Here is a 144179-nt window from a genome sequence, read left to right as displayed (position 1 = left end):
AGTGCCGCATAACAGAGTGAGCGCCTGTTACTTGTCCCAGCTTCTGCCAACCTAGCAGTTCAAAAGCACGTAAAAATGCAAGTAGAAAAATAGGGACCACTACGGTGGGAAGGTAACAGCGTTCCGTGCGCCTTTGGCGTTTAGTCATGCCGGCCACATGACCACGGAGACGTCCTCGGACAAGCGCTGGCTCTTCGGCTATGAAACGGAGATGAGCACCGCCCCCTAGAGTTGGAAACGACTAGCACGCATGTGCAGGGGAACCTTTACCTTTACCTTATAGCCATCTGATCCCCTTATTGGATGGATTTCAACTTGCTTTATAAAAAAAATACATCAAAATGATGCCCAATTAAAAATGTGTTTTGACCTACTAAATGTATACAACAATGTTTAAATGTTTAAACTTTGTGTACGTCAACCAACCGTGGCTACAAGGAGTTTAGAATGCAGACTTCTGAGATGATGGCTCAAAGTTGGATAGAAAGGAACCAAATAAAATTTCATAAAACCATGTCATCAGATATCCATAAAATATTTGGCAGATGTGGATGCCATCAAATATGTGCTAAGGTCTACATTACCTATTGTAAGGTTTATTTTCAGTCTGCTGATTTTTTTTTCCTTTTCTTTTTCTTTGACATCACTGTCTGCTTGTATCAAGCATGCATACATAATTGACAATAGAGGTTAGCCCTTTAGAAATTGGATTATTCAGTTTAAATAACTAATTTTGTTAAGAAAATAGATCCTATTCAATTCTGGAATTACCACCAAATTATCAAATTGCATTGACCTGACCATTTCTTAAATGATTTGGAAAATTCTATTTGTGAGCAAAAATCCACATTGTTTAAATCAGTTCTGAGGCCTCCAAGCCAATGTAGCAATGCAAACTGTTTTTTTGACTCAGAAAGCCATTTTCATTTGGAAAATGAAATGACCCATTTTCGTGTTAAAATTCAGCATGAACCACTGCAGACTGGTTAAAGGTAATGCTTTATCCAGTTTCCTTGAGGCAAGAAAATGGAGCAAAGCAGTAGCTACTGTTGGTTAATATATGGATTTTGCTTAAGGGATCTTCAAAAAGAGAGTGATCTAGCTGATACCATTATGAATTGTTCTCCTCCATCTGAAACAAGTCCATTGTTTGAGAATCAAGCCATAAGTGATGGAGCCTTAAACAAAGAAAGGTTTTTTCTTTCTGTCTTTATGCTTTTTGCAGTTCTATTGTGGCTATGAATTGCCTAAAGTTCTGTTCTAAGATGGGCAGCCCTGCAAATCTTTTAAACACATAAATCATGAGCAGCAAGCAAATATTGAAATATCCATGCTTGAGAAAATGAAAGGAGACTTGATTTATGTTTAGAAGACTCCTAGTAAAACCAAATGACGAATTAATTATGATCGACTCCTATTAGTGCATTCTTCCATCAGATTACGACTTACATCTAATGTTGTGGCCTGCACTGTTTATTACTTCTGGATATTCAAGACATTTGGGAATTTAAAACATTTTAGGTGGCCATTCTTAGGGATTTGGTTTGCCGAATACAACTCTCATCACTGATACCTAATGACATGCTACATGGCCAAGAGCAGAATCATTTCTTTTATATTATTCTGTCATTCACTGCCTGAGATTGTACCAAATTGGAAGTGCAAAGAAGAGAGGACAGAAATGGATTCTTTGAACTATATTCTCCAGCCGCATGCTGTTATGGACCATGTCTAATCAGAGCTTTATTTTAAGCTCAATTTAATCTGTTTCCCAAAACTTTAAAGGGAACAGTCTTATTTTATTCAGTATGATAGATTCCCTGTCAGAATGGAGATTATGTTCAAGGGAATGTATTCAGGCAATTTAGAGACATGAGACCTATTTCCTCATTTCCATTCTTTTATTAAAAAAAATGAAACTACTCATAATAAGCTTGAGAGATGCAAGTCCATAAGAAAGAAAAATTAATGAAGAACAGCTTCCACAGATGACCCTTATTCATGTTTTTCCCCTCACTTACTCATTCTTATGGGAAAACATTCTCTGTAAGAGCAGGTAAAATAATTTTGTCTTTAATCTTTTTTAAAAAAAATCTTTCTTATCTTGTTTGTTTCCATCAAAAGGACAATTATCCAGTTGTTTTTTTCTCTTCCAGTTACGGGGCTTATATTATTTTGGAACTGAAGTTTTACATTTTGATTAAACAAGAACACTGTGATGACCCAGGGTATGGCATAGAGGCAATGCAGTCAGCTGGCAATTCAAACTGCCCTTTAATTGGTCCAAATTTTCCCCAAATGCTCCCACATTTCTGGCAAGCCCCAGAACAAAGCAAGACACACACACTTTCAGCAGCCTCTGGCTGCAAGTAGTTTCACATACAGTTAGATTAGAAGAGTAATTTACTCAAGGCCACGTAGATAACAAGGAATGAAACATACATCCAAAATCTAACAAGTCTGTGGAAACACAAGCTTGCCTGAGCAGTTTCAGAAGAGAAGCCAAAATACAATCTGAAGTCTTTGAACACAAATCAAGTTTTTCAGCCAATCCAATGGTCAGAGTTTCAGGGTTTCCAAGCAGAAATCACAACACCGAACAAGAGATCAGAGAGTTGTTTCCAAGATCAGCAACAGCACACAAAACTTCAAGAAATCAGCATTTTTTCCCAACAAATGCCCCTCCACACAGTGTCTCCTTAAGTCTCAGTCTCCAGGTGTGCCTTGTGGAGAGGGGTGGGATGCTCTCCTCCCAAGTAGTTGAGCCTGTCTTCATTGTTCCCTCCTTCTCTACACACTCTAAGGAGGGGGGGCTTGCTCATCACCTGAGCTCTGTCTCTCATGTTCATCCTGGCCCAATCCTGAAAGGCCCTGGCCTGCCTTGGCCTGCTCTTCCCCACATTTCTCTGAAGCTACAGACATCTCTCCCTTGACCTCCATAGGGTCCCGTTCCAGCTCATTATATATATATATATATATATATATATATATATATATATATATATATATATATATATATATATATATAAAGATTTGTCCCGTGTCTGGGACAAAGAAAGTGTATTCTGAATGCTTAACAAACATTTAACACATATCTCCTTGCTTCTCAGCTAACAAAGAGAGAGAGAGAGACTGTGGCCTAGGGGTTAAAACAACTGCTTAAGATGCAGTCGGCCCAGGTTTGAATCTCAGAAGGGTATGGTTGACTGATGAGAACAAATAAGTTTGAAATGATCATATCTGTCTCCTTTTATTCTTTGTTAGCAAGCCAAACAAATTTACACAAATATGAGCTGCCACTGCTGTGGCTACTGCCTGTAGATGGCCTTGGGCTAGGCTGAAACAGGAAATAAGAGGGAGACTGATATGCATTTCAAACTCATTAGTTTTCATCAGTCAGCCATACCCTTCTGAGATTCGAACCTGGGCTGATTGCACATTAGGCAGTTGTTTTCACCTCTAGGCCACAGGATGTCTCTCGCTTTGTTAGCAGAGAAGCAAGGGGAGATATGTGTCAAATGCTTGTTAACTATTTAGATTACCTTGCTAGGCCCCAAACATGGGACAAATCTTTATTTCCTGTTTCAGCCTAACTGAAGGCCATCGACAGGCAGTAGTCACAACAGTGACAGCTCATATTTGTGTAAATTTGTGTAAATATATATTTGATAATACATTTATCAATTAACATTAGAGGAACCCAGTAAGATCCAACATTCACATTACATTAGTACATCTACATAACATTTATTACATACAATAAAACAAAGCAGAATATTTGTGTCTCAAGAAATAATTTGATATGGAAATGGCCAAAAATTCTATAACTGTTGCATTGATAAAGTGTTTACCCAATATATATTAGCTACTAATATTAGCTATATACTATACTATACTATAGGGACGTGGTGGCTCAGTGGGTTAGGACTCTGAGCTTGTCAATCAGAAGGTCGGCAGTTTGGCGGGTTGAATCCCGAGTGCCGCGTAACAGACTGAGCACCTGTTACTCATCCCAGCTTCTGCCAACCTAGCAGTTCGAAAGCACGTAAAAATGCAAGTAGAAAAATAGGGACCACTACGGTGGGAAGATAACAGCGTTCCGTGCGCCTTTGGCATCTAGTCATGCCGGCCACATGACCACGGAGACGTCCTCGGACAAGCGCTGACTCTTCGGCTTTGAAACGGAGATGAGCACCGGCCCCTAGAGTTGGAAACGACTAGCACGCATGTGCGGGGGAACCTCTACCTTATACTATACTATATATTAGCTACTAATATTCTTTGTAGTATTTTATATATTTTTATTATAATTATTGTAATATTATCTAGTGATATTATCATTTTCAGGAAGGAGATTCTGAAATATGTCTATGATAATTTTTTCTCCCTTTTAGTTTCCTTAAAGCAAATTAATGCTTACTTAACTTTTCATGTAGAAGTTATTCTATTATATTATTAATCATGCAAATAAAAATTATACACTGGCCTTAATCAAACTATATAAATGTTTTGAATATTAAATAATTATTCATTAGTCATAACCTCTCAAGGTAGTGAAAATGAAATCAGTTTTCAATTTAAAAAATGTGGGGAAGGCAGAAATCTTCCAGATATTCTGTTTGCTCTTTGCTGTGAAGATTGACAAGGTTTGAAGGTTTAAACACCCATTTCTATAGGAATTTTAATCATATCAAAGTATTTTTTTAAAAAAAATTGCTTGTTTTAGTGAGTTAGTCATTATAAGGAGAGAGAATTATATTCCAGTCAGCAATGTGAAGCAAGTTACCAAGCTATTCTATGACTTTTTTTTTACAAAGAAAGACCATTTCATCATTTTAATCTCATTTGCTTGAAACAATGTACTATTTTTATTTATTTATTTCATGACCTTATGTCAGCGTTGACTCCTGGCAACTTGCTAAAACTAGTCCTTGCAATTTTCTTGACAAGTTCAGCAGTTTTTCCATTGCTCCCCTCCTAGGGCTGAGAGGGCCTAAAATCACCTAGCTGGCTTTGGGCCTGTGTCAGAACTAGAACTTCCAGTCTCCTTGTTTATAGCCCAGGGCCTTAACCACCAAACATAATGATTACCCCCACATTATATTTAAAGTTAAGACATTTTATTTTGAATTTGGCTGATAATTTTTTTAGATGAAAGAACTATCGGGCAAATTTTTCAAGATGCTTTGGAGGATAACAAATTCATATATTTTAATTCAGACAGGCCAAAGATTTGTAGTAGTAGTAGTAGTAGTAGTAGTAGTAGTAGTAGTACTTTCACAATCTTTAGTGCTGCATTTTGAAATTCTGATATCCATTTGATTTTATTTTTTTCTCTAATCGTGACTATTTTGGACTAGTCTCTAGCTTAAATTGCCTTTTTCTTTGCAGCAAGCTTAAGACATTAACTCTTAAGTCCAGCAGGTCCATGACTTTGAGCATCCAAACCTTTTTAGATGGTGTGTTTAGGGAAAATGCCTAATTTGGCTTTTTGCCCAAAGTGAAGCAGCAGCAATGATGCACCCTACATTTTGCAATTGTAAAAATGTAGGGTTCGTTTTGCAATTGCAAAATGCTCGAACTGGACACTTAGCTGCAAGGTAAGTGGATTATTTAGGTGTACAGGAGAGTCTTCAAATGTTGAAGAAACAATTGAAATGAAGCATTGTGTTTCCCTGTCCGATTCAGTAAGCAAAAATGCCACATTGCTTCGGCGATCTACCTCAAGGGGGACGATTAAATTGAATCACCTTCAGAGCAATTTAGCTGATTAAAGCATTGAACAAAGCCACCCATAGAGCAAAATAGCGATATACAGCAAAATAGGAAGACCTGGGCAGTGATTTCTTAAAGCATTGATCTTTTTCTATCCTAAAAAAACACAACACAGATGGTTTGGAGACTGAATGTTCACTTGAACTATTTCTACTATTTCTCATTTGCACTCAAGGTAAAAAGCAGACCGATTCCCTGGATTTAATGAAGAAAAGAAAGCATAAGATATCTGCTGGTTGAGAAATACACAAAAGGATTTTTTTTCAATCAAATCTTTATTATGCTTGTAATTCAGCATAAAGGAATTTGTTTTTGTTCTTCTTCATTGTAGCATATTCAAACCAGCCTTTAACTTGTTAGCTAAGCGTACTTTGTATTGTAATAGATTTAGTTTGTCATATGGTAACTTTTATGGGTGGTGGGTTGCATTTACTTAGTAATTTTATCACTTAGTAATTTTATCACATTTAGATTTAGATTTAGATTTAGATTTTTGATAGATAGATAGATAGATAGATAGATAGATAGATAGATAGATAGATGATAGATAGATAGATAGATTTTTTACTTCTATTTTAAACTTTTTCTATTTTGTATTTTTAGCTTTAAAATTATTGTTTCTATTCTACCTTTCTTATATTGGTCTATAACCACAATAATGATTTGATTGATTTTTTTTAAAAAAAGTAATATGGATACTGTTAACCTACTATTGGATTATAAAAACTTTTTAAGAAAAAAGCCAAAGATTTGATATTTTGATTTGCTAAAAAGATTAAAACGGACAGCCCATTTAAAAGCAATATAGGAAGAGAAAGAATAATATTGTATAAAGCATTTCTGTGAGTAACATAATGGCTAATCCAATGGTCATGACTGCAGATGATACTGGGATAAAAATCTATATAAAATTAAATAAAGACTTGCAAAGTATGATTTTGCTGCTGGCAGTCTTAAAAGGATTTTCTTGTTCCTTACCCAGGAGAGTTAGAGTTCTATCAAGAAAGCTATCCTACATGTTGTACATCATTTCAAAGAGACATATATAGCCTGGGAACTGCTCAAAGGCTGCTGCAAGCAAGTGTCACTTTGAGTTAAATACATTATTAAATTGTTGGGGAACTTCACATAAGAGGTCATTTATCTATGCTAAATTGGGTCAAAAGCCTTAGACGTGGTCCAATCAATAAGAGAGGAGAATAAAATTCTCCCTTGGAACCTATTCCACAGATAACCTCATTGTGTTCATGCTATTGTTTTTCCATGGTAAAAGAGGTAAGTAGATAAGAAGGAAGGGAATATTATACCTCTATGAATGCTCTCCGAAGAAGAGTAGAGTCTTCATTCAGTGTCTATTCTTTCATAAAGGCCAGTTTATGGAAATGAAACTTTGTCTTGGTGATGACTGAGGAGGAGGAGGAGGAGGAGGAGGAGGAGAAGCAGAGGAAGAGGATAATGATATCCAAAATTGTAGACTTTAAGAAAATTAAATAATTGTAGCTACTTAGAAATATGTATCAATCTAATAAAGGTTTTGTTCTTTTGATAATTATATCTGGAGTTTTGTTAAGTTTTGCATGAGTCCTAACATGTTGAATGTTCAATAACTTGCAAAATATTCAAATCAATTCTTCAACAAAAATGTTCTACCAAGGAAAAAATGGGCTTTACCTAGGAGTCAGACATCCCTTGGTATGAATATCTAATATTGTTTTGATTAAATTCAAATTGGTAAATCCTTAGATGGAATATTCACTTGAACCCTCTGTTAATCCTCCAAAACAAATAATTACAGATGTGAGTAGTATCTATTTTAAAGTTGGATTTTGTATTTACCAAAATGAGAACATTCCTACAGTTTGTGCTGAAGAAGCTAACTTTCCTAATTCTGGCAGAGATACACACTTGTAATTTAATTCACTACATTTTATTAGATGCATCTAAATTACATTCCAATTTCCTTAGGCACTCTTATTCTGCTCGAGAATGTGGCGTATCAACCACCCTTCTGCACCTTTTCTTTTACATATTAAAACAAAAACTGAAATGAAGCCATTGCATAAAATCCATAATAAAGCATGCAAAAGATGACAGTGGCAAACAGGAAACTTGACAATATCATCTGAAAATAATGCTTTAGAAGACTGTCTTCCAGAATGACAGTGAATTGGATTTTTTTAAAAAAAATATTCTTGATTAAAAAGGTTTTTGGACACTGGATTAGATCACAAATGTATGTGAAAGAAAATTAGAAGAGACAATTCTTTCACAAATCTGTCATTGTTTTTTCCATTTCTAATACTGAGCTCAGTGTGTGTGTGTGTGTGTGTGTGTGTGTGTGTGCCAAAATCCATACTTTTAACATCTGATTCTGTCATATGAAATAGAACACAATTAATTAATATAGACTGTAGCAATTAACTAGTATACTTTGTTGAAGACTGATTTCATTAATAAATGAGAAGAGACACAATGCTCGTACAACTTGACAAAGATACATTAACAAAAACATCTCAAGTCTCTTCTTACAATTTCTTCAGCATCTAGACAAAATAGAAGGCAATGGAATCCAGTGAAGGGGTATCATAATCCTGAGAACTAGCATGGTAGCAAAACTTTCAGAAACCAACCCACAAGCTTGGAGAACGAACCTTCACCTTCACACATATAACAGTTGCTGAAATAACTGTTCTAGATTATGCTGTGTACATTAAAAATTTCCAGTTAAATAAGCTAGCTTTACTTCCTATGTGTGTTAATAGTATTATTAAATTATTTTATCCTAAACACCTATGTCTTCCTGCATCCAAAATAAGATGAAAGCAGTAATTAGAGTAGGTTAAAATATATCCTCAAAGGATATTAAATATGCAAGAGCTCATCCATGAAAATTAAACTGCAAGAGGTTACACCATGTATTGGCTTATTTTGTAACATATCAAATTAGCTTTCATGAATAAATATATCTAATAATGTTTAGCTCCATAATTTAACAGCACCCTATTAAAAATACTTTCTGAATCAGCCAAGCTGTATATTTGATCTCTCGTGATTATCAACCTCCGAATACACAATAATTAAATGTGCAGGTTGTCCTGATTTTTGGCAAATAATATATGGGGGGCCCTGAACTTTAATCCCCTTAAACGGATATTTTCAATAAATACTTAAAAATGAATTTTCATACTGACTCTGGAGACATAATGAAACACGACTGCAAGTTGTGCAAAATATATGTCAACTCTTGCTTGTTAATACACAGGACTCCCCATTTTGTAAAAAAAAATAATAAATCCTGAAACAGGGGATATGGCAAACGACTGCCAAGGAAACTGCATGGATGTCTTCAGGAAATTCAGCCTGAAGATGATTTATGTTTTTTAATTCCTGTGTGTGAGAAATGGCTTATGCTGGTAGTGGAGGGTGGATTTGTGCAACTGTCTTTGGTCAATCACTTTATCTATGTTGACTTTTGGAAATGCTTTGTGGAAATATTATTCTTTGCTGGAGACCCTACACATCTTGCCTAGGAACTGACAGCATTTTTTTTCTTGTCTGACTCAAACTCAGACTTCTTTAGCCTATGACCCATCCATTATGGAAGCAAACAAAAGCTCCTAACTCCAACAGCCTCCCTGCTTGCTGTCGGCTAAAAGTGAATGATCACACTGCCTACCTGCAGCCCCAGTGATGAAACCCCCTTCAAAATTTCCTGTTCTTCTTCGATTCCCGTCCCAATAAGTCATTTTAGTTGCTCACCACTGCAGATTTTATTTTTGTTCTTTGATTCACGGACTTCTATTCATCATACTCTTCACTAAGCACTAATGAAGGTGTTTACGACAGTCCAAAACAGGATGTCAATTGTCTAGGCATTTACAGAATAAAAGCTGCATCAGGACCAGACTATTGCTGTGTGGTTTGCTATTTTTCCCTTTTAAAAATACCTTTGGTTTTTGGGACACTGATCGGTTTTATTGTTGTGATGTTATTTTGAACAGAGAACTGTTTAAGCTGTTCTCTTCTAAACTCCTTTGGAATGTCTGTCTATCTGTCTGCCACAAAATTAAATAAATAAACTCGCTTGTCAGGGTTTTTGAAGGAGGGGCCTTTCATGGATTTTATTTTGCTTTCCTATTTTAGTTGTGCAATCCCTTATGTCCAAATAAATAAAATGTGCCTGTATACCTTACAAAAATATGGACAAAACCTGACAATATAAGCTATAATTTATTGTGTAGTGAGCTCCTGTACTATGACAAATCCAGGGTAATTATGGTCAGATAGAAAGAGGAAGGAAAATTTATCTTATTTTTCTCTCTCTCTCCGTTTGAGAAACTAAATGAGCAAACTCCTTCATCCTTGTGTTTCTTTGAAGTTTTATTAGAATGTGAATTTTCAGCAGGCCTGGTTGTCATCTTCTCTGGCCCTTGTATAGCCTCTCAGGATCAGGAGCACAGATATTAGCACTTAACTACTTGCACTTTCAACCAACTAATTACAACATTGCAATTAACTGTAGACAGAAGCAATTGCCTTCTGGATGCAACAGTGTCTTCTAAGGCAGACATGTCAAACACAAGGCCCGGGGGCTGGATCCGGCCCGTGAAGTGGTTTCATGCGGCCCGCGAAGCCATCCTGGAAACAGTGAGGGAACGGCCCCCACTGCCTTGGCCCTGGCCCAGAGACCCTCCTCCTGCCAGAGACCCTCAGATCTGTCCCACTCCTGCCCAGGCCCCCATAGGCACCCTTGATGCGAACGATGTAGAGCTGGCCACGCCCACCCAGTAGGCCATACACACTCTAGCCACGCCCACCCAATATAGGCCACGCCCACCCTGGCTATACCCACCCGGCCCCCTGAGAGCAACCGCAATGCTGATGCGGCCCTCAATGAAATTGAGTTTGACACCCCTGGCCTAAGGTAACAAATGATCTCAAGCTGAGCCCTTGGATTTTTAACACTGCTTTTGAAGAGATAACAGACTGAGTTGGAAGGGACCTTGGAGGTCTTCTAAGCCACCACCACCCATGCCATTCTGGACATATTGCTGTCCAGTCTCTTTTTTAAAACCTCTAGTGATTGAACACCCACAACTTCTGGAGGTAGGTTAACATTAACTGTTCCCGCTATTAAGAAATATTTTTCCTTAGTTTGAGTTTGGATCTCCCTTTCATCAAAGTTTCCATCTGTTACTTCCTGTCTTGCCTTCAGATATGGACACCTGTGTCTGTTAAAGATGTGACCTAAGAACATGATGACTTGCATTTTTACAAAATCTACAAAGAGGAAGGTGAATGTGCCAGGGTGTGCATGCATATACACATCACATCACACGTGCACTTCCATTCCTCCCAATATACCACAGCACGGAGAAGCACTGTTCTTTCACATTGATGGGGGTAGAAGCCTCTAAACTAGGAAACCAGCACCTGCAAAGTTCATTGGGCAATCAAACGATATACCAATATAGAATTAAGATCACGTGAAGTACTAATACCACTTTACAATGCCTTGGTAAGGCCACACCTGGAATACTGCATCCAGTTTTGGTCACCACGATGTAAAAAAGATGTCAAGACTCTAGAAAGTTTTGATAAAGAATCAAGCAGTGGCTGCTTCCAAGCCACGAGTCCCCAACTTTTGCAGCTTGGTGGCCCGGCTGGGGGGGGGAGAGGAACAGAGCGCAAGGAGTGGCAGGCAGGCAGGCGTGCATTCATTTCATTTCATTTATTAAATTTGTATACCGCCCTTCTCCCGAAGGACTCAGGGCGGTGAACAGGGCACATATAAATAGAAAATACAAAAATTAAAAGAGAATTAAATAACCGCCCAGATAAAACAGTAACAATATAAAAACCCGTTAAAAACCCTAACATCCCCCATCAGGCCAAGCCAGCTTGTTCAAATAAATGGGTCTTCAGACCGCGCCAGAAGGAGCGAAGATCGGGCGCCGTCCGGAGCTCAACCGGCAGCTGGTTCCATAAAGCCGGAGCGCCCACAGAGAAGGCCCTCCCCCTGGGGGCCACCAGCCGACATTCTCTGACCGGGGGCACCCTGAGGAGGCCCTCTCTGTGGGAACGCACAGGGCGGAGGGAAGTTGACGCCGGCAGCAGGTGATCCCTGAGGTACTCCGGACCCATGCCATGTAGGGACTTAAAGACCATTACCAGAACCTTGAATCCCACCCGGAAGACAACTGGTAACCAATGCAGCTCGCGGAGCAAAGGTGTAACATGGGAGTACCGGGAAACTCCCAAAACAACTCTCGCGGCCGCATTCTGTACCAGTTGGAGCCTTCGAGTGGTCTTCAAGGGAAGCCCCATGTAAAGAGCATTGCAGTAGTCCAGCCGAGAGGTCACGAGCACATGAGTGACCGTACACAGGGCATCCCGGTCCAGATAGGGCCGCAACTGGCACACCAGGTGAACCTGGGCGAAAGCCCCCCTAGTCACGGCTACTATGCATGCACAGCTCCACTCACACAACAGAGAAGCTTTGAGGCACCACTCACACAAGTGCCAGTCTAACATGGGCCAGTCTACCATTATGTGGCATGGTTGCAAATAGGCCACGCCCTGATAGTGGGCCACAGCCCACAGGTTGGGGACCCCTGTTCTAAGCAATTCAGTGAATAAGGCCTTGAGGTCTCATATATCATTTGTACCTCAATAACAGTCTGGTTTGGCACAGCAACCAAACAGGACAGGTACAGAGTTCAACGGATAGTTAGGACTGTAGAAAAAACAATTGCAAACAGCCTGCCTTCCATTGAGAACCTGTGTACTCTGTGACCAGAAAGAGGACAGAGAAAATATCTCCCCTCACATTCTGGACATAAATTAGTTCAAACTCTCCCCTCAGGACGACGCTGTAGCATATTGTATACCAAAACAACTAGACTCAAAGACAGTTCCCCCCCCCACACGGCTGAACACTTAATTACCACAGTACTGTCTTATGTCTAAGGATATTTACCAACAAAGTGTAGTTGTATTACTACTGTCCTTCTCATCTGTTCCACTACCTTCTCCTATTGGTATCTTATGATTTACCACTTATTGTTTGGATCTTATGATTTATGATTGTATCTTATCATTTATGATCTATGACTTATCACTTTGTTGTTTGCATGTACACTGAGAGCTTAGGCATCAGAGACATATTCCTTGTCTGTCCAATCAGAATATTCCAATTTTCCTCTGAGGCAAACTTGCCAGAGAGCTAAGTAGAGTAAGATGTAGAAAATCTTATATTCAGACATGTGATTTGTAAATGAGATTTTAGAACTGTAGCTGATTCATGGTCAATTCCATTAAATTTGCCACTTAGTTACATCAAAATGTGTCTTTTCTACACATCCTGAAACAGAGTTAACACTTTTTAAAAAAATTTATTGAAGACCTTTTGGATTTCATGAAAACCAATGATAGACTTATGTAACATATGTGGTAAACAATAAGGTTCCTGACTTTATTGAAGATAAGTTGATGATTTGGTCTGGTCACTTGGACCTGATAACTTGTGACATTGAGATAATGATTCTTCTGAAGTAGGAACCAGCAATCCTTCTCTCCCTCCCTCCCTCCCTCCTCCCTCCCTTCCTTCCTCCCTCTTTTTCTTTCTTTATTTCTTTCTTTCTCTCTCTTCCTTCCTTCCCTCCCCCTCTCTCCTTCCTTCCTTCCCCCTTTCCATCACTCCCTCTTTTCTTTCTTTCTTTCTCTTTCTTTCTCCTTCTTTCTTTCTCTCTCTCTCTCTTCCCTCCCTCCCTCCTTCCTTCCTTCCTCCTTTCCCTCCCTCCCTCTTTTCTTTCTTTCTTTCTTTCTTTCTTTCTTTCTTTCTTTCTTTCTTTCTTTCTTTCTCTCTCTCTCTCTCTCTCTTCCTTCCCTCCCTCCCTCTTTCTCTCTCTCTCTCTCTTTCTTTCTTTCCCCTTCTTTCTTTCTTTCTCTCTTTCTGTCTTCCTTCCCTCCCTCCCTCCCTTCTTCCCTGACCTGTATGTCTATTTCCTTTCCTCTTTCCTCCCCTTTCTTTTCCTTCCTTTCTTCTCATCCAGGTGATTGCAGAGAAAAGCCAGACCTGAACTGTTAGCTTCTAAAATTAAGTCACTGGCCTTGTGTGGGCTGAGTGGAAGCATTGCCTGATTACTCTTTCCTTACATCAATTCAAGGGGGTTGAAGCTTAACACAAAAAGAGTGAAGCAGGATTCCCTTACATGTATTACCCTGTTGTTACTTAGTAAGTGGAAGATGATGCTCAGCTGAGTATGAGATTGGACCCGGTATTAGTTGAAATAAATGAGCAAGGGAGGGATGCCGTAAGAATGAAGCAACCCAGTGTGTGGCATTTTTGAAGCATAATTATAGTGCCGCTGAAGCAAAAATAGATCCTAACATATTTAGAAATGCTGTAATCAGTGTAATCACTGTGCTATTTCATTTACTTTTCACATACTCTTAAGACATTATGGCCGCTGCGGAGACTGCTGGAATGATATGGTTAATACTGTCCATTTATTCAGCTCATGCTGTTCAATTGTGTTGTTATTCTTCCATTTCCATACCCACATAAAAGAATTGCTCTCTGCCTTGAAAATGAAGGTCTGGCCAATTGAGTTTTCTCCCCCTTTCAAATCAGAATAAGCACCGCTCCCAGGGAGAGTGACAATGACTTCCTAGAAGCCTTTTGGTTTTTTAAATGTTACTACCACTAACTGTTATAACCTATCATTCCACTTTCTAATTAAAAGCCCTAGTGACAACTGGAACCAGCCCCTTCTAGTAAACAAATAGCTTACAATATTAGCTATTAGAAAAATAATCAAATATTTCCAACCAGGATGCCAATCATGTTCAAAAGGCCAGCTTACTACATTGCTTTGTTGAGTGCCATGCACTCAAAAATAGCAGAATTTGTTATTATTTTAAAAAATGCACATTGACAATATGTGGTGACATAAGGACATCTCCAGATTCTAAGCAATGCCAATTCTTCCTATGAAACATAGTAGCTAAAAGTATCCTAATGACTCCTGATTTGTGATAGGATTAACTTAACTAAGTGTGCTTGTGTATTTATCTGGAAGCTACTTTGCACTATAAAGAAATAGAACATTATGTGAATAAATTCAAAGCATAACATAAAGTGAAACTATTAACATTCATCTCGGTAGCTTCACTCTGACTGCCTGAAAGCTACAGATAGAGCAAAGTCCTACCAAAATTCTAGGGCTGTGAGTTTGGCTCAAAGAAAAAAAAAGTCGTAAATTTACTTTGCAGAAAGAAGAGGCAGGTACAGAAGAGCAGTTGACATGGAAAGCTAGGGCAAAAGTCTGGTTCAACATATGAATTAAGAATAAGGAGACCCAGCTGTGAATCTAACTTCAGCATGTACATTCATTAGGTAAATTCTAATGTCAGCCTTACCAGGTAGACCAGATAGGAAACATGACCAGATACTTTTTTTTTTAAAAAAAAATCTCATTTATATCCCGCCCTTCTCCGAAGACTTACAATTTAAAGCACAAATCAATGTGCTTAGCAATAGCCTTCATTCTATGTATATGCCTGCTTATTAGGGCATATTACATTAACAGAATTTTGCAAATCTGAAACTACAAATCTCCACTGTCTGTTTTTATTGCCTGAGAATTAAAACAGGGTGGAGGCTGCTAGAGCCTCTAGTTCTGCCTACCAACCACCTATGGGATATGCCTTTTCTTACGTGACGTTCCTCTAGGCAGCAGCATTTTCTCTGCCTTTCAAGGCCTTTTGCAGCACCATTACATCTAGCAACTACAGAATTCTTATGGACTTTTTGTTGAAAAGAAAGAAAGAAAGAAAAGAAAGAAAGAAAGAAAAAGAAAGAAAGAAAGAAAGAAAAAGAAAGAAAGAAAGAAAGAATAAAGAAAGAAAGAAAGAAAGAAAGAAAGAAAGAAAGAAAGAAAGAAAGAAAGAAAAAGAAAAAAAGAAAGTTGTGATTTATGAGTTACCCTTAGAAAGGGTAGCATATTGAAAGAAGGAAACAATAATGTAACCATATTGCTTTTCTTTTCCCTACTTACTTTCTTCTCTTGTACTCTTTTATTTTTCCTTGTGGCTTTTATTTTGTTAAACATATCTAATATAAACTATGTTTAAAAGTAAACAAAGAAAGAATATTCATTAGGTGACTTCTGGGCAGTCACTCTCTCTCTCTCAGTCTAAACTTTGCCAAAAAAAAAAAAAAAAAGAAGAATGGAGTACTGTGTATACAGTCTGGAATGAATGAAATCCCCAGAAAAGATGCAGCTACATTAAAGAGCTATAGACATTGTGGGCTATTCTGGTCATCTCAACCCTGTTCCATTAAACATTTCTGGAACCGAATCTGAAGCATTACACTGTTCAATTATGCAGTGTATGAAAGAGCAGCTCCTATCCAGATGTTATTCTACTGAGAAACCCAATGGCCATCGCTTATACAATTTAGAAAAAACAAGAAGTCCAGCCAATGTTTCACCTCATCCAATGCTGACACAAGCCAACTATAAACTTTCAGAATTGGAAGCAGGGATTTTTATGGTCCCACTTACAGAGGGCAGAGATGAAAGCTGGGATTTTCTACATACAGTACCTGATTCTACCACTGAGCTACAGATGTCAACAAGTCTTCTTTACTTCATTCCACACAAATACTTCATTCCCATCCTGATCCAAGTACAGGTAGAGGAAGAAGATGGATTAATGTATTTTTACTCTTTATATCAGAGATCCCCAACCTTTTGGGCACCAGGGACTGGTTCTGTGGAGAGAGGTTCTTCTGTGGACAGGAGGGGGGGTGAGGTTTTGTGTGCTCCCTGCATCCTGCGGATGGGGCTTTGCTCATTTGTGCAGCCCAGTACTGATCTATGGACCGGTCGTTGGGGACCCCTGCTTTATATGACTTTTATTAGTAACAATACAAACTTTAAAATTAAGAAAAAACAAACTGGACTGCTGAATCCATAAGAAAAGTAGATTTTAACTAATTAAATCAGACGACTTAATTACAACAGTCTTATTTTTCTTCATATAAATCATCAGCAAAGTATTCAAATTGCATTTTGCTTACGTTTCTCACCCTTATTCATATGAACCAAGACTCATAACTTTACAGACATATGGAAAATCAGAAGCTGGAATTTTAAATTGAAATACACATGTTTGATGACTTTGTGCAAAGTTTAACAATTATATATAAACAGCTGAAAAGACTGCAATTACCATCACAGTAAAAGCAGATACTTTAAATCATGTTAGTGTTTAATTCAGGAATATTGATCAAGAAATAATACTTTCCCTGTTGTAAATTTATAATTCACAATGTAGCTTCTTTTTAAAAAAATAGCTTTGAAATAGTTGCACATTAACACAGGTGCCTAAATTAATAAATGTTTGAAAAATCAGCAAGAGGGTTAATAGCACTAGTTATTGTTTTCTGATTAAAGCAATTAGTGTGAACATCTTTGTACACCTGTTCCCATATCAAGAGTTTCAATTACTCTCAATGACTTTTCATCTCTCAATACTGAATTAGTAATGTGTTGGGCAGCAAGAACATTATCTGAACAATTTAATTTCCAGTAATTCAGCAATTATGGAACAAAGTTGGTTTAGCTAACCGATGAGCTTTGTAAATATCTGCCTTCTGTGGAATAATTAATTATTTTAATCTGGGGTAATCTTGCCCCTGTGTCAGACTGTTGGGTACATATACTTATCAGCTCCTTAAAGGGAGAAGATAAACATGCCAGCCTTAAGATTGGATTCTTTTGTGTTCAGGTTGATATTTAGTAATGGTTGCAAACCATAGGAATGATAGCAGCATATCTACTTGCAAAATATGAAATAAAAGGGATCTGGCTGCATTGGTACAGAAACCATCCCCAAAAGGAGAGGATATGGGACAGATAACTACATTTTTTCAGCCTGACCTTTTTATAGTGCTTAGTGATGTGATACTTATGGTGATTTAAAAGACCTCATAAAAATGTGGAATTCAGTGACTGCATGACATGGGAAAGACACAATAAGTTTCAGCGGATGTTACTGCAGTGAAAGTGAATTTAGAACTATGACATCCTCAGCAAATGTCTTACTATAATATGTTCCAGAATATGTGTCTTTCACCCTCCAAAGACATCGGAATAGAATTTGCCTTGCTCTGCCACTCAGTGCCTGTCAGCAGAGGTGACAATTATAGTGGCCAGCTAGAGCTAAAAAGCATTTATCAAAGTTCCTATTAGCTGTAAATTGATGGGCTGCTTGAAAGTTTCAAGCAGAATCTTAAGGCCATGTTAATGACGTGGCCTTTAACATCAAAGGGTTTGGGGACCACAAACCTTCTTCCCACCAGATTTAATGAGATATTTACCATTTGAACTGCTGTAAGAGATGGAAGTGCAAATGTCATTCCTGTTAAGAGGCTTGACCTCGGTCCCTGAAATAAGATAGCAATGGTGTGTGGTGTGATTTGCAAGAGGAGAGAACAGGTAAAGAAGGGATCCTTTGTGTGTGCATGCATCAGCACATGTTTTGGAAAAGGATGTAAACTGTTTTATGTGCTTAAATAAAGCATATGAATGATTATGGGGAGAGAAAGGGGAATCTGTCTATCTATCTATCTATCTATCTATCTATCTATCTATCTATCTATCTATCATCTGTCTATCATTTACCTACCTATCTATATACCTACCTATATACCTATCTGGACAGTGTGGTGTTTGAGTGCATTTGAGTGCATTGAGTGCATTTGTGTATATTATGCACACATACACACCCTACATTCCCAGTACAAGGACCAGCTCTAACCTTCAGAAATAGTGATTTAAACAAGTCTTTGTGTAGTCCATTCTGATTTGTATTCTCTGTTCCACCCGCTGATTTGGGAAATGAATTCTATTCTTGCCAGAAGGACTAAAAATCTAGCACAGGCTCTATGTTTCTTTCATTACAGTGGGGACCCAGTCATTGTAATATATTTATTAGTTTGCTACATTCATATCCTAACTTCCCTCTCAAGGCACCATGACATTCTTCCCCTCTGATTTTTCTCACAGACACAATCTTCTGGGCTCCAAGTTGCTGGCTGTCCCAAAGTTATGCAATAAAACCTCCATTGCTCAGTCTGGACTGCAACCAAACTCTCCTAGGTCCCAGAGTCACTTTGAATTGGGGACAGACCTGTCACTTTACTCAATACTCTTCCCTGCTGTGTTTCCTTGTATAATGCTTCTCATATCTAAGCAACACCAAAAGAATTTAGTTTAAACCTTTGAAGGTAGGGTGCATGACTGACACAGGATCATTATGTGTCCTTTCTTGTGATAAATCAAGTGTGTGATAAATCAAGAGTAATGCAGTCTGCATTTGAGGAGTAACAATCCCAAATTGTTTTGAGCTGAACTAGGTTCAGGCTTCACTGTGGATCAACACATATTCCCAATTCATCAACATCTCCCTTGACTCATCAAGCTAGCATAGACCTTTTCAGGTTGTGCAGGGAAATTTAGAAAGCCTTGGAAAAACCTCAACTCAACTTTCCGAAACCTCTTTCATGATGAATCACATGAATTCTCTTCCCACAGTGTCCTTTAACAGGTGCTCTGCTTTTATAGGAATTCAAGGAATCGCCATATTTAATTACTCACAATGTCCCCAACATGTCACATGGGTTAATAATTTAGCTGTGCATAAATAGTGAGACATCTAAAAATAGCCAAGTGAAAAGAACACTCACCTCATTTTTATGATTCATCCATACTGGTGAGCAACCATCTTAGAAGAAACGATTCCCTTACGAGGAAAAAAAAGGAAGGATTATTTATTTATTTTCACTAATGTTATTTCTTCTAAAGGATGGAAATTCTAAGGTGGTGTGTGCTATCTGTAACTTTCATGAATACTTTTCTTATATACCTTTAATTAGGGCCTCGGTTAATAATTACAGAAAAAGAATAAATGTGTTAACCTGCTCAGTCAATTAAATTCTGCAGCCATAGTTTTGAGATTTACTTTGCATTCTGGTTTGTCGCCTCATCCCAGTGAAACACCAGATTAAAACAGTGAATCTAATATTCAAGAAATTAAATCAGCCACTAGCAAATAATTAGAGCATTATATTTTCACATGTCTGTTGGGGTAGGAAAATTTTACACTTCAAGACAACTGAATCCTGCAGAGGGCCAGCCAAATGTCCCTAATTAAGTAGGCAACTAGCAAATTCTCAGCTAAGCCTCAAACATCTATTGCAATTTTTAAAAAAAAGATAATAGTACATCTTGATTTCTCTCCCCCCACACACATACACAAATTAATGCAGTAAAGGCAATTTGAAACCATATCAGTGCAAAGAGGAAATGAAATCACAACTTTTTAGACTTTTCCTAAAAGGTGAAAATTAATAGAGAATTACTATTCTTTAAAAAAAATAGAAAGAAAAAGAAATTTTGATAACCTGACAGTTCCTCACCCAGCATACATTCAGATGAAAAGAATTTCAGAAGCCCTGTTCCTTTGAAAAATCATGTACCGGAAAGAACAGGATGCTTTGTCACCAAGGATTACTGAATATTCCGTTGAAATTTTCAGGCCCACATTCCTTCCCACGTGTCATTAATTGCTTCTGCAAAACCCAAGTACTATTTCCATGATTCCCGCACTTCTGAAACTTCAGCTTTATCCCCACAGCACTGGCTTCCCCCCCCCTTAGCTATGGTGTTCTCTCCCCATCCCTCCTCCTCTACCTTTTTTAAAAGTTGTCACATCTAAATTAACACAGCTGCTACCAGCTGCCCTCTCCTCACCTGACAGCAGGATAAAATAAAAAGATTTTGGAGATGACAGATCAGTTTGGTATCATGCCACCACAGCAACTACTTGCCGACCAAAGGGATGTTTTCAAGCATTCACTCTCCTTTGCCCCTCGCTCTTCTTGCTCTAGTTCTCTAAGGTTTTGCACGCTGCCCAAATTAGGGTGGGTTTCCCCCCCAAAAAATAAAACACTGTTTTTCTGTGGACAAAACCTTCACCTCCAGTCCTCCTGTCAGAATAATACACTACTGCTTTGGCTGAAGAGTTGTACCATAGACCACGTTGAAACCCAAGTTATCCTCTGTGGGGATTCAGTCCCTTTTCTTGAGTTGAGAAGTCTCCAGCGCTGACAGTTTTATTCACATGAAATCTCTGTCAAATGAAGTTGGTTTATTCCCAAGAAGCTGACATGTGGAAAACAGCTATAGATGCAGAAACTTTGGGTGAGGTAGGTCAGGGAAATCAAGTGTGAAATACTGACAAAAGACCAGACTTTCCAAACCAGAGCAGTCTAGAGTACCACAATCAAAGTTTCTCTGTCTCCTCTTCTCTTGCTTTCTGTTGGCATTAAATTCAATGGAAAATCAGTGTGTTTTAAGGAAATTTGGTTGAACATAAATAGAAGGTGGTTGAAGAATGTACGATGTAGAGAAATCTCTGTATCAGTCTCCTGTCTCCTTGGCTTCATTTTCCTGGACAAGAAAACTTTTAAAATAAGGTTGATTCCTTTGGGGCTTTCAGATTAGTTGATCACAGTTCCTTATATTTTTATGCCATAAATTTGAAGTTTTATAATTCTCATTTTTGGTGGTAAACAAGGGATTGTTTTCAATGAAACTGTCAATTAAATTTTCATAGGAGGAGATAGGTATTCATCCACTTTGTAATAAGGAGCCCTTGTGTGAATATCCTGTCTTTCAGTATCGCCAGTCTGCAACGGCCCAGGTTTTCCAACATTCGGTTTAAATTGAAGGAAATACTTCAGGAGGAAAGTTTGTTCATGGATCACAAAATGGAGTTCCTTTTTCTGGTTTCATCTATCGGAACCATGACACTATACAAAGAATCCAGTCAACTACAATTCAATACTCAATTGCTGCCAGATAAGCATCAGGATCAGTTGGACTTGGACCGCTTGTGGGAACACAATGATTTGAAGCTGATGACATGTTTAGCTCTGCCTCCCCCCGCCAGCTCTTCCACAATGTCACAGAGAAGGTACAGCTACAGGCTCCGACCAGATGACATTGATCGATGGAAGGGGCCCAGAGTATGTTTTCTATATTAGATCTGGTGGGCTGAAGACAGACAGTAAGAGAGAGGCAGTCCTGCAGGTAGCCTGGCCTCATACCTTGTAGGACTCTTATGCCACCAACCAATTAAAGAAGGTAAGAATCAACAAAGAGATCTATTTTGTCAATATAGATCAAGTATGTTGACTAGGAAATATGAGATCAAAGGGGGAAAAAACCCCAAGAGTTTAAATCTTCAGCATAGACATAAAAAATACCTATATAGTACAGTGGGAAATGATCTACGCATATCTGGCTTTGTTCTTGTTGGCAATCATAATAATTTACAGTGAGATGGGCAGCATAGAAATTGAAATAAATATATACAATTTTTTTGCCATGTGTAAGATGCGCCCTTGTATAAGACACTCTGGCATGCGAGTTCCAAGTTTACAGCAAACAAAGTCAGTGCTGGAAGAAACCGCCTCCCAGTGCTCTAAATAGATGCCTCCCGGCTGGCCACCACCCACCTAACCAGTATCTGGCACAATGAGCATGCATAGTCAGTTCACAGCAGCAGCCTTCCGACCCTGGTAAACAAACCGGCGTGTGCACCAGCATGACAGCAAGGCAAGGGAAGTGAAGGCAGGTTTTAAACTCCCCACCATTTCTCCGTGCCGATCAGCTGTTCAGCAGAGAACTGAGCAACTGAGGCAGCAAATCTGGAAGTTCGGCCGGCCGCTATTATCAAGCAGGATGGCCTCGCAGTTGCATTCCACAGGGTCCCCAGCATACAGATACCAAAAGGGAAGGGCTGTCGCTGCCATCCATGCTGCTGGTCCCATCCGCTGCATACGGACACCGCCATCTGACGATTTTGCCCCTTCCCCCCTCCCGTCAGTGGCAAGCCCACAGGGACTTGACACCTGCACCAGGTGGCATGGCAGCAGCATGTAAAGAACCCACACTGGCATGCCCTGGGCTGTGGAGATTACCATTATTTTTCTGTGTATAAGATGCTGCACTTGTATAAGACGCACCTGATTTTTAAACAGGGTGTTTGCAGGGAAAAAATAGTGTCTTATACATGGAAAAATATGCCAAATAAAAATTAAGAGTCCTGTCTAACTGATATCCAAAATCTACTACTGAGTAAGCCAAATCCTGAGTAAGGAGTTCAGTTTACAATTTGATTTTCACTAGTATGAATCGTGACATATAAATTATAACATTGAATTTAGCATCCTCCATAGAAGTCAGTTTAGTGCTGCTAATTACCATGCCTCTGTAACTGATATTTGCATTTACCCCGAGAAAAGCTTAATAGGCAATTGACCTTGAATCATGAATATTCATCAAATAATTATAATTATTCTGTGAAAAGTGAAAGACAAATTCCAAGTTAATAGCAAGTTTTAAAATGGGTGGTCTTGGGTAGGTGTAATAAGAAACCAAGCAGTATGTCCAGAACATTGGAGGCATCTGCACTTCCTATTTGCATCTCATCTTCCATCCATATAACCTGGTACACAAGTGGGGGAGAAGCAATGGGATAGCATAAAAATAAAAGTTTAATAAAACAAAAAATAACAAGTAAAACACAATAATTTAAGTTTTCTGTGTAGGTTTCCAATGATGCATTACCATCACAAAAACCCTAATTAAGAGCACTCAGTACTGTTCTAACAAGATTTATTTAAGGATCTTCTTAATCTTCATTCTTCATTTCTTTCCCATCTATACTCTTATTAAGAACATAGAATAATAGGATTGAGAGGGACCTTGGAGGTCTTCTAGTCCAACCCCCTACCCTTAGCAGGAACTCCTATATCATTCCAGACCAATGGTTGTCCAGTCTCTCTTCTTAAAAACCTCCAATAATGGAGCACCCACAACTTCTGGAGGCAAGCCATTCCATTGATTAATTATTCTCATTATTTTCATATTCCCAAAATCATATTTACTTGATTTTCAACAGATTTCAATTCAAATTTTAATGTAATCATAACTCTATGTAGAAGCAGAATGAGGCTATTCAGGCTATTCTCCAACTTCCAGATAAATGTGATTCACACTATTACAAATTCACAGTATAGAGTGAATAAGATTGAAAGCGGCCAGAGTTTAGTTCATTTGGGAATGCCATTTTGCTGAGCCTGACATTTGTAGAAGTTCTTTTTAACATGTTACAAACACCACATGGTGATATGGTAACCAGCATGGTTTTATACTTGGAGAAGAAGGTGTTAGGGCATGAAAGTTAATTAAAATTCCTACTTTAATTAATGGCCTGGATTGGAGATTAGAAAATTGGACAAAGTCTAATCCCTTTCATTTCAGCAACTATGAGTCTTCTTTTTTTGTATCTCTTACTCCACATCACTACCACCATGTCAAAAAGCAAAGAATCCCATACCACAGAAAGGAGTCCTGGACTTAATAACAATTTAGAATTAGTTGAAAGGATTCCAAGTCTGGATGAAACCTTAAAACTTAAACTTTGTCTCTTTTCAATGACAATGTTTGAAATAACCAACTGTGGTTCCACACTCAAAAGTCTCACCTTTGTACCACTCGAATTTTATATAATTTTATATATATTTTTTAAAAAAGATTTTTCATAAAGTTGAATAACTATGGAAACATAACAAGTAGAGTTAATAGAGAAATATTGAAGAATAAAGGAGAAAGTGAACATGCAAAAGAGAAGGTGAAAGAAAAAGATATCTAAAGCAACTTCTGATCATCTTTGCAATACTTAGAAATGTGAACAACTATTTCTACCTCCCCAATGACAAGTTATGGTTTCCTTCTTCTCATAAAGAATTATTTTGTCATTCAGATTTCTCAACACTCACCAATTTTAAACCTGGAGCTGAATTATTCTTTTGCTTAAAAGGTAAAGGTAAAGGTTCCCCTGCACATACATGCTAGTCGTTTCCGACTCTAGGGGCCGGTGCTCATCTCCGTTTCAAAGCCGAAGAAACAGCACTTGTCCGAGGACATCTCCGTGGTCATGTGGCCAGCATGACTAGATGCCAAAGGCGCACGGAACGCTGTTACCTTCCCACCATAGTGGTCCCTATTTTTCTACTTGCATTTTTACGTGCTTTCGAACTGCTAGGTTGGCAGAAGCTGGGACGAGTAACAGGCGCTCACTCTGTTACGTGGCACTCAGGATTTGACCCGCCAAACTGCCGATCTTCTGATCAACAAGCTCAGCATCCTAACCCACTGAGCCACCGTGTCTTTTGCTTAACCATTCTGTAAAGCCTTATTGTGAGTCTCAGCCCAATTTTTCTCCCTCTTCTGCTCCCTTTCAGTTTGTGAGACACAACATGTGCTCTCCAAGCATTCCTGGGACACTTAAGATATTGATTTGGCACATCAAGAATTCAATTAGACTTTTGCTCGGTAGAAATGGGATTGTGAACCAGCTAATTCAGAAATATCACAACAGGTAAAATTAATAAATAAATAGCAAGATCTTACCTTGGTAAGAGCTTAAAATTAGAGTGAAAAAAGGATTTGTTTTTTCTAATATAGTTTTACTAAAGTGATATGGGGGATTTATGCCTGATTTGACACTATTGAATTAATCTCTAGATGTCTTCTTGATTAATTTTAGCAGAATATAAGAATGCAACCTGATTGATGTGTTAGCATGGGGCCAAAACGAGATAGGAACGTATGGGGAAGAGACATGTACTTAACACTGAATATGAGGTGATCAGTAAAAAAGAGATATTTAGGAAAAAATATAAAATTGATGTTCTTTTTGTGATGAAATATTTGCAATAGAAACCCCCAGCACCATCTTGCTTCTCTGGTTAAGAAAACAGCCTTAAATCAGCAGTCTTGTTCCTTTCAAGATGCAAATCACTTAGCTATGTAATACATGCTAGAACAAATCGTATGTTGGTATAAGCAGTGAACATGACTCTGAAGCAGTACACAAAATCTCACTGATTTGTCCCTGAAGGCAGGTGTAAAAATGAAGAAGCAGAGAAGTGATCAAGCATAAAGCATCAAGATCTGCAACACAGTGGTGCTTTTAATCCATCTATTCACCTGTGACCCACAACCTTCACTTTTCGACCCCAAACCACCCCAGTGATGCCCTCGCTGTGATGTCCCGTTGCCTGGAGGCGGTTCGGGTCTGGATGGGGAGGAACAGACTTCAACTCAACCCTGACAAGACTGAGTGGCTGTACATTCCGGCATCCCGGGACATTCAAAATGTTCCATCTCTTTCAATGGGGGGTGAGCTCTTATCCCACGTGGATAGGGCTCGCAACTTGGGAGTCCTCCTAGATTCACGGCTTACCCTGGAAGATCATATAGTGGCCGTGACTAGGGGGGCTTTCGCCCAGGTTCGCCTGGTGCGCCAGTTGCGGCCCTATCTGGACCGGGATGCCTTGTGTACAGTCACTCATGCGCTCGTGACCTCTCGCCTTGACTACTGTAATGCTCTCTACATGGGGCTTCCCTTGAAGACCACTCGGAGGCTCCAACTGGTGCAGAATGCGGCCGCGAGAGTTGTCTTGGGAGTTTCCCGGTACTCCCATGTTACACCTTTGCTCCGCGAGCTGCATTGGCTACCAGTTGTCTTCCGGGTGAGGTTCAAGGTCTTGGTTATGATCTTCAAGTCCTTACATGGCATGGGTCCGGGTTACCTCAGGGACCCCCTGCTGCCGGCGTCAACTTCCCTCCGCCCAGTACGTGCCCACAGAGAGGGCCTCCTCAGGGTGCCTCCGGTCAGGAAATGCCGACTGGTGGCCCCCAGGGGGAGGGCCTTCTCTGTGGGGGCTCCGGCATTATGGAACCAACTGCTGGTGGAGCTCCGGATGGCATCAGACCTCCGAACCTTCCGTCGCAGGTTGAAGACCCACTTATTCGAATTAGCTGGTCTGGCCTGATGGGGGATTATGGGTTTTAAATTTGGTGTTTTTAGTATTGTATTATTGTTTTTAACTGGGCATTGATTTAATTTCTTTTTAACTTTTGTACCATTATTTATATATGCCCTGTGAACCGCCCTGAGTCCCTAGGGAGAAGGGCGGTATAGAAATCAAATAAAACAAAACAAAACAAAACAAACTTGCTGTCAGCGCTGAAAAACAGATAAGTGCTGTTACAGTGGATCGTTGACAAAACCCAAACTTTTGCTTTGTTTTGAGAAATCCCCTGGTTGAAGTTATGTTTTAAGCTTTTGGTGAAATTAGGCTATGTGCAATACAGTGGCATGGATCATTTAAAAAAAATCAAGCAGACAGACATCTGTCAGAGTGTTCGTGACTTTTATTTTCAGAAAATAACTCTGGGGATTATTTGAAACCCATTCTAATAGTTGAAAATAAGGGTGATACTGGAAACTGGCACGATCTGGGTTATCAGGTTGTGGACTGAAAATTTCATTCATAAGAGTGAACTTAGATAATTTGCAATTGCTTGGCCTGCCATTTTGTATTTGTTGATAAAAATGAAATGCAGGTAGAGAAAAATTCCAGACCACGAGTGGGTGATGGTGAAAGTGGGGAAACTATTTAACAACATCCTGATCTTAATATATTATGGTGAAAATTCGTTATCAGGTGGTTATTTTTCTCTCTCCCTTTCACTCTCATTTCAGTTGAATCTGCATGATTCTCACTCTACTTCTGGCAACATGTGAGCGTGTGAAAGGAACAAATGTTTTGCCTTAAATACACATATTTTGAGTAGGTGGGCTGAAATGTTTTGGAGCCTGTTTCAATCCATCAAGAATTGCCAACTCTCGTGTTACAATTTGTACTTCTGAGCTGTGCTGGAATTTGGCACAAATAGGCCTTGAGGCCTTTGTTCACCAAATGTGATTTTTCCCCCACAGTTGTTAGAAAGAAAGGGCTTCTCAGAGGTGAGCACAATTTGCCTCCTACAACAAATGATGGAGTCTGTTTAACAGGACTTTAGCGCACCATGCCTCCTACTTAGGTCTGTGTTTACTTGTACTATTTAACAAGTAAGTAGATAAGTTCCTCCCACCAAACAACTGATGTAAAATAAATGCAGCTTTCGGGTTTCTTGCCTGACTTAACACGTAGCATAATATGAAGTTGTACCTTTAGATTTTTTCTTAACAGGGTGAGCCAATCATGAGTTGTTGCAATTATAGGGACTAAGTGTATAACAGACAATTTTAAGCTATAAGAAAATTGTGCTGTACTATTAACATTGTTGTCGGATGTTTTGTTGAAAAATTAAAGAGAATTGTAGTGAATCCTATTTAAACCTAATCATTTGTGGGAATGTTGATGAAAGGGATTGAGTGTCATGAACAGAAGGTACAGACATGAGCAGACAGAAGGTTTGTTAAAAAAATATTTGGATGCAGTCAGAGGACAAGAAACTAACTGGATTTGCACATTGTGCTAAGACATAATGTAGTTTGTTTTGTTTTGTATAAATCCAGACAATTTAGTATAGATTGTGAATTCACATCCTGTTTGAACCCAGTGAATTGTGGCTCACAATTAGTCACCTGAAGCAGTGGCAAATGAAGATGGGTGATTGCTAGTTTCCTTCATTCTTTCTGGCAGTTTCCCCCAACACTGGATAAAGGTTTTAAAGAAGCAATAGAGCAAGCAGTAAGTGTCACCAGAGTGAGGTTATCAAGGATTGTTGCCTACTATCCACCCACCCTGTATATCTCTGTTATCAAGGTCTATGATTTAACCTGAAGTCCAAAGCTGGAAGAGCTGTCATTCCAGATGAAAACACTACTGCAAGCCATCAAACATGGTTAACATTTATCCACCATTTGGTGTAGTGCAGTGGACTCGCACACACATAGTTACTCATTGAACATTTTAGTTAGACGTTTCACACAAACCTCAACTGGTTTTCCATGCAGGATTTTTGAAAACTGGGATTTTTTTTTAACTGTAAGAAATGTTGGTATAAATCAACGAGAGAGGTGATAGTACTGTATTTATTTAGTTGTCCGCCTGTCTCACAGGACATGACATGACTATAGGCAGCCAGTATAATTCAGCATTGTTTTGGGAATACTAAATCCATCGCACATTAGCTCTGATCATCCCCACTTTCCCTTAAGAAGTAGTTAACTCTCTGCATTAACCACAATTAGCAATGTAACAAAAATTCATTCCATCTGGTATTCTTAAGACATTTTCCTTTCGTTTTCTTTTTTTTAATGAAGAAGCCACAGAAGGTGACACATCTAGCATATTGTTCTTTTCCTCCTCCAGATTACAAAATAGCATAGCTGCCTCACCAGCTATGAAGGGGCAATGAAAGTTGCATTAGTGTGTCTTACTGAATACAAAATATCTTTCTATAACATTTCTTGGGGAGGGGAGGGAGCTAATATCTGTTTTACAAAGCACTTCATATTTAAATTTAATGACAAATACACCTCCATGCATCCTTTCATGTTCCCTTTGCCTGCAAAATTCGGAACATTGCTGTAAGTGATAAGAACCTTACAAGCATTAGGAAATAAATGGGATGGAATTCATTTTGCATTTCTTCCCGATCACTGTTCTCCATCTCTAATAGAGAAATGCTCATTTCCCAGAAGAGATACTTTCCAAATTCCCAGAGAGAAGTGTTTTTGTGCGTATATGTAGGTAACATACATAGAAGTTAGTCCCCAAAGATTTTGTGACTTGTATTACTGTATATTTCTTACAGAAAAAGAAAAACTACTTCAATTGAGAAAAAAGCTATATACATTTGTTCTCAGAAATTCTGCCTCCCAGTCTAAAAAAAAAAGCAATGATTTGCTAATAAACTAGTGACATGTTTTAAATTTGAAAATGGAGGAGGAACTCTGAAATATGACTAGATCACTTCCAGATTCATTTGTACATGGAGGAGAAATGGGGCACGTGTTTCATTCAATCCTGCCTCCTACTTCATTTGTGCTTTGGATACTTTGATGAAGTCTACTACTAGTATCAGAAAGAATGGTTTCCTTTTAGCTAATTCCTTTCAGTGTTTGTTTCTTTTTGTTGTTTTTTTTTAAAAAGGGAAAAATAAATGATAAAAAATAGAGAGGCATTTTTGTGCACGTGGATGACAATCTTGTGCTAATTTGAATTGCAATGGAACTGAGGGATGTGTCCAATCTTTTATTTTGCAATGAATTCATCTAAATCCTTTCTAGTTTACTGGTCTTCAGTTAACAACTTTCATCCTAATGATGACACAAGAGAGTCAGTTTTTTTTTAAAAAAATCCCATTTATATCCTGCCCTTCTCCGAAGACTCAGGGCGGCTTACAATCTAAAGCACAAATCAATGTGCTTAGCAATAGCCTTCATTCTATGTATATGCCTGCTTATTAGGGTTTTCAGGGGCCCCCAAGCGGCATTATTACAAAGTCAGTTTATTGCCCCCCAAAATCTGGGTCCTCATTTTACCTACCTCGGAAGGATGGAAGGCTGAGTCAACCTTGAGCCTGGTGGGACTCGAATTGCAGGCAGCTGGTGTTTGGTCTAGTGCTGAAGGCACCAAGCTATACATCAGGATCGTGGGAGTTCTAGTCCTGCTTTTAGGTATGAAAGCTGGATGGATTATTTGGGGGCAGCCAATCTTGCTCAGCCCATGACAAGCTTGGCAACATGCCAGTTGGTTAGTTCCTGTCACAACCAAATGGGTCAACACTCAGTTGATTAAAAGAAAAAAAAATAGTGGGTCCCGCACTAGTGGGAAAATGCTAGGAAAGAAAAAAAAATCCTCATGATGACCCAAAAAAGTTCTCCATTGTGTTTTTTCTAGATCAAAAGAGGAGGGGAATGGAATGGAAGGGGAACTTCTTCACCTTTCAGTGATGAAATAAACACAATTCTACCGAAATACATTCTAGATAAATTCTAAAGCAATGTGGGGGAAAAAGTGGAAAGATCCAGGAAATTGGGAGAAGATTTCAGCACAGTATTGATCCATTTTCTGTAAGATTAAGATTATGGGGAGAACATGTCTTTGTTTGTATGATATGTCCCCCCCTTTTTTAAAAAAAAGAAAAAAAATCTAAACTTTATTTATTGCATTAATATCTTTTCCTCAAGAAGCTGAAGGTGTATCCATAGTGAACCCTACTACAGCATGGTCCTTTGAGATAGATTAGGCTGCAATATAATTGAAGTTTCATATAGCAATCTAGTTTCATTGCCTCAATTAATAGTTATGGACAATCCCATGAAGCCAAAGTAGAGGGCTGGATTTTTATTGAACTACAGAAATGTATTACATCCACAGGAATTAATTGTAAGGTGTTAAGTTGCATTAAAGGTAATTTCTCGTATCCTCATTTTTTTTTTTGCAATTGGAAATTATGTTCCTTTTAAATTGCAATTAAACTGTCCGTGTTTTATGCATGAAAATCTCTTGCCCATTTAGACTGAGGTCTCCTTGCCTTTCACACTTGATATTCCAGCAAGGAATTGATACTAGCATGTAGAAAATAAAAAATGTATCATGCCAATAGGCCAAATCTCTGTGTCCTGTTGAAATAATCTAAATGCTTTAGCAATGGCCAGGGATAGTCACCTTGTGTCCAATCAATGTCACACTCCACTGCCCATTTTGTCAGTTGGAGCATGAGTGTGATCATGTCAAATACTCTATTTCAACTTAGATGTGATTTCAGGTTTTCTAATATCACTGGTTTGGTGTTGACTTTTGCTCATTTGTGCTGCTGGCTAGAACTCAAAGCTCAGTCACCACCTGCAGAGATCTTTAGAGTGACTACACACATTTATTCCCATTTATAGCCAACTTCTGGAAGAATGATCTTCAGAAGCAGTATTAAGAGGGCAGCATTCAGGGCAACACTTCAGCTGTATGACTCGTTGATTGAAAGGGTGTCTCCAACAGTTTTGACTGAATATAACATTTTAAGGCAAGCTCTTTCTTAGCCTGGTTTATTCTGATCCCAGTTAATATAATTCCTGCTTGTGGTTCAGACAGGATCAGATGCTAAATCATTATGTAACTCTCAGTCAAAGCAGTTATTATTTTGCCTTCAGTTTGAATAGATGACAACATATCTAGTGCTATAGCTCACTGAAAAGAATAAGTTACAATCCCAGTGATATTTCTGACTGAAGAAAAAAAAACTTTACAAAATGTAATGGAATATCTTGTTTTACTTCCATGCTTCCTTGAGAGCTGTTTATATTGAGCTAAGTGAAAATTATTAGCAAATCAATCAATCAATCAACCAACCAACCAATATTATTTTAGTCATAGACCAATATAGAGCTTATACCATAACAAGTATGTTATTTATATAAATTTCTTGTGTCAGGGGTGCAAAAGAGAATGGCTGTTTGTAATACGCAAAAAAATAGTAATTTTAGATATTTAAACATAATACAAAAATATTAAAACATGAGTCCTATGAAATTACAATTGATTTTACAATGAATAGGTCATAAATAATAGAATTTGTAAAACACTAACAATATAAAGCTACCAAAAGCCAACATGGGTTTGTCAAAAATGGATCATGCCAGACAAATCTTATTGCACTCCAAAATTAGTGGACTAGAGGAATACTGTGGATATAATTTGTATTTGTAGTTTTTTTTTTAAAGGTTTTAGGTTAGAGTTATGTGTAGTTTGTGTTCTGTTCTTTTTTTGATTCATGTCATCTGATGTAGCACCTTGGTCCTGGGGAAACGTTGTTTCATTTCACTGTGTACTGTACTGTATATTGTTGAAATGACAATAAAGTCTACTACTACTACTACTACTATTACTACTACTACTACTACTACTACTACTACTACTAATTTACTTGGACTTCAGTAAGGCATTTCATAAAGTAGACCACAACTTACTACTTGATAAGATAAAAAACTGTGGGTTCGATGGCATCAACATCAGATGAATACATAGCTGGCTGACTGGCCATACTCAGCATGTGGTCCTCAATGAAACTGCATCTACACAGAAGGAAGTGTGTAGTGGGGTGCCCCAGAGCTCTGTTTTGAGTCCAGTGGTCTTCAACATCTTCATCAATGATTTGGATGAGGAGATAGATGGGAACTCATCAAATTTGCAGATGACACCAAGCTGGCAGGAATAGCCAACACTCCAGAAGACAGGCTTCAGATACAGAAGGATCTTGACAGAGTTGAACACTGGGCGCTATCTAACAAAATGAAATTCAATGGTGAAAAATGTAAGGTTCTACATTTAGGCAAGAAAAACCACATGCACAGGTACAGTATAGGTGGTACCCTGCTCAATAGTAGTAGCTGTGAGAGGGATCTTGGAGTCCTAATGGGCAATCACTTAAATATGAACCAGCAGTGCGCTGCAGCTGCCAAAAAAGCCAACACAGTGCTAGGCTGCATTAACAGAGGGATAGAATAAAGATCAAGTGAAGTGTTAATATTACTTTATAATGCCTTGGTAAAGCCACACTTGGAATACTGCATCCAGTTTTGGTCACCACGATGTAGAAAAGATGTTGAGACTCTAGAAAGAGTGCAGAGAAGAGCAACAAAGGTGATCAGGGGACTGGAGGCTAAACATATGAAGAACGGTTGCTGGTATTGGGTACGTCTAGTTTAAAGAAGAGAAGGACGAGGGGTGACATGATAGCAGTGTTCAAGTATCTCAGGGGTTGCCACAAAGAAGAGGGAGTCAAGCTATTCTCCAAAGCATCTGAGGGCAGGACAAGACACAACGGATGGAAACTAACCAAAGAGAGAAGCAACCTAGAACTAAGGAGAAACTTCCTGACAGTTAGAACAACTAACCAGTGGAACAACCTGCCTCCAGAAGTTGTGAATGCTCCAACACTAGAAATTTTTAAGAAGAGACTCGACAACCAATTGTCTAAAATGGTATAGGGTTTCCTGCCTGAGCAGGGGGTTGGACTAGAAGACCTCAAAGGTCACTTCCAACTCTATTATTGTTATAGTTATACTGTGTGTGTATGTATACTGTATGTGTATCCCACATTTCTACTTGCTTTGAGACCACAAGAGCTGTAATTCTTCAGCAGATTGAAAATATAACATGCTTTGAGCTGTTATCTTTGTGAGAATTCCCAAAGATCCCTGGATGTACATTTAGCCCTGTAATAGAAGCTTTTTGTGACATTGTTATGCACTGAGCACATCAGACTGGAGACAAACCCCTTCTGATATGATGAAGCAGTTCTTTGAAATAGACTCTCTCCTTTAGTATTAAAAATAGGAGAAACAAAAACCTACCCTTTGGAGGAAGAAGGCCCCTCAAAGGGTTAAATAAGTAACAGCTGAATTATAATAATTATACTGCTGGAGATAAACAAAGATTTTATATTTTTGGACTCATTATTGGCTTGACACAGAGGTATCTGCTTCAGCTTTTTGAATCAGTGGTTTAGCTTGTGCTTCCTCCAGATGTTGCTCAATCATAACTCCTGTTCCACAAAAAAATACTCACTGACTTGCATGGAAGTATTTTTGAGAGAGTTCCTGCTATTCAAAGATTCACAGTAATGTGAATTAAATTGTTACTGCCATGGACTCCTTGTTGCTGCTCTCTGAGTCTTGTAGACATTTTATCACCCAATTAAGTAACTTATTCAATGCACTTCAATTGCTCAATCTTCAAACAAAGAATGCAAACAATGAAGCTCAGAGAACACCCAGGACTCCAAAATTCACGTCTGAGCTACACATATTCTCTTCTATTAGGCAGATACCCTTTCTCTGATTTTTCTAGGGGAAAAAAAGTCTCTTCTATTTCCTTATTTGTTTGGTTTACAAATGTTGAAATTCTTATTCTTAGCCAGTGACAAAGCAATCATTTGCAACAGAATGCAGAAAACACTAACCAAGGAATTAAAGGGTCAGCTAAAAGAGATAATTTGTCTCTTATCAAGGCCTTTTTACATTACTTATCAGTCTCAGAGAAACGTATGAATTTCTAAGCTTTCTCAGCTTAAGCTATGAGAAAAATGTATTGAAGAATGCTCAGTTTGGTGTGCTTACTTACCACACAAAAGTAGCTTTTTGCCCTGTACACTTGCCCTACACTCCCTCCATATCTGTCCCATTAAAATTGAGCTCTTTCAAAGTTATCAGAAAATTCGCATGCTTAACGTAAAATAAAAGGGGGGGAGAGGAGAAGTACAGTATTATATATCTGTACCTTAAATACAGTACAGAGTATTACATACATATAATTGTACTATGTTTTAGATAAATGATGAAAGTTTAATTAAGGGAAATGAAATGAAATGAAATACAGTTTTGGCCTAGCATCGCTTGAGGCTTAGGGAATGCAGCCCCTAGAATACCATGTAAAAACAAATACATTTAAACCTTAATCACAGGAAAATGAAAGTCCTGTATGTAGTTTTGATTCTACTGTTTAAAAGACTTGAAGCCAAATTGTTCTGTTAAGCTAATTTAATAAAAAAAATGTACTTGTTTTGCTCAACTTTAAACGCACCACAATTTTTCTTAATTATATCTTTCCAATTGTTTGAAGCCATTTCTCAATCTTCATCACGCTGGAAAAGTAACAATGAATCTACTGGTGCTTTTTTAATCCCTCTCTCGTACACACATGAACTATTGTCCTTTAAAGATTTTGATATTAAAGAACAGTAAAATGTACACAAGCTGCTTTTTTTTAAAAAAATAATAATAATAAACACACTAAGAAAACAAAACCTGCTGTATTCAACAGGGCTTTGTGGCTTATCTACCTGAACAATCAAAGTGAGGCTCCAAACTTTATGAAAATCTAAAGGCTTCACCTTTTGTTGCTAAAGAATCTCTCCCTTTCATGCTATTTCACCACTGCCTTTTTTAAAACCTCCAAGTTATTACAAGGGTGCCTCTAAATGGCAGTGTCATCACAGAGTAATCATTGGTGTAATCCTTTTAAAACTTTCTCAGTCGTTTCATTTTGTAGATGCTCAGCATCTCTTCAAAGAACTTGAGATAGTTTTAGAATCCACTTTCATTTTCTAATCCAGGCAGGGCTTGGGGGAAAAAAAAGAAAAAGAATTCAATGTGTTACTGGGACTTCCTCCAGCTCGTCTTACAAAGTTAACAAGCATCCCTGTTGTTTTTTTTTCCTTTCCTTTTACCATTCTGAATCTTAACTTTGGTTATTGTCAGCAAGCAAAACTGACCGAAACAAGATTAAACTGTAGAATTTAATTTCCATAAAAGATGTCTCCAGTTGCAGCGATGGCTGCTGATTTGGGACACTTGAAAAAGGGTTAGAAAATTCTTTGCACCACAGGCTGTGTTAATTGTATTTGCACGCAAAACAAAAATAAGTCCTTGAATTAACCCTTTTCCCCACAATACACCAAAGAAATAGATTTCGTTCACATAAAGCACTGAACCTCAGCATTTAGGCAACCCATAAACTCAAAATGTAAGCAAGATTAGGTTTATTGTATGGATACTGCATAGAATCATTACTGTCCCCTGACTTAATAGGGGGACAAAAATGCCAAATCCAATATGAATATCTGACTGAATGTGAACTATAATAGGGCTTTCAATTAATGATAATGATGATAATGATAATGATAATGATGATGATAATGATAATAATAATAATAATAATAATAATAATAATAATAATAATAATAATAATAATAATAATAATAATAATAATAATTGTTGCTTGCAGCAACCCATGTCAACCGTTGGTGCCAGTCAGTTTGAGTGTTCAGTTGGCTGAGTTTCATGTTTTATGAATAAAAGTACGATAATAACAACAACAATAACAGAGCCAGTGTGGTGTAGTGTTTAAGACATTAGCCTAGAAATTGCATGAGAGACTATTATGGACAAAAGCCCAGCTGGTGGGCTGGGGCCAGATAATATCTTTCAGTCCTAGGAAAGAGGCAAACCACTTCTGAAAAGACTAATCACACAAAGTATAATGGAATAATATCTCCACTGCCTCTTTCCTAGGGCTGAAAGAGATGATGTGGCTCAGGATCACCACTCTGGCTTGTGTCCCTAATGGTCTTTCATGCAATTTTTTGGCTAGCGTCGTAAACACATCAAACTGGCTCTTTTATTATTGTTATTGTTATTGCTATGCCCTATTATGCTTTATTGCACATTCAGCCAGATATTCAGACTGGATTTGGCATTTTTGTCCACCTATTGAGTCCTTCCCAAGGACCTGGAATAGGCCGATGTGGATGTTTGATGGTATTAAAAGTATTGTCGCAGGATGTAAGCTATTCTGAGTAAAGCTGCCTTTGGCAATTAACTGATGGTGATTTTATCAATGATGATAGTGTTCAAATTGTGCTCCAGTTATTTCAGGATTGCACCCAAGTCACCCATTACTATTAGTACTACCTTTACTTTCTGTTATTTCTGATTCTGGGGGTTGTTCTTTCCAGAATTGGTGCATCATCATCATCATCATCATCATCATCATCATCATATTATTATTATTATTATTATTATTATTATTATTATTATTATTATTATTATTGTTGTTGTTGTTGTTGTTGTTGTTGTTGTTGTTGTTGTTGTTATTATTATTATTATTATTATTATTATTATTAGACTCCTGATTTGTATTAAGATCTACATTTCTACATTTGTCAATTCAGATTTTATAAAACTATAATAAATAACTGAATTCATGATATTACATATTCATGAGAATGACCCATGGTGGCATAGGAGTTAGAATGCAGTATTGCAGGCAAACTTTGCCCATAGTCAGGGGTTCGATCCTGACCAGCTCAAGGTTGACTCAGCCTTTGATCCTTCTGAGGTTGGTCAAATGAGGACCCAGATGCTGGCACTGTAAACCACTCAGAGTGTCCTGTAAAGCACGATGGAGCAGTATATAAGTCCAAGTGCTATTACCATTGCATAGGAATGTAAGAAAAGCTCAGCTGGATTAGTCCAACCGCCTTGAGCTTCCCCTGAGGCCAAAGCCAGATGCCTTGGGGAAACGACATACAAGATATAATGGAAAACAGCTTTCTCCTGTTCATGATCCTAAGAGTTTGCCTGTGTCTGCTTAAAACAAAGAGCAAAGACAACCTATACCTGGATCTTAGTTTGCAAAGGGATTTCAAGGGGAAATACACTCATGTTATTCACAATAATTATAGTGATATTCATATCCTGCCTTTCCCTGGAGAGTTCCAGCTAGTGTTCATGGATGGGCCCTCTCATTTTGTCCTCCCAGTGATAGCGCGGTACAGTAGGTTAGGCTCAGAGGTAAGGTTTATACAATGAGCTACATAGAAGTGGAGACCTAAACCAGCATATTTGGTTCCTTGTACCATTTTTAACCACAATATATTTACTGGCTTCTTCCAGCAGATAACAAGCAATGGGGAACAGAGCCCAGAGCTTTTTTTAAAACAAACAAACAAACACAAGTACTTAAGAGTAAATTCTCAGTTTACCCCTCCGAACTCCCCATGACATTTTAGGCTAGTACAAGAGATAACACCAGCTGCCTGCAATTAGTGCAGGTTCGCGTCCCACCAGGCTCAAGGTTGACTCAGCCTTCCATCCTTCCCAGGTAGGTAAAATGAGGACCCAGATTGTTGGGGGCAATAAGCTGACTTTGTAATAATGCCGCTTGGGGTGTGTGTGAAAGCCCTAATAAGCAGGCATATACATAGAATGAAGGCTATTGCTAAGCACATTTGATTTGTGCTTAGATTGTAAGCCGCCCTGAGTCTTCGGAGAAGGGCGGGATGTAAATAGGATTAAAATATTTTTTTTAAAAAAATAGATACCAAAATTGGCCACACCTGGAAACAAATAGAAAGATGGACAGAGCTGAAAAAGCACACTCTCTCCTTGGTGAGCCTTAGGTGAATAAACTAGCACTAACACCAGAGTGAGGAAAGCTGAATATATTTAATAGTGTCACAGGGGAGATACAGGTCATGAAGAACAGACCTGCAAATTGAACAGAATGGCTTTCCAGAGTACTGAAAGGTGATTGGCAGTGTATTGCTTAAGAAAGCTCTAGTATTTATGAGTGAACATGGCTATAACTTAGTTCTTAGCCTCTTTGGCCTTTTAAGCTCCTTTATCTTTGTGGTCAGAAAGCCACTGCAAGATTGCTTTAAGTCCTTGATAAAGGAATTCTCATCCAACTAGGAACTACTGAGAATCATATATCAATTTGGGATGTAGCAGGACTGACAGACTCCTGCCTTTCTTTCTTTCTTTCTTTCTTTCTTTCTTTCTTTCTTTCTTTCTTTCTTTCTTTCTTTCTTTCTTTCTTTCTTTCTTTCTTTCTTTCTTTCTTTCTTTCTTTCTTGAAGATAATCTTATGTAAATAAGGCTTCCTTTGACCCAGTGGTTTTTGGCTGTATACATTTGTTCCGAGTATGAAGGCTGGATTCTTTAAAAATATATCTAATGCTCAGGTGCATAAAATCCACCTCCCTTTGTGGTGGGTCTTTGCCTTAATGTTGCTGCTAGCAAAGAAACATGTTCCTCCTTCATCCAAAGTTCTGCAAATCTTTGAGAAAAATAATGGAACTTGAAAAATCCCCTTGAATATTTCATTAGAAAGGGGAGGGGGAGATTTCATAAAGCCTCTTGTAGAAATTTAGTGGTTTGTGTTACTTCTGATATTTATCAAGGCATGACATTTGAAGTAAATTAGAAAAGGCTCCTTGTGAGTTGAAATTAGCAGAAAAAAAACCTCCTTGTTCAGATGTGATAATGGCACAGTTTTAAGTGGCTTCAAAGGGAAGTAGAGGAATTGATAAAGAATTGTTAATTTGTAGTTTGTAGTTGTAGTTTGTTGCGCTCTCTCTCTCTCTCTCTCTCTCTCTCTCTCTCTCTCTCTCTCTCTCACACACACACACACACACACACACACAGAAACAGAATGACAGAAGAGATGGGTTTGCAGTTTAAGGTTGTAGAAGGCCTATGTCCTTGAAGACCCAATCATGGGAGACAACTTTTGGAAAAGCTGTACAACTGGATAACAAGATATGTAATTAATAACAGAAATTGTCGCAAATTGAAAGGACTTAACTAATCAACTTTAGACTGCTCTGCAGCCAATCATGTGATGTGAAATGAAACTGTGGCTTGTCATATCTACCTAGCTGGTAAAGCACTCGGAATCTGAGCTTACCCAGTTTTATAATTAATCACTATTATGTTAACATCCTGGTCTTTCTGTATTTCTGTGACCTTCAGTTGGTTTGGTCCCATGTTTGAAATGTTCAAAACTCTTTGTTCTGTTTTACCTTCCAATCCTAAATTATGTATTGTGCTTCAGGTTCTGGACACTACTTCATAGACATTCATCTTTTCACTGACAAATGCATGTGCACAGTTATAGACAAATTTGATTGATCTAAGGAAATGTAAAGCTAATATATTTGCCCTCTCTTTGACTCAGCGTAAATTATTTAGCAGGGCTGATGTTGAACAATTACAGCATTTTGGGACTGAATGCACATATAAGATAGTCAGATACAGCAGGAATATCACAATGTTTCTGAGCTAGATCTGATAAAACCTGAATGGGGACATTATTCAAGATCCATCAGAATAATGAGATACCACATTTCAAAACATACATTCCATGTGAGAGTCCTGTGAAAAACTGAAAGAAGTTGTTTTTGTTTTGCTTTGTTTTCATTAGCAAAAATTAGGAAACAGATTGAAGTCCTTTATTTACTGCTTCTACAGCTAGTGGAATATGAAGTTTATAAATGCTAATGAGTAGGTATCACCAGCACAGTAACTCAGCAGGCAGAAGCATGATAAATTAAGGTGTATATTGTATGCTATAGCAATTAGAGTAGTTTAGCAATAAAACTGCTGAAATATACTTTCCTCCTACACATCCTCCCAGTGGGATGGATTTCTGAAAGAAAACTGAGCAGATTCTTTCAACCTATAATAAGCATCTCTGAATGGGCAGATGGACAAAAATAGAACTGTTGCTGTTTAATGATGATTAATATCAAAATCAAAAGGCCCCTTGATTCCCAGACAGAAAAATGTGATTAAACAGTAGGGCTAAGCAAGGATTCCACATCTGCTTTAAGTCATATAACCCATTTTGCTCTTAGTTACTCCAAGGACAGTCTGCTTCTACTTTGGTAGCTGTACGATCACATTATTTACCGGAGAAAATGTTAGATTAATATATAAAAGACTCAATATCTTAATTCAATCAGCTGTGAAAACTCAGGGCCTTTGAACCTGTCATTATTTCTCAGTCCTCCTCACCAGCAGCAGTGACATTAGGAAAATATCCATATTTCATAAGAATGTCATGGATTTAGTACAGAAATTAAAAAAAAAATAATAGGGGAATAAATATGACAACTGCCACAATAATCAGGGTAAGGGTTAAATTGTTTTTGTTTGTTTGTTTATTACATTTGTGTGCTGCCCATCTCATCTAGAGGTATAGTAGAGGTCTAAATTATGCTCCTTTACACCCCGATTTTATTTTTAAAAGTGCCCATAACTTTTAAAATGGAAAAGTTCAATGAAATCAGATTCTATACCCAAAATAGGCAGCAAAAAATTATTCTGTATTGAGGAATATCTGTGAAATTTTAGGCAGGAAGGCTGAGGAAATTGTGGAAATAGAAAAGGTCATGGAAAAGAATGATTAATTAACGTGGTGCTGACCCTAACTCTTTTTTCCAGTATCTTATTACTGCTGTTTATGAATCATCACCATCTCAGTTTCCAGAGCAAATATTCCAAATTTGCACCTCTTCATCACCACATAAAAGGCACAGTGGTTCTTTAAACAAACACTGATTTAATGTTGTTGAGATCTATGCATTTAAGCCTATTTAATTCTCCAATTGAGCTTGCCATAACCTCATAGGAATTCTCTGTTTTTGTGCATTGGATAAGATCACCATCATCTGAAAACTCATTTAATTGCAGCCAGTGTAATATCCTGGATTCTCTCGACTGTCATGCAATTTTGCATATATTTGAATGTATTTTCTCTTTTTCACTTCTTAGAACAAAAGCTCTATCAAGTTAACCAGGATGCACCCGTTCCCGTCAGCGAAAGGAATAAGCTATTTGTTTCTCTCTACTTTGGCAATTGTGCAAGATCAATTTGTCACAGTCTGTCACATGCGGCTTGGGCTTGTGTGACTCCATCCATCATCTCTTTTTGTCCCACTGACCTTAGTTTAATGTGGATACCTTGGGGCACAGCTACTCTAACAATACACCGAAGAGCTATGTCTTCATAGCTGCTCCTTTATTTCATGGGTTCTGAAAGCATGAAGAAAAATGTGGCAGGAAAGAAACCAAACAGACATAGAAAAGAACAAGAGGGAACTTTTCTCAGCTTCTAAACAGAGAGGGAATATTTGTAACGCTGAGAACATGCTGGGTATCTTTCATAAGACAGCTCATAAAAAGGGTTCTTGCTTGGCTCAGCCAATAATAAAATATCTTTTTTTATAAGGCAAACGGTTTCCCATTTCTCCCTGAGCTCTTTTCAATGTTCTTTACCTCTCCATCATACACCTATTGAAGGAAGCAATGGGTTGTGACCATTCTTTCTTTCTTTAAATTTTTCAAATGATTATGGATCCTTCTCAGTTCCATAGACATCACACTCCCATGAAAATGAATTCAACATTCTGCACCAAATAGGAAGACAAGCATATCAAAGTTAGATGGGAATGATGTGGCGTCAAGATACTCGCCAGTAAATAAATTGGCCTCTGTAGGCCAATTCTACAGTCATGGAGCAATGGTCCTTGAAAAAAAATAATGTTGTTGCTGGATCTGATGAAGTGGTTGGCTTTATAATGGCAATAAAACCATAACCTCTGAGTGATGGGGAAGTGTAAAGACATAATTATAATATAGACATAGGCAGGCAAGTACAGTATGAACATAGAATAATAGAGTTGGAAGGGACTTTGAAGGTGTTCTAGTCCAACCCCCTGGTCAAACAGGAGACACTTTTCTATTTCAGATGAAGGGTTGTCCAGTCTCTTTTGGAAAGACTCCAGTGTTGGAGTACCCAAAACTTTGAAGGCAAGCTACTCCATTGGTTGATTTCTCTCGTGGTTAGGAAATTTCTCCTTAGTTCTAGATTGCTTCTCTCCTGAAAATGCTAGGAAGTTAGTGAGAAAGCAGAAAAAATAGAATCCAGTAACGCAGTCACCAGTCGCCAGATAGAATTAATCAAGTAGATTTACATTATCAGCAACTTTCCCTCCTGTACATTTATTTTAAACACAACTCATTTTGACCTGCTTTTCTTATTTTGCGGTCAGCTTCTCTCAAATGCTGGCGGATTTGGCATGGAATCTTCCCAAGTAACTGGCTATTATTTACAAATAATTATTATTAGTTCTTTTCCAGCAAAGAACTCCTGATACCAGTAGATTATATTTGATACTATTACCCAAACAAGGAAGCTTGCTTAAGCCAGTCATGGAATTTTGTTTAAAAAGAAGTTTACTATGAGAATGAAGTTGAACGAGTACTATTTGCACCTGCTCCTGGAAAAGAGCTAAATTATTAGACTTCCAGTAGTGACTTGTGATAGCCAGTTATGTGTAGTGATTAAGACATCAAGCTAGAAACCAGGAGACTGTGAGTTCTAGCCCTGCACAAAACCAACTTGGTGATCTTGGGCCAGTCATCTCAGCTCAAAAAAGGTAGCAGTAGCAACCACATCTGAACAACCTTGCCAAGATAACTGCAGGGGCTTATCTAGTCAGTCTCTAAGAATAAGACATGTCTGAAAGAAAATTGAGTGAGTTTACAATTTCTAATGCATGATAATTCTCTGAATCGGTCTTTCCATAGTAGAAAACTTAAGAGAAACCAGCATTTGCTGTGAGGATAATATCCCTTAGTGGCATAGCAATCTACCCTAATCCTCTTCTCTCTGTCCGGATAATGTCCAATAGGTGGGCAGGTGAATATTTTAAGAGAGATAAGCTGCTAATCAATAGCCAATGGAAAGTCTACACCACATCTTTTCCTAAGGAAGAATTACATCCATCATATTGTTATCGCCTGGTCACAGGAATTAACCAATTAAAATTAAAGACTGAGCTAAGATGACCACATCTGCCCCCAAAATATGTCTGTCCAAGATGGAAATATCAGATGATTGACGGTACAAAAACAGATGAATGTGCCATCGATGACAGCCCTTGTGGGGGAGTTTCAAGGGACAAATTAGTGTTGCCTGGTCATTCCAGTGACACTGTAAATAGAGACAATTCACATTCCAAAGTAATATCATATTTAGTTTGATTTATTCTGAGGTGAAAGAGAAGTGATTTCCCCAGAATTACAGCCCCTGAGTCACTTCCTGTCGTTGTAAAAAAATAAAAAGGTATAAGTTAAAATGAACCCATAAGGCATTATTTCAAAATAAATGCCAATATAAATGGGCCAAAAAAAACCAATATCAAAGTTTGGTATAGGTGTACAGTGTGGAAATGTGAAGGGGGATAATATTGTTCCCATCTAATGCCTCTATTCCCCCACCCCCATCCCCCTGCCCCCATTAAATTTCAATTTACCAAGGAGCATGTCAGAATGACAGAACCTCGTTTAAAAGCCGCAAAGACAACTGACAAAAAGTACATTAAAAATTAGATTTAGAATTCAAAGAAGGAAAGCTTTAAATCACTATAGGCATGTCTGAGGGACAAGATTGATAACAGATGCCATTTAGTACATATTACTAACAAACCATTCAAGCTTTGAAGGGACCTTGTCACTACATCACTTCTGTCTATGTAAATAATCTAGATGGAAGATTTTTATGTATCAAAGATAGGGAGGAAAGGAAAGCTTGCAGTTGGGAAAGCAGGGAGGGAAAAAGAGAATTTATGACTTTCCTTTGACTTTGCTACTATAAATAAACCAGACAATAACAACACAGGAAATCATCATCATCTTCATCAACATCACCACAACCTAGGAAAACATTCCCATCAGGAGAACAAACATTCATCAGACAAGACTGTCACATTATTACAACATTTAAATGTCTGAAAGTCAACACATCAAAGTGACTAATGGAAAGTGTTTATCTTTTAAATCCTTCCAGGCATCACATTCTTTCTGCAATCTTTTTGTTTACACTTACCTTTATACTATTTGGGCAAAACAATGGTGATTAAAACAAAAAATCGCATTTAAAGCTATAGGCAACTGATGTTTAGTTTTCCCTTCCCAGTGGCATTGATGACCAGATAATAGGCAGGTATGGATTTCTGAAATCTGATGTTAATTCCCCGCCGTGACTTTCTCGTTATTCTGTCCGGCACATCAAATTCCAGATTATTTTTTGCTTTAAATCCACATGAGGCGGTAGTGATGCTGGAGGCTTTTAATATAATTTTAAGGCAATATGTACTCCAAATAAAAGAGAAATAAATGTTTTTGCCAGGCTGATACCTGTTGTAGTATTGTACTACGCATTGCTTGGAAACAAAATTTCTCTAAGATTTTTCACTCTTTGAGGATCTACTAGATTTCCAATTCAGCTAAGGGATAGTAGTATAGCATTAGTATTTAGGCTTGTATACCGCCCCATAGTGTTTTACAGCACTCTTTGGGCAGTTTACAGTGTAGAAGCATTATTTGCATATTTCCCCCAACAATCTGGCTCCTCATTTTACCAGCTTTGGAAGGATGGAAGGCTGAGTCAGCCTTGAGCCTCAGAAGGATGAAACTCCAGGCTGTGGGCAGAGTTAGCCTGCAATACTGCATTTTAACCGCTCCCCCACCTGTGCTCTGGAGTAGGACCAATCTAGCAGTAAGAAATGGAAGGGATACAGATAGTCCTCAGCTGAACCCAAAATTTCCATTGCTAAGCAAGACAGTTATTAAGTGAGTTGTGCTCCACTTTATGACCTCTTTGCCATGGTCATTAAGTGAAACACTGGAAGTGAATCCCATTGTCATTAAGCAAATGGCTTCCTCCATTGACTTTGCTTGTCAGAAGCCTGCTGGGGAGGCTACAAATGGCGATGGCGTGAATACGTGCCAGCTGCCGAGCAACTGAATTTTGATCACCTGATCATGCTACAATGGTCATAAGCATGAAAAACAGTCATAAATCACTTTTTTTCGGTGCCATTGTAATTTCGAACGGTCACTAAATGAATGGCGGTACTGGTATTTCCACCAGTTGGTCTAGCAAATCAAATAAGAAAGACAAGAGAAAAAAAATGGAAAGTGATACCAAAAAGGAGAAAGGATGGTGGGTGAGTATGCAACAGCTCTATCTAACCTTCAGTTGGGACCACTATAGGTTGTGGTAGGGTACAGTAGTCAAGTTGTGGGACTGGAACATGGGAGATCCAGGTTCAAGTACCCCCTCAGAGAAGCTCACTTGGATTGGATAGAATGGAATGGAATATTTATTTATTTATTTATTTATTTATTTATTTATTTATTTATTTATTTATTTATTTTAATTCCATTTATATCCCGCCCTTCTCCGAAGACTCAGGGCGGCTTACAAGCTTAGCAGTAGCCTTCATTCTATGTATATGCCTGCTTATTAGGGCTTTCCCCCCCCCCAAGCGGCATTATTACAAAGTCAGCTTAATTGCCCCCAACAATCTGGGTCCTCATTTTACCTACCTCGGAAGGATGGAAGGCTGAGTCAACCTTGAGCCTGGTGGGATGCGAACCTGCACTAATTGCAGGCAGCTGGTGTTACTTAAGGAGGCATTAGCCCACTGCTCCACCAAGGAATAGAATAGAATAGAATAGAATAGAATAGAATAGAATAGAATAGAATAGAATAGAATAGAATAGAATAGAATAGAATAGAATAGAATAGAATAGAATAGAATAGAATCTGGAAGGGACTTTGGAGGTCTTCTAGTCCAGCCCCCTGCTCAAGCAGGATAACCTATACCATATCAGACAAGTGACTGTCTAACACAGGGGTCGGCAACCTTAAACACTCAAAGAGCCACTTGTCCCAGAGGGGAAAAAAAAAACTGGGAGCCGCAGGGGGGGAGCTTGATTGAAGAGTTTAATTAAACAGAAATAGAGGCTGCTGTGCATGAGTTCTTTCTCTCCCTTTCTCTCTATCTCTCCCCCTCCCTCCCCCCTCTCTCTCCCTCTCTCCAATCTTCTGCTCACCTGGCAAGCTGGTTTCACACTGTTCTGTGACAAGCTGACATACATTCTTATTGGGCTGGTTCTCCTGCCCTTGAGAGCTGCTGCTTCCTGCTGCTTCCTGCTTCCTGTGGAGATGCAGCAAAGGAAGGAGCCCCACCCAATAAGCTTGCCAGCTTCTCTGAGAACAGCGTGAGGCCACTCTTTTTTATACAGAGAGAGAGAGAGAGAGAGAGAGAGAGAGAGAGAGAGAGAGAGAGAGAGAGAAGGGAAGCACAAGTGCCTCTCTCTGTCTCTCTGTATGGAAATGGCAGAGGACGACTGGGAGCTGCAGTTCCAGAGCCATGGGTTGCCGACCCATGGTCTAGCCTCTTAAAAATCTCCAGTGATGGAGTGCCCACAATTTCTGGAGGAAAGCTGTTCTACTGGTTAATTGTCCTCACTGTCAGGAAGTTTCTCCTTAATTCCAGGTTGCTTCTCTCTTTGGTCAGTTTCCAACCATTGTTTCTTTTCCTGCCCTCTGGTGCTTTGAAGAATAACGTGACCCCCTTTTCTTTGTGGCAGCCCCACAAATACTGGAATATTGCTATCATGTCTCTCTTATTTCTTCTTTTCTTTAGACTAGCCAAACCCAAGTCCTGCAGTCGTTCTTCGTATGTTTTAGTCTCCAGCCTTTGATCATCTTAGTTGCTCTTCTCTGAATTTTCCCCAAACTCTCAACATCTTTTTTGTGATATGGTGACCAAAACTGGCTGCAGTATTCCAAGGGTGTTCTCTCTTACCCCAACATTTTTCACAGGGATATAATAGGAAAAGTTATAATGGCCTGACCATTAGTGATCCCTCTCTCAAACCATCTGGTTTTAACCTGTCTTGATCTGTCTGAGCAGAATTAGATGTAACACTGGAAGAAGTGCCTCTGCCCTGTATCAATAAGACTGCGAAAATTCCACCTTGTTGCGAGCGTGGTGCTCATATGCAAACTATTAAGCACATTGTACAAGACCGCTCACAACATGCATTCTCTGGTTCCTTAGAAGATCTGCATGAAGCAATGCCAGAGGCGATCACTTAGATAGCTAAACTGGACATCCAGTTATGAGGCCACTGTTGTATCCCTGTAATTTTATATATAATTGCGTGGATTGTGCATACGTTTACTTCTCATTGCCATATTCTCATCATGCACTAAATAATAATAATATTAATAACAACAACAACAACAACAACAAAACAACAACAACAGCAACAGGTCCTTGGTAAGGACTAAATAGGTAGACAAAAATGCCAAATCCAGTCTGAACATCTGGCTGACTATGCGATGATCAATAATAATAATAATAATAATAATAATAATAATAATAATAATAATAATAATAATAATAATAACAACAACAACAACAACAACAACAACAACAATAATAATAATAATAATAATAATAATAATAATAATAATAATAATAGTAATACCAATAATAATAGGAGCCTTGGGTGCAATCCCAAAACAACTGGAGCACCACTTGAACACCATTAGCACTGACAAATTCTCCATTAGTCAATTGCAAAAGGTGGCCTTACTAGGAACTGCTTCCATCCTGCAATATCTGTAATATACCATCAAACATCCACATCTGCCTATCCCAGGTCCTTGGTAAGGACTCGATAGGTAGACAAAAATGCCAAATCCACTCTGAACATCTGGCTGACTGTGCGAATAATACTACTACTACTAATAATAATAATATCATCATCAACAACAACAACAACAACAACAACAACAACAACAATAATAATAATAATAATAATAATAATAATAATAATAATAATAATAGGAAAAAATCTTTTTTTCCATAGATACCGCTGGAAGCTGAGACTGTTCTGTAACCCCTCCTGGAACATCTGAGTCAAGAGCAAAACAGGATCAGGTCTATGACAAAAGGTAACTTTTCCTTCCACGTATTATACATTAGCTGAGGTCATAATGACTTGTGGATTTGAATTAATATTGCCAGGAAGAAATTTAGAGCTTGGGTTTCAGCCTTGTGCACTGCAGCCTTTGCTTAGCCATGATTCATGCAACAAGGGGAAAGCGGCACAATGAAAAGATATAAACCAGTGCTTGTTCTATGCGTGACTGTTATTAAGCAGAGATTTACAAGCAAACTCCCATCTTGTTGTGCTGTGCTTTCCAGTTAACAAACACGGCATTCTTCAAGTGATATATGGCACCACATATTGAAACATTCCTCTTTCATGCTGATAGCATATATTCAAACAAGGAAAGATAAATTCACACTAGTGTGCTTGTGTGTGCTTGAACTTCAAGCACTCTGATCCCTTTATTTATAGAGAGTCTTTGACTTACAGTAAATATAGTTCATTTAGTGACTTCAATGTTACGACGACAATGAAAAAAGTGACTTATGACTGTTTTTCACACTTACAACCATTGCAGCATCCTTGTGATCACATGATCAAAATTGGCAATGCTTGGCAACCGTATTTATGATGGTTCCAGTGTTCCGGGATCATGTGACCTGAAAACTCACCTATTTGAACAATCCGGCCTGGTCTGATGGGTTTGGGGTATTTTAATTGTAATTTTAATTAACTTTCACTGCAATTGGGCTATTCTATTTAATTCTTATCTTAACTTTTGTATATTGCATTTTTATTGCATTTTATTGCCCTGTACACCGCCCTGAGTCCTTCGGGAGAAGGGCGGTATAGAAATTGAATAAATAAATAAATAGATAGATAGATAGATAGATAGATAGATAGATAGATAAATAAATAAATAAATAAATAAATAAATAAATAAATAATGTGATCCCTTTTTCTGACCTTCTGGCAAAGCAAAGTCAATGGGGGAAGCCAGATTCACTTAACCACTGTGTTACTAAATTAACAACGGCGGTGATTCATTTAACAACCGTGACAAGAAAGGTTGTAAAATGGGGCAAAATTCAATTACCTCACTTATCAGTTCTCATTTAGCAACAGAAATTTGGGGCTCCATTGTGGTCGTATGTTGAGGACTTACAACCTGTACTTCCACAACACTAGAGGGAAAGCTAGAATGCCATTTGGGGGTTAATTTCTCTCTCGACACAAAGAAGAACAAAGGATATGTTTGAATGTCCCAATGGTGCCTTGTCGAAAGGCAACTAGACTTCCTTTGCTTTCTTTGAAGATGTTTCACTTTTCATCCAAGATGCTTCTTCAGTCAAAATTTGCCTTTTGAAAAAGCACCTTTGGGAGAACCACGACCTGGATGACTTAGAGTCTCCATAGACATAGATATATTTGACAGCTACATGGGTTGGATCTAAATCTGAAGGGGTAAGAAGGCCTTATCCCTGTCCTGTCCATTTCTTACTACAGATTTTAACAAAATCTAATCTGTGGTAGCTTTAATGTTTTAGTATTTTAATTATCTTCTAGTTGTTTTACAACTTGTAAAGCGCCCAGTCACCTTGTAGGGGGAGATTGGTGGCATACAATTTTAATAAATAAAAAATAAATAGAGTAAAATACATCAGTACAGTACAATATCAGTACAAGTTATACGCCATGCTAAGCTTTGCGCACCCATCATATACTGAAGACAACATTGTAACCATATTTTATATAAAGCATTCTGTGCAAATCATGGCTTACTAATACAATGGCTTTGTCCATATTTCACACAATCCCAAACCAAACAACTTTATGGCAACATAACATATAGGCATCTATAATGGCTTTAATTTTGTATATATGCACAGATAAAATGAGAAAATTAATACTTCCACTTGAGTCTATGCATACATTTTTCATTCACGCATTATCTTAAGGTGGATGCTTGAAAATTTTAGAAGCTGAAAAGCAAATTGGGAAGATAAGATGGAAAAATTCCTATCTCACAACCATGAAATACACAGATCTTGACATATATTTAAACCTGATCCAACTCAAAATTTTCAGACAGAATTTTAAAAAATCAGAAATCGATGTACTTAGATGATAGAGCACAATTCAGTTAGAGATAATGAGAAGGAATTGAATGAACTGAACAAAAATCACTAGAGAAATTACCAAAGAAATGTAGCATATCAAAACAGGTAAGAATGAGCAAATAAATATTATAACTCCAATTTAAAATGCTGCTTCTAATGAACTGGAAAGGAAGATGGAAATGACTTAGCCTGAGGGATTTTGCATTGCTGAATGACTTCTGTAATATCCATTTACACTGTTTTAGTTCAGTATCTTTTGTTGCTGGAATCAACTTCCTTGGAAACCATTAAAAACTGATTAATAAAGTTGCCATGTCAAAATTTCACTTTGATCAATAGAAATCAAGCAGTTCTGTAAAAGCCAGAAACTCTTGTAGTTTCTTCCCATTCCTATGTTCTCTCCAGAAAACAAATAAATATATTCAAAGTGTCAGTTTAGATGCAAATTAGCCATGGAAATATGAGAAGGATTCATGAAATCAATTTGGAAGGCCTTGTTATACAAACCTAAATTGTAGTAATGTAGTTTTATCTTTGAGGAATACAAATATCTTGTTCATGGTCCTCCCAATTTAGAAGGTGTATGTTAGGGGAATTTTTTTTTGGCTTAACATGACTAACAGCTTAAATATAATAGAAAATTTAATTCCCTGTAAACCGCCCTGAGTCCTCAGGGAATAGGGCGGTATATAAATATAACTAAATAAATAAATAAATAAATAAAAAATCTATCTTTGTTTTGCTTAAAAATGTTACTAATATAAAAAGTTGCTATTTCTCAAAGATAAACCAAACTAAATATTATTCAGTCCAAAAGGGCAGAATTTAACAGATTCATCTATCTCTAGATGAAGAGAAGCATAGTTGAACACAGTTTGCTAGCTGGATGGAGAAATCTGTTTCTTCACATCATAGCTGAATTTTTTTCCATGTTATATTATTGTGTTGTGTATTTTAGTAATCTAACCTCCTCCTCCACCACCTTCTTTCCCTTATTTCCACCTTTTTCTGTAAAGATAAAAGAAGAATCAAATCTACCAAAATATTCAACCATACCTAAGTAAGTCTTCAAGGCAGAATTGCTACCGTATTTTCCGGCGTATAAGACGACTGGGCGTATAAGACGACCCCCTACATTTCCTGTTAAATTATAGGGTTTGGGCTATACTCGCCGTATAAGACTACCCCTCTTCCAACGCACACTAAATAAAAAATAAAAAACATCAGATTTGATTTTAATATGGTAATTTTAATTCAAATGCTTATGACATGCAGGTGCTTAGTAGGAAAACTGTCACTTATAAACATAAGGCTGTTTGTCATCAAACATGTAAACATAAAACAGTGCAAGTGGATTAAGTAATAATAATAATAATAATAATAATAATAATAATAATAATAATAATAATAATAATAATTTGGAGGGGACCTTGGAGGTCATCTAGTCCAACCCCCTGCTAAGGCAGGAAACCCTATAAACCCTGTAAAAAATCACAGACTGCAGCTTCTTCTCCAATTGGTCCTGCTTTCCCTACGCAGACTAAATGGGAGATCCGCTCCAGGTTTTCCAGCCAGCCCTGTCGCTAAATTTTCAGCACCCGGCGTATAAGACGACCCCTGACTTTTGAGAAGATTTTCATGGGTTAAAAAGTAGTCTTATACGCCAGAAAATACAGTACTTGTGCACTTATGCACGCATATATATGCACACACCCAACCCTTGCTATCATGGATTGTCTCTGCCTTTCAGTGTTTCCTTTGGCAGGCTTTGCAAAATAAATTTTCTGCAAGATTTTTTCATGAGAATTGGATGTTACATATTTCATTGGGCAAGGTTTCAATAAGTCCTGTTTCGTTATGGAACACCTGCTGTTGTGTCTAATCTAATAACTATCATTGCAGTTCTGCTTTTGCATTTCATACCATCTATTAATTTGATAATTCAGGATTTGATTGCACCTGCTCAACCAACAAAGTTAACGAAAGTATATCCCACACACGGGCATCAGTCTACATCCTGTTACTGGATGAAATGTCATCAGTTGTAAGACAAAGCAGATAACAATACGTCAGTAAAAATGAATGGTCAAAAGAGAATTAATAATGATTCACTCAGCACTGCAAAAAAAAGTAATGAATGCCCTTACTGTCTTTCCTGCAATCATTATGCCCTATTGGAAACCACAGTTAGTAATACTAAATAAAATATTTTGTGATAAATTTGATAAACGTGTTCCTCAGATCTGAAGATTTAGAAGCTAGAAGCTATTGATTTCTTAGCTAGTGACTCTATTAATTGTGCTTTCCATATAAACGTGTGTTCATTATGTGAAGCTGGAAACAGAAAATAATGCAAAGATGGGAACTGGAAAGATTAGAGAGTTAAATAGTTGCTTCTAAGATCTGTTTGAAAGCTTAAGCATGAAGATAAATGTGGGTTTTTCTGCCAGATGCTGGTTTTGTGCATAGTGCATATAAAAAGAACAGACTAACAGAGTTGGAAGGGACCTTGGAGGTCTTCTAGTCCAACCCCCTACACAAGCAGTGAGAAGATTTAATTCTCCCCAGTGGAGAGACACATATGTCCCTTCCTACTATTCACTTCTATTTCTCTTCTCCTTCTATATTCAGAATAACAGAGTTGGAAGGGAACTTGAAGGTCATCTAATCCAATCACCTTCTCAGGCAGGAAGCCCTATACCCTTTTGGACAAATGGTTGTGATATTGATTTAGCTTGCTTTATTGTGATTTTATTGGGGTTAATACTAGTTTTTTTAATGAAAAACTGTAGAATACAGTCCTAACTTTCATGGTGAAAGAAAAGAAGAGGACAACCAGCGGCAAAGTGAATGGATTTACAACTGAAGTGAATGGACTTACAACTGACGTGAATAGATTTACAGTACAAGTGAAGTGAATGGATTTACAACTGTGATGAGTACACCACTGTAAGACTCAGTAGAATGGATATAGATCTTTGTGGAGAAGTTGTAGGTTATGATAACTAGGAGTCAACACAAATAGAATAGAATAGAATAGAATAGAATAGAATAGAATAGAATAGAATAGAATAGAATAGAATAGAATAGAATAGAATAGAATAGAATAGAATAGAACACCAATTTGATGACACATAAACAGTCTCCTGTATGAATGGAATCATTTCCTTTGTACACATGTGGTCCTTGACCTATGACCACAACAGGGATCAGAACATTCATTATTAAATGGTGAGGTCTTTAAGTGAAATGTCACATGACTGGACCTGATTTCATGACCCTTTGTGCCCTGGTTCCTAAGTGAATCACTGGTGATTAAAAGAGAGATCATATGACCACAACTTGTGATTTTTCCCTGCTGGCTTCCTCATTGAGTTTGCTTATTGGTAACTGGACAGGAAGATCATAAATGGCAATCACAACCATGAGAAGCTGTGACCATTGTAAATGTGAAAACCAGTCATAAATCACTTTTTCCAGCACTGTCATAACTTTGGCTGGTTGCTAAACAAATGGTCATAAGTCAAAAACTATCTGTAGACAAATACAGTAGGTTTGCAGCTTAAACATCTTCAGAATTGTTTTCAGGTAACTCATAACTTAGCTAAATTGTATTTTATAGATTTCCATTAAATATAAGCAAAAACTTCATGATAGTTAAATTCTATTCTATTCTATTCTATTCTGTTCTATTCTTGGAGATCTTGGGTTGTCTATCTCTACAGACTTTTAAGAAAAGGCTGTACAAATTCCTCTCATAGATATTTTGATTAGTTTTCCAGCAGAATGAAGAGAGTTGAACTAGATAATCTTTGTGGTCTTTTCAAATATGCACTTTATGATACAAGTTATGAGTTATGAGAAAAGTGAAATTACAAGCCAGGTGAAATGAACATACTGCAAAGGATGGATCAAGAAACATGTTCTAACAGGAAATTCTCCACAAACTTGAGCAACTTTCTACTACCCATTTTGACAATAGGTATTACTACCTGATATAAGTTAACTCTGGTTAATATAAGACATTTCTAAAACATTCAAAATCCAGATAAAGGCTTTTGTCTCTTCTAAGTTATTGTCCATCAAAAGAAAGAATTATTTAATTTTCATTGTTCTGTTAACAAGGACAGATTGGCTCATGAGTGGCAGCTAAATTTGTTGAAAGTATTAAATTGCTAGAGCTAATGCGTTTGGAAATCTTCTGAACTTATTTGCTATGTTAGGCTGCCATTCAAAGACTTAATAAACAATTCCCCCCTCTGAGCTTAAAAAATCATTCTGTCGAAGTAGGAAGCTTTTGGCAATTGGCTTAAACTCCTAATATGGCAATAGTTACTAACGACTCCTCCCACCACCTTTAGGGTCCACTCTAGGACATGCCACATTCCATTGATGGGTATTTGTTCAACTGTTGAACATCTGCATTGTTGCTCTACTTCTATTAGATTTAGCTAAAACACTTGTCCTTTTGACTGAAATTCTTCACATCCTCAAATTGTGAGCATGTCTTTCTATTGATATGGTTTAAAGGGGATTTCCAGTAGTAATGTATGGATGTGAGAGTTGGACCATAAGGAAGACTGAATGCCAAAGAATCGATGCTTTTGAATTGCGGTGCTGGAGAAGACTCCTTGGATCCAACCAATCAATCCTAAAGGAAATCAATCCTGACTGCTCTTCAAAGGACAGATCCGGAAGCTGAAGCTCAAATAGTTTAGCCACCAAATGAGAAGAGAGGGCTCTTTGGAAAAGACCCTGATGTTGGGAAAGATGGAAGGGCAAAGGAGAAGGAGATGGTAGAGGATGAGATGATTAGATAGTATCATTGACCATGGGCTTGGGCAGACTCAGGGAGCCAAAGAAGGACAGGGAGGCCTGGCATGCTGTGGTCCATGGGATTGTGAAGAATCAGAAAATGATTTAGGAACTGAACAACAACAAAAGGAGGATTCCATAAATAGATGGAAAATAAGACCATCAATGGCTGCTACTGTAATGGATATGTACCAGCATCAGAAGTGGCTAATACTGCTTCGGAATGAATGCCAGTTGCTTCTGCTAATGCTTGTTTGGTTGTTTGCCCGTTCCTGAGTCTACCACTGTGAAGATCTGACCTGGAAAGTTAATACAACCCAGGTGGCTAGAAAGGCCCAACAGAGGCTTCACTTTCTTAGGGTCTTGTGGAAGAACAGGATAGAACAACTGCTAATGACCCTCTTTTACCGGTCTACTATAGAGAGCGTCCTCTCGTATGGTATTGTGGTCTGGTATGCTGGTCTGACAGCCGCGGACAGGAAAGTATTACAGAGGGTAGTGAGCACAGCACAAGACATTGTGGGCTGTTCCCTGACACCACTGGATGACATCGCCAGGGCTCGTTGCCTTGGAAGAGTGAGGAAGATTCTCAGGGATGACTCACACCCTGGACGGTATCTCTTTACTCTCCTACCATCGGGTAGGAGATACAGCAGTATAGCCAGCCATAACAACAGGCTGAAAAACACCTTTTATCCGTGGGCTGTTAGGCTTTTGAACGAGAAATAACTTGTGTGAATTTTATGCAGAATTGACTTGGGAGGCCGGTGTGTGGTGTAGTTGGTTCACATGGTGTAGTAAGATGGAGGGTTTGTTGTCACTGTGTGTTGGGGGGTGGGAGCACAAAGGGAGGCTCAGCTAATCTCAATGTATGCATAGTTGTACTTTGACAATAAAGATTCATTCATTCATTCATTCTGAGGAAAGCTCTATTGGCCCAAATACATATTGTTTGACATTATTTAGTTTTTATTCCATGATGTTGTTTAATTTTAGTTAGAAATACAGGGGATTCTCCCACATTTGCTCCATCCCACATATTATTTTAGAAATATCCTCTTCTGAGTTTAAAAGAACATCCTCATTCAAGGCAAAATGAATGTTTGGGAGGAATTAATTGTAAAAGCACTGGAAAAGGTTTAGGGTAACCCTAACTCCAATTAAACTGATCTTACACAAGCTTTGTCAAAAAAAAAACAAAAAAAAACCCCACAAATGTATTTTGGTGTTTAGATGTGGGTTGCAAACATAGTCTTCCTTTTAATAAATCTTCCGTTTGGTTTCCTGGAGCACACTGACCAAAAGTAAAAGGGTAACCAAAGCCAGACATATTTACTTATCTTTCCCAGTTTTCAAACAACACTGCTAGAAGCGACAGAATCTGGCCTGAAAACATACAGATGTCTACTTATAGAATATATTTTTTTATTAAAATTTTGCAACAATACTTTTTTTTCTCCTTGTCTCCTTCCTTCAAAAAAAATTGTAAAAAATTGAATAATCCTGAATTTGAAGGTTGGTATGTATACTTTAAGACTAAAACTAAAAAAAAAGTTCTTCCTCCAAGCTGATGAATTTTTGTACCTGAACTAAACAAGCTTTGCTCTCATTTGGCAGTAAGAATTTTATGTTGTTATCTATCTTCTGATCTCATCCCTTCACTCCATAGACACAACAATTTCAAGCCCCAAATACTTTCCCCTATCCTTTTAATCTAATATATGGACAATTAATTGAATTACAGTGAAGTTTAATGTGCTCTTTCAAAACATTTTCATTATCCCTCTCCCACATCCGATACATTTCCTCCATGGATTTTCATCTCTTAAGAGATCTATTGAACATAATACTCTTCCAGAAGCTAGATGATCTGCAGATGTTCAGAACGGTTGGCACTCATTAGTTCTAATATACAGCAGTGGGGAGAAACACAAATTTAAAGCCTTTTTTCTGTCTTTCAGTTGATGAAGCATTAAGATAAAGATATTTCTCAACAAGGAAAAAGCAGCATTAAAGAGCAGCCACAAAATTTCTGTGTACCTGTGATATAGTAGTTTCTCTGCTCGACACATTTGGAGCAACATAAAGTTTTGGATTAAACTCATATCACCATAACTCCCCAAGGTTGTTTTAATTGTTTCAATGAAGGTCTGTACTTTTAAAGAAAACATTTTTAACCCATAAAGCATGGTTCCAGGAATAGGCTGTCACGTTTGGAGACACCAACTGCCTATTCAAGAACTGGCTAACTGCTTCTTCTATAAACATGCGTTGGAAGAACTTTTTCTGGATTTTTCCATCATTTTTTTTCAAACTTATGAATTTATTTCATTGGCTTTTTCTGCTGTGTTTCCCCAAAAATAACTTCTAACCGGAAAATAAGCCCCAGCACAATATTTAAGAATGCTCATAATGTAAGCTGTACCCCCAAAATAAGCCCCAGTTAAGATCATCAGCCAGAGGGGACACATTTAGTACCGTATTTCCCCCAAAATAAGACACAACCAGAAAATAAGACCTAATGCATTTTTTGGGAGCAAAAGTTAATATAAGACCCAGTCTTATTTTTTTAGGGAAACACGGTAACACCCCAAATTTAGGTCTGCTCTGTCCTGTTCTCTCAGAAGTAGCCTATGGGCAGAATTCTGAGACCTCTTACAGGAATTAGAGGCATTGTGGCAGAACTAATGAGTGGAATTTTTCATCATAGAGTAAATGCAAAAAATTAGTGTATTTTGATCTGTTTTTGCCTGGTAACTAAAGTTGATCGTTTGAAGCAGAGATTTAAGAGAGTGAAATAAACCACTATCACCAAAAAGGCCTGTTTGTAGTAATCCTCACCTTAATTCTGCAGAAGAGCCTGTTAACTTTTTTATGCACCGCAGTATTGAATAGATTTAAGATAAAGATCCCTCTAAGATATTCAGGAGCAGTGTGGAATTTTTTCTCATACCTTATTGAAAGATGAAAGTGAACCATAAAAGCAACATTTCTCAAACTGAGTGAGAATTTCTTTTGAATTCAGTCCTCCTGATATTTTGACTCTAGGTGAACATAACAGGGAAGCATTTCTTTTTACTTCCTGATTAACCTAATGCTTCTTGAAGTTACTGTGGTATGGCATTAGAGTGCAGAGAGCCCTACAGCTTATTCCCAATTACATTCAGCGAAGTTGTTTAGCTAGAATAAAATAAGGAAAAGAACCTCTCTTTTTATTCTAACTTCTGTCGCCTTGATTTCCTGGAAGAATGATGTAGGAGATGACCCGGCAGACCTGGGGGTGGAGTTAAGAGTGTCATCTGCCTAGAGTCATTACATTTCCACAAATGGCCCAAGCCCAATCCTTCTTGAATTCTGCTAACATTTATCTGGCACCAATTTAGTGTTGAGCTTTAGCTGACTGAGCAATAAGCCTTTTAAACTGCAACTTAATGTATGGTTCTGATCTTTTGTGCCTGAGGAATGGCAGGGTACAAATATAACAAATTATTTAAAAAAGCCCTGCCCCCAAATAGTCCTAATAATGGATTGCAATTCTGTAGTTATCCTCATAGTTTACTTATGCCAGTGTTGTAAGCAGCTGGTGGTCCAAACTATACAGAGACTGTACAGCTTAGGGGAAAAGATATAAAATTTAAGCAGGTTGGACCTTTAAAACAGAAGGGATCATTCTTAAAATGTAATAGGTTATAAGACCAATAGAGGCTGGAGACTGGTTTTTCCCTCCCTCTCAACTTTCACATGGGACCCAGAGGGATAGAACAGTACCACAAGTGAATCCATAGAAAGTGATGAGAATTTTAACATATTTCTTAGAAGGTTCCTCAGATGATTGTGCTTTTATAAAGACAATCAATCTGCGAATCAGTCATATACAAGCCCACTGAAATATATGGGATATGAGCAAAAAGCTAGGTCTCATTTACATCATTCTGAATTGTCACATCTACTTGCACTAGTCAGATTGCTTTATACTTCATCCCCAAACTAATTCAGCATGACTTATTTTACTAGACACAGGATACTAGTAAAGAGTCAACCAGAACTATTAAACATCTCATGAAGGAGGAGAGTGATGAGAAGACGTAGGAGGGGAGAAGCAGTGAATGAAAAGGATGAAAGAATTGTTTCATTCTTTCCAGTATGGGAAAAAAATGTGAAATTTCCCATTTGAAATGGATGCTTGTATTCAGGTGATTTCTTCCATAGGTTCATTCAAATCCAATTTTCCATCTTGACATTGCTTTAGCTAAAGAGATACAATTTGTGAGCCACAAAGACTTAAATGGGAACGCGACTCCAAAACTGCTGTCAAGTGTCAAGTTAGTTCTTGTATCAAGCCCAAACAGACAACCCATATTTTTGCTGTCCTATTTCCCCGTGAGGAACAAAGAAGGTGATAGCACAACGACTTGGATGGCAGAAAGAAAAGTAAATTCAATTTGAGAATATCTGCAGGTCCTTCTCGTACAGGGACATAAAGGTATGCTGCTAAATGTAACTCTGGCTGGTGAGACCCAGGAGAAGACCTTCTCTGCTGTTGGTCCTGCCCTCTGGAACATCCTGTATGCCCCAAGATGAGGTTTGCTCCCATTCTCCTATCATCCTCCTATTCTTCTAGGTAAAGGTAAAGGTTCCCCCGCACACGCGTGCTAGTCGTTTCCGACTCTAGGGGCCGGTGCTCATCTCCGTTTCAAAGCCGAAGAGCCAGCGCTTGTCCGAGGACGTCTCCGTGGTCATGTGGCCGGCATGACTAGACGCCAAAGGCACACGGAACGCTGTTATCTTCCCACCGGAGTGGTCCCTATTTTTCTATTTGCATTTTTTACGTGCTTTAGAACTGCTAGGTTGGCAGAAGCTGGGACGAGTAACAGGCGCTCACTCTGCTACGCGGCACTCGGGATTTGACCCGCCAAACTGCCGACCTTCTGATCGACTGGTTGGCCTGGGTATCCGATAGGGGAGAACATCACTGGAGGCAGCTGCTGAACCAACTAGCTGACTACACTTCCCCCTGTGCTTCCTGCTCCCCCTCTGCCCATCATCTCATTTATATCATTGTACTTTCCTTGTTTATTTGTATTGTTTCATTGCTGTGCTACTGTTATGTTTACATGCTTTATTATTTTTTCCCCATCTTACTCTTCCACCAAGAGTAGCCCTACAGCAAGATGGGTGGCAAATAAATTTAACTAGCAAACAAATAGAAATTGCTTAAACAGTAGAGTGGGGAAAAATTGTCATGCCTTTCCCAGACTGGGAAGTGAGGGGTCTTATCCTAATAAAAGGCAAAAGAGAAACCTGAGTTGGTCCTTTCTCCTTATCAAATCTTACCAGAGAGAAGGTGGGGGGGACTCTTTCTGCTCCCAATTGGTTCTTTAGACCTTGAGTTTCCTGGGACCTACTACGGTCTACTAACTCTTTAGATTGACAAATTCATTTTTGATTCACTCTTTCATATTTGAACTTCTGAGTGATTGTTCTTCCCCTTTGCAACCAAAAATGTTGGTAGGCTCATTTATTTATTTATTTTGGCTAACGTTGAACTTTGCAGTTTTCTTATGCTGCAGAATATACATTTCTTCTACGTTATCCTCAAGAACCTTGGCCATGTCATTTGAATTTTTTCTTAGCTGAGCTAACTTTATCGCTGGAGGTAGTGGAAATAATTTTTGTTGGAAAGATTTTTTTTCACATTCCCCTAAAACCCACAATGTTTTCCCTGTTTTCTAACCTCCCTACATGTTTTAGTCTGAAAATAACATAGGAAGTCTCTTATATTTTCCAGGGGATTTAGCCGAAGTGCAAGAAGACCACCTCTTATATTACTGAATTGTACAATGGGTACATTTGTACAATGGAGACAATCAAAGGGTAGAAGTATATCCACATTTTCAGTGAATAAGCACACATGCGCACGCACACACACACAGAGCACTATTTTGGATTGTACTGAAATTCTTTTCTGTGCTGAAAGAAACTTGAAAACTATTTTTTTATCAGTTCAAATTAGATCTTTTTAAAGAATAGGATAATTATCTGCTCAGCACTGATTATGTTTTTTTGCAGCACTAGTTTTTATAGCTCTCTCCAAATTCAATTTTCATACAAATGTAAGCACATTAAAACTGAAGAACTAGGACCTTCACATTTAAAAAATCCAGTGGGATGATGTGTTTTTACTGGAACACAATGTGTTATTTTCATCAACCGAAGAAAACTTTTTTTTAAAGAAGCTGACAAATTAAATGCAAAGAAAAGCATTCTCTCCAGAGTTCTGCCTCTTTGGACATGAATGGAATTGGGAGATTATAATCTAGCCTTAATTTTTCACATCATTAGATGTGTCAAATGGCATTTTGGCAAATTCCTAAAGGCATGTGTCTAATTTCTTCTTTCTTTTTTTCTTTTTCAAAGTATGCAGCCACACAATCTGGAAAGCAATTAGATAGATATTGTAAACTGAATGATTGACCTTGGGCTGGTGGAAAGAATAATCAGTGGCACCAATTTTCATTTATTACAATAATTAATGTTGCAATGATTAGCCACATCCAACATAAGCTTCAACCTGTTGAAACCAATGCCTAAGTATGCCTACCAGCACAATCCTGCAAATGTTTTCTTGGAAGTTAATCTGAGTGGATTAAATAATAAAGGTGTTTAAAATTGCATCCCATTTCTCTTTTGGTTTTGTCTTAAGGCCATTAAAACCATTCAGTTAAAATCATGAACAAAGTGATTATCTTTGTGCAGTTGTAATAGCTTTTGTAGGACTAATCATAAAGACACTAGAGAATATGGGTTCTTTTAAGTTATCCAAAACTATTCATTGAATTAAGGAGTACAAAAAGCAGAGGGCTTGTAGGAAAATTTTTTAAAACAACAACAACAAACAATTAACCAGACGTGATCATTCGTGATGGATTAAGTAAAATGATCACTCCAAGCATGAGGTTATACCAAAATCTGGGGACAAAGGAGCAATGGCAACCTGGCCCCAGTTTGGGTGAGTGAAGCACCCAGTGAAGCATTTAACTCCATACTTGGAGGGCTAACACTGGATAGTGAATGGGGCTGAACCCACACATTCACATTTCTCTGTGCAATCCAAACTGTGACAGACAATAAGAAGAATCATGCACTCAGTCAAATAGAAGTCTAATTTTCCTTTGGACCTCCAAATGAAAATGAGCATATATTCCTTTCTCTACCCAGCCTTAAACCTCCTTGCATTAAGCTGGATACTTCACAGGAGTTCCTTAGGATTAAAGTTTAACTCTACACTGACAAAGTCAAAAAAGAATGATTCATGGTTCCTATGGTGGGTAGGTAGATAGATAATTTCCAGAATATATGTGCATATACATGTTATATGACATACAAACCAAAATCTTTAGAGCAGCCACGTCCAATCTCTGCCCCACAGGCAACGTGTAGCCCTAGACATGCTATCCTGGAATTGCCTTGGTTTCAGAGGAACAATGTAAGTGTTTCTCAAACAAACAAACTAGAAAACAAAAATAGACCTGTCAAAGAATATCCATCAAACGTCATCAAGAATAATTTCCACCGCACAACATTTTTCAAGGGGAAAACTAAATCTAGCTTTGGGTAACGTGTTATGGGTACAATGAATTTACTTGGGGGAAAAAATAAAGACAAGCTGAAAAAAAGGGAAAAAAATTAAAAAAGGTTCATAAGAAATAAAAAGAATGTTTATGTTTGTTTATTTAAAAGATTTATATACCCACCTAACTTAAAACCAACTTTGGACAACTCCCAATTAAAGGTAAAGACAACATAAAAACCCTAACATAGTTCTAACTTTGCTATAACTTATACATTTATTAAATTTATAACTTTGCTCTGCAAAGGAAAATTCAAAAGCAAAACCAAGAAAACATAGTATTAAATCCACAGGGAAACTTTGTGAAATAAAGGCCCGTTGTTTATAAGACATGTGGTCACTATAGGGATGGGCCACCTATTAAATCATTGGAGCTAATAATGCAAACTGATTAAATCAACTCTAATTGCCTCAGGTTGAATAAAAAAATATTACTACCAGAAATTTAATATCATTCAAAATCATTTAGCAAACTTTACCAGGTTGGTTGTTATTTGTAGGGTCAAACCTGAGTCTTTATAACTGTATCACTGGTGCAGATTATAATGAAATGCAGTTACTAGCGGTGTCCAAAATGGTGCCAATAAATGCCACCATTGTTATTGCATTCTCTCTCAGGGGCACTATTTTGCAATTTCATATCATATACAGGAAACCCACTGTGGTCCTGTAATGAGTATATAATTCTGCCCCAGGGTCCAGTTTACCACCATTTGTTTTCATTACAAGGCTTACTATCTATATTTTAAAATTGTCATTTTTGCTTTGCTCTATTAGTGTTAAAACTGCAACACCACAGCAATTTTTTATATGCATTTCTCAGGGAAAAAATAAATAAAAGCTCTTTCACAGTACTCATTTCCCAGGTGTGTGTAAATTTTGAAAGTATTCTCTGATTAGGTGAACATAATATGGACTCAGCACATTTTTTTTTAATAGCTCTCAAACGTTAGACGTCCATGATAGGATCCGGTAAGAGAAACAAGGAGAAAAGGTAGCGAAGGAGGAAGAATTTGCAGCTTGGATATTCAGAGTCTTTTTTGCAAAAATAAAAAGGCAAAAGTTAGTCCCAAGATGTGTAAGTAATTGGACACTTGGAAACATTTAAACTTGAATAAAGATCGGAGGTAACAGAATATGGGCATTGCAATCAGCTCATGCCCCAGATGCTCCTAGTAAAGGTTTAATGTCATTGGAGATTCTCAGTCATTCAGGTCATATTTATGGACAACAAAGTCCAATTGCCTTGTGAAAAAGCACATTTGGGATAGTAAAGGCTTCTATGTGTTGTTTATTTCAATAAAAGTAGTGGGAGAAACCAACAAGAAAAAATATCAACAGCAGGTTATTTGGCTTGATCCTCTACAATGATGGAAAACTCCATTAACTGAATCAATTTTGCAAGCTCAGTGTGTAGTCCCATCTTCCGCAGCTTTCAAAGTAATTCCATTTAAACCAAGATCCAGATGTCGTAGGGATTTTAATTCTTGCTGAATATTACCTGGATTTTGTACTTATCGTGAAAGGAATGTGTATTTTCTCAATAAAAGTGTAGCTTGAATACCACTCTATTATATTCTATTATGCACAGCAATAAGCATTTAGATGTATAACATTAGTTAGAAAATGGCAGGGTTGTCCAATTCAACAGTTAAACAACAGAAAAGGTTTTCTTAAAAAAATGTGAACATTTTCTGAAGGCCAGATAACATGGAACTCAAATTACCCCTTGAGATAAATGCATTTTTATCTTAAAAAGATTCTGTATATATGTTTACTATATTAGGTTGCAGATAAAGGTTTGCCAGTAATGTATAGAATTTATGTAATGATAACCAGATAAATGTTCTGACATTTTTCCCTATCAATTATTGGATCGCCTATCAAATTTTCTTTTAAAAGTACAAAAAAAATTCAGGTAAATTTCTCAAGTATGTCCTATCTCTCTTCTGTAACAATCTATAACTTTCCCAGTTTTTCTTCTTTACATTCAGTAGAAAGAATGTGATCGGAAATTAATTTATTCCACAACACCTTTTTTATTAGTGATACTATCTGCATTATTTAGCAAAATCCTACCCTTCAGAAATTGGAAATTGGAGAATTTCATAGAAATTATGCATCTAATTTCTGTCTATAAATTTATTGGAGAATTTCAACAGGCCATCTGTGTCTAGTTCTAAATATAATGGACTTCAGAACACATTGCATTTTTCTTTCAAAACATCAAAGATGAAAATGAAAGAAAATTAATGAAGCTAGACTGAGATATACCTGTCTAAAAAGGTGGAAATACTATAGGAACTGAGGGGTATAGTATGTTAACTACAAGTCCATCACTGTTTTCTGAACTGATAGCATTTGCAGTCCAATATTCTCCAAAACACCTGAAGGCACAAGAAGATGCAGTGGATGGAAACTAATCAAGGAGGGAAGCAACCTAGAAGTAAGGAGAAATTTCTGGACAGTTAGAACAATTAACCAATGGAATGACTTGACTCCAGAAGTTGTGAATGCTCCAACACTGGAGGTTTTTAAGAAGAGACTGGACAGCCATTTGTCTGAAATGGTGTAGGGTTTCCTGCTTGAGCAAGGGGATAGAAGACCTCCAAGGTCCCTTAAAAAGGTAAAGGTAAAGGTTCCCCCGCACATGCGTGCTAGTCATTTCCGACTCTAGGGGCCGGTGCTCATCTCCGTTTAAAAGCCGAAGAGCCAGAGCTTGTCCGAGGACGTCTCCGTGGTCATGTGGCCGGCATGACTAGACGCCAAAGGCGCACGGAACGCTGCTACCTTCCCACCGGAGTGGTCCCTATTTTTCTACTTGCATTTTTACGTGCTTTCGAACTGCTAGGTTGGCAGAAGCTGGGACGAGTAACAGCTGCTCACTCTGTTACGCGGCACTCGGGATTCGACCTGCCAAACTGCCGACCATGTGATCGACAAGCTCAGCGTCCTAATCCACTGAGCCACCACGTCCCTAAGGTCCCTTACAACTATGTTATTTTCTTAAAAACCATCTGGCATGTCCTATATATTCTACCCTGTGGATATTATGCATGATCAGTGTCCATCCTTGTCTTTTTGTAAGAAAGCACAAGAAACAGAAGCTGTCGTGGATATTAAGATTCCACTCCATGTGGTTATTATAAAAGAAGTGAAGCTGAAATATTCATAACTTCACAAAACAGCAAAAAGAAAAAGAAATTCCCTGGCACAGGAGGAGGAAATCTATTTTCATCTAGCAAGGTAGCATCATTTTCTTTGAAGAGCAGAGAAGCTACTGTGCAGTGCAAGTAGATCAGCTGCCCTCGATAAATAAAAAAATGTCCATTTTACCAAAGACACTTGACATTCAGTGTAACATTTTCAAAAATGATAAAATCATAATTGGGTTTTTTTTTAAAAAAAGACCTGCAGGATTGCTACATAGATCCTCACTCTTTGGTGTGCATCCCGATACGTACATCTTAATGTCCCTGTGCAGAAGACAGACAGAAGGCAAAGAATGGAAGAGTTTCCTTGAAGTAAATTGGAAAACCTGCCAACCTGCTAAGTGATCATCCGTCAATCAGTGTTAATTTCTCCTTAGGTAAAGGTAAAGGTTCCCCCACACATGCATGCTAGTCGTTTCCGACTCTAGGGGCCAGTGCTCATCTCCGTTTCAAAGCCGAAGAGCCAGCGCTTGTCCAAGGACGTCTCCGTGGTCATGTGGCCGGCATGACTAGACGCCAAAGGCGAACAGAATGCTGTTACCTTCCCACCGTAGTGGTCCCTGTTTTTCTACTTGAATTTTTACGTGCTTTCGAACTGCTAGGTTGGCAGAGTAACAGGCACTCACTCTGTTATGCAGCACTCGGGATTCGACCCGCCAAACTGCCGACCTTCTGATCGACAAGCTCAGCGTCCTAACCCACTGAGCCACCGCGTCCCTTAAAATTTTTAATTTCTCCTTAGCTGCAACAAATTCAAGGGCTAACTATATGTGAGAGATTTCACAATGACTAATGGTTTATGACTGACTCATTTAAAAATCTGCCTAGGCCAGCACCACTTCCCACTAGCACAATGGTGATGACGATGAGGATGACCATAAATAAATAATTAAAATGAGCAAGTTAAAATGCCAGATGTAACTGTGATTGAAAAGAAGAACCAGATGTGGCAATACCAGGAGATAGCAGATTAGAACACAAAGAATTGGAGAAGATCACCAAGTATCAAAATGAGAAAATCCAAATTAAAAGATAATGGCATAAACCAGCCAGAGTGGTCCCAGGGGTTATTGGCACAAGGAGTAGTGTACCAAAAAAAATCTTGGACAGCACTTAGAAAATCTGTGCACTGAAAATATTTCTATCCTTCAGTTGCAAAAGGCCACCCTGCTTGGATCCACACATAAATTATGTCAATATATTATGACATCCTAGGTTCTTAGGAAGAACTCAATGTGTATGAAGGCCAAACTCAGCTGAAGAACTAATTCTACATTGTTGAGAACAACAGCAATAGTAATACATGCAACAAAAAAGAGACAAATTCTGTTGTGAAGATAGAATTATCTTAGCCATATTTTGCACACACAAAAAAATCTATAATTCTAGAAACATCATACTATGTAACAGATTTAAAAACAACTGAAAACCGTGGTATAATTTTTTTTGGCTGTAGCACTTCCAAAAGAAATAAATTAGACTTATAAATGATGAGGACACATCTGCAATTGAAGTTAAGGATACTTAATTGTTCACATGGCTAATGCAGCGTGTAATACATAAAAATGCAGCACTTAATTTTAATAGTCATCTCTGGCAATATGACTACTGTATTTGAATTTTCTTGTGCAGGCACATTGTATGAGCAGCTATAAGAATGCAATCCTATATACAGTTACCTGGGTCTAACTTTAATTAAATTTGGTAGAGGCTTACATCTTGAGCTAATGTAAGATTGTTCTTGGTACATTTGATTTATCATAAGAGTCATAATCATTCTTTTATTGTTCCAAAAAAACTCCATGCCCAGCTCAATGCAAAATATTAACTTACAATATAATAAAAAAACAAAATTAGAACCATCAAGAGCAGTATGTCTTCCTACCCATAAAAGTATCTAAAAATAAGCTAAGAATAAGTAGGAAGCACATTGGGGGACTGAAAAAGTACTTATGAATATTTATTCTTTTCTCTTTTTTTTCAATTGAATAGCTATTTTTTGACTGTTCATGAGAACATGGCAACCTTTACTGAAGCGACAAGTTCCTTATCACAGTTATTCTCTGAGAATCCTACCTGTCTCACCATTCTGTTTCTGTTATTTAAAGTGTTACTGTATTGCAACCCATTCAGGATTGTGCATATCAACACAGTATCTTGGGCATCAATATTCCCACTGCAAGGATATTCTCCACACTGCCTAAATTATCATATTTGTGAGATTTGGGGATTGTATCTCACGGGGACACACTGAATAGCAACATTCTTGAAGGAGATGTTATGTTCCCAGGAGATAGCACTTGAGAATCACAGGTACAAAATGCTGGGCTGGCCAACATGATAGACTGTGCATTGCAACAGAGGAGAAGGATTTGGCCAGCTCAGAACTTTCCCAGAAAAAAAGACCCAGATTAAGACACTGTTCAATCCTGAAGGCGATGGATGGAAGAAATTCAGGGTACCCACACCCTAGAATTGCTCTGCATATATCTGCTAGCCATTCAGTTTAAACAAATAAAGACTTGGACTTGGTTGGTGCTCACTGTATCATCTCAGGAATTGAGCCTGATGCCTAAGCCAGCTTTATCCCTACTGAACAGTCCAACCACTAAAGTCAACAGGATGCATTTCAACAAGAGAGACCCTCTAGCACAGGGCTTTTCAACCAGTGGTATGGGTACCACCTGTGGTACATTGGCACCCGGCAGGTGGTATCTGACCATCCTAGAAAAATGGTAGTGGGGGAGGGGAATGAGCTGAAGAGGTGGCAGCACCGCAGAAGCCTGAGCGAGAGATGGCTGGAGCTGCAGGGCTGTCAGGGCTCAGCAGAAGCACCAGGATCAGCGCTTCTTCGGGGCTGTCAGGGCTCAATGAAAGTGCCAGGATTAGCACCAGGCTCCATCTGGAGCTCGGAGCTGATCCTGTCACTTCTGAACCCAGAAAAAACGCCAATCAGCTGGAACATTGCAGCATCTCCAGGCTCTTGTGATTTACATTCAGATGCTTGGCAACTGATTCACATTTATGACGGTCACAGTGTCCCAGGGTCATGTGGAGTGACCAAAACCTGCTGCAACCACCCAGCAGACAGGGGGGGGGTAAAACCAACCCCCACACCCGCTGCCAATCCTCAACAGAAATGCTCACAATGAAAACCTCGGACAGGAGGAAGAGCACCGCCGGGCGGGCAGGCAGGTGTCTTGCTCAGCTGTGGCTTGGGGGGCACTTTTTTCCAGTGCCCTTTTAACTTTGAACAGTCACTAAGTGAACTGTTGTAAGTTGAGGACTACCTGTACTTCATCACTTTTTTCCTTTTTTTTTGGTCATCACGTTTTTGACACCTTGCTAGGCGACTGGTGGTACTTGGTGGTACAATGGGTGAAAAGGTTGAAAAGCCCTGCTCTAGCATGAAGCATATCTTCTCCATTCCAAGAGTTTATTTTATGTTATTTTTTTCCGGTCCTAACTCCCAGATTTTCTGCATATTTTGACTTATTTATCTTTATATGGACTGTAATTAATTTTTCTTCCCCTATTCCTCAGGGATGCATCATATGCATTATCCATACCAGCAAGCCATAAGTAGAGCACATTTTTTTTACTTGGTAGCTAGTCAATTGCAGGTTACAAATCAGTGCTATAATTTACTTAATGCTTTCTTTTCCAAAAAATAATGAAACGGCAGAATTTATTAATTCACTCTTCACTTGGAGGTGGTGCGGGAAAAGGAAAGGTGATGTGAATTTCCTCATCAACACAGGGATCTGCGCCTATCAAAATAAAAGCCAGTGTGAAGATCTTTTTGCATCGAGAGCATGTTGTTGCAGAGAAATTTTCTTCAGCTTCTTAGATGAACTATTTGTCCAGCTTCTCATTAGCTAGGCACTGAATATGTTCACACAAGCTACTTTTTGTGCAGATATGAATGTTTCTGGATTAAGTTCTATATCTACTGCTTTATTATGTCTGCTAACATCCCAAGCACCATTAGAAACAACAGGATAATTGCAAATTATTTAAAGTGACCACAGCATGATAAAAGCACTAAATCCCCATCACTTTTGGAACGTCTTGGGAAATGAAATATTTCAATTTTTGTCTAGTGGTGAAGGCATTAAACTAGAAATATTACAGTTATCTACTGGGAAATGGTCTTGGTGGTAGCCTCTATTTCTGGAATTAGTTGCCTCCTTCAGGTCTTATTAGCAACCAGAACCCTGTCAACATGTATATATGAGAAAGATTGGACAGCCACTTTGGTCTAGTGCTTAAGACACCAAAGCCCTAGCCATGAAAGCCAGCCAGGTGACCTTGGGCCTGTCACTCTCTCTCATACGGTTAAATAGATGAGGAAGATGTATTTGATATGTTCATTGTCCTGAGTTACTTGTAAAAATAATAAAGGTGGACTACCAATAAATAAATAAAATAAACTTGCTTCCTAGAAAATACATGGGCATACACACACACACACCCAGAGAATCTCTTTTCTAGCAGAAACAGGGTTGCCAAAATGATCAATGCAGTTCAGAATTCTGAAAGTGTCAACCCAGTGTAAGAAAATAACCCTTTTATCATTTTGTGTGATTGCAAAAAATGGACTGTTCTCAGAGATCAGTCAAAACATCTTGCGCTGCTGGTGCTGCGAAGGTCAACCCCAACTCATTTGCAGCCAACTGTTTGTTATTTAAAAGCTCTTGTTCCATGCATCAGGAGTTCCTCTTTGACCAGCAGGTGCCTTCATTTCCAATCCAGAAGTAACCAAAGATTCCTTGTGCTCTCAGCCATTAACAATTCTTTTGATATGCAAAGTAAAAGCTGTTTATTAGTAACCAGGAGAAACATCCTTCACTTTCATGCAGAGATGGAGATATTAGACAGATAAAAGAGGTTTCTGTAGATACAAATAATGGATCTATTACTTCTCGCAGTCACCCAGGTTCAACTAAAACATTTCTGTAAGAGCAGTTACATTAGATTTTATAAAGCCAGTCATCCAGCGGTGGGATTCAGCCAGTTTGCACCACTTCAGCAGAACCGGTAGCTAATTTTTTGTTGCCCAGGCCCAGAATGGACTTCTGGAAGCAGCATCCCCACAGAGAACTAGTTGTTCACATATTTGAATCCTACCACTACAGTCATCTATTCACTTTAAGGCACCACCAAGTTCTTCCGGACTGGTTCATAATTAAAACACAAAAACGGAGTGGTTATATATTAAAACTTTTTGTTTAATTTAAAGTATGAGTCAAATCAGCTTAATTGACTACTGACTGTTTTGTATTAAGTTGCTTCCTCTGCTTTTGGAACTTGATCCATTCCTATCCCAAAGGGTTTTTTCAAAAGGCAACTGGACTTTCTTGGTTGTTTTTTTCCCTTGAAAACATTTTGCTTCTCATCCAAGAAGTTTTTTTTTTCCAGTTCCTGGATGAGAACCAAAAAGGTTTCAAGGAAAAAAAAAACCAGGAAAGTCCAACTGCCTTTTGAAAAGCACCTTTATTTATTTATTTTTTATTTTAATTCCATTTATATCCCGCCCTTCTCCGAAGACTCAGGGCGGCTTACAAGCTTAGCAGTAGCCTTCATTCTATGTATATGCCTGCTTATTAGGGCTTTCACACACACCCCAAGCAGCATTATTACAAAGTCAGCTTAATTGCCCCCAACAATCTGGGTCCTCATTTTACCTACCTCGGAAGGATGGAAGGCTGAGTCAACCTTGAGCCTGGTGGGACTCGAACCTGCACTCATTGCAGGCAGCTGGTGTTACTTAGGGAGGCATTAGCCCACTGCTCCACCAAGGCTCTTTGAGACAACCATGACATGGATGATTGAAAATCTCCGTAGACATTGATCCATTCTTGTCTTGCTCTAAATAACCAATAGCCAAATATAAAGACACTTGATTTACACTGTGCCCTAAAAGAAGACATGGATGTTCCTAGGATTGTCTTAAGCAAATCACAGGTTTTATGCTACCAAAGTACAAGAAGCTCACAAAAAAGATTCCAACACTAAGAAGTATACAAAAAAAATATTCCAAAGACAACCCTGTATGCATGCAAGTTTGAACACTGAGTAAGAATCACACACTCTGCAAAATGAAATTGAACATCTTCAAGAACTGATGAAATATTAGCCGAACTGCTGAAATCCTTGCAGGCTAATGCAACTAAAGTGCTATTTGTGAATTTTAAGCTGGTACAGTATACATAGCATAGAGAAGAGATTTGAAAAGTCCAGTTTATATTCCAATATCAGAAAAAGGACTATGCTAAAGAATTTATTGCTCATGTTACCAAGATAATTTCTGAGCTTGCTTGTTTTCTTGCAGATATTTCATTACCCAAACATATAATGTAAGAACTGCAGCAACCACTGTGAAGGACAAACAGGCAGAAGACTGGCCAAATGCGTCCATGAACACCAACTAGCCGTCCGAAGACATGATGGAAATTCTTTAATTTCACAACATATAGACAGATTTAATCATAGTTTTGATTGGGAAAATGTGATAATCCTACACCAGGGCAAGTCCAAAAATGCAATTGAATTTCTAGAAACCTGGCACTCTGATAAATTAGCCATTAATAGACACATAGACATTAATAACATCTATAGACTATGCAAAAGAGACAATCAGCCCAAATGGGAACAAAAAGACTCAAGCACCTCTCCACCAGCAATCAGCACCCAGATCAGATTAACTCCAAGGTTAACATCAGACCAAAAATCAAGTAAACAATACCGCAATCAACAAACTGCCAAAGAGCCAACAGTAAACAGCCCAACTAAAGAATCTCCAAGACCACCCCCATCAACACTGACAAGGACAATATATAAACTGACAGGAAACTGCACTCTTTATTAGCAATGATGATGTTACCTAGTTTGGGTAATAGAGGGGTCTTCAAACTTGGCCCTTGGCTGAGGAATTCTGGGAGTTAAAGTCCACAAGTCATAAAGGGGCCAAGTTTAAAGACCTCTGGGGTAATGAAACATCTGTGAGAAAACAAGAAGCTCAGAGAGAACCAAGGACCCCTCTTTTCAACCCTGAGTTGCAAATATTTTCCTTTATTGGTAAGATAATGTCACAACTTGTATTCCAACAATACTGAATAAAAACTTTCAAAAATACATCTTGAGTTGAGAAGACAGACCTGCAATCACATTGCTAACATCAAATGAATCATAGAAAAGATAAAGAGGTTCCAAAAATATAGTCAATTTTCCTTTATTGCATGGATGGCTTTCACACAAAGATGTCATTCTCTCACTTAGCCACCTCCTTCATATTCACATGTCACAAAATCATATGAAGAAGACTGAGTGGTTTCCTAAGGCCTTTGATGGACAGAGAATTTTAGGTACATTTAATAGCCCAACTATTCCATTAATGCTAAATAAAGTGAGATATTCTATGAAGTTTTATGCAAACTAACAAAGAGAATTGTTCAAGACACCTATTATAAGATTATTGTTATCTGAGAGGAAAGCTGAGTATGAGGTCAGGGAAGTTAATTATGAGGAAAACCATAACAAAAATAAGACATTCCTGAACAGAGGAAGCAAGGCTACCTGTAATGATCTAAGAATCTCATCATTAGCAGTACCATCAGTATCATCTCTGTGAAAAATTTCACAAGATAAAATAAAATAAAATATATAAGACCTTACTGAAATGAATGAATGAATGAATGAATGATAACAAATAAAAACATAAAACAGAAGACAATTAGTGCAAGCACTTAAACAAGAAAAGTCCTCTGCTTTCTGGTAGTTGACTGTTAAGCTCTTAAGTTCATCTGTCATTAATAATTTGTGGGAGTAAATATCTGCAGATATCCATTTTATTAATGATGCTGCTGCATAGAATATCTACAAGTCAATGCATAGCAATTACATCTGCAGCTTTTAGCCCCAGTTCTCACCAAGAATAGAACAGAATAGAACAGAACAGAACAGAACAGAATAGAATAGAATAGAATAGAATAGAATAGAATAGAATAGAATAGAATAGAATAGAATAGAATAGAATAGAATAGAATAGAATAGAAAATAGAGAACGGAATAGAATGGAATGGAACAGAACAGAACAGAACAGAACAGAACAGAACAGAACAGAACAGAACAGAACAGAACAGAATAGAATAGAATAGAATAGAATAGAATAGAATAGAATAGAAAATAGAGAACGGAATAGAATGGAATAGAATGGAATAGAATAGAATAGAATAGAATAGAATAGAATAGAATAGAATAGAATAGAATAGAATAGAATAGAATAGAATAGAATAGAATAGAATAGAATAGAATAGAATAGAATAGAAAATAGAGAACGGAATAGAATAGAATAGAATAGAATAGAATAGAATAGAATAGAATAGAATAGAATAGAATAGAATAGAATAGAATAGAATAGAATAGAATAGAATAGAATAGAACAGAACAGAACAGAATAGAATAGAAAATAGAGAACGGAATAGAATAGAATAGAATAGAATAGAATAGAATAGAATAGAATAGAATAGAATAGAATAGAATAGAATAGAATAGAATAGAATAGAATAGAATAGAATAGAATAGAATAGAATAGAATAGAATAGAATCTGGAAGGGACCTTGGAGGTCTTCCAGTCCAGCCTCCCACTCAAGCAGGAGAACCTATACCATTTCAGACCAGAATTAGGTTAAATAAAGTTGCACGTTGACCACCCTTTTTAAAATTTTATCTTTATATCAACTTTTTATCTCAAGCCCTAACAAAAAGCAAAGTTCATTCCCCAATTTTAGCAAATAAACCAACAGTTATAGGTGATGTTGGTTATCCTTTCCCCAAAAGACAGAATTCAATGGAATTCAGGAACCTTCGGTGCTTATTGTAGAGAAGAAAAATTAGAAATGAATTATTATCAAACAAAAGTGGTTGTACTTATAAAACAACACATTAATGTTCTCCTGCACTAAAAAAATCAACAACAATCTAATTGAGCAAATTAAGACCTTTAAGGACTTAGGAATTGTGTTCCAATTTTCTAATAACTGGAAGGAGCGGAGAAAAGAACTCCATTTCATCTCATGAACAAAAACAACCCTCCAATGCAATAATTAGATTTGCCAACCACAATAGAAATAATTATGTTCCCACTCTAATCACGTTTTTCAGGGTCAAAGTGCTGAGCTTAATACTTTATGGTGCACAAATTTATGCCTATAAAGGTATAAAAAACAGTGAGAGAAAAACCCTGGAGGTAATTCAATGCAAATTCTTAAGAGCAATGCTTTGTGATTTTGCTATATTTCAAGATAGCTTGAAGAGGGAGACCCACCTGAGGAGCAACTTATTGAAATACTAACTAAATTAATTTTAAGGAGAGACTTCTATTCTGGTCAATCTTGATTAACAATTTGATTCTTCTGGGTGAAACAAAAAAAAATGTAACCTTAAATCACACCTTTAGATTCTCTCTGATATCACAAGACTCTGAACGGACCTCACAAGAGATCAGGCAACATATGCTGGATCTAGACTTGGCTGATATCCTAGACCTAGATTCCTTCTTTCCTTCCTTCTATCAAAAAGTGATGTGGTGGCTAAGGGGTTAAAGACACTGAGCTTGTCAACTGGAAAGCTGACAGGCCAGGTTTGAGACCTGAGCACCACATGATGGGGTGAGCTCCCGTTACTTGCCTCAGCGCCTGCCCACCTAGCAGTTCGAAAGCATGCAAATGCGAGTAGATAAATAGGTACCACTTCAGTGGGAAGGTAATAGTGGTTTGTGTGCCTTTGGTGTACAGCCATGCTGACCACAGAAAATGTCTCCAAAAATGGCTGGCTCCTTCAAATAAGAAACGGAGATAAGCACTGCCCCCTAGAGTCAGACACAACTGGACAGAAGAAACCTTTACCTTTACTTTTTCCTTCTATCGTATAAACACGTTAAAATTCAATAGCTGTTTTTCTGACCACAATCAAGTCTTCTGGTGGTAGACCAAATCTCAGAATTTCAAGCTGTATTTTATTTCGTTTGTCACAATAGCAACAAAGGAATGATTCAACAAATTAAGTTCTAAACACAATTGGTTTGAATCAATTTATTGCAAGATTTTTTTTTCACCCCAGCTCAAATATCATGAGTTAAAATTGTATAAAGTAACACACTATCCATTAAAATTTCAGAAAGCAAAGTTAAGTAACTTGAAAAATCACCACTTTTCTAATAATACCTTGCTGTTGAATGTGTGCAATAAATGAAACACCAGGTGTGTCTAATTTTGTCCGGATCTAATTCTAAATCAACAGAAGGATAGAATCTCTTGACTTTAATTTGGCAAGGACAGATACTCCCACATCATAGTGCTTATATGCCTGATACCGTGTCAGACAAAATAAATGGTCCTGATGTTGTTGCTGTTGTTTTAATTGCTCCATTAGCAGAATTATCCTAATGGCTTTCTTGATTTGGCTATTAGACAGCTTTAAGTTACAGGCACAGGTTAGCAAGCAGCAAGGAAGGCAATTCCTGTTACATAGACACTGTCCCTTTACCTTAATTCATGGGTTAGCAACCTTCGCTTATTGGGAGGCTGTCAGGAGCCATGCACACATAGTTCAGCTGTATATATGATTTGCATGAAATTAATGTAACTTGCACATTATTTAAAAGCAGTAGAAACTGTGATCTCTTGCATCTCCCCAGATGAGACATTTCCCTGCGGTAGTAGTAGTCGTATTAGAATAGAATTCTGCAGAAAAACCTAAGACTAGATCAGAAAGTAACCGACATTCTTCAACCTCACATCCCTGCGCAGTATCATTATATATTCTTTTCAAGTCTGATGAATATTCAACAGTTTTAAAAAGTACAAGTAGTCATCAACTTATGATCACAATTAAAACCATTATTTCCATTTGCTAGGCAATGTAGTTGTTAAGTGAATTGCACCCAGTTTTATAATCTGACTGTTAAATGAATCACTGCATATATTAAGTGATTCACATGGTCATAAATCAAATCCAGCTTCCCCCATTGACTTTTCTTGTCAAAAGCCAGCTGGGAAGAGTAGAGTAGAGTAGAGTAGAGTAGAGTAGAGTAGAGTAGAGTAGAGTAGAGTAGAGTGGAGTGGAATGGAATGGAATGGAATGGAATGGAATGGAATAGAATAGAATAGAATAGAATAGAATAGAATAGAATAGAATAGAATAGAATAGAATAGAATAGAATAGAATAGAATAGAATAGAATATGGGATAGAATAGAATAGAATAGAATAGAATAGAATAGAATAGAATAGAATAGAATAGAATAGAATAGAATAGAATAGAATAGAATAGAATAGAATAGAATAGAATAGAATAGAATGTAGTGGAGTGGAGTGGAGTGGAGTGGAGTGGAGTGGAATGAAATAGAATAGAATAGAATAGAATAGAATAGAATAGAATAGAATAGAATAGAATAGAATAGAATAGAATAGAATAGAAGCTGGAAGGGACCTTGGAGGTCTTCAGTCCTGCCCCCTATCTCTCTATGGAGATTCTCAGTCAACCAGGTCATGGTTGTCCCAAATAAATCATTCCATTGGATGAGAAGTGAAACATCTTCAAAGAAAAAACAAGAAAGCCTCCCAAAAAAGCACCTGTGCAACAAACATGATCTGGATGACAGAGAATCTCCATAGACTTAAATACATACCAGTTGCCAAAAGCTCAAATTTTGATCACATGGCTGGTTGTAAGTACAAGAACCAGTGTAACTTTAAACAATCACTAATGAATGATTGTAAGTCGAGGAGTAAGCACATACTGCGCATGTATGTATATAATTCCCACATGATATATATTTTGCCAATATACATTGGGACAAATTGTTTGTGTACACACATACAGGTAACTGTAATTAATATAATCGATCTGAAGGTATCTGATTCAATTCTCCAATTTGTAAATTGATTCAGATATTGAATCAGCTTTGCGCAAAACCAAAGCTACTCAGATCATTATTTTATATCATATGACTAAATGCTTAAACTTTCAGTAAATTTCAGTATGCACCCATGGACTATACATCTAGTACTGAATTATTTGTTGTAAATATTTCAGCCTGATTTATTTCTTATCTACTGTATTTGCAGTCTGGAAGATAAATTTATTGCCTGATTTAATTTGTTGTCAATGGGAAAGATACTATTGCTAACTGCTTACACATGTCTCTAAAGAGTTTCCCTGTACATTTTTTAAAAAAAATACAAATAAGTATTGAGAGATATATTTGAAACGCAGGATTCTATCAAGCAGCACAACTAAAAGATTAGGTAAGTTTCTCAATGTAGCCAAGAATCTCCTCAAACTGATCTTTGCTATGTGATTCTTGCCAAAGAGACAAATTATTTACATAGGTTTTCAATTTCTTGCACTGGGAATAGGGCACAAACAAGCATGGGCTAAGCTTAATGCATATTTCATAAATATTTTTTGAAATCTGCAAAACTGAGAAATGTAAAGAGAGTAAGACTGCACTAGAATGTATGTAGCTCAGGGCTGACTTATAAAGTTCTGGCGATGTTACTTAATCAGGCAATGAATCATTTTTAAGCAAATAACCAAGCTTAGAAGGCACCAAGCTCTCCAAAGTAACAATTTCAGATGTGTCCTCCTTGAGCATATAACAGTCATGCCTTTTCTATAGTTAATCAGACCAGCTATCTGCTACAGGCAAATCTAAATTGAACTGAAATTCCAAGTATCTTCTTTCCTCCAATTTTGATGTTTACTTCATTCTATAAATAATCTTTGAGCTAATTTCAACCACCTTCTGCAAGAGCTTACTTAGTTCAGGCCCTGATGAAGCCTATCTATTCCCTCCCTTCCATTTTTTCCATGGGAAAAATGAAAGTTTTTCCCAACCGTTTTGAACAATGAGTTTCAGATTTTCACAGGAAAAGAAAAAAAAGAAGTTGGTGGCTGCTATATGGAATATGTGCATTGAAGATCTCAGGTTGTTGTTTTTTTAAACCTTACTGCTTGCTGGTCCATTGCTTTCTGAAGCAATATTGTTATTGGTCAGATTTAAATAACTGTCTATTCATTGGCAATTTCAAATGAAGACATTATCAGATCAGTGTCTGGCTTTCCATTATCTGCAGCCAAAGGGATCCAACCCGTTTTTGAATAATTCTGCAAATGACAGTAGATTGGATCATTAATTTCCTGCTCGAATTTTATTAATGATGAGGTGTTCTGGGTTGCTGTTATTTTTATTGACACTGTTGAACAAGTATATTTGCTTAGGATTTGTGGTGGCTTATGGCCAATGCAAAATATTAAACTCTTGCTTTCACCAAACAGAATTTGTGGACACATTCACATTTCTGTGGATTAAGAAGACAATTCATTTTTCTCCCCATCATGCCTAGGAAAGCACTAGGTTGTGAAATATATCCCAAATGAAGAGTATGCAAAATAAAAACAACTCCACTTTCACTAGTCACAGTGCTTAAGTCTTAAAACTCATATTTGGAAATACCCAGACATAACAACTGTTACAATGTTAGATTCCTTTGCTTAAGATGCTATTCACAGAATATTCACTCAAATTCTCTGTTTACAAAAAGTGAACAAGAAGAGTGGTTTATGCCCTTTTGTCCTTGAAAAGACAGGATAGGACCAAGGGGAAACTCTACAATTTCCCATGTAATAAAGAGAATAAATAGAATCAAAAAATTGTAGAATTGAAAGGAACCACAAGAATATGCTAATCCAACATTACGCAATATTCAGGAAGACCAATTAAATCAATCTTTTTAAAAATATAGCAGTAGCACTTAGACTTATATACCACTCCATAGTGCTTTACTGCACTCTCTAAGCAGTTTCTAGAGTCAGCCCCCAACAATCTGGGTCCTCATTTTACCGACCTTGGAAGGATGAAAAGCTGAGTCAACCTTGAGCCAGTCAGGATCGAACTGCTGACAGTCAGCAGTGACTTAGCCTGCAATACTGCATTCTAACCACTGTGCCACCATGGCTCTTTTGCTCCAGAAACAAAAATGCAACTTCCATAAAGAGCCTGTTCAACATCCTATCGTATCCTATTGCCTTGCCTTGCCTTGCCTTGCCTTGCCTTGCCTTATCTAGATTTAAACATCAGGAAGTTTTTTTCTATTCATTTTGTCTAGTGTTTTTGTCTAGACCCAGGTTATGCAACCAGGAAAACAGAGAAAATGCACATTATTCCTTTCCACCCATTCACGCAACACCCTGTAACACAACTTAGTCTGAGAGATAGCAGCTCATCTGAAGTCATATTGTGAGCATTCACAGTTGAAGATAGATTTGCCCTACTTCTAACCCAACCCTTTTTTCATTGCACCACAATGACTCTGTGACATTTCTTTAAAATGTTGCAACTGTGTGAAGAAATTAGGACTGAGATTGGTCATTTGAGCACTCCTGGGGGATAAAACACAGTTCAAAATATTTTATGCTGTGGACTAATGTATAAAATAAATCAATCCATAAATAATTACAGCAGCACCAGTTTGGGACTTAATGCAATTTCTATAAATATTTGAATTCAGCATATTACATAATCCTCAGTGATAAAAAAATAACTGTAATAGAGTTAAAGAATAATGACATTGTTTTTTAAAAATGTCTAATAGGGGTGTAAGAGTAGCAGTCTCCATTTTAGTGTGTGGACACATCTTTTATCTTTCCCCATGTACATTCTTTCTTTTATTCTTACGGAAGGATTTGAAAATTTGAGGAAGTTCTTTTTAAAAGAAAAAAAAGAAAAGAAAGCAGAAAACTAGGCTTTTGTGTTCAGTAAAGGGTAGTGTGAAATATTTCATTGGGAGGTAAATCAAGTACAGTATATTGTGATTTTTTTATTTAACCTGTATTATTCTTTTTGGCTCAATTTGTCAACTGATATATGTAGAAATAATGCTTAAAAGTCTTCCAACCGAGAAATGTGAAATTGAGCAAAACCAACGTTAATTTATAGCTCCATCTTAATCTCACTCAGTTTGATCAGAGCAGTTGAGGTCCTCACTCACTTATGAAGGAAAGATCTGTAGAGATGGAATTATTCAATTAGGCATTTGTTCTATAGAAAATGGATTTTAATATATCCAGGTAATAATCTACTATATTGTGGTAACTCACAGGGAATTGGACTTTTTTTTCAAGACTGAAGATTTATTGATTTTTCGATTAGAATAGAATAGAGCGGGAAGGGACCTTGGAGGTCTTCTAGTCCAGCCCCCTGTTTGAGCAGGAGAACCTATACCATTTTATATTATTATGAAACTATTTTAAAGAACCTCATACTTTTTCTCAGGTTGATATAAAGTTGTCCAGCCATCAGCTAATTAATATTTGGAGGAGAAATGAGTCCTTTAAAATAGAAATATAGAAATGGCATATAAATGCAAATATCGCATCCCACCAGGCTCAAGGTTGACTCAGCCTTCCATCCTTCCAAGGTAGGTAAAATGAGGACCCAGATTGTTGGGGGCAATTAAGCTGACTTTGTAATAATGCCGCTTGGGGGGTGTATGAAAGCCCTAACAAGCATGCATATACATAGAATGAAGGCTACTGCTAAGCTTGTAAGCCGCCCTGAGTCTTTGGAGAAGGGCGGGATATAAATGTAATAAAAATAAATAAATAAATAATAAATCTCTGTAATATTTAGCAATATCCTTAATTCTAATCAATCATGCTATCCATAGTAGAAATCCATGTTACCTGTGCAGTGCTAAGCACAAAAGATATAGAAAACAGAATGTAAAAGATATTCAATGAAAGAAACAAATCAAAGCCATGAATATTGACAATGCCTTTAAAAACTATTAGGAAAGTTTGGAGCATCTTATAGGAGGCACAGAAACCTCTGCCATTTGCTTTGAGATGGCATTGGAGGAAACCAAGAAATGCTTAAATCCACGAAACAATAACTTTCAAAAGAAAAATTAGAAAGGAATTCTGGGGAAGCTAGAGGTAAGAGCGATGATATCTAAGCATGCTTCAAACAATGTGAGCAAGAAACAGATACATATAATTGCTACGGAAGAAAAATAAATGCTGCATTAACAGAGGGATAGAATCAAGATCAAGTGAAGTACTAACACCACTTTACAATGCTTTGGTAAGGCCACACCTGGAATACTGCATCCAGTTTTGGTCACCACGATGTAAAAAAAGATGTCAAGACTCTAGAAAGGGTACAGAGAAGAGCAACAAAGATGATTAGGGGGCTGGAGGCTAAAACATATAAGAAACAGTTGCTGGAATTGGGTATGTGTAGTTTAACGAAGAGAAGGGTGAGGGGTGACATGATAGCAGTGTTCCAATATCTCAGGGGCTACCCCAAAGAAGAGGGAGCCAAGCTATTCTCCAAAGCACCTGAAAGCAGGACAAGAAGCAACGGATGGAAACTAGTCAAGCAGAGAAGCAACCTAGAACTAAGGAGAAACTTCCTGACAGTTAGAACAATTAACCAGTGGAACAACCTGCCTCCAGAAGTGGTGAATGCTCCAACACTGGAAGTTTTTAAGAAGAGACTGGACAGACATTTGCCTGAAATGGTATAATGTTTCCTGCCTGAGCAGGGGGTTGGACTAGATGACCTCCAAGGTCCCTTCCAACTTCTTCTTCTTCTTCTTCTTCTTCTTCTTCTTCTTCTTCTTCTTCTTCTTCTTCTTCTTCTTCTTCTTCTTCTTCTTCTTCTTCTTCTTCTTCTTCATTATTATTATTATTATTATTATTATTATTATTATTATTATTATTATTATTATTATTATTATTATTATTATTATTATTATACAAACTGTGTTGGTAGTGTAACCCTGGCATTAGGAATACCATTGGTTTGTCATGTAATGCTCTGATAAGATCACACTGGAATTGAGTGCTGGGAGAGACCACATATTTTCTGATAGGATATTCTGACTCTTCACTTTTCTTCAGACCTAGCTTTGTTCTTTACCTGCATTGCAGAAATGCATGGCCCCTGAAGGTTGTTATTTTAAATAACTCTTATTAACAAGGAAAACAGAGTTTCCCTATTAGTTAAAGGGGACATAATAGAATACTGTATACAGTATGGCTATGCTTCTTATGCATTCCCTGAGCCTTGGTGGAGCAGTGGGCTAATGCCTCCTTAAGTAATACCAGCTGCCTGCAATTAGTGCAGGTTCGCATCCCACCAGGCTCAAGGTTGACTCAGCCTTCCATCCTTCCCAGGTAGGTAAAATGAGGACCCAGATTGTTGGGGGCAATTAAGCTGACTTTGTAATAATGCCGCTTGGGGTGTGTGTGAAAGCCCTAATAAGCAGGCATATACATAGAATGAAGGCTACTGCTAAGTTTGTAAGCCGCCCTGAGTCTTCGGAGAAGGGCGGGATATAAATGGAATTAAAATAAAAAATAAAAAATATCCCATATATTTTCATTAAAGACAATATAAGATAGAACTCAGCATAGCGGGAAAGACCATAACTAGATGCTTTACGTTACTGCTTAAGGCTCTTGCCTCCTTTCTTCCTAATGTATCTTGTAATGAACTTTGAGAATAACCTTGAGGAAGAGGAAGAAGAGCAACAGCCAAGACAGAGTTAGATAAAAGAAAACCAAGTCCAAGAGTATATAATTAGAGAAAAATGTTGGACCTGATCTTCCCTAGGATAAATGGAGGGAAGAGGGAGGAATATTCAGAGTTACAAGGTTCTGTTTACCTATAATAAAAGTAGTTCTACTATTTATAACTTTGGTGTTCAGTTTTGGTCTGCACTGAGGGGTTGGCCATCTCTTAAGAGTTAAGCTGGGTTTGGAAGAGATATCCCTTCAACTAGAAGGCTGAATATAAACCATATACTGTATTATCGTATTTGGCCACTTACCGTGCTTAAGATACTATGGTACAACACAATACAGATATTCACCAAAACAATATCAATAGCACTTAGACTTATATACCACTTCACAGTGCTTTAATCAGTTTACAGAGTCAACATATTGCCCCGCACAATCTGGGTCTTCGTTTTAAAGACCTCGGAAGGATGGAAGGCTGAGTCAACCTTGAGCCGGTGGGAATCGAACTGCCAAACTGCTGGCTGTTGGCAGTCAGCGGAATTAGCCTACAATGCTGCATTCTAACCACTATGCCACCACAGCTCTTAAGAATCATTCTTTGCCAAAAGCCACCTCAGGATGAGGAATATTGCACAGATGAACTGAGTTCAGTTACAGTTTATAAGAAGGGGGGGAAAAAGTCCTCAGTTTTGGTTTAAAACTTAGCTGAAAATTTGGCCTTAGTTTTTACTGCAGTGATTTCTGCTTCTATTAAAATTCCTTGTATATTTCACACAATAACCTTGAAAACACACACATGCAATCAATTCAGGTGACACTTGGATTCATCTTAGGTGCACAGAGCATGAAAAGCCCTCATCCAAGAAATTTTACTTGACTTATTTTTTCCCCCTTTTTTCCTCTCCTTATGTTTTACCTTAATAGGTACTGCAAAGCTGAAAGGATATATTTTTTTATGACTTACTTTTTTCCGACAACAGTGAAGAAATTGATGTGAAAGCTTTTAAAGAAATTTATATGAAACTGGATGTTTACACTGTCAGTTGAAACATTTCTCCTTAAGACAATGCCAAAGGAACTCTTAAGCAGGGTACAAGGGAACACAGTCCTTTAAATCCAAAGCAAAGGATAACTTTGAACAATAATAGATGTCAGCAAGTAAAAAGGAGGGAAGAAAAAACAGAATTAACAAAGAAAGGACAAATCTCTATTTCCTACTCAGATCAGAAGCTTTTTTTGTGTTGTTATGGGAGTGTTATTTCTTTACATTTCAGATTTTTTTTTAGTGGAATACAGATGTCATGGGAAGCAACCATTGAATTCTGACAAAATATGAAGACATTTACACAGAGAGAGGAGGGGAGAGGGGGAGAGGGAGGGAGGGAGGGAGGGAGGGAGGGAGGGAGAGAGAGAGAGAGAGAGAGAGAGAGAGAGAGAGAGAGAGAGAGAGAGAGAGAGAGAGAGAGAGAGAGAGAGAGAGAGAGAACACTAATTGGATATTCTTTTTAGTTTTCAGAGATGAATAATGGTTGACCCCAAGCATAATGTTTAATGTTGAGTTGTAGTGCCTCCGGGGGGAAAAAAGGATGCTATTTTAGATATTTATATCATCTTCTATGTGGTCATCAAAATTTTAAGTAGCAAGTGTAATCCTCAGGAGACTTTTAGCAAATGTCCACAATTGTAATATAATGGATGGTAACATTTTATAATGCAAAAGCAACAATAAAAACACTCTTGCTGGGGTGAAAAAAAACTACACACAAGCAATCCAGAGGAAATTGGATATTGCTGATATAGGATAGCAAAATTTAAAACTGATCCTTTCTTATTTCACGAGAATAGATCCAGGAGATCAACCTCAACTGTTTTAATTGGCTTTAGGGAGAAAAAAAATAGAATGATTTATGAAAAATAACAAGATACTTCTAAGGTCTACCATCAATATTTCAGAATATATTGGATTTGGAGAAAGGATTCTGACCACCACAGAAAATCACAACAGCCAATAAAAGCAACAAGCCAACTGCAGCAGTATCTTCTCTAAACTTCTCAGCAGTGATATATAGGAGAAACGTAAGGGGTTAATGAAATAGGAGATCTCTAAAGACACAGAGCTGTATCAAGTTAAAGAATGATCAAGAAGCATATGGAAAAACCTGCAGTAAGATACGTCATTCTCCATTATACATTGAGAATTTGCCTAGAAAATCCCCATCCTTTGAAGGCCTAGCAAGCAAAGTAAATAGCCTGAGACATGAACCAAGAAGTACATTTAGGTACAGTAGTCCAATCAGAACATTTTTGCATTACTATCAAAAGATCACTACTTATCTCACAAGTTATACAGAATTAAGAAGTGTCCTACAGCGGAGAGCTATGTTTAACTAAACGTTAGGAAGAAAAATGTCCAAGCAATACAATCTGTACCACATCGTGTCAGAAAAGTTCCTAAAAATAATGACCAGGTATTTCAATATGTAGAAAGCCAGTTTGGTCTAGTGAAAACCATGAATTCTAGTCCTGCTTTACCAAAACCCCTTCTGAAAATGTTACCAAGAATTCTGCAGGGTCTAGTTTAGGCAGTTGCCAGGAACCAACACTGACTCAAAGGAACAAAAAAGAAATAAAAATAAATCAGTGTGCACTATAAAAATAATTACACCTCCCAAACCTACCATCCTATCTGAAGATCCTACATGGAGACAGCCTGCCATGCAACACAGCATCAGGCTTACCTGTCATTCAAGCACAAAAACTTAATGGCTTACCTAGCTGAACAGGTGCAGATCCACATGTGAAGGTTCAGTTCAACTGATTTATTGCTAAAAGCCTATGCACGGGAATCTTCTCAGCTAATGGTTGGCACCTGCTTGGAATTAGATAAGGTCAACAGCACTGAAGAGAGAGTTGGAATTCACTTGTGTCAATGGCACTGAAGAGGGAGCTGGATTTAGTTCACTTGCAGCTATGTAGGCATTCTGGGCCCTTTTCAGTCCACTTCCAGGTTCTGCCATCCCTTCTTGCACAGAACCATGAAGAGTGGAGTTCTGATGTAGTACTAGTTGAAGTACAACTAGGCCAGGGGTAGGCAACCTTGGCTCTTTTATGACTCATGGACTTCAACTCCCAGAATTCCTGAGCCCACATGGCTCAGCTTGGAAACCTCTCCTTTCCCCTCAGCATGGCTGGCTCAGGAATTCTGGGAGTTGAAGTCCACGAATAATAAAGCGGCCTAGGCCTAGGCCAGGGGTAGGTAGGCAACCTTGGCTCTTTTATGACTGGTGGACTTCAACTCCCAGAATTCCTGAGCCAGCCATGCTGGGGAGAAATGGAGAGGTTTCCATGCTGAGCCATGCTGGCTCAGGAATTCTGGGAGTTGAAGTCCACGAGTCATAAAAGAGCCAAGGTTGTCTACCCCTGAACTAGGCTAACTAGGAAAACTTTGGAGCCTTAGGGTAAAGTTTGGAAAGCCTCATCTCTTCTTATGAGGCTATTCAGATGGTCTGTAGGGCTTCAAATTTTTCCACATTGGTTTTTTGCTTACAGCTTGCAAGCATATGGTTAATTGAACATGGTTTATTAATCATTCCAACTGCTTAGGTTGTCACAACCCAGTAATATTAATGGGTCATACATCAGCTTAGCCTTTGTGCAAATCTAGCTATTCCTAAATCCAGATCAGGTTTGGAAATCATTATAATAATTAAGAAATGGTTTTGACAAAGTGGTTGAATTTGCACAATACCTAAAATGAAGATGTCCTCAAGCCAAGCTCCACTTTGAATTATGACGGAACCATTCTCTTTCATAGAAATGAAACAAAATGGAACCAGTCTTTATTCCATGGTGCATGAATTGGGCCATTATTATGCATTATTTCTTTGGGTATAGCAAATTATGTGATTAATTTTAGTCTGTTTTTAAAACTAGGCTTATTGTGTGACTAATTATTTGTGTTGATTCATATATGAATTTCTTGCGCTCCCACAGGGAGGGTCTCCTCAGGGTGCCGCCGGTTAAAGATTGCTGACGGGTAACACCCAGGGGTAGGGCCTTCTCAGTGGGTGCGCCTGCCCTGTGGAACCAGCTGCTTGCGGAGCTTAGGACGGCCCCCAACCTCCGTTCATTCCGCCGGGACCTGAAGACCTGGCTCTTCGAGCTCTCTGGCCCAGCTGAGAATATTTTTAATTTTAATTTTTAACTGGGTTTTAATTTTCTCAGGGTTCTATTTAATCTCTTTTAATTTGTTTTAACGTTTGTATTGACTGTTTTTTAAATGCCCTGTAAACCGCCCTGAGTCCTTCGGGAAGGGGCGGTATATAAATCTAAATAAATAAATAAATAAATAAATAAATAAATAAATAAATAAATAAATAAATAAATAAAAAAATAAATAAATAAATAAATAAAAAAAATGTAATAATTTTAACTGCTGCAGTATTAATATTTTTATTCCTATTACATTCATTTCTTGCTATTTTCAAGCCAAATGGAATACTACGACCCTCAGTTTTATTATTATGGTAAATTCTTTAACTCGGTCTCTTCTGTTTAAAGAAAACAGCGCTAAATGTACTTTAAAAAGAACTGGATTTTGTTTCTTAAAATAGAGAACCTTCTGATGGCAAATAACAATAGTGAAATACAATAGAAAGAAGGATATCTTTCCAGCTGTACTTCATGGTGTTTCCTATTGCTGACTTTCAATTAAGCTAAAACAGCTTTTGACAATTGCCAAACATAATAATTCTGAAAGATGACTTTGTACAAGATTACTTCTTTATAACTCAATTCTAATGGTCTGGATAAATATGAATTCAGCTTTTCCCTTTGCTTAAATGAGAGAAAATGTTTTAGGAGAGGATAGAATTTAATATGATGGTTGTTCTAACCCAGGGGTGTCAAACTCAATTTCATTGAGGGCCGCACCAGCATTGCAGTTGCCTTCAAGGGGCTGGGTAGGCGTGGCCTACTGGGTGGGCGTGGTTAGAGTGCATATGGCCTACTGGGTGGGCATGGCCAGCTCTACATCGTTGGCATCAAGGGTGCCTATGGGGGCCTGGGCAGGAGTGGGAAAGATCTGAGGGTCTCTGGCAGAAGGAGGGTCTCTGGGCCAGGGCCAAGGCAGTGGGGGCCGTTCCCTCACTGTTTCCAGGATGGCTTTGCGGGCCACATGAAACCACTTCGCGGGCCGGATCCGGCCCCCGGGCCTTGTGTTTGACATGTCTGTTCTAACCCAACACAATTGAATAAGTCAGCTAAGCTCTAATTTATAAATGTTAGGAGTTTTTAATGTTAATGTTTAAGTGTGTGTGTGTGTGTGTGTGTGTGTGTGTGTGTGTGTATGTGTGTAGGAGGGGGAGGCATGTATTGACTCCTGGTGACTATAGTTTTCTTGGCAAGGTTTTTCAGAGGTACTTTGCCTTGCCTGGTTTTTAGGACTGAGAGAGAGTGACTGGCCCAAGCTACTTGGTTGATTTCATACCTAAGGTGGAATTGGAACTCCTGGTCTCCCCATTTTTAGCCTGAAGTACTTTGAGACTTGCAAGATTGATGTCAGCCTTATTAGGTTGACCAGACAAGAAACATGTCCACAGGAGCTATTTCTATTTTATTGTAAGGTTACACCAACAGAATCTTGCAAGTCAGAGAGAGAGGGGCACAAGCAACCAGAACCACTCATGAATAGTCTCAAGCTGAAGCTTTTTTGTTCATCACCTATGTTACAAGAATCTCACCAGACTGCTTGCCTTCTCCTGGGAATGACCAGATAAAGCTTCATGGAACTTTGGAGAGGTCATGCTTATGCCTTTTGCAGCTATTCAATGACTCCAAGTTGGGTCCTTGCTTATCCCCTCCACTCAGCCTAGCTGGCAATTCCCCAATACAACATAGTTTTCTCCGTCTTTCCTTTTACAGCCCCCCAAAGTAGGGATGGTTTCTTCTGAGCCTCTTGCCTGCCATTTTCCAGCTAAGTTTACTTTGATCTGACTGTTCCCTTGATTGCTTTGTCTCTCAAGGCCATTCCCAAATGCTACGGTATTACATCCTTTGTCATTCTGGTACCTCTTTTTTTCAGAGAATGAAGTGGTGGGAAGGCATCACAATATACCACCCTTGGATGGAATCACATTGAGAACAGCAGCTTCTGGAATACCATAACCATTGCTGAATTCAATAGCCACAAGAGAATAGGCCAAAGCTACCACAATCTTGTATTTTTTAAAATTACCTACATGTTTTTCTTCCCACTTAGAAAGATTAAAAAGAGAAGTGTTTGGAACCATCCATTCACTTTTTTTTCCTCAGAATTCTTAGAAATGTAAGAAACTCATTCCCTTTTCCCTTCTTCCCACTGAAGTGAGTAATGAAGACATCCAGCTATCTTTCAAAGGATAAGGAAGCATTTCTCAAATGTTAACTGCTTTCCTTTGGCTTTTGTGGCTTTTTTGTCTTTAAAAAACAACATGCACATCAGATGCGGTTCTGTTTTTATTTACAATGGTTTCTGCGCTTTATGTCACAGACCACTCTGGAGGGAAAGAAGGCAACATGCTGTTAAAGTGGACAATCTGTACGTTGCAAGCCAACATTGAAGCAACCATCTATGCAACCATCTATTCAAACTGGCCTTTTAAAAATTCCTCCAACTGCTCCTGGGGAAAGAGAAACTGTCTAATAATTTCTCAAAGGCCAAACTCATTTTTGGTGCAGTAGCTGGAAATGGTAAATACAACTGAATAACAAAAAAAGAAGTCTTCTTGTGACCGGAAGCTTGAAGTCAGTTGATCTTACTACATATTCAACAGAAATATATTTCATAAACATAGGGCTGTAAGGGACCTCAGAGGTCTTCCAGTCCATCCTCACACTCAAGGTAGAAGTCTTACACCATCCCAATCAAATGGTTGTCCAATCTATTCTTGAAAATCTCCAGTAATGGAGCACACACAACCCCATGAAGGAAATTATTCCGTTGATTAATTGTTCTCACTATCAGAAAAAAAAAACCCCTTACTTCTAGACTGGACCTCTCTTTGATAAGTTTTCATCCGTTGCTTCTTGTTCTGCCCTCTGGGTGCTTTGGAGAATGTTAGTCCCCTCTTCTCCATGACAGCTCGTCAAGTACTGAAAGACAGTTATCATGTCTCCCTAAATCCTTCCCTTTGATAGGCTAGACATACAGTATTTAGCTCCCTCAAACATTCACCACACAATTTAGCCTCCAGACATATAGTGAAAAAACTGGTTGTAGTAATAAACCAGTCTGTATGGAGAAGAACAAACATTAGGCTGTATACTTTATTTTATATTTTTGAACAAATGCATATACTGAAGTACAGTTGTCCTTTGACATTTGCCAGGTTTTAGACAAAGTGTGTGACTTTCTGAGAATAAAATACAATCTGGGTGAAAATTGCACACAATTGGGTGAAATGTACTTAAAATTGTGAATGTGATTTAGGGGACAAATTTAATTCTCTCCCTTTCCCCCTTGCAGATGCCTTTGTCAAACTCCTTGGATTTAATAAATTCTTTTTTTTAAATCACCTTGGCAGAAAACTACCTCTTTCTTTTTTTCTCTCCAAAAGTATTTCCATTAAATTCTTGTGAGATGGGTGGGGCAGGGCAGGGCTCTTTTACGCTTACATCTGTTAGAAGACATTCTAAGGGTGTGTGCTAGTTTTCTTTCTCTTGATATAAAATTGATGCTCCTGCAATATTTATGACTTTTTCTACTTCAACTCAATCCAAAAGGAAAACATGAGTTAATTTCTTTCATGATGCTTTCTCAATTATTAAGTATGGGTGATCAAGAAAACTGCAGGGTGTTGGTGAGATAAATAACAGAAGACTTCAGCATGCTGTCTGTCGACATCTTTCCATGCAAAAAAAAGTATTCCAAAACAATTCCATTCCTCTCTCCTCATCACAAGAACAGAGTAGAAAAGCAAAGACTGTACGGCGGGAAGAAAAGTAGATTGGGTAGAGTTATTAACATCAGCTGACAACACCTGCAAATTTATTCATATTAACAACAAGATAGTCTTCCTTAAAAGTTTTAGGAGGAAAAGACAAACGTAAGAGTCGTCAGCCTTTGAAGGGGGAGAAATTTTGGCACTTGCCTCTGAGATCAAAGAATTTGCAAATTATTCATAACTACGTATGTCTTTAAGGGCATCAAAGCTCCTACAGAAGTATCATACCATTAGCTCTTTCCAAAATAATCTGACAAGTTGTTAAGTGAGAAGGAAATTGCAATAGCCCATGATTTAAAAGGCCCTATATCTCATTTAGCTTCCCTCAAAAGAAATGGGAATAATTAATAGCATTTGCATTGACTCCCAAATGTAATCCAGACAGAAAGCAGGAGTGATGGATAAGACATGGAAGTTTTCATTACCATTGGTGGATCCTAACACTATACAGATTTTCAAGACCTCAGTAGATAGTATGGTATGTAGTAATAACTTTGGAAAATTGGAGGGGGGATGGGGGAGCCCATAAGAGATAGTGTAAGACACTCAGAAAGGCTCCTTCCTAATTTAATCTGGAAAATGATGTAGCAGAAGATTTGTACTTTCATATTTGCAAGAGTTTGCTAATGTAGCTTCACAATAAAGTAGAATTAGCTCCTCTGGTCTGTTTTCTGCCTGGTCTACCAGGAAAGCTAGCAGAAGGAATCTTTCATATTCACAATAAGAATGAAAGTTATTATTGTCAAAGTACAACCACGTATACATTGAGATTGGCTGAGCCTCCCTTCGTGCCCCCCCACAACTCACAGTGACAACAAACCCTCCATCTTATTACACCACGTGAGCTAATTGCACAACACACCCGCCTCACAAGTCATTCATACATAAAATTACAAAAAAGAATAAGAATAAAATTACAAGAAAGAAGTATCTAAACAATGTAGAATAATGTTGCCTTCTCTGCCACTGCCTTCATAGGCAGTCTCTCCTTTATTTTAGAGTATCCTATTAAAGTTATATTCTGACACACTTTTTGTCAGATAATTGAAATCTAGGAGAGAAAAACCTTTGGAAAAGGATTAGCCTATTTGGGGATGGTCTAGAGATGTGCAGATTTTTAACTCCTGAAGTTACCCATTCAGTTCAGCTGTTCCTGAGGATTACAGCTATCTGGTAAACAACCAGCATATTTATTATATCTGACTTTAAGTGTAAGAGGAAAATAATAATGGAAGACAATATATTTGAATGGAGTATAGAGTCACTGGTACACAATAGTACATGATTTGTTACAGTTGTCCATTTAATTCTAAAAGTGCATTCCTACAAAATTAACTTTCATGCAATCTAGACTTCCCTCTTCTCTGCCTTACATAGCTTTAAAAATTAATGCATAACTATAACTTGAATGTGTATGCAAATATATATAATAATGCTATTTGTCTCAATATGCTTCCTAACAGCTGTCAAGTGATGGTAATAAGTTATGACAAAGTTATCCAAGATCTGGCAGTGTCACTCTAGATACTCTCCATATTAAAATATAATGATGTTTAATGATGCAAACAGGGCTTAAGAAAGAGTTGGTGGAGGAGTTACATAATAAATTCAAGCCAAGGCCAAATTAGACTAAGCAAGTGACACATGCATACAGAGAGATTTATGGAAGTTTAAATGATGTCATAAGGGAATTTGTTTTCTACCAAGCCAACTCTAAAATAAATCTATTTCTTTTTAATACATATGAGGGTGATCAGTAGATTAAGAGTAAAGAGAAAGCTTCAAAACAATAGGAGATCCATGTTTGATTATGGTCAAGAGATACATTTGTTTGTAGAACATTTTTAATATGAACAATGTGCAAACTAATATGCAATTACCGGTACTTTTAAAAAACTGCATTTATTCAGAAATTTTAGAAAGAAAGAAAAAAGAAAGAAGGAAAGAAAGAAAGAAAGAAAGAAAGAAAGAAAGAAAGAAAGAAAGAAAGAAGGAAGGAAGGAAGGAAGGAAGGAAGGAAGGAAGGAAGGAAGGAAGGAAGGAAGGAAAGAAAGAAAGAAAGAAAGAAAGAAAGAAAGAAAGAAAGAAAGAAAGAAAGAAAGAAAGAAAGAAAGAAAGAAAGGCATTGTTTACAGAGATCCATATATCCATACATTAATGAAATGAAATTATAAATCAACTAATCTTTTGGGGAAAGGCAGGTAAGTATGTGTACATTCAGGAAATTTGTGGAGAAATGTGAATGAAGCTGAAGCTGATAAAACAAACAAACCAGGACAGTATGTATTTGAATTTGCAATTAAAGGTAGCAAGTTTCCATTATTAATCTGGTAAAATGACAAATGTAATGTTTGATGCTATAATAACATACAATTAAACTTCTGCAGCTTCTCTATTTCATTTGTTTGTGTTCCCCAACTGGAGTAAAAAATAGCAGGGACAGCAGATCCCTTAAGAGGCTGTTTGTTTCGTTTTGTTTTGTTTTCCAAGCGAGAAAACTTTAAAGATTTCACTGGATTACAGTTTTGAAATGTACATATTTTCAAACAGAGTTAGCAGCCATGAAGTAAAAAAAAATATCACAGTGGTATCCAAATTCCTTAGCAAAGACACCACAGAGACGTTCTACTGAACAATAAATAAAAGGTCCTAGCTTCAATCCAGTTGATCCAGGTTCCAAATAAAACAAAATATTAAAATCTGTTATTAAATCCAAAACAGTTGATCCCCTCTGAACAATCTTTTCCTATCTGAATTGGCAGGGTTGTTGGCATGTCTCATTGGCAAGTTTAGCTTGTTTTAAGAACAACATGGCAAATAATAACTTCTCGTGTGATGTATCGACCCAGGCTTCCAATGCCAGGGTGTATCACAAAGATTTTATCAATCTGAAAAATGAAGAGAAATCAAAATGGGTAGATTTGTCCATTGTTGCTACCCTTGTTGTTTCAGTTGTTTTTGAACAACGAGACCATGAATGCATTAGCTGTAATTTAGAGAAAGCACATTGCGTTTAAGAATATGGGGAAAGGATGGTGTTTCCTAAATTTGGGGCCACAAAATTCCACAATGTTCTGGCAGTGATGGACAGAAAGGAAGTTCAATTATTTTCATCTATTGCTTTCTTTGTGCTTTCCCCAATGTGTTTTCTTTTGTTTAACACTCTTAATATTCCAACAGTTGATTTCCAATTTTTAACACATTTTCTCTCCATCTAAAACAGATTTTCTATTTCATGTATACAGACTTAGACTTTATCTTTAATTGAGGTGCGAGGCTGTTTCTCTAATATATGCATTCAAAAGCATTCTTTAAAGCATTTATTTAGTCTATATGTAATTTTATTTGCATATATATTTTGAGTCATGAACCTAAGTCTGAATTTGGATAGAGCTACATAAAATTCAGCCAGAGTATATTTTTATTCCACCCTCTGTACTATATACCCCATTTGTGATATTTTCTCCCAATGACAGTTCTCCCATGAATTCCTACATAAATTCTACATCAGTTTAGCGACTCAAAAATTCAGTACAGAATACAGAATAACAGTCTTTTCTATGACTGAAAGTGAAAGTCTTACATTTTTATTTTCCTTTGTGAATAAGAAACCATTTTATATATATATTAGTCTCTGTCCAGCTTGAGACCACATTCCCTGAAATTAAATGGCAAATGATACACCTTGCTGAAGAAGAAAAAATGTTTTGTCCCCAAAAACAACTCTTTTCTAACATTTCTTTTAGTCTTAGTTATAACACGTTGCGAGTTAGTATTTGAGCTGTCTAAGTTTCTTTTTTTTTTAAATGAACCAAAGAGACTATCCAGCTGTCCCCTATCAGTATCCAGGATGTTCTATAACACATCAAAAGAAATGTTAGTAGTAAAGCCAAATACTTTCCAATGTGTGCTGTAAATAAATGTTGCAATGCCCAGTGTCAGTTTGAGCCCAGCGTAAACGAATTGCTATATAAAGTCATATTGGTGCAATCATCGTGACTTTAATTAAAATTCACCCTAGGAATTATCTCCATTTCCAGAAAAAACTGCAGTCTTTGAACAATGCATCAGAGCAAGGAGCACCTAGGCAGCTAAATAAAGACCTAGTGTAAGAGGAAATCTGTTTCTTCAGTAAAATACTATTGCTATTTATCACCTAATTCCATACCACTTCAGATTGTTTTGCTATCGTGTGGAGGGTTTCAGTGGAAATTTGAACATAGTCAGTTTGGGGTAGAGCAGCAATTCCGATCTTTTTAACATTAACTGGGTAAATAGCAGATGAAAAGAAAAGCCTAGGAAATTTTCTCTGTTCTTATCTCCAATAGCTGATCACATACCCAAAGAAGTTTACTTCATCTTGCCAGTGCTGGAAAGATCCACCTGTTTTTCATGCAGTCATGGCTTGCTTAAAAATGATTTGTAGAATAAACAATAGTGGCTAGATTTCACACAAGACGGCAATTCATGAAACATCTAGTTGCTCATATCATACTTCAAACTACAGCCTGATAGCATTTCCTCAGAAGGTTTACAGAATAATGACTATATTATGCTCTTTGTTTTGCCTTCAAATCTCACTCCAATTGTGAGGCTTAAAATCAGCAATTGGTGTTGCATTTTAACAATGCAAACTGCTCTGGAACTGGGTCTTGGAGAAAACTGTTGGCTAAACTTTGCCCAGTTATATTCTGGAGACAATAAATGTCCATCTCATTCAATAATAATCCTTCCTCCAATGATTTCATTTAAGTGAACATCAGCTAAAAGACAGAGGGTAGAAATTCTGGTTTATTCATAACATACAACAAATATAAATTTGTTTTTGGGCTCCTATGATGCCAAGAACATTTGTTTTATGAACTTTGGCATCTTCATGGAATGAACTTGATTTAGTGGGCTTTAAAAACTGGAATGAAATGCAGCCTCAAAGAATGATGTTTGAAAACAGAGATCAACTCATTTTTTTTAATAATAGAAGTCTGAATTTTAAGATTACAACCCATTCTCCTACCTTTCATGTGTCAACTCTTTTCAACTGTAGTGTAATACAATCCAAATCTCACCTATTCATAAAGAATATGTGTTCTTTCATATAAAAATGCCTGTAGGTTTCACTTAACATCTTCCTAATCCTCACAAGAGGGAAACATTTTAGCTTCTGGTTTGCCATTGCAGCTGCCACGGATGCTGGAAGGCGAGCTCCGTCTTCCGCGTTTGGTTTCACTCTGCTGGGGGACCCTGGAAAGGGTCAAAAGTTACCCTGTAGGGGCGACGAGCAAGCAGAGGCCCTTCTGCTCGATCTGGGGCAGCCCTCCAAACTGGCAGAGGAAAGACCAGCCATACTAATATGGCTCATCACTAGGCTGCAGAGAGGTGAAGTCAAACTTACCATCAGGCACTTCTAAAGCAACGTGGATGAAAATGGGTGAGATCTGATCTTCTCTCTAAGACCCTAAGTATTTTTCTTCCTGTAAAAGCTGCCCAAAGTATTTTCCCCCTGTGAGGAGAGAGGGAAGGGAACTTCTATCCCACCCTCTAAGAATAGTGGTGACTGACTATCCAGGGGAGTTAAAACACTGAAAGAATAACCTTAGTCTAACTGGATTTATAAGCTTCTAAAATTTGGGGACCAAAAGATTTCTTATCTTTACTGGAGACTTTGGTTTTTATTTACAAAAAAGAAATAAAATTGGAAAAAGGATTATAAAAATTTTGGACTTAAAGAACTTTAAATGGCATTGGTGACATCTTGTGGCCATGTTTGATATTACAACTTGTTATTGTCTAAAGGAGACTTGGCTTGAAGCCCAGGCTACAGATAAGACTTTTTCAACCTTGAAAATATCAGCAGTGAGAAACTCAGCTGTGTTCTATACTCAGTTATAAAATTATTTTTATTCTGTCTTTAAAGCTCTCAATTTAACACACCATTAAGAGAATATGGATGAAGACCAGGAACAGATTCTTTTTATATTGAAAAGCAATACATGAAGCCATTCTTTCAGCTTGTGATGAAATAGGATGCTACAGAAAAGAACAAGATGTCAGCCTAGTTATACGAACCCAAATTTTGACTACAATTAAAGAATCAACTATGCAGAACATAACAGAAGAAGAACTTTGGTCATTTAAAACTTGGAAGTATAAATATTAAGTTAAATTTGAATATTGATGTGAAATTAAAAATTGGGGAAAACAAATAAATAGGATATTGATTGTCTATAAAGATTGAATGTAAAAGTAACTAGGATATGTATAAGCTAAAAGTTTATTGATAAATGTAACAATCCTATTTTTACTTGATATAATAAGAACTGTATTAGTTCAAATATGAAACAGTAGATATTAAGGGAAAAAGAGAGGAAATATTTGATGTGGTAGCTTGAGATTTGTGCTAAAGATTTTTGTATGTTATTGAATTATTGATTAACCCAGCCACCATGTTGCTTTTTAAATACTTAAATATAAAATTATAAAATTAATAAAATATTAAAGTAAAAAAGAGAAACATTTTAATAATAAATTGTATATTTTATCGAAAGGTTAACAATAGTATACAAGGATTTCAAAAAGTTAGTGTATGTTATCCAGACCTGGTGATTTGTACTGGGAACTATATCAGTTAGCTCTAAAATGTTAATTCTCTATTATTATTATTTTTTTTTACAAAGCTTTTTGTATACCATGCCAATAGCAGTAATGTATGGTATGTTAAGCCACTTTGACAGAGTGGCTTACTGACATGTAATTGGATTACTGCTTTAATTAATTATTGTATTGATTTATTTTGCACCATACAAGCAGGCTCTGTAAACAACCAACAACCCTTTTGTTTCAGGTGATAGATAAATTGCATTGGAAAACTAACAGTCTGCTTTTAAGGTATGCTATTGAGAAAGAGTGCCTACATTAAAACTAGAATTACATTGTTGGATGAATGAGATGGGTTGTATGCTAGCTTGCTTCTGCTTCTTACAATAAATATATTAGTCTGTGCTCAAATATCTTTAATTCTTAGCATATATTTTCCCATTCCAATGTAGAATTTTACTCAGGGTGTGGTTAAAAAAGCAAGCTAATGCCTCAAGACAGAAGTTTGTAACTTCTGTTCAACTGATGTGTTCACGTCGCAATTCCTCTAAATCAAGGCTTTTGTTATTTTCAGCAATACGATACCAGCTTGCAAAGCAAAAAAGCATAAACTGCCAAGATAGATGTTTTGGAACAGAAAGCAAAGAATAATATTTCTAAAGTTATTAGCATTTTTAAAGAGAATTGGCCACAACAGCTGGCGTTTGATTGCAAAGTGTCTACTGATTTAGCCAACTAGCTTCAGCAATCATTAAGTTTTCAATAGCTAGGGCTAAACAGAAAACGCCATTAAAAAAAGATATGGGAAATTAGAGTAAGATATAGTTTTTGTTCATAAAATGGACAGCTGCCTTTCTTGGAGCCTAGAGGATATTAAGAATAAGCTCGAGCAGGGCTTAGATTCAGTTCCAAAATTTAACACATGGGTAGACTATTGACCTATTTCAGCAGCCATATGATTCTGAAAAAAAGACACAGTTGTTCTAATGAGCTGCAGAGTGATGCTGCCTGCATGCATCTATGTGCTCTAAAGCAAGTTTTTCAGAAGCTGCAATCTGAAGCACTGCAGAGACCTAGTAAGTTTTACCCATCAGTAGGCTGGGAAAATGTCAAGACATCAAGCTATGGTTATTTATGCTTGCAAGAACTGAACTGTAAAAAGAATAAAGGAAGAAAACTTTATTTCACAAGGCTACAATTCTACTACAGTGCCAGCTGGATATAAAGAGGTAGTTGATGGCCAAGATTTATTTCTTGTTTGCTCATTGCTAAATAGCCAAAGATCAGAAAGATGACCTATATAAACATTTGGACAGCGTGACCAATTTATATAGCAAACTTAAAATTATATCTATAAATAATAGGTCAGATCCACTACTTTCTAGTCAGGATCGCCATGACAAGTGAAACAGCTTGTAAAGTGTAGGGCTTAATTAAAACTAAACAAAAATAATGGTCTGGTTTCATAAAAATCACTACAAAACAGAGTTGACATTTAATGTGTTATGGGCTTACCCAACAGCTTCTAATGGCAATAGAATGGCTAGACATTTTTCAGTCTTTCGAGAAATAGCCACCATTTGATCTCACAATAACTATCTATTGATTTCAGTTGGTCTGAGGATTTACTATGAAAGGGGGCAATGAACTCCAGACATCAGGTATGATGTAAAGGGAAGTTTAATAGTATGTGAGTCACAGATTCAACTTCAATGTCTGAAAAGATACAGAGGCAATCAGAGTAAGGATTAGTATTGCATCTTTCTGTCTTCAGTATGGATGGTAGGGAGTTGATTTGCATTAATATAACTATCTTTCTGTGTGAAACATAAATATTATAAAAAAATATCTGAGAGAAAAAAAGAGAATTACAAGAATTGCATAGAAGAAGAATGATGTTTGGGATCTACTTTCCAGGATATTCAGATCTAAAGCTTTTAGCTTATGTTTTGTCACAGGGTTTTTTTCAGATTCCAATAGAGTATAGCTGAGATAAATGGCCCATAAAAGATTGCATCAGGATCAATTTTAATGAAAAAATGCTATTGTCAGAATAAGAGAACTGCAGCATCCAGTCCAATACCTGTATAAAGATGACCCACAAACATGTGACAGCGAACAATTATAAATAACAATTATAAACCTCAATCAAAAATTTTCTTAGGAATGCAAACCACTTCCAAGCCTATTATTGCAGCTAATTTTGCCACATGTTAATATCAGCTACTTAATTATTGTTTTAGCTGTTACTGTTTTATTGTGGAATAATATACAAACTACCATAATAGTACCAAGATTATTCATCTTTATATTCAAATAAGAAATCATCACAGACATTCAGATCAAATTCTTCACTTTCAGACTTTAGGCTACCATACACTTATTTTACCCTCTTTTTTTTCCAAACTCCATCTTTAACCCAGCATTTAATTTGTTTTGAGGGTGCTGCTTTTTCCCTATGGTTGTTTAGCTGACTTTTAGCCATGTTTTATCCACAGTTATCAAGCTCCCTATGTGTTTGTCTTTTATTTTAGTCTGCCACATCATTGGTCCTTCTGGTTATTATTTTAATAGCTCTAGGGTTTGTTTTTATTCCAAATGCCTCCTTTAAAATGTTTTGTCCTGGTGCACCTCTTTTACCAAGCAACATATAAAGAAGCGAACATTATACAATACAAATCCCATCTGAATTAGTAATTAATTTCATCAGAGTTACGGAAGTGGTAAAACATAGCCATTTGGGATATCAAAAGAGAGCCATAAGTGGCCTCGATACGAAGTCTTTTTCTACGTGCGCGCACACTTCTGTAAGACTGGAAGAAAGCATATATTGCATTTTGTAGAAACCTCAAATGTATGTGACAACTTTGAACATGGCTGTAATGCTGTTCAAACATCAACTTTTATTCATTCCCAAGGCCCGTCATCTTCTCTGAAAAACACTCCATCGTGAGATTCCCTGAAGCTATTGGCCAAATGCTACAATATTAGTTTCTAAGGGGGGGTTGGGGGTGGTGGAGGGCAGCATTCTGGCTGAGGAAAAAGAAACTGGCAGAAGCTGTGCTAGATCAGCTGCTGTCACTTATCGAAGGTTAAAAGCAGATGGTTCTGACATGACAGACAGGATTTAAATCTGTGTAGTTCTGTGAGGCTACACTGATCGTATCTACAACTCCTCTGATAAGCTTTCACACTCCAGTGGCAAATTCTTCTGCTGTGGCAAAAAATGATTAATGGAATGATTATGCAGGATTTATCTATACAAGCACTATATTCTAATTAGATGACATAAATCCCCTGCTCTTTAGCCATTTTCTGCCCTCTCTTAATGTTAGCTTCCTCATGCCTCAGTGATGCATGATGGAGTAGACAAGCAGGAAAAAAAAACTTCAATAAAAAAGTCCATAGATGCTCAAGTTCTGGAACGGGCAAATTGGTAGGTAGACTTTTTTTTAACCATGTTAAGACTCTTTTTAGGCTGACCTTGTAGTTCTCTCTCTTTTTTTATCCAATTCATAGTAGAGAGAAAATAAAATATAATGGTGCAATAAAAGGGGACAACGCAAAAATGTTTTTTAGAAGCATTTGGCCTGGGGTGATAGGTTTTCTAACACCATCTTAATTTAATATCCAGACTGATGAAGGGGGCTGTATCAATGAAAAGTGATAGCTGGGTAAAAACATGAGGATTCTCATCATCAGTAGGGAAATATCTATTTGAAGGAGACATCTATTTAAAAAAAAAGGGCAGGGTTCTAGAAGACAAAACAAGTTCTCAAGAGAAGACAAGCTTACACTTTTCTTACCAAGTGGACTAAAACAACAACATTGGTTACAAAAATGAACAGTAATAAGGGCAAAAGGATGCATCTGATGTTTGTAGAAGCTGTAGTAGATTCCAGCTTTAATGGAAAGATAGGTTAAACCTGCAGGCTTGCAATGTGTATCCCAAGGGTCTTCAAACTTGGCCCTTTTATGACTTGTGGACTTCAACTCCCAGAATTCCTCAGCCAGTGTGCCTGGCAAAGGAATTCTGGGAGTTGAAGTCCACAAGTCACAAAAGGGCCAAGTTTGAAGACCCCTGGTGTATCCTATCATAAACCAAGATCCTCCAAGATCCTGGAATGAACACATTAACAAATATGTCTTGTCACAAAATCTTTAAAATAATAATAGCAACCACAATAACCATATTCAGCTATTGACCTATTGTGTAGTTCTAATATTTTAAACATTGTAGTTACTTTTGAGTTTTTTTTAAATAACAGTAACTATGATATCTAAAATTCCATGTCTCTTGAATGCTTCACTACATAACGAAGCATAATTTATTCTCACTTCATGCAAAAGCCAGAGAATCAAAGGGAAGCTGGATTTGTATGTATATAATTATTTGTTGTTGGTTTTTTTTTAAAAAAAATACTCTAATTATTTTGTTCTGCTGTTTTGGAGAAGAGTTCACATTTGTCAGATTCTCATTAAAGTTCATGATTTATTGGATCAATTAGATATGATTTTTGTGATTTGATTTTTAAAAGCCAACTTGTATCAAAAATCCAATGGCAGATGACAAAAAAATATGTTCATGCTCATAAATCCATGAAACCTTCAAACCAATGTGAAGGTATCTAATTTGATTTCCCTAATCAAAACAGTTTGATGATTTAATTCAATGGGGTAATTTGACATCACATCCTATATACCTTAGTATATAATGTTCTTGAATATATTTTGATCAAAAACTTTGAGTATGAACCTTCAAAGCTAGTGGATAAATATGACATTTCATCTCTCAAAGGTCTTTATGGCTTCTGAATAGACATGTGCAAATCAGTTTAATTTGATCTATCATTGTATTGAAAATTTTGATGAAATCAGGAGCACATGAGCCTTGCAATCTATTCCAAATAGCTGCCAAAATTTAACTGTATGTGTATTTGTTCTTGATGTTACAGGTTAGGTTGAGTAGCAAATAGAGAATGGCCTTTTTTGCAGATTGAAAGTCAAGGAGGTACACTTCAACTGAATCAGTGGCGTTGAAATATATGTGTCTTGTATTTTTCCTTACTCTGCAGTCTGCTTATTGATGTTATTGTTTGGAGGCACACAAAAGTTAGGAAGTTATAAAACAATATAGTTTGATCTAAGCAGAGAATTATTCCTCATTGTAGGGCAAACACTGACTTTAGTTGGTCAGCAAAACTAAAAATCCCGTTGGGTGATAAAGTTGCAAGCAACCATGAACTCTAAAACTATTTGGAGAGTTTGAATTCTAACTGCATTGCAAAACTACTTGGTAAATAACTATAATGGATTTAATAATAACTAAGACAGTAGATTTGCAACTGTATCTTGGAGCACACATGGGCAACTATCTTGATCCTGATTAATAAAATTATGCAGTATGCTAAGATAGAACCTCATAAATATCCATGGAATATTTTATTAGATTATTATAAATACTTAACTTCATTCCTTGCAAATCATCACATTGGAAAGAGGAGGGAGCTAAGAAAAAAATTAAGATGTGCAAATAAAACAACATAAATTGTGTGTATGAGTGAGCACAAAGGCACATGTTGCCCTAGTTTTAAAGCACTACAAAATTGAAAAATTCTAATTAAAATGCAATAGTTTTACAAAAGACTTGAACTAGAGGCCGATGGATAACATCATTTTCTCTGGAATGTTCTCTGGAATGATATTATTAAAATAGAATATTAGTATAAATAGAATTGCATTTACATTCTGAGATAAATTCTAATTGGCTACTTTTCATGAATCACCGTTGTGTTATACATGATGGAGAGAAAAAGCATGCTTTCTCTTACACCTAATTACTTTCTACATATAGGAAGAGATAAAACTAATCATAAGGAGAGTCAGCTGACTTGCTAAATATCACAACCTCCTCCTAGGTTTAAAAATTACATGTTTTTAAAAGACTTAAGGATGACCAGAGAAATGCAAATGGAATTAAGAGTCGAGAATAGCTAAGAATGTTGTCTGTTATTTTAGAATAGGCATGTACAACTCTTAGTTCGTGGGCTTATTTTATCTCTTTTATTTGCTTCTATTTGCAACCTACTTCAGATTATCTCCACTTCATTATAAGCACATAATCATTTTTGGAATAAGTAAGTTTGAAAGAAATTAACTTGGAAAAGAGCAGACAAAGCCATCCATGAACAACCAAGTAGCAATCAAAAGACCTAGTGGAAATTCCTTAACCTCAAAAGACACAGACTCAAAAGGAAACAAAAGACCAGAACACAACTTCTCTAGTAACCAGCACCCAGATAAGCAAGGATAAAAACCAAACAAATGAATAGAAAACAATACTATAATCTGGGAATTAACAAGGGAAAAAAACATACCCCCAGAAACATTGGCAGGGCAAGCTACTGTATATAAATAGGCAGCAAACTCCATGCTCACTAGCATCAAGGGTGTTATTTAAAAGGGTAATGCAACATCTTCAAGCAAACAACCAAACAGAGATCACCAAGGACTTCACTTGTGCAAGAGAATTTCAAGGATGAATGGGAAACTGGAATTCTTAACTTAAAAAAAAGGAAAAAAAACCCAAACCCCTGAAATCTGAGAGTTCTTAAGTCTTTACAATCTGTGAACAATCCTGTCTTTATACCATAGCTTGAATAACTTCTATTAAAACCACAGAAGTAAAATTCAGTGGAGAAATTGGCAGGTTTCTCCTTCCATAGCCTCCTCTTAAAGTTCCATTTGGAGTTCAAGCGAGAACATCCCTAGTAATTTAGAAAAAAGGTGATTTACAATGCTTCAAGTCTACTGTCTTTTTGGTCTGGTGGTAACATTTGCCGGAGCTGATAGACTCAGCATACTCCAAAGCTAATATAATCTATACTAGCACAGAGACGAAAATGGATTAAGTCTACAAAAATGAGCCAAAAAAACCTCTTTTCTGACTGACCTGCAGATTTCAATAGCTCACGGCTCATTTTGTGCCTTTAACTTCCATATTCACAAACACAAACAGACTCAAAAATACACACACTCCTCAACCTTAAACAGGCTTTTTTCAACTGTTTGACAGACTGTCTGGGACTGGAGGTTGCATAGCTTTCAGAGGACAGTAACAATGGCATGTGTTTCCAGAAGCAATTGTACCTGGGCTCCTAAACTCTGATGGATAGAAACCTCTCCCGAGTTAGGCCACTGATTTTCAACTGCTAGCATTCTGTCTGCCAAGTCTGACAAAAGAATGATGTCATTTCTGACACAGAAGGAGGAAAGGATGTGTCACAAATGAGCTGAGTCTGTCAACTTATTTCTGTAGCGAATCAAAGCAGCTGCCAGCGAATAATTATAGCAGTTGGCCACACAAGGTAATTAAACCTGGAATGGAGACTGTGAGAAAGCTCTTCAAGTTAGTAAAGGATGAACCAAAATGGTGGGATTACATCTTAAAAGGGCTTGTACAATAGTAGCATACATTACTTATTGGAGTGAAGCTGTGCTGCATTTGATGAAATGCAGCTGTGCAAGAGATGAGTGGTCTACTCTTGTAAGGGCTATGGATAACTTTATCCAATTTAATGTGGCCCTAGATTTTATAAAGGGCTTCTGAAAGCAATCAACCTCCAGTAAGAAGGATCTGTCCCTTTCCATCAATCCAATTATGCCAATTTAGCTAGCAGGAATTGAATTGGACCTCCACGTTTTCTTCTGTATGGATTCTGTCATTCTTGAGTCACACTTCAGCACAGAATTCTTAGTAATGCTGCTGCCACCAAGTGGAAAAACAGCAACTTGAAGGATAAGGAAATATTGCAAAGCAAAGCTGGGCTGCCTCAGAAGTGGCCTGGTCAAGAATCAACACAAAGAGAAATGCTGTTAACTATTAGCTGAATCCATGAGTAAGAAGGGTGGATATAGCCATTAGCAATACTGAAATACACCTAGCACTAAAGATGTTACCTAGTTGGGTAATGAAAGGTCTGCAAGAAAACAACTAAGCTCAGAGAGCACTAAAGAATCCACACATAAAAAGTTTCACTACTTAACTGCAGAAAATGGTTGTAATCCTCTGCACCAAATACCTTTCAGTCCTCATGCTGCTTGATCCTAACCATTCCTTACACCCAGTGGTGGGATTCAAATATGTGAACAACTGGTTCTCTGTGTGAATGCCGCTTCCAGAAGTCCATTCTGGACCTGGGCAACAAAAAATTAGCTACCGGTTCTGCCGAACTGGCACAAAACCAGCTGAATCCTACCACTGCTTACACCCAATTCTTTTCATATAATATATATTTTAGGTAATTGATTTTGGGGCTGGGTTTGGATCTGCCGACTGATTTTTGTAAGGATTTATGACCACAGTTGCTCAAATGCTCTCTTTCTTTGTCCTTGTGCATCTGTGGAAAAATGTCTGGTTTGGAGAGGGCAGGTCCCAGGACCAGCTGAAGAGAAAGAATGTTTTAACTGATCTGAAGAATGATTTTGGGATGGCTTTGAGGGAGGAATAGGACCAATATGAACAAGGGCATGTAGGACAGTTTATCTTTACAAACATGAAGTGCTGATCCATGACTACAACAGGATGGGAACATAAAAAGCTGCATTTTATTACATGAAAGAGCCTATTTAGTTGATTATAAAGTGTTCAACAAAATTCACATGAGAAGCCCAGGGAATAATTTGTCTATAATAGTATATTGCTCAAACCAGCCATTAGTGAAGTGTAGAGTCTTTCTCAAGTATAGCCTTCGCAGTTAGAAACCAGTGATATTTTATTCTTCCAAAAATTCATTTTCTTGTAATGGCATCTATCTTGGCAGCCATTGCTATATTTTTATTTGGATTTTTTTTAATTCTCAAGGTTTGTTTCCAAGTTGGGCTTGGACAAACTGCTGCATTTCCAATTCTCAACAAAATAAACCATTGGTCCTAGCAGACAAAATTTATATTGGTCATCTTAGGTCTTTATATTCTTGCCAATTTGTAACTTCCTATGAGAAAAAATGCATTCTTTTACTTTTATAAGTATCTACTCCAAATAGTTTGATTTAATTTTTATGTGAAGTGAAAATTTCCATAGATATAGCAGAGAGTGTTTTGAACATCCTTAGAAATAATAAAATGCTAGTGTTTATTTATCCAGCTCATGAAAGAATTACAAAGAGAATGAAATGTATTCTATTAGTTCCTTTCCATTTCAAATTGTATTAATTTGCACAGATTTTATTCATATTATGTTTTGCATTAAGTAAATAACTGCTTGATGAGTTCATTATTCATGTGTTATTAGAACTATACTTGAGTCACTTTATGCAAAATAACTTTGGGGTGACAGCAAGTTTTCTTTTTTCTCCCACATGATTATGCAAAGAGTCTCTAAAGGCAATTTTACGGAAACTGGAGAATTTTACTGAAGCCTCTAGAACAGACATGTCAAACACAAGGCCCGGGGGCCGGATCCGGCCCGCGAAGTGGTTTCATGTGGCCCATGAAGCCATCCTGGAAACAGTGAGGGAACGGCCCCCACTGCCTTGGCCCTGGCCCAGAGACCCTCCTTCTGCCAGAGACCCTCAGATCTGTCCCACTCCAGCCCAGGCCCCCATAGGCACCCTTGATGCGAACGATGTAGAGCTGGCCACGCCCACCCAGTAGGCCATACGCACTCTAGCCACGCCCGCCCAGTAGGCCACGCCCACCCTGGCCACACCCACCCGGCCCCCTGAGAGCAACCACAATGCTGATGCGGCCCTCAATGAAATTGAGTTTGACACCCCTGGTCTAGAAGCTCAGGTCGGACTATTTTTCAAAGTAGTACTAATCAACACATTCCCCAGGGGTAAGTATTTATCCAATACTCGTGGTTTAACATTTATGTAGGAATTTATCAAGCTGAAACATTATCCTTTCAGTCCTGACCCTTTTATATATATATATCCTGTGTTACGAATGTTTGAAAATGAATGTTTCATAAGTTGAAAAAGAACGTATGAGCAATGGTCCACCAGAACCCTACTTGATTGGGATACTCTTACAAATATGTATGTAAGTTATATTAGGTTCTCACTGGTTCTTAGATATGTAGGCATCATCTCCCAGAATTCTGAGCAATAATCATGCAGCCTGGGGGATTCTGGGAACTGAAATTTGCAAATCTGGAGAGAAGAACAGAATTGAAAATATCTCTCTTGCTTCATTCACAGATTTGCCATTACTATTCAGGAATACGATTATCTATCTAATCGTTATTTAATTGTAATCAGGATTACAAATGCCTTTATCTTGCCTAATAAAAGTGTGGCATACAGCTAACAATTAACAATAACTATGTCTTCAATTATAAATAAAATTATATGGAGGAGGAGGAAACAGCTACAGATACTGGGTTTTCTTTTCTATACTGTGACTGTTCAGTTTTGTTTGGATAAAATTAGGAGACCTGCCTCAACAAAAAGATATTTTTTTTAAAAAAAAACCACCTTTGCCATTTACTTCCTTTTCCAAAATAAGGCTGGGGATACAGTAGCATGGCATATAACAACATCATTTCTGCATCCTCCAGAGCTCCTGAAAATGGATAAAGTCAAGACTGGTAGGTATTAAGGAGCAAACCGAATCTCCTAAGCTTTGCAACCACTTAATTTCACCCCTTAAAAATAAAACAGGCTGAACAGAAATGAAAGGTCAGAAAACCTTTCAGATTGATTCAACAGAGCAAAACAGAGAAGTTAGTTCTGAAAGCAGTACACTGTGTATCTTTGTATACACTTCAGGAACTGCAGTAACTCTTATGGGTATTTGGGGAATTGCTATTATGATGCATTTATGGGTTATAGATTTTATTTAGAGTAAGACACTATGACATATATGGTGAGACCCTTTGATTGTTGGTATCATATCTTTCATTATTTACTTTTGTATCTTTTTTTTATTAAACTTAAACAAGAGAGTGACTTATTATATGACTGTATCCGTATTGAAGAGGATTAAGAGTAGTTTTTCCGGTTATTTTTTTCTTTGCCTTTGTCATCTTTTAAGCGTGTTGCCTTTTCCTCTTTTCCCTTTTTGTTGTAATTTTGTATTTTAACTTTTTACTTTTCCAAACTAATTAAAAAACATTTTTTTAAAAAAAAAAGAACTGCAGTTGCCTTATGGCTTCACCTGACTACTAATGAATACCCATGCAAAATTGCAGGCCTAACATGAAAAACTTTAGTTTACATCTGCTTTTCCCTTTTTAAAAATCTAAGAGAAAAACTCTTCCTTGGCACTGGTACATCTGGAGCTGAAAGATGTCAAAATCCACAAGAAAATTCATGGTGTTTGGATCATGACAATGTGCCTACCATCTTGAAGATTTTGACCTGTCCTGATATAGCCCCAGCTTTCCCTAATTCCCAGATATTTCTGGTACTGATGGATCCAACAAATGGGACAGACATGTTTCTGATTATTGATCATTGCTCCTACTACTGAGGACCAGATTAAGAGACATACAAAAGCATAAAACAGAAACAGGAAATGAGATTTTAAAGAATGTAAGATTGCTAAGAATTGAGGTAGGTTTACTGTTTTCATTTCCGAAAAGGAAGCAGCATGCTTTCAACAACAACAACAAAAGGATTGGAATTATTTTCAAGTTAATATGAATGGAGAGAAATTCACATATTTCTTTTTCCTTGCCCTACCAGGAAACAACTTGTTTATTTTGGGTAAGACTAAAACATAAGGCTATCATATTTTGGACAACAGTTTCCACATTAGACAGTTTGATTGGAGCTAATTAGATCTGAACTTCATAGCATTAGTTGGTTCTGCCATTCATAGGAGGGACAGAAAAAATATGTGTATGTGGAAAAAATAAAAAAGGGATCTTCTTGCCCAAATGGCATGACTTACGTGTTGTATTAAACATAAAGGATAAATCTACAACTGCAACATTTGCTTGATGGCATAATCTACACATAATCTACACATATGTCACACTTCTGACATCATCATAGTTTGTTATAAATGTTGTTGGACTTACCTGGGTCTGTTAATTTTGTCTGAACAAGTATTCAGGGCTACAAGGCTATCCCGTACTCATCTGAAAACCAAAAGACAAATATTTATTGGTATTCCAAATCTGATTTGCTCATACAGTACATGATGTTCAAAATGATCCCTAAACTGTTACATGTTGGTTACTAAGCATAGCTGCAAAGGTTTTGCATGTGAGCCATAGTTTCAGCTCAGAAGCCAGCATTTTTCACTGGCAAGAAAGCCAAGCTGACAGCTGTCACATTTCTGCAGTTTTTGATCCATGTCTTCCTTCTATGCTGGCAAGTTTGCACTATTCTGTTAGCTTCTAGATATAGCCACTGCAAAACTAGCAGTGATTGATGCAAGCCTCATTCTTGCTTTTATTTACTACTTTCCCAATTTTAGTGTACTATTAGCAGAAGAAACCTTGCCAGGCTCTATGATTATTGCTTCAATTATTATCATTTTTCCGTAAGATACTAATAGGTGATACCTTTACTTTTGCATAATCTTGAATGAGAAGATAACTTTTTTTCCCCTTGGGACTCTTAGCACAAGGGCAAAATGTGCGCTTAGAGTCTTCTATTGGGGTCTGGTCCCCAGTGTCTGGCATGGAAAAAGAGGAGTGAGCTAAATATACCATAATTCCTGAATTATTATTTAATTAATTGGAAAATATTCATGAGGTCAGAGGATTTTGTGCTAGTATGCATTTCCCTGCAACCTATGTATGTATGTATGTATGTATGTATGTATGTATGTATGTATGTATTTATTTATTTATTTATTTATTTATTTATTTATTTATACGTCACCCACCTAGCCTACAGGCAGTTCTAGGTGGCTTACAGCCACATAAAAGCAACATGATAAAATGTTAAAGTAATAAATACTAATGTTAAATTTGACTTTAAAATTAACAAAGGCGACAAGGAAGGGAGCAAGTTTTATTGGGTGACTTACGATTTGCAAGTTCATTTAATACAAAACACCAGCCCACTTGTAGCTGCATTTCTTATTATTCCCTCCATCCCTGGAACATCAATGTAAAGTAAACATCAATGTTATTAAAGGAAGTCAGGCAGCTACCTAAACTAGCAGACACTAAGCATGGGCAGGCAGTGATAATGTTCCAAAGGTTAATGTTGCCTACTACTAAGGTCCCTGCCTTACTCCATGGATCCTATGCTAAAATGAGATCTGACTAATTCTCATTTGATTTCAGACATATGAGTTGCCAAGAAATGGAGATTTCAAACTTTGTGAGCATTGAGGGGGGAAAAAGAGAAAAGTAGATGACAATCATAAGGAGAGAAAACATGTTTTCAAAGAACAGCTCCATGACAAACATTATCTTGGAAGGAAAAAGAAAAGTCGAACTATGGAAGATGACTCTGTTCCATCTTAGCTACGGGTTCTGAGCTTGTCCATCCATCCATCCGTCCATCCATCTATCCATCTTCTCCCAATTAGAGACCAAATTGATTTGAATGGTTGAACTAAATGGGATGTCTGTTTCATTTAATTTAAAGTGTTTCAAATACTTGGTTTCTACATATGTAGATAGAACTGACCAATCAATTTGATTTGCACATGCCTCATTTGCACATGACAAATAGCCACAGATTAGTAAAATTTCACTTATTGGCTGGTTACAGGTAAAACTGAAGAAAAATGGTACTCCAAGCTAAGTACCAAATTCCATCTTAAACCAACTTCTGCCACCGCTAATCTTTCTTCACATTCTATTCCTATGAACTGAGGTAAAAAGAAAAACAAAGCAAAATCAATATGCTAAGCTCCATCCCATACATATTGGTATGTATGTGTGTGGGTAGGTATTAGGTTGTATTTTTAGGTCTAAAGCTGAAGTCTTGATTCAAATTAAACTCTTCATGACTTCACTGAGTCATCTGTCTAGCTTTCTTGGGATAAATTCAGAAGTGGTTTTCTGCTGCCTTCTTCCAGAATGTTCTTCAATTCCCAGTCTAGCCTACAGCCCTAATACTTTCCCATTAAATACTGATCAGGTCTTACTATAAGAACCTCAGACAAGTGCTTCCACCTGTGTTGTCTAATTAAATTGTTAAACAGGAAGGAGAAAAGCAATTAGGTGACCTGAAAATGGTGTACTAATCATGTGGCCATAGAGGATAAAATGAGGGAAGGAAATAAATAGTAATGTTGAGATTTATGAAATGTGTATGAGTCATATAACATATTTATGCTCCATTATTGTAAAGTATTTCAGTGTTGAAGATAATAGATAATAGTGCTTGATTCAGATGCATAATGAATTTCTTGTGCTAATTAGCAATGCATTTTCTAATGATTAGGAAGCTGGATGATAACATCTGATGGAGAACCAAACTGTCACAGATAAGACAATGACATGGATCAAGTTCCAAGAAATTCTTGGCGTGATATATTCAGGTGCCTTAATTGTGATAATTAATTATCATATTCCCTATATAAATGAACTCAGCCAACATAAAAAGCATATTGTAATTAAAGAGCTTCTGGAGAAATAATGTTTTAAACAAATGCCATGATAATATTAATTAGCTTTTTAAAAAAATCTACATGCATGGCCATAAGCACAGTTAATTACTTTAGGACACTCTGTTGTTGATATAAAAAGGTCTTAGATTGTCATAACCATCTTCAAAATATTCATGTTGAATTTTCCAGAATTTGTCTATAATTGCTGGGTGTGTGTGAAGGGGGGGGAGCGTATTTCACAGGATCTTTTAAAATAAAAACTATTTCCATCCTAACTGCTCCTTCATAGTTCCAGATTAGCATATATTAGAAAATTCTATAACTAAAATTGATCGATTGATTATGTGTCATCAAGTTATTCTCAGCTCCTAATAACAACATACACTTTATCTCCGACAATTTGTCTCTAATTTAGTCTTCCAAAGGTGCAGACATCGCTACTATAACCAAGTTCATCCATCTTGTTTCTGACTATTCTCATCTTCTCTTTCTTTCCACCTTTCCCAGCATTAATACCTTTTCAAGGGAACTAGGTCTTCTCATAATGTGTCTGAAGTAGGATAATTTGATCTGAAATTATTGATAATCTAAATCATCCCTCATAACTATATTACTGCAAGGGTATAGAATTATGGAAGCATTTAACTAAACTCAAAAACTCATTTTTTAAAAAATAATAATAATAATAACAATGAGAACTGTTGATTGTACACAGAGATCATAGGAAGACACAGGATTGTATACTAAACTGGAAAGACATTCTAGAAGAAAGCAATGCCAGATCACTGCCATATTGTTGTTAAGAAAACTAAATAAATATCTCTGTGAGCAAGAAGTCATTATTTCAGAGAAAATCAATTGTTAATGTATGTTCTAATACCTCAAAGTTCATTTGCATTAATGTGGATTAAAGTCAAAAGTTAATAATTAGAAGAACCACTACCAAGAAATCTCTATAAAAGTGGGAAAAAATAATAAGCTTCTCTTGAGCCACCCAAATATGCTTCATTTTTTTATATATATTTGTCCCTCTGATCTTGCCTCCCACCCCAATTTTTTCAGTGGAAAACCAATTACAGGGATCACACTTATTCGAAGATAAACCTCTTGATCCCTGAATCTGTTACCCACATCACCAAGGGGCTACATCAACATGTGTAAAACCTAACTCAATATCCTTAGTAGACCTTTTTTGCACATGGTATCTATTTCATTGAACTGTCCATTCAAAGAAAGCCCTTCTTTCTTATCTTCATTGGGTTTCACTCTAAATTGATGTGTTCTATAGGAGGAGTAAGACTCGTGCTAAATCAATGGACAGCTCCAATATGCAATCATCACCAGTAACCAGTCATATTATTTTTCTATGAATCCCTGTGCAGTAATTTACTTTATATAAGGCTACCTAGGTGGCCATCCCTAAATCTTATGCCACAAAATTCTATAATTTACACACTTCTTTTTTTTTTGTTCTGAATTTCCAATAATTCAGTTTGGTTGACTGATTCAAGGAAGGAGGTAAATACCAGAGATAAATGTCTTCTATCCACTTTCTTGACACCATGCCTTCTTTTATACTCTTTCATCATGTCTTTTCATTTCTCTTTTTTTCCCTAAATGAAAAAGCTTTAAACATTGTCATCTTTTCAGAGGTGAATTGTGATCTAAAATAGCTAAGTACCATTTATTTTCTTATTCATGGAAAATAATACTATATATTCAGAGATCCAGTCAGAAAAAAAAAATCATGAAAATATCAGAGTTGGGTGAAATGAATACAATAGATTGTTTGATACATCTCTTGTAAATACTAACATTAGTATCTTGGTTTCTATCGCCATATGTCCTCATTGAGAGGAGGAGAAAGAAGAATGAATGGACTGAAAAATCAATCTGTCATGGAATATAGATGAATGGGCAGCAACATCATGGGCTATTAATATGACAATGGATAAATATGTGCTGTTGTACCGTTGTTTTTTAACCAGGCAGTTTTCCTAAAAAAAATAAATAAATGTACTATTATCATTTGTCTTCATGTTTTCACATATGTGCACACATATATCTTTGTCTATTTTATCTCTGGAAGAGCCATTTTTTGAGGTGTTGAAAAGCATTTGGTTAAACCAGTTAAACAACTTGATTAAACAACTTGAGTTGTTGCAGCGCATTTGTTTAGCTTATTTTATCCTTCATTCTGTTACTTCATCTTTAGAGCTTTTTCAAATCTGAATCGTCTCAAGAGGATCACAGATGAGAGAAAAAAACAATGGTTAATTGCTGCTTGTGCAACAGGGAGCATTTTTAAGGATGCTTACCATGGTTCCTATATTATATATTGTTCTTACACTTGCTTGTATATGCCATTATACTTTTATTTAGTTTCATATTATTCAAAAATAGAATCTTAAATACAACTTGGTTGTATGATTAGATGCAATTGCCAGTGGGTTGCTAATGCCCAAACCTCCTTAAATCAAGTTGATTTGTAGCATATTGTCAGTTTTATATAGACACAGTGGGGAAATATTCTAGGCATATTTTTCTGATTCTCCATGTGGAAGTGTTTGGGGGGTGGGTGGATGGGAGGTGCAAGCATTTCCCCAGTTTCAAATTCAGAATTGCTAGAAAATAAGATTCTGAACCTGCTGTTATTACAACAAACTGAGAGCACATAAAGCATTCTTCCTGCACAGTCCTCGTTCTACTATGTCTGGTGGTGCAAATCAAGCAAATTAAATGTTATATCAATGCTCAGTTTTCTTGTATGCATTGTAGCTTTAAATCACTGCATAATCAATCTCATTTTTTTCCCTACTAAAACCTCACCCATCGTCTAGGATGTATCTGCCTAAGATACATACACACCACATTGATATTCTCTGAGACCTATTAGGCAAAATCAACTTACACCAACTAGTCGGAATATGCAGACAGCAAAGCAAGGAAAACCATAACTTTTTTTTTTAATTTGATCAAAGTGGTGTTTTATTTGCCATAAACAGCCGAGCAGTCTCAAATCAGTCCCTTACCACTGTTTCTAGATTTCTCCCTTTGGCAATGGGCCTGTTAATGTTGTCATTATTACTCAGCTTGCTTTAGGAATCTTTCAACTATTAGCTTTCATAATTAAAAAAAAAGAAAAAGAAAATTATATGCCCTCTTAATCCCAATTTGGCATTTGTTAGTGGAAAATGGAATAGAAAATTGGCCCATCCTTTTGAATAATTTCATTGAATAGGAGAGAAGTGTGGGCCACACAGCAGGAGGGAAATTAGTTTGGTACCCAAGTTTGTAATTTCTGAGCTCCATTCCTGCATACCCAGAGAACTGAGAGTTAATGCAACCAGAGAATAAATCCGATTAAATTTAAAAGGACACCTCATAAGTTTACAAAGACTTGTGGGGAAGCATTTTAAAGGTCAAAGGCTAAATTACTTCTGGGTTTATCACCCTCATTGTAGGTAGCTTACTTAAGGATTATTTTCCTTTCCCTATTTTTCCCCCTTTTTTTCCTTTGACGGTTGAGCTGCACTAGCAATGCTATAATTCCTTTGTTCAACATTCATGAAAGTTGTAATTTGTTAGACTGCATAGAAAGAAAAGTGAAATGGGCAGCAGGTTTAAATTCCAAAGGCCAAAGCCAAATATATTTCTGACATAAGTAGGGCTGTTGCTAGAGAAACTGTTATTAGCTGTATTATACCTAAACTCTTCTGACTTGGTGTGAAATTCCTCGGCTGTTTCATTGCTAGCCCTGAATTTTGTATTAATGAGATGAGTCTCTTTCCACTCTACCCTCCAACAAAGAAAAAAAATATCCTGATAATTTATTTGGCATAGCTTCTTGCCATCTGGGGCTGCTGTGGCATTATGCCAGGGGTACCTAGTGGGGTGGAGTTGTCAAAAATGTTAAACTCTTGATCAAAGATATCTCTTCTCTATAAATGACAAGTTTCTACAATCCCTTGAAATAGAATGTCTTTTCAAATTTCTAGGACTTATGTAAATGAGGCTTTTTGTTGTTGATGGTGATTTTGTTTTGGGGTGGGTGGGCAGTAGATGAATGCTAATTATCTAACTGTAGTAGCAGATAAATAGACTCCAGTCTTAGGCAGGGGGTTGAAGACCTCTAATCTCCATTCCCTTCCCAGGCCAATGATTTCTATGAAATCCTTGATGGGGGAAAAAAAGGAAGGCTGCTGGTTATTACACGAAAAGGTAATTATAAGAGAGCCAGTTTAAGTGACTTTCTAGAAGCCAGAAGACCATGACTTCTAGTCCTGCCTTAGGCACAAAGTCAACTAGCTAACCTTAGGCCAGCCCCTCTCTCTCAGCCCTAGGAAGCCAAGAATATTGATGACAATCTCCAAGAATTTATAAGCAATCCAGAATGTAATGGAGTGGGCGGGGGAGAGACAACAAATTTAAGCAACTGAGTTGAATCTAGGTTGGGTGGCATGTAAGTTTAATAATAAATAAATAAGATATATGCAATCTATTTGCCTTTTTTAACTTTTTTTATTCTTTGCAGGTATTTTTCCATAAGATTTATACTTTCCTAAAATACATATTTTTTATATTATTAAATATAAAAGATCTGGGAGCTTAAGGATTCTTTGCAGAAACTTATCTGCTCCTAGCAAAGCAATCTTCTAGACAGAGAGCTCTGTCTGATGATGGGATCTCTCCCAGCTTAAAGGTCACAGCCCCAAGTGTTCCTACCACCTTTGATAACACTTTTCCACATTGTCCCTAGTTCCTCCTTCAAGACCTGTTATTTCTCCAGCTTCTCATATTTCTTCTTCCTGATGTTGCTGGTACCCTTTCATCTATCACCACCACTATTTCTGGCCCTTGTCTATTATACATACAAATTTCCTCTCACAAAACTTAAAGGAAATACAGATTTTCACAGTTGCTATGATCCAGTCTGCTAATTTACATATTAGTAGATTTGCATTAAAATGCAAGCCAAATATATTTCCCCATCCTTCTGTGTGAATCATTCTCTAAAGAGTGCGAGTTATATTCTATGAATTTTGATGAAGTCTTAACTTTAGGGCAGAAGAAAAAGTTGAGCCTGTTTGTATATCCATATGTCTCTTTTTCTGCCTTGACCCATTCTGACCTTTGACAACTAAAATTTGCAAAACAAAAATCAGATGCTGTGAGAGTCTCTCATTCCATTTGCAAATCCAATCAATTAACTTTTTTTTAATCAAGTGAAAAGAAGTCAGTCACCTTGCTGCAAAATACCCAAGACTCTCACAGAAGCCTTGCTCCTGCCCCTTTGTATGTGACCATCCCCCTTAAATGCCAAACGGACAGGCCCCTTTTGGTTAAAAATAAAGCCTGATGGGCATTCTAAAAATATATATCCAAAGCAGATGCCAATTCAACTAAAATATTTTGTTTAGACATTGGATATCCGTCAAGCCTCTTCCTTAATTATGTTACCTCGAACTATTTTTTAAAAAAATAATTCCTGACTATGAAACATTCCAACTGAAAATAGATATTGGGGGTTAATACTAGAGTAAATTTTAAAAATAGTTGACATTAAAAGCAGAATTTTCACTTCTTTTTGTCTTCCTCAGTCTGTTTTACTTTATGTCTGTTTCGCTCTCCTTTAAAATGTAGACTAGAGAGCCTGGCTAGATTTCAAATATTAATTTACCTTAAATTTATTGCATTTTTTTGGCGGGGGCAAGGAGGGTGCAATAAGATAGTTAATAGGAGCCGTGGTGGCACAGTGGTTAGAATACGGTATTACAAGCTAACTCTGCCCACAGCCAGGAGTTTGCTCCTGACTGGCTCAGGGTTGACTAGCCTTCCATCCTTCTGAGCCAGTAAAATGAGGACCCAGATTGTTAGGGGCAAAATGCTGATATTTGTAAAGCACACAGAGAACGCTATGCTGTGCACTATGGTTGAAGGTGAATATATCTGCCCCAGGATAATGTTGCAGGATCCAACCTAGATTGGTCATCAGGACCAGAGATTTTGTCTTCTGAGTTTTTGGACTTGTTCTGGATCCCCATCTTCAGGAAACCTGTCTCTCTCTCTCTCTCTCAATAGCAATAAGCTATTGCTATTGCTAATGCTTGTCCTCTTCAGTGTCAAATATTACTTTAGCTCTGGAGTTGAGTGGGAATCTGTGTTTTCTTTCCATCCAATATTATTTTTGCCTGGAAGGTGTTTTTCCCCCTGCTTTCAGTCACATGCAGAACATTGTTTTGTACCAAAAGTGGTAGCTGCATTTTCAGAACTGAACTCCCTGATAGATCTAACTTCCACAACTCAACAGCACTTCTGTGTCTAGACGTAATATCTGTCTGATATCCTCCTGGTGAACTCTGAATGTCAGAGATGTAAAGCAAATAGGAAAAATATTGGCCACCGCAATTGGAAATGTTGGGAATGACACTGTGGAATTGTTTGCCCTTGGCAAACATATAATAACAATAACAATGCTTTTACCAACCTAGCAGTTCGAAAGCATGTAAAAATGCAAGTAGAAAAATAGGGACCACTACGGTGGGAAGGTAACAGCATTCCGTGCGCCTTTGGAATCTAGTCATGCTGACCACATGACCACGGAGACGTCCTTGGACAAGCACTGGCTCTTCGGCTTTGAAACGGAGATGAGCACCGGCCCCTAGAGTCGGAAACGACTAGCACACATGTGTGGGGGAACCTTTACCTTTACAACAGTAGGGTTTCTGGAACAGCTGTAGGTCAGTTTACAGAATACAGAATAACAGAGTTGTAAGGGACCTTGGAGGTCATTTAGTCCAACTCTCTGCTAAAGAAGGAGACCCTATACCTTTCCAGATAAATGGCTGTCTAATCTCTTTTTGAAAACCATCAGTGATGGAGCACCCACAACTTCTGGATCCAAGCCTTTCGAATGGTTAATTGTTCTCACTGTCAGGAAATTTCTCCTTAGTCCTCATTTGGATCACTCCTGCATACATTTCCTCAATTACTTCTTGTCCTGCCTTCTGGTGCTTTGGAGAATAGGTTGACACCCGTCTTCTTTGTGGTAGCCCCTTAGATATTGGAAGACTGCTATCTTGTCACCCCTAGTCCTTCTCTTCATTAGACTACACATACCCACTTCCTGCAACTGTTTATCATATACTTTAGTGTACAATTCCCTAATAATATTTGTTGCTCTTCTTTGCATTCTTTCTAGAAGCTCAATTTTTTTTTGTATTGTGGTGACCAAAATTTGATGCATAAAGCAGTACTAACATTTATGTGATCTTGATACCGTCCCTGTGTTAATGCAGACTTGACTCACAGGGATGCAGGGATGACTCACACCCTGGACGGTATCTCTTTACTCTCCTACCATCGGGTAGGAGATATAGGAGTATAGCCAGCCACACCAACAGGCTGAAAAACAGCTTTTATCCATGGGCTGTTAGGCTTTTGAACGGGAAATATTTTTTATAAACTTTATGCAGAATTGACTTGCAAAGCCGGTGTGTTGTGCAATTAGCTCACATGGTGTAATAAAATGGAGGGTTTGTTGTCACTGTGAGTTAGGGGTGGGGGCACGAAGGGAGGCTCAGCCAATCTCAATGTATACATGGTTGTACTTTGACAATAAAGGTTCATTCATTCATTCATTCATTCAGCTTGGCCTGCCTTGAAGAGCTGTCAAGTTTTAAATTTCCTGATAGTCCTGTCACTGGCAATCACTGAATTAAATACATTCAGAATTATCCATACAAACAATAAGCAGAACTGCATTTTGGTGCAATTATAGTGTGCATCTTTCTTAGAATACATAACAATTGAGTTGGTCTGTTTTATGTGTGGTTTTTAGAAAAAGGATTGATAAAAAAACTTATAGAAAGAGCCACATCCCAGCTTCAGTCTTTGAACTATTAAAGGTAAAATGACCATCAAATCAAGACTGCCCATGTTATTTTCCCTATCAAGAGTTGCCTTTGTTATTATTGTTGAGCTCTTGCTACATTTATTGAGATCATTGATGGTCATCATAAATTTTTGGTCCTGTGGACATCTGCAGCAAACTGGGGCAGAAGCGAAATGACATGCCCGGTGGCATCATAACACCAACTCCACCCTTATATACTTAGTTTTTTTAAAAATTCCATTTATATCCCGCCCTTCTCCAAAGACTCAGGGCGGCTTACAAGCTTAGCAGTAGCCTTCATTCTATGTATATGCGTGCTTATTAGGGCTTTCGCCCCCCCCCCCAAGCGGCATTATTACAAAGTCAGCTTAATTGCCCCCAACAATCTGGGTCCTCATTTTACCTACCTTGAAAGGATGGAAGGCTGAGTCAACCTTGAGCCTGGTGGGACTTGAACCTGCACTAATTGCAGGCAGCTGGTGTTACTTAAGGAGGCATTAGCCCACTGCTCCACCAAGGCTCTATTTATATCCAGTGTTGGATATAAATATGTAAGCTGTGGCTTTCATCCCGAGCCCCTGCTTCCCTCTTCCCATGTCCCCGTATGTACAACCTGCTAGTTCACACTAAACTTCAACATTGCTAAGTATATGCCAAGTTTCAGACCTGCAAGAGATTCACTGTTGAGTTTCAGAATCCTTTGGCCCTGCTGCTTCTAACTACTGCTTCTTCCTTAACCTACCTATTGTGATGGAAATATTTTGTTCTTCTTCCCTTTCTGTTTGCAAGCCCATGAAGATTGGGGCCAAAGTACAATCTCATAATACTAATAATGGTATCAGCTTCATTCTGTGCATCATTTCCAAACCTCCCATAAAAACCACACCAAACCTGTATGAAGCCCTAGCGGAGGACATGTATTATTAAGAAACAAAAAGATATACATAGAAATCACACTGTCTCGGACCACTATTTACTCTGTCAGAAGCTACTCAGCTTCACCCCATTGAGCCCTTACCCAGACAATGCCACTCGAGGCTCATTAAATGCCATTCCTGAGTCTTACCCTGCTGCTTCTTTTATAATAATTTTCTGCAATTTATTTGTGTTTAATTATAGAAACTTGGGATCACGCGGAGAGTTCCTACTGTCCTTTTTCCTAGGTCGGTATTTTATTAGCAATTCAATATAACTGCTAAATTTACAAAAGAAATATCATCTTTGCCACTTCAGATCTCATCAATATTTCATCCTAGTTACACATAGAGCTTCACTGCAGATATAATTCTCTTGATCCCTACTGTGACCAAATGTCTCTAGCAAATATTGCAGAAATAGCTCAGGAGCTGAAAGTTTTGCTTTGTCTTTTTTCTTTTCTTTTCTTTTTTCAACTGGAAGGAAAGGCATAACCGCACAAGTTCCTCTCTCCCACACCCACACTTTTTCAATTTCTAAATGAATCTAAGGGTTACTCTTACTATTATGTCTTATTATAGCTGCTTTTACCAATGCCTTTGGTAAAATGTGGAAGCGAATTCCATTACATAACACTGTACGTGCTAACTGTTTTACCGCCCAGGCCAGCAGATTTGTATTGGTATTTTAAATAAAATATTTGGATGTAAGTGTGCTGGTCCATTTTAGAACAGAAGGGGATTGTGTTAGGAGCATCACAGATTCACTCTCCAAAAGGTGCCTTGGGGCACACAGCAGTATGGATTGAGTATCTGCCTACGATGCTTTGAAGCAACTGCAAGTTCCTCAACCCCAGGATAACATCAAGATGTTACAAGCAGGAACTCTATCCAGTTTCTAACATCCTCTGAAAATCTCTTGCAAACAGAATCTGAAACACTGCATATCACCTGAGAATGAGCTATCTTTAAAAAAAAAAAAAGAGCAGAAAGTGGTGATTTTGACCACTTCTCTCATATGGCAAAAATGCTACCTGGCTCAAAAATATTCTCCCTTTGAGTCTCCAAAATTCAGAGCATTTTCCTAACTCTAACCCAAGATGGTGAGGACAGAACCTGGGAACATTTACATACAAATAATAGCTTGGATTTCTGGTGGCCACAAAGAGGATCAATGGCTTACACATGGTGTTATGTGCCTCATTCATCTTTGGTCTTTGCTTAAACATCTTCCGTTTGAATGTAGATAAAGTCCTTATCTATGGCAATTTCCTTGACCTGCTTTCTTCGTTCCTTCCTTCCATATAGTAAAATTGAGCCAAATGTCTGCATAATTTTCACCTGCCAGTTGCGCGGAGAACCCATATCTGCAGAGATGCAGAATACAACTCTTCATTTAGAAAAGCTAGAGATACAACAACCTTTCCTTTGACCTTTTTTTGTTTTGATTTACACCTGGTCATAAGCATGTTATGCTAGAAATAAGATGGCACCATACCGAATTGTTATAAACATTTCTCTTTGCAAACCTTTTTCTTGGTCTTTTGTTCTGGCATGTCCTATCAAAAGAATAGTGTCATGCAAGTCAGATTGTTGTGAAACCTCCTTACGGTAGCTGACAAAAATGATTAATTCCTAGGCAGTTCTCTATCTAGAGATTGCTTTTAAGGTGGGAAATCACTGTGTTTTTGTTCTGCTACTTGACCAAGGCACTGACAGTTGGATATATTAGACAAACAATAAGTTGCTATATCTTTACTCTTGTTTTTTTGTTATGTGTCTGCCTGTCCCAATAACATTATCTCTCTTGTCGTGCTTCAAGGAAATTTTGTTTCCAAACTAATTAATATAACTCTAGTTAACTGAAACAGTTATCTGATCCAAAACAATAATAGCTCTCTTATTTGGAAGGTATTGTCAAGGTTCTGACGGACAAACCCAATCTTAGCAAACACCTTTGAGATTTTCCAATCTCTTAATGTAAAACTTTATTGAGTACATCATTTTGGCACGTATGAAAGTAAAACCAGCTCTGGCTAAACCCCACCCAAGCCCCATATAGTAAAAGTATAGAATTCTCTCTCTGGATCAGGTCACATTGTCCAATTAGATGGATAAATATTGTTATGAGAAAATGTTTTGGGGTATGGCCAGGCACCTAGTAAACTGTCCTTGGGTTTCACAGTCTTCTTTCTTAATATTTGATGTTTGCATTTCAATCTCCCCCCCCCACCCCCCACTCTACCCCTGGAGTTCATTGGCAAGCAATATTTGCTGCAGCAGCAAAACCATGGTTCAAAACTTGACATGTATTTTTAATATAAACATACATTAAAAACCCAGCTACGATGGCCTCTGTTGTTTTTTTAATCAAAGCCAAGTGGAATCTGTGATGCATTAAGTACAAGGCTGTGTTTTAGCTATAATGTTGATCACCTCAGGTTTGCATGCACTTGGAGATCTGATCAGGATCTGAATGTAAAATCTTGCCCAATCAGTGCATGAGAGAAATGGTTTCATCATCTAGTTTTTGTTCTTTCCAGCTGAATAGTTCCAACTTTCTTATATCAGACAAGTCTTTAAAAGTACATGTTTAATTGGTTTCAGCTGCAGTGGTAGAGTTTTATTTTGTGCCAGCCAAGTATACCTATTACTCTGGTCTTGTTTCACTTTTACTGTTGAGCTATTTGTTCACCACCTCCATTTCAAGCACTGGATTGTAAGTTTATATTCTCTTCCCTAGAAAATATGCAAACTTCAGACTCCCAGAACCTTGGAGTTGACAGCATCGTGTAACTTGGTGTATGATGCAGGTGGAGATTAATAAAACATGAGGAATAATTATATGAAGGAGATGCAATTAACATAAATTCAACAAAACCAGTCAAACTGAATTTTTGTCCAGGTTATGCTCGTTTTCGTGAGTACAGTTCTGGCTTGGCAGTCAAAATGGGATGATAATCTTTGGCCTAAAAAACACTGCAAACCTCTATGGTATGTCTTATTCAAAAGCAGTTTTTAGCCCCCAGTGTCTGATTCTACACAAACCTGACTGTACTTTGAGATTTTCAACTTCTTAATATCATTTAAAAAATAAAAAGAAAAATGTTTTAGCTAGCATAATAAGCATGAATATAGAGACATCCAGGTATATATACACACACACACATACACAGACACATGCTCAATTTTTGTTTATATGTATATGTGTATATATATATATATATATATATATATATATATATATATATATATATATATATATATATATATATATATACAGAAATTGAGCTTTCGTTGGCCAACTGCCAACATCATCAGGATAGAATTGCTGGAGGAGTGACACTACATTTATATCATTGGTGCGTCACTGGAGTGCAAAAGCACCAATGATAGAAATGTAGTTTCACCCCTCCAGCAATTCTATCCTGACGACGTTAGCAGTTGGCCAACGAAAGCTCGATTTTATTAAAACTGCTTTGGTTTTTTACCTTGTCCCAGTGTTCGAATTTTCTGTTTAATTTCAATATGCGTGGGATTCGTATTTTTTTACTTAATTAAGGAATATATATATATATATATATATATATATATATATATATATATATATATATATACTTTTTTATTGTAACAATATAATTATAAGAATTCTTTTATTATAAAGTCCTACTAATTGGTCCAGGATGGATTTTTGCAACTGCACAGTTGAATGAAAATCCACAGCCATTAACTACTTTTGGCTGGAATTGTCTAAAAAAAAAACCCCAATGTATATTAAGGGAACCTATATAAAAATGAAGCCCAATTTATGAAAATCCCATTGTTTGTTGAGACCAAGTTGTATTTCAACACAACATGAAAGTAAATGTTCAAAAATAACAGGTCTATTGAGTAAATGATTAAGACAGGCATGTCAAACTCGTATATAGTTCAATAATTAAGGTTTTAGAGTAGAACCAGGAAAACTCAAATTCACACTCAACCATGGAAATTTTCTTGCTGACTTGGAGTCAGTCACCTTAAACTGGGTTCAATTATATCCATACATGAAGTTAGAAAAAAAGAAAATTGAAGTCTGAAGGAAAGGTGATAGCTGCAATTTTGCTTTTGATCATCAGAACAATCAGATGGGTCTTTCCTACAGGCAACAGCTTAAGAAGTATGTGTGAAACTGATTACTATTGATAACTGAATAGCAAAAAGGGGGCAACATCATGCTATGTTTTTGGCTATTTGGCAGCTGTGAGGACAATTGTAGATCAATCAAATAAACTTCCTTAGGTCTTTGGGAGTAAAAATGTAGACATTACTGAATTATCTCAATTTTGGAACAGTTATTATATGTATATTGTACACACAGAGAGAATTAGTATTGTTATAATCTTGTGTTTGAAGTTTTTATTGTAACTCTAACTTATCAATATTTTATTTTACAAAGTCCATGAGGCTTGAAGTGCTAGATAAATTGCACCAATAAATGAAGTTCTCTTTGTGTTCTTTTCATTTGTATGATTAATATATCTTTTAATATTTGATTCCACATCTGTGAATGGTAGTTTATGAGAGCATCTAATTATATGAAATCTTGACACCCTTCCCGTAGCAATGTCATGGAACTTGTCCAGTTTATTCCCAACACTTCAAAATTTAATTGCCACATTTTAATGGTAAATGTTGTAATACAAAACTAGTAAAGATAAATGTCCAAATTTCCCTGTCCATCATGTCTGACTCTAGGTCAGGGGTGTCAAACTGCTGGCCTGTGGGCTGGACACGTCATACAGAAACCGCGCTCACCCCATTGCCAGCAACAGCAAAACAGTCCTGATACATCGTCAAGTGATGTCGTGAGTTTGACATGTCTGCTCTAGGGCATGATGCTCATCTCTGTTTCTTGGCCAAGGGAGCCATCGTTGTCTGAAGACAAGTTCGGTCATGCGGCCAGCATGGCTATATGCCAAAGGTGTACAGAACGCAATCACCTTCCCACTGAACTGGTACTTATTAATCTACTTGCATTTACATGCTTTTGAACTGATAGGTGGGGAGAAGCTGGGACAAGTAACGGGAGCTCAACCCATTGCACAAAGCTCAGGTGTTGAACCTGGGATGTCAGTTCTCCAGCTGACAAGCTCAGCATCTTTAACCACTAAACCATCATGCCCCTTCCAATACAAAACTAGGAATCTCTTAAATCTCTTAAATTAACTGGGGTGAAGAATTCAACAAGGACAATAAGATATTGGATACTGAATTGCATAATCTGCTCCTTTCAATGACTAATGGATCAATTAACTAATATTTTCTTTGAGATTTTGAAATGTTTTTCTTTTAAGATTAAAAACTTTTAAACATATGGTTGATGCATGTTGTCTTAGAGAATCATATAGATCTTTCTTTCAGAACTAGCACAGATTATCGCTACACATAATTGAGAATATGTGTTCTAGAAAAAACAACAACCGAGTGATCAAGCAGTTAAAATGAGGACCCAGATTGTTGGGGGCAATAAGCTGACTTTGTAAAAATGCCACTGGGGGGGGGGGGGCAAAAGCCCTAATAAGCAGGTATATACATAGAATGAAGGCTACTGCTAAGCACGTTTGATTTGTGCTTTAGGTTGTAAGCCGCCCTGAGTCTTCGGACAAGGGCGGGATATAAATGGGATTAAAAATAAAAAAAATAAATTAAAAATGCTTTGCTTTCAAGCAGGACATTTGTTTTATTCAAAAGTATTCATATTTAATTGATTCATATATCAAAGTTTCTATTCTTCCTCCATAATCTACAAGGAAATTTTTTGAATGTTTTAACTTTCTAGCAAATAGGTCTAGTGAAGCATCTTTATTTTTTTAACACTTGAGTCAAATGACAGGTTGATTAAATCACTAGATGTCATGATGAAATACTTTATATTAATCATATGAAAATGTTATACTGAATGAGCACATGAACGAGCTTCTACTTGAAACGCAGCTGAATTGGAAATGTATGAATCAGATCGCTAGGAATAATAGTATTCCATTTTCAATGTACTGAAAGCTTTTTACACAGTGGGAAATGAAGTTATTACAAAGGGCAGCTTGGAAATGTACTGCTCAGAGATTTGGGAGTAGAAGTTGTCCTTGAAGTGAAGATTTAATATTGTAGATTTTAACATTTATCCATTTTGGGGCGGTTACATAAAATGTTAGTCAGATGGGTAATGAACTTCAAACAGGCTAAAGTAGAGTTAAAAATGTCTCAGTATCTTTTCTCAATTATCTATGGAAGTAAAGAGAAGAAATTAATGCAAGGACAGAATTTCATCTTGAAATTTAAAGAAGAAAATAATGTTTTATTTTAATAATTCTGACCAAAGCTCTTTAAAAGAAAAAAAACATGGGTGAACAAGGAGATGTAATGTGTTTAAATTAGTGCTTCATTTTATCATTTCAAAATTAAAATTAAGAAAAATTGTTTTGTTTTGTTTTAAAAAAAGAACAAAGAGGTCTGGAAGCTTGGGAATTAAAGGGGAAAAAATAGTCACTTTGAGAGCTTTTTTTCTGTGTCAGCTATAACTCTGGATTTAGTCCTAGTGAGAAAACTCACCCAATAGATACTTTTAAAGACTTCTGCATTTTCTCTGCACATTTTAACCTTGGAACTGCTTTGTACAGAGACTAAAGAAAGCTAGTTTGGTCTAGTGCAGGGATAGGCAACCTCGGCTCTTTTATGACACATGGACTTCAACTCCCAGAATTCCTGAGCCAGCATAGCTGGCTCAGGAATTCTGGGAGTTGAAGTCCATGAGTCATAAAAGAGCCGAGGTTGCCTACCCCTGGTAGTGGTTAAGGTACTATGCTCGAAACTGGGAGACTGGGAGTTCCAGTTCTATCTTAAGCATGACGTTGGGCCAGTCGGTTTTGTTTTTTTCTCTCAGTCCAATTCACCTCACAGGGTTATTATTGTGCGAAGACAGGAGTATCAGATATGTTTGCCACCTGGAGTCATTTATAAAAAAAAACACATGTATGAATAAAAAATAGGACATGTCTGAATAAAATAAATAAAATAAAATAAAATCAACCTGGTGTTGTTTGTGTGTGTGTGTGTAATGATAGCTCTATCATTTAGCACAGGGGTCTTCAAACTCTGGCCCTTTTATGACTTGTGGACTTCAACTCCCAGAATTCCTCAGCCAGGCACACATAAAAGGGCCAAGTTTGAAGGCCCATGATTTAGCAGATAGCTTCTATGCTGCCTAAGCTTCTAGGCCAGGGGTAGGCAACCTCGGCTCTTTTATGACTCATGGACTTCAACTCCCAGAATTCCTGAGTCAGCTATTCTGGGAGTTGAAGTCCATGAATCATAAAAGAGCCGAGGTTGCCTACCCCTGTTCTAGGCCCTAATTTCTCCCCCCCCCCCGTTCCTTTCTTTCCAGCAACAACAATGACTCAAAGTAAATACTGTATCTATTTCTAGCTGTTTCAATGAATCGCTTTGGTTATCAACTCCTAACAGTTAATACAGATACAAAACACAAAGCACAAAGAACTGAGTTGTAGAAAATGAACAATTTGAGGCAATCCCCCCTCCCCTTTGCCCCAAATTAGATTGGGTGGGGAAAAAGTAAGCAAAGAAAAAGGAGAGAAATGAAAGGCTTCAATTTCTTGAAAAATACATTCGGAGGTACCTCACTATTCAAATTAGTTCTGGGAGACACAGAGAGTATTAAAAACTACCAGTGTCAAACAAACCACGTGACTTACCACGAGACCAGGAAAAAAAACATCCTGTCTGTCCTTCTTCCTATGTCAGTGACATAGTATGTCCAACTTCCTGTCTGCCCTATGCAATCGTCCCCCTCTTCCCTTTGCAGCACACCAAACATCAAAGTACCAGGACAACATTTGGGTATCAAAATGCATCAAGTACCAAATCTGATGAATTCTGAAGCAGTCAAATTCTGAGTTACCACTGTATCATGATTTAAGACAGGTGTGCCCAAACTTGGCAATCTTGCGAACTTGAACTCCCAGAGTTCCTTAGCCGGCATGGCTGGCTGAGGAATTCTGGGAGTAGTAGTCCACAAGTCTTATATCTGCTGTGGGGACCCCGTTTTTTCTAGGAACGAGGTGCATCTCATTTCAGACTTGGCAGTTATATAAAATAAGTAATAGGAGCAAAACTGAACACAACAGGGGGAGAAAAAACTTTCATGGAATTTAAATACATTTAAAGACATATGAGAAATAAAGGCTTCAATGGGGAAAATTAGTCAAAAATCAACTCATGTTATTTTCTATGGATTGTTCATGGATAAATAGCGGAAAACACACATGCGTGCACACACGCACATGCACACACACACATATCAGATAAATAAGAGGCAATAATTATTCAACTGGCTGGGATTACTCCTAGTATTCCTTAGTGTACTAAAAAGGGTAACAATTGAAATTCTAGCTAACTGAAGAAAAAATACACTGACTGACACTTTTTATCCCTGCAAAAAGGAACCTGGAACATTTTTTTTCTGTATGCTGAAAGGTTTGCCCATCTTCAGTCAAAAATTACCTTAAGCTAATAACAGCCTCCTGCACAGCCTGATAGCTCCCTGGATCATAACCCCTGCATTTTTCAAATGAAAATACTTTGTCATTTAAATATATTTCTATTCATATGTCAGCTGCAAACTGAACAGAGTCTCATACAGATACTAAATTAAAATAATGCCCTGTGAAAATTCTCTGATCTCTATTGCAATCCTTATATCTAGCTGCCACATCTTTAGCTAATTATTAACATCACCTTTCTGGATAATCCTCCGTAGGAAAGAAACCTCACAAAATAATCTTGTCAGAGGATAATCTTTCCCCAAGATCATCTTGTTGAGAGATAATTGCATTATAAGGCATAGCTCTTTTCCAAGTTCATTCTTTGAGAGTTTTTACTCTATGATTGTGAATTTAGAAAGAAACTGGCTTAGAAGGTAGATAGGGGAGCAAAAAATTGAACCGTCTTCATACTTGCAAATTAATTTCTAAGAAAATATAATAGAGAATGTGTTGTATGGAGTGTAACATCTTAAAACCCTTTTTTCATGGGTGGATCTAAATAAATATTGACTTAACTTTTAGATAGCCAAATGGGATATATGAATGTTCCAACTTTCATGGGACAATCCTTTCCCCAATAAATAGGAAGAAAAGATATTCAGATGAAGAACTAAGGACAGTAAGGAATGTTCTACAGAGTGATGAAAACTGCTACGGTAGCTCTAAGCATCATGAGGATGATACAGAAAAAAAAAATAGGGGAGAGGAGGAGAAGACTTCTAAGAAATTACAAGATGGATCTGTGCATGGCTTCATAATGAACTATGTTAGAGATATTAATTACAAACGCCAACTTCTCCCCTCCAGCAGGAATTTTCCAAATTTTATTGACTGTGCAAGAGATAGTTGAAACAGAGTTTTTCTGATAATCAAATGAACGTTTCTAAAGCATTGACATCTTTAATATAGCAGGCAGGACATCTAAGTATGGAAATGAAAAAAAAAATCACATTGCTTAAATTAGTCCCACCAGTTCTCATTCCACTTACTACTATGTGGCCAGTGCCCACTTGTTATCTCAACAAGAAGTTGAATCCAATAATGTGACAATTAGGCCATGTAGTTTAAGAAGGAATTTTGGAGATGAGCTTGGGAAATAATATCTGGATTGTTTGCTTCAGTTTTATCTGGAGTTGCAGGACATGGAGATATGGGAAAGAAACAGGAATTCCAATTGTACATAATTAAAATTGTTCATGTAGTGACCATTCAAAATTACAACAGCACTGAAAAAAGTGACTTATAACTGTTTTTCACATGACCATTGCAGCGTCCCCATGGTCACTTGAGCATAACTCAGATATTTGACAACTGACTTATATTTATGACAATTGCAGTGTCCTGGGGTCACGCGATCCCCTTTTGCGACCTTCTGATAAGCAAACTCAGTTAACAATGGTGTTATTAACTTAACCTCTGCAGTGATTCACTTAACAATTGTGGCATGAAAGGTCATAAAGTGGAACAAAATTCACTTAGCAAATGTCCCACTTAGCAACAAAAAGTTTGGGCTAAACTGTGGTCATAAGTCAAGGACTACCTGTATGTAGTCACAGGATTTAAATTCTCTGACTCTGACACACAGGAACAACAGAGCATGGATTTCTCTGGTGCCTGTATTACACAGACATTCATACTAGCCCTATCTCATCATTACTGCATGAATACTCAGGATTCACAGGTCAATTCTGCACTTCTCAGCTGCTTTCAGATAGCAATCATGCAACAATATGCAATGCTGCCAGTTTCTATGCAACAGTGTTTAAAATTTGTCAGATAATGATTGTGCCATAAACTAGACTTAATGAGCATCCTCTGGCCTTTGACCGTCCCTTTCTGTCTAGTATGAGATCTCAAACAGAAATTAGAAGCTAGATGTAAATAACTTTATGTGATACACACAATCGAGCAGAATTAAGTTCAGCCTATTGGTTAGGTGTTCCACAAGAGTCCCAGTTTCTCATGTGGCCTCATGGGGAAATTAATTGCCTACCTTGACTGTATCTCACCATCCTTATGCTAATCCGTGACTTTAATAAAAAATTGATTTCATTTGTATGCAATTAAACTGTTACCTTTAGCTCATGCAGAAAAGTTATGGGATGCATTTTTAAGGAGAAAGAAAATGGAAAGAAGAAAATCCATGGAATCTTAAGACTTGGAATTGGTAAGGTCTGCCATCTAGGGCCCCATTAAATAACTCGGATAGAAACTCAAGTGTTGAGATTTCAAAAAGGAAAGTTCATACCAAAAATTATGCAAGAAAATGTTGGGAACCAAGTCAGGTTCACTAGCTTAATAAAGATCACCTAGCTCCATTTTCCAAAACATTTTAGGAAATGGGATATCCTATTGCTCCAAAATTGTTTTATTGAAGCTTTAGGCTTATAAATCAAGGAAAATGAGTAGAAACTAGGGAAAGAAATCAAATAAATAAATGCCAGAACAATTAAGAATTTTCCCCTCCCTCAAGTGAGTGAGTCATAGACATTTAATAAGACAACCGAAGGTAATTTATAGTCTTTTATAAAGATTTGAAAATTCTTTGCATAATTCATAAAGAACATTTTTTAGAATGCCAGTAAAAAATCCCTGTAAAATAGATATATTTCATATATAATTTGAGCTATAAATTCTATCAAAACAACTGGTTCACACTGCTTGTGGATTATCCTTAATTATGGTGGCACATTACCCCAATAAAGTTTATTTCTCTCCTTGAATGCTTGGTACCTGAGTTGTTAAATCATTTAATGATTTCTGTAATAGTCTATCACACCTGCAATAGTACTGGAGTACATGCTAATAAGAATCCTCCATAGCCTTAATGGTAGTACTATCAACCGTTGTGGTAAAACTAGAAGAACAAGGATTGTACCCTATACAGAGAATAATTTATGAATGTGGAGAATTAAAAAAATATATATTAGCCATTTAATTTTGTCTTACTTATAACGAGTGGCAGTGCAAAACTAGCTGCTATTCAATAAATGCTGGATAATTTAATTAATTGGATAATAAAGTAAAATGTCATCTTAATTTATCTGGGTACCAGGCAAATCTTTTCAAGCTTGCAATAATGCTGAAAAGAATGAATGGGTAAATCATACTTTTCTCATTTTCTTTGACTATCTAAATACTTTCATATGATTATATAGGCAATGGAAATGAGAAATGGTTCCCAATGATGTTAAAATAAATACTGGACATATGGCAAATTGAATTGGGAAAATAAAACATTTTTAATATTGAGTGACAGTTCTAAAGAATATTCATGCTCAGAAAATTAATCATATTGCTTTTCTAATGCATGTTTACCCAGAAGTCTTATTGAGTTAAATTAGCTTTATTCTTAAGCTAGTAGTTTGTTTGTTTTAATCCATTCCTGCTGGAGATGGAGGTGAATCTGATAACCAAGATTCTTCTGCTGCAGTTTTCGTTCAAGTTAGCATTTGCTTTAATTTTTTATTGACCTAATATTAATATTTGGACAGAAGGACCATGGAAACACAGATAATTAAATATAAATTAATGTGGTAGAATATTTAATTATCTATTCTACACCTCGCAACTAATAATTATGTAAATGGATTACATTTAATCTTGTTCCCAGGAAATTAAATTAATGGCCTTCGACAAATGAACATTTTGTATGCATTGCAGGACACATTATCTAAATTTTAACAGCATGGTATTAGTTTCAGATAATAACATGATTACACAAGTTAAAACATAGATGTATACAGTGTTTTGGTATTCTTGATTTTGGTGAAATGAAGCACAGGATTAAAAAAAAAGGAAAATATACAAAGCAGAGAAGCTTAGCAAAAATAATGAATAGACACCCAATATTCACATGGTGCTTCTTCAGACATAATAAATATAATTTAAGACCTTCTGTTGGCTCTGCATGAAACAGTTTCTTCCACATCTGTGCCCACCAAATGCTTACTATGAATCCCATAATTGTCAGTAAATGAAACCACGAGTATTCTAGTTTTAAGTTATGGGATCTGTGGCATAAAATTTCCAGTTAGAAATATCTGCATTCAAGTTTAGTGTAAATTAGTGTTGGTAACATCTATCCTTTTCCAGCTGATATTTGAGAATAAGATTGTTTAATTTCCATATAATTCTATGCTTTTTTAAAAGTATCTAAATATTTACATTTATTAAAAAAATAATAAAGATGTGCATTTCTTCTCAAAATTCTAGTAAAATTCAGACCCAAATGATTAAATTTTGTACTTTTTAATGGGGAATGGAGAAAGTCACACTTAATTTTCTTTATATGTTGTTTATCATTTTATTTCTGTATTATTCTGGATTGTTTCACATTATCATATGCAAGATGGGAAGAGTCACTGAAGCAGATAAATACTTTGTCCTGTTGATGTCAACAGAGTTTAGATTTTAAAAATTAGAGTCTAGATCTGATTCATTTTATTATTTTTTGTGTTCATATGTTAGAAAAGTAATCCTCCTTCGTCTCCAAAAGGGACCTTAATGCAGCTTTCAAATTAAGAATGGTTAGTATGATGTATACTAATCATTATTGTATAAAAGATAATGTATAAAAGATAAATATTGTACTTTCTAGGAAAAACAGACAGAATCCTGTTTCCTTTCCATCCGAGGGGATGGGAAGGATTAAGAAAAAAATGAAGAATTTTTCATACTGATCAATAATTCAGCCCTGTAGGCCCAAGATTGGAAACAGCAGTTCTGCGTTTCTAGATGTAAAGCTACGGAGAAGTGGTATCTATGTGCTATATCTTATTTAGCATAAGTTTTAGATACATCCTCAGTTATCTTTATTGTCCACTTAATTGCCTCTCCCTTCTTGCACATATAAATGAATTACTGAGTATCCAACATGCAGTCCCTAAATTGGACTGTTTTATAAACTGAACTGTGGGTTTCAAAAATTAAGCAGCCAGACATTACTATATATGTTCACATCGCCTAAATGCTAAGGTAAATGTAAGATTTCTGTTCCCTGTTTTCCAGGAGCTCCGCTGAGCAGTGGGGGTTTCAATTAAAAACCACAGGAAAGGAAAGAAATATGTCAATAAAACCACAGACTTGTAAGTACCGCATACCAGTTTGCAAACAAACACAGCAAGCCTTCATGGAGTATGAGTCTATTACTGTAAATTTAGACTGAATGCAGAACATTGAAGGTGACTGTCCCAGCATGGTTTCCCTTCAATTCTTGTATAGTGAAATACTCTTTGGCTTTTCCGTTCAATACCTCGATCTAGTTGGATGGCAATGAGACTATAGCCAGCTACAGAAAGCTGAACAGAGGGAAGGCATTGCTGGAGCGACATTATTAAAGATTTGTTCTATTGACTAGGAGCAATCAGATTTTCAAAGAGTTGCCTGATGCACAAGCTGAAATGGTTAGGCAACCTCATTGATGCTGCTCTGTTTGGATGGATTTGTTTTGCATTTTCAGGCAGAGCGCCCTACAGGATGCAGCCCAGGATTAAAATCTCAGTCATATTCAGATTCCCTAGATGGCTTTCAGAAACTTAAAATCTGTGGGCTGTATGTACCATTTGATTTTCTCTCTACATAAAATAATCTCTCCCATTTTCTGATTTTAAAAGAAAAGGCAAGGGAATAGAGGAAAAGGCAAAAAAAAAGTTTCCACAGTTGGCTTTTGCTACAGATGGTGATAAATGTATATATTTAAGGATTTTCAACTGTGAGTGTTATACTCAATAATGTATTTGGTTTTCTTCACTGGATTTAGAAAAGTAGAAGCTGAATAGACTTCAGTACAGGAAGCACAGAGCAAAGAAATGGCTTCTTCAAATCTATGATTTTATGAGTCCTTATGAATATCATGCAATTAGATAATGATTAAGAGAGTAAATGTACTGTACTGGCTGAAGGCACCAGGTGTAGGTGAACATCAGGCAGAGCTGGGAGGTGGAGTAAAACATGTCATCGATTTAGACTCTTTGACTCTTTGAGTTGCCACAAGAGATCCATATCCAGCCAAATTTGAATTCCATTGACTCTTATCTAGTACTAATTTAGTGCTGACCATTAGTTGACAAGATTCCTGTGAATAAGCTACAATAAATCATATATGCTACAACCTACATGAATGGTCCTGATTCTTTGCACCTGACACCAGAGAACAAAATGGAAATCCAGGAGTCGAGTCCCACCTGAAGTCAGCTGGGTGACTTTGGGTCAATTTTTCCATCTCAGATCTAAGATGGGAGCAATGGCAAATCATTTATGAAAATGTTGGCAAGAAAATGTCATAGTTGTCCTTGTTGCTTTCCTTAAAGAACCTCTAGGAATCTTTTCCTGACATCAGTTTTCAGTTGTTCCTCTAAAGAGACCTAACCCTAGCCTAATCCTAAACTTAAGTTTGGTAGCCAATCATTAAATGCATTGAGCACACTTAACATACCATGGAGATTCACATGCATCATTGGTCATTAGGCATTTCTCTCCTTGACCAGGTCATCAATAACACAGTTCGGACACAAATGGGCACCATGCCAATATCAGAGAAAAGCAAGCAGTTTAATTTTCTTGACCAACGGGATTTTTCCCATGTATTTTTCTGTGGTCCACAAACAAAGTCCAAACAAAAAGCTGTCACCATGATTTTCCTTAGAAAACCACTAAGAATCTTTCCCTGACATCAGTTCTGGGACATGAATGTAAGGACACCTAACCTTAACCCTAACTCTAACCCTAACCCTAATCCTAGTTTAATCATTACTGGCAATAGGATTTTCCCACATACTTTTCTGTGGTCCACAAACAAGTTTGAAGAAAAAGCTGTCACTGTTTGCTTTCCTTACAGAACCACTTAACAATCTTTACTTACATGAGCTTTCAAAACTAAGTATAAAGAGATCATACAGTAGCCCTATCCCTACCCCTAGCTTGATTTTCTTGGCCAATGGGATTTTCCCATGCATTTTACTGTGGTCCACAAGCATGAACGAAGAGATATCACCATTGCTTTCCATAGAGAACCTCTAAGAATCTACGCCTGAATGTAAAGTGACCTAATCCTAACCCTAACCCTAATCCTAACTCTACTTTCATTTTCATTGGCAATGGAATTTTACCATATATTTTACTGTGACCTTCTAACAGGCTGAATGAAAAGCTCTCACTGCCACTTTCCTTAGAGAATCTCTAAGAATCTTTCCCTAGCAACGTTTTTTGGAGCTGACTCTAAGGAGACCTAACCCTAACCCAACTAGAAATCAAGATTATACATGAAGCCATAGAAGGTAATGATGAGCTTTTATGAAAAGTTTAACAAAGTAGGCCTGCAGATGAAAATTCCCCAGATATTTGCAATGGTGGGCCAGAACTGGGAAAATAAAAATAAATCCTAGAACAAGGCATGACAAATTATTTCCACTTTTAGTAAGGAATGTACATGATTGTGCTCATATTGCCACCAGGTGTCAAACTTCAGTTGAGGGGAAACTTTACCTTTAGCAATATTTCGTTTTTAAATTGCTTATTTTATATATTACATTTGTGCATTCCCCATCTCGCTGTTTGGGTTGACTCTAAGCGGTTTAAATGTATAACTGAGTTAACAGATCTTTGGAAATGTTTGTTAATATAATATGATGTTGATGATAATTATATCTGCAAATAAGAAATTTATTATTTGAAGGCCAAACTGCACATTATATTATTTATGTACCGCAGCTATTTATTTGACTATTATTTTTTTTTATTTCACTATTATATGTGGGGTCCTAATTATGGAAAGGAACCATCAGCAGGAGATTGGGAACTTCTGAGAGTTCATACAAGATTCCTCTCTCTCTCACACACACGTATATATAAATATACATATTCATGCATATATACTGCTCAAAAAAATAAAGGGAACACAAGATAAGACATCCTACTATTAAATACAGTACATTGTGTTGTTTAAGTGTTCCCTTTATTTTTTTGAGCAGTATATATATATTTGTGTATGTGTTTGTTTAACACTTTATGTGTGGTCAATTATTTTATATGTTTTGCTGTAAATATTAGCCATGGTTAGAACAGAGGAGGTTGAATTAATTAAAGGGAGTAATCATTATGTAAAAAACAGTTATCTATTTTATAGGCCTGAGATTGTTTATGAAAGGGAACCAAGGTGAACTGAGTATGTCAACAATTCAGAATTTATAGATGATTATGGAGTCTAAAGCACCATCTGGATGCTTTTTTTGTTGCTGTCATACTACTGCTTTCGCTAGTACACTCAGAGATGGATTGTTGAATGAAAACAATATGTTTACTTATTTAATAGTGTCACATAAAGGTTAGGTTTACTGCGGGTTAATAGCAATCATTAAATACATTCCTTTCATATTAAGCCAAAAGGGTAATAAAATACTATTTTCCTGCTACGTGCATTGCTATGTTTGTTTAATTAATTTGAAAATGATACGGAAGAAATTTTGCTGTCATTATTATTTTTGTATGCATTGGCCATTTTTCCCCCCTTTAATTGACAGCATCTTGCCTTAACAGCAAGCTTCCCCCCCCCCGAGTACTATTATTATTAATATATTTTACTGGAAAATTCAGAGACTGAACTAATCTGAATTCTAGTTCCATATGGACAGAATCAGGATCAAAAGAGTGTTGGTCATCATGGCCAAATGTCTATGGAGATTCTCAGTCATCCAGTTCATGGTTGTCTTAAAGGTACTTCTCCAAAAGGCAACTAGACTTTCTTTGTTTTTTCCTTGAAGTCCTTTTGCTTCTCATCCAAGAAGCTTGCTCAGTTCTCATTGAATGGTGGGGAATGGAAGGATTAAAATTCTTCCATTTAAACATTTATATTCTTCCCAAGAATATAAATTCTTTCATTCTCCAGTATTCAGCCAGAACCGAAGAAGTTTCTTGGATGAGAATCAAAATATTTTCAAGGTGGGGGGGGAGTCCAGTTGCCTTTTGGAAAAGTTCCTTTGGGATGGTTACACTGATATAATGGTTTCGCTGGGACAATCCTGCTACCTAGATTTCTCAGTTGTCATTATACCACTGTGGTATAAGATCTTCCTGGATCTTAAGGGCATGTAATGAGGTTCTCCTTCAAAGATCTCCTCACCAAATTTGGGCCTCTACAGTAGGGAGAACTTTTTCTGGAATGACCTTCCATTTATGGACTTCCCTACACCAAGAAGCTTGAGTTAGCATTATTTCATGACCCTTTTCTAAAATTTCCCATTAACTGATGGGAAATTAATTGATTTTTCATTCTTATTTTTTTTGGAATGCTACCACGCAACTACCTCATTTATCTGGTATTTTCATTTTGTATTTTATTTGCTTTTTTATCTGTATGCTTTTATTAGTGAATTTTATTATAAATTTTAGTATAAATATTATTCTTTATTTATTATAAACTGCCCAAAGAAATCTAGCTAGTGGCCAGTCTAATAAAAAAGAAATAAATCAACAATTGATTCTGCTGCTTTAATGTCAAAATTTAGTCATATGATTATGAGATTTGCTTATTTATTGGTGAGTTTGCAAAGAGTTCAGGAGGGAACTGCTTGCTTTCCAGAAGTCTCTATCTGCTATTTTCAATCCTCTTTTCCCAAGAGCAAAAATGATCCTCACTTTTCTATGGAAGACCATCAACCAAGAAGACCACTGTAAAACTTCAGATGATCGAAGGAGTGAGTTGCAGTCCCTGACCCCAAGAAGCTGCCCCCTTCCTTGATATCAGCGACCATCTAAACCAGCGTTTCCCAACCTTAGGAACTTGAAGATGCGTGGACTTCAACTCACAGAATTCCCCAGCCAGCTATGCTGGCTGGGGAATTCTGGGAGTTGAAGTCCACGCATCTTCAAGTTCCTAAGGTTGGGAAACACTGATCTAAACTTGTTAAACCATAAATCAAAGACATGGATTCGGATTTCTGCTGAAGGGAAACAAAAAGCAGCTTGGTGGTAATCATCTTAAATGCTGTGTTATTACATCCCCAAATGTCATAAACCTGTGGGCCGATCATTGGTGTCTTCCAATTTACATTTGCTGTAATGTACTCTTTAGAATCTTTGCAAAGAGTGAGATAAAAAGACATCTCTGTAAGTACTTCAGATCCTCTTTAGGAAAAACTCTGTGTAGCAACTCTAAAGTGAAAACCATCCAGGTTTTAACCAGAGTCATATATACTTCACAGGTAAATATGACAGAATACATAAATAATGTAAGGTTCAGCTATAATTGCCATTAAATATTAATATAATATTTCTCTGGTAAACCTGCCTGCTAAAGAACTGAGGTCATCAGTTTTCCTTTTATTTTTCATTCCTCTTCTCCTAATACTGAAGATCAATCTGACTTTTTATGGGACCAAGGAAAAGAAACTTTTAAAGCCTGTTTGCCCTCTTTCCTGGCTTTTTCAAGCACAGACTGGACAGCCCTATATTAAAACATTTCTAAATTCATCTCCCACCTTCAAGGAGTTAGACTCAAAGGAACTTCTGTCTGGTAAAGATTCGTTTTTCTCACCATGCACATGTATACATAACCTGAACTAAACCGTTGTTTCTCTGTGTCGTATATGTGGGTATATGCATAATTCTGTATTTATTTATTTTTATGTAGTGTATATCAAAGGTGGTGACCCTTTGAGAGCTATATGCAACAAAATTTCATTTTAATGTATGCCAGTTCACTTTATTCAGAGGGAATAAAGTTATTATTCTATTCTGTTCTGTTCTGTTCTGCTCTGCTCTATTATTTTCTTCTTTCACTTTTAAAATTCTGAGATTTGCATAAAGCATTTTAATGCAATCAACTGCCTGCATGCTGGTAGAGATCAACATTTCGTATTTACCTCCTAGCAAATTTTATTTTATTGTATGTTTGTATGTATGTATGTATGTATATTTATCTATATCTGTATCTATATCTACATTTATATGTATATCATCTATATCTGTCTGTATCTGTATTTTAAAATCGTAATTCCATTATTACACCTCATTTGATTCTTCTTTATTTTGGCTCCAGTCTCAGTGATTACCAGCACATGGCTTGACAAGCAAAGTTTTTCTTCTTATTATTATTATGTCTACACTACCCAGAACTGTGTAAGGGATTATTATATAATATGAACTTGAAGGAAAATCGGTGAGATGATAGCATTATATGAGAGGTAGTTTTAATTTAGAATCTATTAGCATAACACATAATTAGAGTTTTACACTTCATCAAGCTTTGATTCCCTGAAGAAAAGTGAGAATACATAATATAATTTGATTTAGTTTTTGGTCTGTGTTTAATCTAACCAGAAATAATGTATCATATCTGAAAGGGAGTTTTAACCACTTAGGTTTTGTCATTTTTTTCCATTTATCAAGGGATATCATTACTTAAACTCTTCCACCTGAAAACCAAATATATATGTGCCTGTTTAATTCTAAACAAAACCTGTTCAGTAGATTTTGATGAAGTTTTTATATTAGAATGTGCTATTTCCCATAGTTGGAAAAAGTTTAAGATGATCCTTCTATTATATATAATGTATTTAAAATATATAGTAAGGGTTAAAAATACAATGTCTAAGAGTTAAGAATACAATGTCTAGGTGTCACTGAGGACTCCTCCCTCAAATATAGAGCACCTGTCCTGCATTCATACATAGTGTATTTAATTTATTTATTCAATGTGCATGATTATCCATGTAGAAAGTGGCTTAAATTAAATTAAGAACAAATTTTAAGGGTGCCTTAGAGATTGTTGAAGGTGCCATTTCCAGCAAGATAACTCAACCATCTCTCTACAAGTATCCTGGTCATGCCTTTTGGTCAATAGTGCAAGGCATCTTCAAAATTCATAATAATAAGTCACCAGCCGAGATGCACAGGCAGTAGTGCATCGCATCATCAAAGTTGATAGAAAAGATTCAGAAACTAAATATTCATTTGTTGTGAGAGATGTGTGTTTAGAGAATAAATCATTTTTTAAATAAACCAACCAGTAATGCAACACAGGGTCAGGATTGAAAAAAGAGGGTCAAGAGCCAAGAATCTTTCCATAATGGAAAGCAAGTTTAAAGATTGCTAGTAAATCTCAAGGACCATAGGCAAGGAAAGGCAAGATTTAGAGGAGAGAGAGAGAGAGAGAGAGAGAGAGAGAGAGAGAGAGAGAGAGAGAGAGAGAGAGAGAGAGAGAGAGAGAGAGAGAACAAGTTTTTCATAGTAGTGTTACTTCAACATTGATTTACAGTGCTGCTAATCTTGAATCCTTGGTAGGGCTGGTTGGCTATAAGTGAAATGTCCCACCCTACACTTTTAAGAATAAAGGAAAAATCCAAGGCGTGTGGTGGCAACATCTCAAAGAAAGTCTTACTAATCCTTGTGTTATTTTCATTGTCAGATTTACATGTAAAGAGATCAGGCAACAGAATATTTACAGCAATTGGAATTTTTCTTGCCTGGAGAAGCATTTCTGGTAATATTTTAACTAGCCATATGCATCCAACAAAGAAAGTTAATATCATGTTTGATGTAGCCACGGATAATTAGAAGCAAGTTCTCTTCCTTGTTTCATATAAATACATTAGTCTCTTAAATCATTTATTTTTTTAAAGGAAGCTATGAAGCAGGAGAGAAACGGGAGAGCATGCATGCTGTTACCCTTTCACAAGAGGATCTAGCACTATTTGTGAGTGGCTTTGCTGTGATTTCATTTGGCCCTCGCAAATGAATTATGTGCAGTTCTGCTGAGAACAACGCCTCAGAAAAGGAAACGAAATTCAAGACTTCCACTAAGGAAGAATTTAGAAGAAAGGTGTGTGTGTGTGTGTGTGTGTGTGTGAGAGAGAGAGAGAGAGAGAGAGAGAGAGAGAGAGAGAGAGAGAGAGAGAGAGAGAGAGAGAGAGAGAGAGAGAGAGAGAGAGAGAGATGAGATATGTATTGGGCTGTTGTTTTTTGGACCTGATACAATTTGCAAAATAGCTGTCTGGTAAATTATATTCCACTTCCCCCTCCCATGCTTAGCAAAGTAAGTTAAAAATGTTCCCTGTTGTCATCTCATTTATAACAATTATGCCTCAAGAAGACTACTCTTTCCAAATGATCGACTTCCTGTCAAGTCTCAATGCCAGAAGGAGTAAAAGAGAAAACTACCTGATGTTAAATGTGCTGAGTCTATGGAAATTTCTTGATGGGGATGGGGGTGGGGGGGGGGAGATTTCTGGACAATAGGCTGCAAAGGTGGGAGCAAATTGCAGAGTTAGGTGTAAGAATGCAAAGAAAAAACCCCAGAGGCTGGGTCAGATGAAACATCCATCTAATGTGGCATTGTAGTTCACCCATTAACCAACCAAACAATTCAAGAAGTTTGGAAGATGGATAGTAGGGTGTTCCATAATTGCTTCCTATTAGCAATGTTCAAGGCAAGCTGCCCATGCTTACAGAGGTAATATGCCAATAATAAATATTAAT

This window comes from Vipera ursinii, assembly GCF_947247035.1.
Source record: "Vipera ursinii genome assembly, chromosome: 10".
NCBI classification, from domain to species: domain Eukaryota; kingdom Metazoa; phylum Chordata; class Lepidosauria; order Squamata; family Viperidae; genus Vipera; species Vipera ursinii.
Note: the sequence above shows the minus strand (reverse complement) of the source record.